At 25.1% G+C, this 144,179-nt stretch overlaps 6 protein-coding genes and 1 long non-coding RNA gene across 7 annotated transcripts in view; 4 read left to right on the forward strand and 3 right to left on the reverse strand.

Moving 5' to 3' along the window:
• The first annotated feature begins 24,777 nt into the window (after nucleotides 1–24,777).
• On the forward strand, nucleotides 24,778–28,094 carry LOC145841959 (kinesin-like protein KIF23). Its single transcript, XM_082949272.1, has one exon. The coding sequence runs from the start codon at nucleotides 24,791–24,793 to the stop codon at nucleotides 27,773–27,775; it is 2,985 nt and encodes a 994-aa protein (XP_082805398.1). The 5' UTR covers nucleotides 24,778–24,790; the 3' UTR covers nucleotides 27,776–28,094.
• A 7,009-nt stretch (nucleotides 28,095–35,103) lies between these two features.
• Nucleotides 35,104–50,897, reverse strand: LOC145842173 (sorting nexin-25-like). Its single transcript, XM_082949572.1, has 19 exons — nucleotides 50,661–50,897; nucleotides 49,912–50,091; nucleotides 47,072–47,250; nucleotides 46,194–46,374; nucleotides 45,720–45,813; nucleotides 44,663–44,745; nucleotides 43,328–43,409; nucleotides 42,897–43,001; nucleotides 42,347–42,541; nucleotides 41,965–42,109; nucleotides 41,512–41,633; nucleotides 40,174–40,321; nucleotides 39,743–39,888; nucleotides 39,006–39,128; nucleotides 38,510–38,712; nucleotides 38,012–38,143; nucleotides 37,563–37,689; nucleotides 36,551–36,706; nucleotides 35,104–35,254 (listed from the first exon to the last, which is right to left on the reverse strand). The coding sequence occupies exons 1-19, from the start codon at nucleotides 50,774–50,776 to the stop codon at nucleotides 35,186–35,188; spliced, it is 2,586 nt and encodes an 861-aa protein (XP_082805698.1). The 5' UTR covers nucleotides 50,777–50,897; the 3' UTR covers nucleotides 35,104–35,185.
• A 4,631-nt stretch (nucleotides 50,898–55,528) lies between these two features.
• Nucleotides 55,529–58,403, forward strand: LOC145842781 (uncharacterized). Its single transcript, XR_014370215.1, has 3 exons — nucleotides 55,529–55,622; nucleotides 57,080–57,273; nucleotides 58,074–58,403. It is a non-coding gene; the product is annotated as an uncharacterized LOC145842781 (long non-coding RNA).
• A 2,340-nt stretch (nucleotides 58,404–60,743) lies between these two features.
• On the forward strand, nucleotides 60,744–68,993 carry LOC145842920 (uncharacterized). The gene is made up of 4 exons (XM_082950396.1): nucleotides 60,744–60,862; nucleotides 65,247–65,392; nucleotides 67,418–67,491; nucleotides 68,798–68,993. Exons 1-4 carry the CDS (start codon nucleotides 60,754–60,756, stop codon nucleotides 68,991–68,993), a joined length of 525 nt encoding a protein of 174 aa, XP_082806522.1. The 5' UTR covers nucleotides 60,744–60,753.
• A 5,564-nt stretch (nucleotides 68,994–74,557) lies between these two features.
• LOC145842476 (14-3-3 protein zeta/delta-like) lies at nucleotides 74,558–84,300 on the reverse strand. The gene is made up of 7 exons (XM_082949929.1): nucleotides 84,129–84,300; nucleotides 83,641–83,756; nucleotides 81,904–82,071; nucleotides 80,518–80,644; nucleotides 77,504–77,667; nucleotides 75,980–76,075; nucleotides 74,558–75,037 (listed from the first exon to the last, which is right to left on the reverse strand). The coding sequence occupies exons 1-7, from the start codon at nucleotides 84,145–84,147 to the stop codon at nucleotides 74,912–74,914; spliced, it is 816 nt and encodes a 271-aa protein (XP_082806055.1). The 5' UTR covers nucleotides 84,148–84,300; the 3' UTR covers nucleotides 74,558–74,911.
• Nucleotides 84,301–94,870: 10,570 nt separating this feature from the next.
• On the forward strand, nucleotides 94,871–102,573 carry LOC145842921 (2-phosphoxylose phosphatase 1-like). Its single transcript, XM_082950397.1, has 9 exons — nucleotides 94,871–94,888; nucleotides 96,172–96,300; nucleotides 97,668–97,795; nucleotides 98,871–99,032; nucleotides 99,954–100,116; nucleotides 100,709–100,847; nucleotides 101,059–101,244; nucleotides 101,805–101,923; nucleotides 102,277–102,573. Exons 2-9 carry the CDS (start codon nucleotides 96,261–96,263, stop codon nucleotides 102,381–102,383), a joined length of 1,044 nt encoding a protein of 347 aa, XP_082806523.1. The 5' UTR covers nucleotides 94,871–94,888; nucleotides 96,172–96,260; the 3' UTR covers nucleotides 102,384–102,573.
• Nucleotides 102,574–134,215: 31,642 nt separating this feature from the next.
• Nucleotides 134,216–144,179, reverse strand: part of LOC145841875 (peptidyl-prolyl cis-trans isomerase sig-7-like) — a 10,440-nt gene continuing 476 nt past the window's right edge. Inside the window, exons 3-9 of the mRNA XM_082949166.1 lie at nucleotides 143,315–143,554; nucleotides 143,055–143,212; nucleotides 138,201–138,319; nucleotides 137,424–137,634; nucleotides 136,053–136,203; nucleotides 135,131–135,346; nucleotides 134,216–134,499 (exon numbers count right to left, since the gene is read on the reverse strand). Coding sequence (XP_082805292.1) covers nucleotides 134,432–134,499; nucleotides 135,131–135,346; nucleotides 136,053–136,203; nucleotides 137,424–137,634; nucleotides 138,201–138,319; nucleotides 143,055–143,212; nucleotides 143,315–143,554 — 1,163 coding nt within the window. The 3' untranslated portion in view covers nucleotides 134,216–134,431. The remainder of the gene's footprint in view (nucleotides 134,500–135,130; nucleotides 135,347–136,052; nucleotides 136,204–137,423; nucleotides 137,635–138,200; nucleotides 138,320–143,054; nucleotides 143,213–143,314; nucleotides 143,555–144,179) is intronic.

Consider the following 144,179-nt stretch of genomic DNA (forward strand, 5'->3'; position numbering starts at 1 on the left):
ACTTAAACCAATTTTTAAATATTTGTCATTTTTAATATTATTATTTTACTACAGATTTACAATTTGAAAATCCGCTCTGCAGTGAAACTGAGTAATTGTTTATTCTCAAAAATAATAAATTATTAAAAAAGAGTTTTGTCAAAAAAATACAAGACAAAATATTTTAAATACAACACCGTTACAAAAAGTAGTTTTCAAAATATTATTCTGTCAGGTTTTGTCAATAAAGGTTGCATAAAGATATTTTACGGTATAAAGCTAAAAAGTTTTTTTAAGCAACCTTGATTGTAAAGTAACAGATAATAAATTGGTAAATTTAAAACATTTTATTCAAATTTAATTTTCACTTATACAATAACTAAATTTAGGTATTTCGTGTTTTGTAGCGGTTTTTTAATTCTTTACTCATTTTATCGTAATTAATTTATTTTTAATTTACTGTTATCATTGGTATCTACAGTGACCTCTCGCTTATTTAAGCACACTGTGTCCACAGAAAAAACGCGTAAAGATACGAGAGATCGTAAAGATACGAGAGGTACCAAATATACTTACTATAAAGGCTGTTTTTTAATATTGCTTCTAGTTAAAAGCAGACTGGGGACTTCCCCACTTTCAACAATTTCTTTACTTTATTTATAAATATGAAAACAAAAGATAAAACTACACCTACATTAAAAAAAGGATTTAATTTTATATAAAATAGTAAAACAAGTCGAAAAATTTTACTAATTTTAATAATAAGTAGATGTTTTTTTTACCTTTATTTATATGTGACTTATTTGATACTTAACATTTATATTCTACTTAGCAAATTTAATTTATAACTAAGCATTTGTTTACAATTATAAAATGGTGTTTATTCATATATAGGGTAAGAGTTCTGTTTTAAACTCTCATTATTTCAATATACTTTAATTATTTAACACAGTCATATTTTTTTCAGAATTTTAATTTAATCTGTTATTGCTAACAAAATTTCTGATATACTGAGGTATCACTAAATACTTATCAATTGGCAAAGTAACACAAGTTTACAAATTCTTATGATATAGAGAGGCGAGTTACCATTTAAAAACATAATTTAAATCAAAAATATACATAAACCTAATTTGTGCAATATTAGAAAAAAAATTCTTTTTGATTTTTTTAGAATTCTAAAATGCGTAACTAAACGAGAGTGCGTAACGTCACGAGTGCGTAAAGATGCGAGAGGTTACTGTACTCTTTACAGTTTATGTATATAAATAGATCTTATTATAAAAAGTTAACCATTAAACTTAAATAATAAAAATTAATACATAAATGAAAATTTCCTATTACTTATATAAAACTTTTTTGCTTCAGATAACCAAAAGATACGTACTACACGTAAAAAGTTGTTTGAACACTTTTAAAAGTTTTGTAGTTGTTTTATTAATGTGTAATATTATTATTTCAGACTGTTTAGTTTTTTTGGTGTTACTGCTCTTATAAAGTCTTTTTAGTGCATTTATGATAGCTTACTTAAACTTGAATTTGTCTCTGGCATGTTTTATAAAAAAACTAAACGAGATCACCAAAAAATAAATAAAACTTGTTTTTATTTAATAAACTATATGATCAAATAGTTGAACTTGTTAAAAATATACTGGTACCTAAATTGTAATTTGTTAAACGTTTGAAAAAAATTACTCCACAACTGAAAAACTTAATATTTTAGACTTTATTTCAAACAATATATTTTCTAAACTCAAACTGTGAAATTAAATACTTTGTTAGATTAAGTTTAGGATGAATACAAGTAATAATTATACTCAAAACAACTAATTTAAGTGTGAAAAAACACTAATGAAGCAATTTTAAAGTCCATCATATTTACTAACTAATGATAACTAGTAAAATAAATGATCTTAAATATAATCAACTAAAATCTTATAAACAAATTAAAACTTCACGTTATCAAAGATCATGAAAAACTATTAATGACAATCACCAAATTTAGACTTTTATAGTATACAGAAGATGTTTTTTTTAATTTAATCAAAAATAGTTGCATAAAAGTTCAAGCTTTAGCAAACAACATACAAATAATATAGTTCATTAAATTAGTAAACCAAAAAATATTTTACCTTTTGAGAGTTAGTTTAAACATACATTTTTGTTTATTCTTTTTGAACAAGATTTTTCTACAAAGAAGCACTTTTGAGGGTTAATTTTAACGATATAAACAAGTACACTTAATCAAAAATTTTACTCTACTCCAACAATAAAAGCTTTGATAACATTTTCAATCAAATGTTTTCTAAACATTAGTTGACCTAGTTACTAGGTCTAATAATGTAAAAAAAGAAACGATTTAACTGTGCAAGTTTTCTAACAAAATATATCGACATTATTAAATGTAATCTATGTAAACTCTTTTTACTTAATATGTAACTTAGTTTGTTTTTATAACATATAACTAATGGTTTTACTAATTATTATTATTATGTTTTACTGTACTTATTTGTTATAAAAACAGCATATTTGTTAAAAGGATCTTACACTTATAGAATAATTAATTAGTATGTCGAGTTCAGTTTAAGGTTTTTTTAAGTTTTTAATATATGACTTTCAGCTAAAATTTAAATCCGTTGTTTATAGTTGCTATATGAAATTGTTATATACACGAATAAATATAGCCATATCATTAGAACCGATTCAAAGGAACATAGTCGAAAAAAACCGCTAAAATTTGTTATTTTAACATAATTAATCAACGCAAAATTTTTCAACGCAGAAATCTTTAGTAAAAAAGGTTTTTTTCTTTAAGTCATTTATTTATTTATTTATTTATCTATTATTCTCAAACTTTTGAGTACTAAACTTTTAAAAATATACCATATTTAGCTTCATCTGTTGTCTACCAGTTAAAGATGCTCTTAATACATTTTACACGAAAATGTATAAAGAAGTAGATAAGCAGTTTCAAAATTATTTCAAAAAATACACAAGACTCAAATTTCTTAAAATATATTTTTTGCTTAACGCATCAGTTGTTTACTAAGCAATAAAAATAATTTTCAAATCTAGATTATATAGTGAAAATGAAATAAATGTAAATGTAATTATAATAGAGCAAAGGGTAATTAACAATACATAAGTACTTTTCAATTACAATGCAACTAAAAAAATAAATAAAACATACATAACATCTTATAAAACTATTTATGAAAACAAAGAAACAGTATAATCAAAGTCTTTATGTTTACACAGTTTAGGTTTTCTTATCAAAACACATATAGCCTCAAGTTTAATTAAATTAAAGATGTCAAAACAATTTTTAATTTTTCAAATCTTTTCAAGTTATAATTACTTGCACAATTAAGGTTATTTACTAGATGCTCTGCAATAGCAGATCTTTTTGAAGCATTTACTACTTTTATAAGTTTATTTTTCTTATTACTCGTTTTACAAAATTCATCAATATATTTTGGAATATACTCTTTTATCCTTTTGCCAAATTGCCTTGAAGTCACTCCGACATAACTATCTTCACAGAAGCAGTTAAACTGGTAAATTACCATACTTTTTTTTTAGATTCTGATATCAGATCTTCGCCCCCAGCTCTATTCATTGGTCTGGATAAGAAAATAACTCTCGGTTTTGCTGAGTGATAAGATTTACTTATTAATTTGTTAATGTTTCTTTCTATATTTCTTGAGTTCTTATTGACATAAGGTAATAATAAAGTGATCGAACATTTCTCCGGCCCTGCTGGCTTTATTTTGTTTAAATTAAGGTGTAAATTAATTATTTTACTTACAAGTACTTGTGGATAGACATTTTATTTAGTATCAATTTTATCTGATTTAATTCATCAGCTAAATATATATTGTTATGAAATTTGAGTCTTGTGTATTTTTTGAAATAAATTATTGAAGTGTCAAATAAATTTTTAAATTTAAACTTAAAAAACAAAATGTGTTAAACACAGTACTGACTTTATAACACCTTTATTTCTTTGAAGTTGGTAGTCATGTAATTAAACTATTATCAATATAACTAACAAAAACTACTCATTACTTATTTTATGCTTATAAAGCAATTTTTTTTTAAATTTAAGTTTATATATGTTAAAATTTAACAAATGTTAGTTTTAGTTTTATTGTTTTAAACTTATAACTGGTTCTGTTTTATATTAACTAGTACATCTATATTGCTTCAATTTGTATGTTTCTTCAGATTTGTTGGTTTATTATACTGACAAGGTCATCGAGAGAAACATTGTTTATTAAATAAGTTTTTGAAAAAACAAGAATTAATAAATTATTTCAAAAAATAGAACAGACATAGGATTAGATTGGTTAAGTACTGGTGTTTAAAACAAATCAAAATACTCTTTTTAATATTTAGTTCTAAATGCTCTTAAAGCTTAAAACTATTGTCAAATATGAAAGACAAGACAAAATAAAGTAGCAACCAAATAAGTAACGATTTAGAATTTCAAAGAATTAATATACTTTTTAATAAATAATAAAAAAGTACATTTTATAAATTATTCAAATTATGTATAGCTTACAAATGAAAAAAAAAACTTTAAATATCTACTTCAAATTTATGTAGCCATAAGTATTAAAGTCGTTAATTTTTTAGTTTTAAAATAAAAAATGTGCAACTTTATATCTCCTTACAAATACTTTTTTTCTTAAATTAAGAACTATGTTTAATATTTAAGAACTGGATAACTATTTTATAGCATCTGGTGGTTTAATATCGTTCAAAATACTTGGTTTTTGTAAAGAAATTTTTAAGAGATTATTTAAAAATATATATAGTTTTAATGGTTATTTACTTTTTTTTTTTCATTTCGAAATACCTTTATGAAAAACTTTATGTATAATAAGTTTAATTAATAATAAAGTTATCTTAGTTTTTTAAGCTAAATAATAAGTTTGACTAAAATGTCTTAAAAAAGTAAATTAAAAATATACTTTTGTATTAATTCATTTTATTTACATTTTATACTAAATAAAAGCATTAATTTGTAAAACTTTAAACTACTTATGAATCATTTTACGTTTTTTTTAAAGTTTAAAAGTGTTTTTGTAGTTTTACAACATTTTCTTACTTTAAGTATTCAAAGGTTATCTAAAAATAGTTGTAGAAAATGTTAAATTTATAGTATCAATAGAATAAGTTATAGGTACTTATTTGTATACACAAAAGTGCATGTATAAACCATAGGAAATTAAGCAAACGTTTTTTTATTTTAGACATTTTTTAGCCCAGCTTTCTAATTAAGATTAGAGGAATGTAAAAAAATGTTTTTAAATTTTGTAATAGCTACAGGTTTACATAGATATATAAAGATTAAGTTTATTAAAGGTATTTAATAAGTTTTTTATTGTTAGTTTAAACTTTTAACTATTAATATAAATAATATCTTATAAAACAACCATTTATATTACAATTTAGATACATACTATTTTAACTGTCAAAAATTTTAGTGTGACCAGTTGTCAGAACTATAAGTTCAGTTATAATTTTAATGTACAAAATTTTACTGTTTTCTCTTATATACTAGATTTTTTTAATGCTATCAAGTGTTATTTTGAAAATGTTTTAAGTAAGTTCTTGTCAAACTTAATAAACTTCAAAATTACATGTAAGAACGAATGAAAACTTATTATACTAAAGATTAATTAAATTTGTATAAAAACAGACAAAAGACGCTATTAAATTGTTTTTGAGAAGAGGGCACTTGGTTCTTAAAAGTGGTAATACTGAAGTTGTTTCTCCTAATATGTACAATGACGATATTTGTCACATCGTCAAATACAACGTAGTCAAAAACTCGTTAGTTTTGTACACATTTCAAAAGTATATTGATAGTCATGTTTAAATATTATACTACAATCATTTAAACCAGGGTTTCCCAAAGTGGGCGGCACCACCCCCTGGGGCGATTTTAGTAAGTTTGGGGGTCAATAATTAGTAAAGGGGCGAAAAGGGGCGCTATTTCAAAATTTTCTAATTTCACTAGATATTCTTGAGTTGCAGATGAAGAGCAAAAAAAGGTCTTAGGTGTTTTGAACGGTAGTCTTGTTGGAGGGCAAAAGCCTTTTTTATTTCTTCTAGGGGGGCAATTTAAAAACAAAATTAGGGAAACCCTGATTAAGAACGTTGGTTTTATCATCTTCCAAAAGCTGTGCAGACTGTTTTATTAAGTGAATACATATTTGTAAACTTAATAACAACTACTGTTAGTAGCTTAAATATATAAAATAAAAATACATTCCTGATTAAGAAAATTGTTTTACTACTTACCCAAGTTTTCTTTGCAGCGTTAATAAGAAATTACTCATTGTGTACAAGTAAAAACTTTAAGAACTCCGAAAAATACGTCTAATAAAATATTTTTATTTAAAACTCAAAAGCAAAAGCATATTTTTATTATGATTAATAATTTGTCTAAACTTATTAAATAAGTTTTAACATAAAGATAAATAAAGTTATTTATACCAAAAAATATGCTTTATACTTATTGAAGTTAATTTTTCTTAAAACAAAGAAGTAATTAGTTTAATAAATAATGTACTTGTATAATTTATATTACGTTATTTTGTTTTTAATATTAGTAAATAAATTTATTTTGTTTACATTTTTAAGAAAACTTGAGTTATGGATCGATAATGAAGGAAAGTTGGAAGAGGAAATAATAGCCCCAAGAAGTATCAGAAGCGAAGAGTTAATTGAGTTGAGAACAAGAATTATGATATACATAGGTGGTGATGAAAACAGTCCTCTTTTCAAAGGGTGCATCAAACAAATTTATATCGACAAGTTAGCAACATTATGTTATAGAATTTAAATTATTAGTTAAAATTAGGACGTATTAAAAAATAATAACTACATAAAAAGACCGAGATTTAGAAAAAAAGTCAAAAAAAATTTTCAAAATTGTTGAGTAAACTGTAAAATAATTTTCACTCGTTTACTTTTTTATAAAATCAGCGATCCTATGCACCGTGGTTGGTTGTCATCGAACATGTGGTGTGGTCAACGAGGAGTTTATTGCATCGGTACTCCTCAATTTCACACGTGTCAAAACCACTCCAGTGTACTCCCTCCAGTAGTTGCAACTACGAAAGCTGCTTACCAGCCTGAAGTTATCACTAAAGTCATAAGTGACATAATAGATGCAGATAGCTTGTCAGGAAACTTAAGAAGTCATCAAAACAGAAATGATATAAGTACAAAATACAAATTAATAGAAATTTAATAACACCTTAATTTCTTTTAGCTTCATATACTTATTTTATTTGTCTTTTTACTTGAAGCTTTTAAGTTTCAACATTCGCTAAAAGAATTTATTTATATTTAATTATGTTTTATACTATAAACAGGATCAGTTTTACCAGTAAACAGGCAGCCACATATTGAAGTTGTAGAAAGACGATTTAAAGGACAAACTTGTTCAGATAATTACACCCCACATTCAACTGGATTCCGATACTTTGGTCGTACTTTTGTAAAAATAAATTGCTTAAATTTTATGTTATTATAATTTGATTTTAAGTTTTGATAGATTTTAATTCCATAATAACAAAAACAACATTGTATACTAAAATTTGAAAAATTTTGAGCAGCCTAAAACTAACTAACCGTGTTCTTTTATTCTGTGTTATTTTTTATAGTACGAAGTAGCTTAGACAAGGATATTTAAGTAAAAAGCAGACATAATCATAAATTTAAAAGATAACTCATTTATTAAAAAAATAAGTAATTATGTATGCTTAGACTATTTATCGTTTTTATTAAAAATATAAATGTTTGACTTTTTTGTACTACTTTCGTAGTTTTACCTATAACTAAATATGTGGTGTAGTACAGAAAAAATGACGTGAATTTATAATTAACTATACTCAACTACTATTTATCTTTTATTCTACAGAAAGCTATATTACCTGTTAGTTTAAATATTTTAATCTAAATAATTTCAACTTCTTATTTAGGTCAAGAGTCGTACACAAGATATGTAAGGCGGTATTTTGATTCAATAACCTGGAAAATAAGTCTAAATTTCAAAACAAACAATAGAAGAGGCATAATAGTCTTTATTACGAATGAAAAGTTTTTTTTTTCATATAGTTTATTTTTTATGATAAAACTTTATATATTCATTATAACTGTAATAGTTATAGAAAACTTAGTTTCATTACTACTGAAATTTAGTATTTTACAAAACATCCTAATAAAATAAAACAGCCATTTAAGAAAAGCAATTACACTTAAAGATAAATCGGTTAGAATCAATCAAAAAATACAAACACGTGTAATTAATATTAAAAGTTTAATTATAAAACAGCGTCGAAGAACATGTTGCTTTATTTTTGGCAAAAGAAAAACTTGTATTCAGCACTTCTTTTGGTGAGCAGCGATCTAGATTAAAAAGTAGAAAGAGAGTCAGCGATGGCTTGTGGCACAATGTTATACTCGAGCGTAACAAAGAGACTACTCGATTAACTGTAGATGGAATTGTAGCTGCAACGGGTAGGATTGATACCTACAAAACTTTGAAATTTGTACCTATCTACATCGGAGGCCTTCATGTGAGTAGAGGCCGAGTAAAAGTGTTAAGATAATTATCTATAACTAAATTTTGTTTATTTGTAATTATTTTAGTACTTGCCGAAGTACAAAGCAAGAGGGGTGATAAACGAAAGAAACTTGGTAGACTTCAATGGTTGTATTCAAAATGTTTTATATGATGAAGAAAGTTTAGAAGAAAGTGAAGACAAAGCCCATTTTAGAGTTGAACCTTGCTACACTAATACAATGCCTGGTAAATTATTACTTATAATCTTCGAAAAAAACGCATAAGGCAGATTTTTAAAATGTAAAGTTTTATCAGATTACAAATCTTAAAGCACACAACCAAAATGTTATGCTTATTATATCTTAACTATAATGCTTATAACATTTATCAAGCATTTAAGATTTTCAAAAGAAAAATTGGTACATATTTATGGTTTATATTTTTCATCTACTAAGGAAATCTAAAAAAGCAAGAATTTTAGTTGTTGGCGTGATTAAACTTTAATATTTCAGTGTTTTTACAATAAGTTATACAAGACACACACTTTCAAAAACACTAAATATACTTCGATCAATTCTCTTCAGTAGAGTACAATGATAACAAATGATAAGATTTTACACACTTATATAATAACCAAGTAATCAAGAGATTAATTAAAGACAAAAGCAATTAGTAAAAGTTAAAACCAAATAAGTCCATTTTCGTTATAATTGATTTAGAGTAAAACTAAACATAAATAAAATGAAAACAATTCTTATAAAGTGTTACGAAAATAAAGAAACAGTATAGTCAAAATCTTTTTGCTTACATAAAACAGGTATTCTTAACAAAATACAAATGGCTTCTAATTTAATCAAGTCAAAAACATTGCTACAAATTTTAATAATTTTAAATCTATCTATATTATAATTGTTTGCACAAGTTGGATTACTAACTAAATGTTCTGAAATAGATGAACGTTTAGATGCGTTTAAAACCTTAACCGGTATATCATCTTTCTTATCTGACAGGCAAACATTCTCTACACATTTTGGTATGTGTTCTTTTATTCTCTTCCTAAGATGTCTAGTTCCAATTATAATATAGATAGATTTAAAATTATTAAAATTTGTAGCAATGTTTTTGATTTGATTAAATTAGAAGCCATTTGTATTTTGTTAAGGAAACCTGTTTTATGTAAGCAAAAAGATTTTGACTATACTGTTTCTTTATTTTCGTAACACTTTATAAGAATTGTTTTCATTTTATTTATGTTTAGTTTTACTCTAAATCAATTATAACGAAAATGGACTTATTTGGTTTTAACTTTTACTAATTGCTTTTGTCTTTTATTAATCTCTTGATTACTTGGTTATTATATAAGTGTGTAAAATCTCATCATTTGTTATCATTGTACTCTACTGAAGAGAATTGATCGAAATATATTCAGTGTTTTTGAAAGTGTGTGTATTGTATAACTTATTGTAATATACTAGTCACTTATGTTCCAATATCAGTGTTTTTAAACAAAAAAAATAAATTTAGTGTTCTTGTTATTTTTTATGGTAATAATTACTAATTATGTTTCCATTTAAAAGAGGTACGTTAATAAACAAGGTTTTCAAAACAAAGTTAAGGTTTTTTAATATTTTTTTAAGTATTATAATTCAAAGTAAAAAAATAGGTTGTAAAATCAAAGATACTTGAGTAAGAACAATCTAAAGTAAACTAAAAGTATATTTATTTCTTAATAGAGATAAAAGGTCAACTGTTCTTTATGCTTTTTGCATAAAAAATAGCTACTACAATAAAACTACTTCAAAAACCAGGACTTTTTTTCCCGCGTCCAACCGAGTTATTTTCTCGTGCTTCATATGCCAAATACAAATCAACTACTGGATACCAGGTAGGAGTGAATTTTGATTTGCAATTCCTGATTAGACCTAAAAAATCTACAGGAGTCTTGCTTGCTGTTGATGGACCTGATGGTTAGTGAATGTTTTTTCTTGTTTTAAAAAATACTTGTCATAAAATATCTTTAACTAAACTTAAATAGTAATTATCAATATAACTAAACTAATACTAATGAGTTATTCCTAAATTACTTATGAGGTATAAAAAAAATAAAGTCTAGCTTTTTGAAATATCGTAAAGTTACTATCTTTTTAAACTTTTTAGTTTGATTTAAATAGCTTGTGCATTTTATTAGCACTGGTTATAATTTTCTTTAATACAAGTGTGGTGTGTAAATTTTAAGTGTGTTAAACATATCAAAACTGTTAAAACAGTAATGTGTTTTATGATGATGAAATTTTAGTTTAAAATGAAGAAGATATTTTTTTAAATTAAACTATTATGTTTTTTATTTTTGTTTAAATATGATAGTTACGTAATTGACTATACGTTTTATCAATATAACGTTTTTTTGCTAAATTTAGTTTATAGTGTACTGGACATGACTTCGAACTGTATCCTGGTGTATGACTCGATAACCGAAGGTTTTTTTGTACACCAGGTCCTTGGACCAAATATTTAAGTGCTTTTTTTCGGTCAATAAACAATAACATATATATTTCATACAAACTACTTTCTGTTTTATCTTTCATATAACCATAAATACAATAGGTTTATTTTAGTTCATTTGAGTGTACTAATCATAAAGGTTAACAAATGTTTTATAGTTTTAATTCTAATTTGATTAAAATGTTAACACTTTAACAGGAGACCACTTAACTTTAGTTTTACTTGACGGACACTTGTTTCTACAAGTGAGACAAGGTAACGAAATTATTGAACAACATTACCCTTCTCATTTCAATATAACCAAAGCCAATCTTTGCGATGGAGATTGGCACAAAGTAGTCGGTAAGTATCAAAATTATGCAATCTTTTTTTTTCAAATAGTTGAGAAGTCTAAAGCTAATAATGTTCTAATACCGTTGCATTTCTCTAGTAAAAAAGTCGGAGCACGTGCTTTATTTTGAAGTTGATGGAAATCATAATGTCGAAGCAGGCACAGAAGAAATAAAGTTTTGCAACACAACCAGTCCCTTATATATTGGTGGCACAAACGGTAAGTTTAGAAACATTTCTGCAATACTTCATGAAATTTAAGGCTTATTCAAGTAATCCTTTTTCTTTTTTTCAATAGAGTTATACATTAAAAAAAGTATAACATTGTAGTTTTATCTTTATATCACTGTAAGATAGTTCTACTAAATAGTTTTATAAATCAACCAAGGTCTTAAACTTTAAAGAAAAATCATATATTTAGCTAATATACAAGATAATTGTTTTCATTAATGAAATATGGTATAAAAAAACTAAATTGATAAGTATTTTTATATAGTTAACGAAAAAATAAAACACAAAAAATTAATTTATTTCAAACGTACTTAAAGAATTTCGTATTATTAATAGACAACTTTTTAAAATACTATTTAAAAAGTATAAGATAATGTAATTATATCGATAAATTTAACTTACTAATGATAATTTATGCATACTTAAGAGAAACTTTTTGTATGTCTTTCTTTTATCTTTTAAGTCAAGTAAATGTACAAAGGGTATAAGTAAACACACTTGAAATATTGTTAATTCAACTATTTGTTCTTTGTGTAACAGACCAATCAAGTATATCGTTTTATTTTTATTACAAAAATATATATAAAACTTCTTAAAAAAAGTTATTTTAAATTTAAATAATAAGCTTATACTTGTCTAGCTTTTTTTAACTATAAAAATTTGCAGAAAAAATATTTGTACACGGACTTGATAGAACTACAGACCAATTCGTTGGGTGTATAAAAGAAATTATCGTTGACCAAACTTCAATTGAAGGAGAAGACTTTACGAAAAAAGGATATGTGTCACATAAATGTCCCTATTAAACTTTTAAACGACTAAAAATAAGTCAATAAATACATCCAGCTAAAACATTAGCGCTTATCAATTACTGAGACTTAGCTATTTTGAAAAGATAGAATAACAGTTTCTGTTTGAATTTTTTATCAATTTTTAATTATACATAGCTTAAACATTTCTTTTTAACTACACAACGCAATCTCATCTAATAGACCTAAATACTATTTAAAAATCTATTTTTTAACTAATAATGTCTATTTTTAATCAAGTTTCAAATCCTTTCTATAGATTATTAATGTTTTAAAATTCATTATATAATCATGTTTTTTAAATGTACAAATAAAACTAATATTTTCATACAATCATTTTTTTTGGACATTAGTAAGAGTTAAAATGCTAATTTTAAAAGTTTTTTATTCAGAAAATTTGCATTTTATAAAAAAATTGTGCAAATTGAAAAAAAAAAAACTTTATTTGAATTAATTTAAGTGAAACTATTCAAAAACGAGTTTCACATGATTTTTTCATATTATCGTATATCTTTTTACATTAGGCGCACTTAAAAATTCGTCAGCAAAACAAAATGAAGTTTGTTAAAGATATTTAAATAGAAACTAATACGTATAAATTTTAGAAAACTTTTGTCTACCAAAATAAAAAGAAAAAATACCAAAGTTTTTCACATGCTGATTGTGTGTGCACAATTGTGTATTTTGATCCATTTCAACACATAGTATTGTAAATCACTACTTTCTTCGTTTTTGTTTTTCTAGCTTTTGTTTACTTCAAGACTTAAATCATGATACCATTGTTTAAAATTTTGGCTGTATTGAATAGAAGTTTTTATCAAATGGTAGGTATCAGGTCCCATTGTATTAAATTACCAGCTATAATTATTTGAATGTTTCCGTTAATATGCTCATACACTTACTAATGGTTTGTATATTTTTTTATCAAGGGTTTTTCGAAAGATTCAACTGTATCTACTGCTGTTATTTTTTGAAATTATAAGTATATATAATCTGAAATGGCTTAAAGCATGAGTCAGCAGTCTTTTTTAAGTTTTAAGCCCATTTTTCGAGAAAAGAATTGCTTGGGGGCAGCAAAATGTAGAAAAGGTACGAATGGTGCAGGCCGAGTCATATTTTGAAAAGTTTTTGTTATCTATAAAAAAAATACTTAATTATAAACTAAACATGTTGTAAATTATGAAATAATAAAGCACTTTTAAGTAATTATTATTAAATTAAAGCCTTATTGAATTATTAAAAGCAAAAACTTTTTTTTCAAAAATTTTCTTATAACTAAAAACTACTTTGGGAACCAAATTTTATGCTTTGTGGGCCGCATTTTGCCCACTGTTGGCTAAAACCAACAAAAGTAAAATACGTCATGAAATTAATAACTAAATAGGTAATTGTAAAGTACTACCTTTTAATTTTTTTTATTCAAAATATCCCTAAACAACTTTAAATATAGAATTAAATTAATTGAAGATTTGATATAAATATCGTCTAACTAAAATTAAGAACTAATTTTAAGCCAACTAAGATGCTTCAAAACAAAAAATATGGACAAAACATTTGTATATCATTTAAAAAGATATTTAATTTTGAATTAAAGTAATTTAAATTAAAACAAAAGTATTAATAAATTTAACCAAAACAAAAGCTTTAAACTTTTTCATTTATTTTTTAACAAAATGAAAATGAATGTTTTAGTAAACGTTATTAATTTTTTAGAGATTTTATAGTGCTTTAGTAGTGATGATTTTATTATTATGGCTTGTTCTACAAGCGTTGGACTCGAACATTAGAACGCGAGACACTTAAACAAAACGCACATGTTTATAATAACAAAAATAAGACACACAAAAGTACAAAATTAATATCTAAATATAGGTCGTTATTGAAATTAAAATAATATTAGCATATAAAAATGACCATAACATTATAATGCAATTATATTTTATAAAGGTACTATTAAAATACAAATACATTTAGTCAAAACAAACTATAAAGTATCTAGTTAAGACGAGTTAAAAGCCTTAAAGTTGAAAGAAAAAAAAGTTTTAACAAAGTTGAAACAACAGTTAGACAATTTTAAGAAAAAGGTATAAAGAAAATAATTATAAATATTTCTCGATCAACAACAGCATTTAATTGGGTTAAGGTGGTTAGTGTTTTATTAAGTATTTTATAGTTTTTTAAAACTTTACTTTGGGTTATACATAATTAAAATTATAACTTTTCTTCTTTTATTAATTTTTTAATTTTATACGAAAATTTTCTACCATCTTAAACGAAATTACATTCTGTGGTAAATTATTCCACAAAACAATTTTTCTATGTAAAAAGTAAATTTTCAACTGGCTATTTCTAAAGCAATTTTGCGTATTTTTTGCTATGATTTCTTAATATATCCTTATTTTGAGATGTATAAAAAAAATACTACAAAATAGTTTATGTAAACCATTAAAAAATTTAAAAATATCTCTTTAATTAAATTCCCATTATTATATTCAAGACAGACACTTCAAACAAAGTTTACTAAATATATTTTTAAATGGTATGCAAGATATGTTGTAACGGTTGTATTCTAAAAATGTAAATTTTCGTCATATCTTTTTAATTTTTGTAATCTTTTTTATGATTAGAAACCAAAGTAGATTGTTGAACTCCAGGTTATAACGAACATATATTATGAATAATTCTGTCAGAAAATTAAGTCAATTAGTTTAAAAGCCTTGTAATATTTGGTTGAATGATAGTTTTTTAATTATATATATGTATATATAACTGGGCTCAGTAGAAGGTGTTTAAGTTTGAACATTAACCTTATTTTATAAATGTATATATATATATATATATATATATATATTTATTTATTTATTTAGGATGACTGTTATACTTTAAAATGTTCAGAAATGTATACTCCTCAATCTTTAAATACTACTGTGGTTGGTTATATAGCGCTATTAGTTAATAGGTCAATAAGGTAAGGTTTATTTTTGTTGACATTGAAAATTTGAAATTTACAGGTTTAGTTTTCTTTTTTTTTAGTTATTCGTAAACACAACAAAGACATAATTGTAAAACATTGTTTAACTTCGTAAGTATATTGGCATCATCTTCAAAAAAACTTATGTAACTAAGTTTATTAACCTCTGTTGTTATATAATTAACATATATTTCAAATAAAAGCGAACCAACAACTTTACCTTATGGTACTCCACTTAAAACAGTCGAAGAGTTAGACAATGTACTGCCAACAAACACTTTTTTTGATATATTGTTTAGAAAATCTTTAAAGTAGTTTATTTTTTTTTATAAACTGTCTATACTGAACTAAACTTTTTATTAGTTTTTATTGTTAAACTGAGATAAATACCTTAAAAATGTCAGTATATTTTCCTTTGATAGATTTATTATCAGGGTAAACTAAATTGTTGAAAGATTAACAGCTTCTCGCATAATGAGCTGTTAGGAACAAACTTATTTTGTTCAAGTGTCGATAAAATATAAATAAAAAATTGGTTAACCAATTTTATAAAAGGTGATAAAGTAAAAATAAAATATGTCCAAAACTCGAAAATTTTGACTAAAAAAGGGACTATGTATATTAAGTATATTTACAGTTTTTTAGGGTGTGTTTTGTTACTTTTTTTGTACTTGAATAATAATTATAAAATTTCACTCTTTTGATATAACATATATTGCAAAAGAATAATTAAAATTTTGTGACAAAGGAAATGATCTTGCAGAAATAGCATGTTTAATAAAGTACTGTGGAATACATAAAGTGTTTAAATAAGTTTATCTTTTTTAATATTTAATTGACTTGCGAAGGTCACATCATAACTAACAAATAATCTTTATTTCTTTACAAATCTTAAGGGCTGGTTTAAAGCCTAGGTGAATATAAGTTCTACACAGAAAATAACAGTTTGTATTTCAGTTGAATTTCAAAAACATGTTTAGCATTCCATTTCTGTTTTACAATACATAAATAACTATAGATTTTTATTTTTAAATTTTTAAGAATTAATTTCAACTGGGTTATTTATTATCCGAGTTATTTGCTTACCCAGCTCATTAAAAGAAAACCTTTCTAATTTTACCAGTTTGTATTTAAAAGTGATATGTTATTGAATTGTTTATTGAACGACAAAAAAAAAACAAGAATTCAAAAGTTTTTGCTTCAAAGACCTGGTATGCAAAAAACCTTTCAGTTATCGAGTCATACACCGCGGATAGAGTTTAGTGTCTTATCTAGGACTTATCATGTTACTAGCAAAATCATAGCCAAAAATGTAAAGAATAAAAACAAAAACGGCAGCTTTAGTTTTTTACAAAAGAAGAAGGTCTAAAATAATTTAACTGGTGCATTATTTACCATTTAAAATTGTAGTTCAACTTAAATACATTAACTACTTTGGCAAGGTTTCAAAAAATTAAAAAAAAAAGATATTAAGAATTTGTTTTTTGAATGAACACAGAGCATGAAGTTCTATTTAAAAAATTATATATGTTCAGTAGAAAAAAATATTATTTTTATCTCAAGTGAATCAAGATGTTTATCATTTTTCATAAGCTTGTATTAGTTTAAACATTTTATATACTCGTTTTTACAATAAAAGTTTTTTTTTACGTTGATATTTACACTTATAAAGTAAACAATTTTTTATTTATTTAATTTCTCAAGAAAGAAAATAACTCGAACGGTAGTTAAATTTAAAAAAATTAAAAAACTAAAGTTTAATAGAATAAAAAATTATTAGGAGAAGACTAAAAAAGGTTAGCGTTTAATCAGCATCAGTCTAAACTCCGATGGGAAATTACTACGGTTGAAAAAATATAATTTTTGTATGAAAACTTTTTGGTTGATACCTATTGTACGCGTTTCTAATATTGTTTTAGTTTAAAAAAAAGAAGTAAAGCGTTAAGTTATCCTGGTAAATAAGTACTTTAGTTAGTGTTAAATATTCATCCCTTTTGACCCTGATATGCTAAATTTGTTACTGAAAAGACAAATTAATTTAAAAATTTGTTCACTGTTTAGAATTCTCAAACTAATTTAAAACAAATTCAATGGTAAGACAAGTATTTCAACTTACCATAGAAAATTTCTAAAGATTATTTTTTTTGCAAAATCAAAACTTTTAAACTATTAAAGCGATATATGTTGTCTGGTAGCTAGTTAATGAATTAAAATATAAGACCAAGTTGTAAGCTGCCTCACTTTTATATGACCAATGAAATTAGAGTGGAACTATTTTTTTTAAGCAGGGTTGCCAAAAAAACTTGGAATTTGACAATTAAGACAAAAACACCTGGAATTTAAAAAAAATAAAAACTGAAATCTTAAACAAAAATCACTAAAAAATCTGAAATTTAAAACAATTTTCACATGTTAAGTAGTAAACTTTTATTTGACACAAAAAATCTATCTTATTGTATAGATTATTATTTTTTCAATCATCCAATTTTTTTATTAAAAAACATATTTAAAGTAGCTTTACAGTATGTTTTAAATGTTGTTATACTCAGGGTTGCCACTCTTTGAGCCAAAAAATCTTCCCTGAGTGACCAAAAATTTCCCTGAGTAACCTTAAATTTCCCTGAGTTTCCCTGAGTATTTTTCAAATCTTAAAAAATATTTTTTCTCTTCTAACACAAATTATTAATACCTCATTCTCATTTTTCTTCTTTAATAATAAAAGGAAGGTTGTATGTGTATGCTTCTGCATTAAATTTATGAAAAAAACTGTTTTCAAAAACTCAATCTTAAAAGGTTTAAACCAATTAAAAATTAAAAACTAAATTTTTGCACAACTTTGTGTAAACTTGTTAGTTAACTTTCTACATAAAAGAATAAAGTTTAATTTGTTTGACATTTTAATTGACAAAATTTAATTATACTATAATAATAATTTCACATGAAGAACTCACTTAAATGCATACATAATAACTTCATTATGACTTGTATGTCTTTCCTAGCAACTGTTCTGAATGCAGTAAATAAAACTTAAAAGCTTAACATTATTGTAAAAAAACCTGCAAAAAGAAAGTTTAAAGAAATAGCTCAAGAAATATCTCATATCAAAGTACAACTTAATACCTAACAACTGATACAAAATAATCTAAAATTAAATTTTTTTTATGTTTTTTAGATGTTCATACACAATCTATTTTAAATAACTGAAAACATAATTTTGATTTTAAAACAATTTCACATTACCTAATAAAAAAATCTTAATACTGTTTTTTTAAGTATGCAATTTCTAAATCTATAGTTTTAATTTTATTTTCAAGTTTATTTGCGTTGTCCTTAGCAGCTATTCCTCTTGCTAATAATTCTTTCATTGCTTCTAAATCAGACTGTTTGTTGGCATCTGCAGTATATTTATCATAGTCTTCATTCAAACATTTGAGTTGCTTTGTAAGTTTACTTTTTTGTTCTCCTAACTTGCTCAAAGCATCAATTTTATTTGGAACATTTTTAGCAAAGCGCTGTTGCTCAAGATATGCCAAATATTGGGCCCTAGAAGATTTTACAAATTTTAACAATTCAGAACTTAGTTCAACTGTGCTTGGAGCAAACGACTGTTTGCATATAGATGATCTTTGATCATTCTTTGGGACCTTATTGTCATCTCTCCCATATTAGTTGATATTACTTCCTTATTTAAGCTAAAGCCCTGTTCAACACTTGCCTGGCCATTGTGAAGCACAAAAACAGCCTCAAGGACTCTTGTTAAATTTTTATACTTGCTTGGGATATTATTATAAAATTGGGATATTATATTAAAACATTCACACTAAAAAATTAATTACCATTACCGCTACTACTTTTGAAATTATTATTTATAAACAAAAATTTAACCTCTATTTTTTTAACAAAAGTAATACAACACTAATCTGTATTCATTTTAATTTTTTTTACTGAAAACAAGTAGTTGTAAACAAATAACAAATAACTTTATTATTTAAAAAATAAGAACTAATAGTACAACATAGTTTTTTTAAAACTACATAAGTAACTAAAAATAAAAAGTTTATTAGAACTTTTCAATGAATAGTTAACAACAACTTTCATTTCTCTAAACTGTTTGATTTTACTTAAGTAAATATAAATTTAAAACTTAAAAAAACTACAATGTTAATACTAAGAATATTGAAGAACTAGCCGCAAGGCTAAAAAATTCTAAATAACCACTTAAATAATAAAAATTACTACTTTTGAACAAAGTATTGAAACTGGATTAACTAAACCTCATTCTAGATCTAGAAAAAAATTTCCCTGAGATTTTCAAAAACTTCCCTGAAATTTAGAGAGAAAATCAAAACTTCGCTGAGTTTCCCTGAGTTAAAAGAAAAATGCCAAAATTCCCTGAGTTTCCCTGAGATTTTCTACAGTTTGAAAATTCCCTGAGATTCCCTGAGTTCCCTGAGTGTGTGGCAACCCTGTATACTACTTAGCACATAGTTTTTAACCTTAAATTTAGCTTTAAACTAAAAATGGACCCAAGAATGTGTACTTTTAAATATGTTGAAGAAATTCAGAAAACCTAAAAGAAATTTCTTTAGAAAATATGGCGACCCTGTTTTAAGTTGTAATGTAGACTGATATACCAGGTGCTATATAGTATTTAATTTTATTTAGATTTAACTAAGCTACAAGATGCTTTTTACAAAATTAAAAAAGTTAAAAATATTTTTTGAGATATAGCCAATCAAAGTCCGAGGCAACAATAGGTTCCTTATGGGACGCGCAAACTAAAACGGCTAATAAATATAAATCACTAAAAATCTATCTCCTACTATGTTATTTGAGATAACTACCTCAAATTTTCTGTAAATTTTCCTTGCAATGTTCAAAAAATACTGTCAGAATTTTTTCTTAAAGTTAAAAAATAAAATTTTTTTACCAAAAAAACAAACTTTTTTTTCTTATAAAATAGCAGTTTTCCAATTTATATAAAATATCTCAAAAATTATTTTGAATTTTGAAATCTGTAAAAAGCATCTTGTGGCTTAGTAAAAACTAAATAAAATAAATCAAATTGTAAAAAAAAAGTTAACTTTTTTTATGTCTTTAAGCATATATACATTGTGTTAAAAAATATACTTATGGTTTTGAAAAAAAAAAAAAGTTTTTTACTTAAATATATGATGACTACTTGGTCAGGAAGTTTGTTATTATTTCTGCAAAATAGTCTTAACTATTTAGTAAAATTTATTTTATATAACCTGGACACCAGATGATTAATTGATCTGTATGAATAATCTGATGATTGTATCTGTAACTAAACTAAGTTAAATAGATTTTTAATCTAATAGAAAATGAGTAGCTTCCTCATTTATCTGGCCCTTACTTTTCTGGTTCCCATCGGTTTTGTCAATAAGTAGACTTATTTAGTTCAGCTAAAATCAATGTTTTTGTGTACTTAAAACTTTAAAATTAAGAATAAAAGTTATTAATTTGTAAGTAAGAAAAATAATATTTCTAACATTTTCGTCAATAGTTTCTATTTGAAAAATTATTATTAACAATTAAGATGTTGCTTAAATTGTTGAAATGAGTGAAACATTGTATTGGTAGTCAAGTTTAAAAATTTGAAGTTAAGTTCAATATTTTACTTTAAATTCACAATTAATTAAATTTTTATAACTTAACAAGCAGTTTATAGTTCTGTCATAATTCTAATTTTTTTTAGCATAATTCATAGCTTTTGTGCTCAGTAAGTAAAAAAGTTTTTTATTGTTCACTTGCAAGCTTTTCTGAATTTTTAAAGTAAGTTACATACTTTTGGTTCAGTAAACTTATCTGGTATAAAAAATTGAGAAGACAGTAAAAAAAAGGTACTCTAGAATTGAAAACAAGCTAAAAGTTTGCAAAATGACAAAAAGAATGTGCCTAAATCTATTATAACGAGCCAGTTTAGTATAGGCAAGTCAACTTAGAACAACGTTATGAGAAGCAAGGGGAAATTTTAAAAAGGTTAATGCCAAAAAGGAGGAGCTGGAACAACAAAATGGAACACATGGAAGAGCAAGGAATCGTTGCACTGATTTATGGAGACAACAAAAGAGAGGGTGTTGAAGACAAAAGTGATCCCAAACATTAAGTATCCATTCTCTCACGCTTAAGCCACATTAAAGAATGGATAATTATTTAGTTTACTATAGTTGTCAACAAGAAGCCACACCAGAAAGTGTGTCACAACTAGTGATGTACCGGACCCGGATCCGGACTTTTTTTTCAAATCAGAATCCGGCCAGAACCGGATCCGGACTTTTTTTTCAAATTAGAATCCGGCCGGAACCGGATCCGGACTTTTTTTTTCAAATTAGAATCCGGCCGGAACCGGATCCGGACTTTTTTTTCAAATTAGAATCCGGCCGGATCCGGATATCAGACAAAAATGGCAATATCCAGCCGGACCCGGACCCGGATAGTGAGTCCGGTACATCACTAGAATAAACTAGCCTGAGTCAGAACGAGTTTTTTTAAAACTGAAAAAAAAGAACTTTAATTTAATAATAAATAGAACAGCTAGCCACAAGGTTTACAAATTTAGGTGTTATTTACAATTAAAAATCTGAAATCAAGTTCTTGACAAAATACACTAGAAAATTACAATATATTGAAAACTGGATCAGCTCAAACTCATTCAAAATCTAAAAGAAAACTAGCCTGAGTTTTTATAAAAAAACTAAACTAGCCTGAGGCAGTCCAAGATTTTCTAAAATTCCCAAAAATTTTCAAACTAGCAGGGTTGCCACTGTTTAAGTCAATAAATCTAGCTAAAGTGAGTATAAACAAGCCTGACTCAGAATAAGTTTTTAAAAACTGAAAAAAATTGCTTTAATCTAATAGTCAGTAGAACAGCTAGCAAAGGTTGACAATTTGTTAGTAAATTTGTGGACTGATTGTGGTACACTTTACTTGTTAGTACTACCCATCATAATTAAATCCTACCTTATTTAATTAATATCTAACAAATACTAAATTCTGACTGAGACTACTTTCTATAATCAGACACGACAGTTTTGAGTGATGAATATTTTATATAAAGCACAACAAGAAATACTAGCATATACAAAATTATTTATTACTTTGGTAACACTTTAAAAACTGGAAGTTATTTAAATCTATATCAAAAGACTTAAAAATAAACTAAAAATTAAATAAAACTTTTAGTAAACAAGAAAAAGTAAGATTTTTAATAAACTTTTAAACTATAAATCTGGCTTAAATATTTAAACAATTGAACACCTGTTGAAATATTAACTTTTAAAACAAAACACTACTTACAATAAGCATTCACAAAAACGTTCTAGATATTTTGTTGCTTCAAGCTACACACCAAACTAACTAACTGCTTATATATAAACGTCATGTTCTGATGTTTTGTTGCATCGGTATTTAGTTTGAAACATTTCGTCATATGACTCTCATTGGCTCGTACATTCAACCGTATTAACTCTAAATATTCTCTCAGCTCAACTTAAAACAATAAATAATGCAAGTATACATTCCAAAGTTTTCAATTTTACAACATAAATAAAGAGTTGCATTTCATGAAATGTTTGTTTAATAGTTTAAATGTAAACAAATGTAAATTAGTCAGGTGTACAAAATGAGCGAATCACGGTAGGTGTTTAATTTTAACTGACGAAAATGACTCTTATTAATTTACACAGGGTTTGTTTTTGAAAAAATACTTTTTAGTATGCTCTTTTTTACTAACTAGATCCGGGTCCGGCCGGATCTCTGTTAGGATCCGGCCGGACCCGGATCCGGACTTTTTTTTCAAATTAGAATCCGGCCGGAACCGGACCCGGACTTTTTTTTCAAATTAGAATCCGGCCGGAACCGGATCCGGACTTTTTTTTCAAATTAGAATCCGGCCGGATCCGGATATCAGACAAAAATGGCAATATCCGGCCGGACCCGGATAGTGAGTCCGGTACATCACTAGTCACAACTCATCAATTCTGTAAGTTTTCTGCTAACAATCAAGAAAATTCTGTCAAACAAACCTCCATTCTATCTGTTTTCAGAAAGTGTTCTGATATTTGTTAAACTGTTTCTGGCATAATTTATTTTTGTTAAATTATTTTTAAAATCAATTTAAGTATTGGTTTTTATTCTTTGTCTGTTTTAATAGTTTGTTATGCTAAAAATAATTTAGGAAAATTTAATACTTGTTTTGTGTATGCATTGCTTAGTATAAAAGAAGTAGTTTATTAGGAAAAATACAATATTTGTAGTTTTCCCGCACGAATTACAAATAAAGCTCGCCCAACATGGGAGGATAAGTGAGGAAGAATTGCATAACAAATAAAAAGTAACTTGAACATTGTAGTCCCCCATCATATCCACAGCTTATTTTATTATTTTTTGAAATTTTATTCTATAAACAAGTTGTACAAACGGCTTCAAGTTTTGAAGTTTTGTATAATTTTACTCATTATCATTATATACATGTAACATTTTTATAACAAAAATTTTATAAAACATTACAATAAGTTTTTTTACATTTTTAAAAACATCAAGTTTATCAGTTAACTTTTCTTTATTAGTTTTTTCTTAATTAACTTTTGTTTGTGCTTTGTTTTTATTTATATTTATCCCACACAGGGTTGCCAAAAAACCTGGATTTGGACAATTTTGGCTAAAAATCCTGGAATTTTAAATGTTAAGTAGTAAAATTTTTATTTGACACAAAAAACATCTACCATATAAATAAGAAAAATTGTCATCATCAAAAAATAATTGAACTAAAAAAACACATTTAAAGTTGCTTTACAGTATCTTTTCAATGTTGTTATACTACTTACAGGGTATATTTTACTTTACCTGGAAAAACCTTGAAAAACCTGGAATTAGACAATTTAGGCAAAAATAACTGGAAAAACCTTGATCAAAAAATCTGGAAAAATCCTGGAATTTTTAATAGTTTTAATATTTGCAGAAGTAAAATTTCGATTTGACACAAAAATTCTATCATATAAATAAGATTTTTTTTGTCATTATCAAAAAAATTTTTATTAAAAAACACATTTAAAGTAACTTTACAGTATCTTTTCAATGTTTTTATACTATTTAACACATTTTCTTATATATAAATTTACTTAAAACTAAAAATAGACCCAAAGATGTATACTTTTAAAAACCTGGAAAAATTTTTAAAAAACGAGTGGCAACCCTGTACTTAGCACAGTTTTTTAATTTTACCTTAATTTTAAACTAAAAATACCCAAAAACTTGTACTTATAAAAATCTGGAAGAAATCTCACAAAAACATTTGGAATTCTTAAAAAATTACATATTCTTTTAAAAAATAAATTTTACACAGATTTAGTTGGTAGTATAATGAAAAAATCTAAATATGATAGATTATTAAAGAAGCCACCTACAGAACCTGTTGAAGTGTCTGTAAGAATCAGACAATTAGATGATGAAAGTCAACCAAAGTGTGTAAAAGTTGTTGATGGAAACGTTTTGCGTTTAGTTGGACCTCCTAATGATCGGAGGTCTGGAGATTTTAAATTTTCTGACATATACAGTGAAGCAGTAAATCAACAAATACTATTTGAAAATGTTGCAAGTCCAATGGTTGAAGATCTGATTGATGGTAAAAATGGATTGTTGTTTACGTATGGTGTAACTAATTCTGGAAAAACATACACTATGGCTGGGACTGTTGAGGAACCAGGTTTTTTACCCCGTTGTCTTGATATGATTTTTAATTCATTAGGAAAAGCTCAAGCTCCAAAGTATACTTTTGTACGTGACAATGTTAATGGATTTGAAGTCAACAACAAGACTTCAAAACCTTATTTCTCAAAAGATTTATTGGATACTATTGCAAAAACTCCTAAAGCAAGGAGAAATGCATCCAGGTATGATCTGGAGTACAGGCAGTCTCAAAATGTAAAAAAAGATTATAAATATGCTGTGTTTATGTCTTATATAGAAATTTATAATGATTTTGTTTACGATTTATTAGGAGATACCCCGCCTAACCAGTATGGTCATTACAAAAATCCACCAGCATTAAGATTAAGAGAAGATAGGGACAGATGTGTCTATGTATCAGAAAGCTCTGAAGTAGAAATTAAAACAACTGAGGATGCTTTTGTTTTGCTACAACATGGGCAAGAACGAAAAAAAGTTGCTAGCAACCAGATAAATACAGAGTCAAGTCGATCGCATAGTATTTTAACAATTAGACTTGTTCAAGCACCTCTTGACCCTATGGGAGAAGAAATCCTCACTGAGAAGTCTCTTATTAATGTTAGTCAGCTATCACTTGTAGACCTGGCTGGCAGTGAAAGGTCGTCCAGAACAGGCACATACAGGGGAAAAAGATTGCAAGAGTCTGGAAATATAAATTGCTCTTTGATGACTCTAAGGCGCTGTTTAGAGCAATTAAGGTATAACCAACAAAACCAAGTTAATGAACATGTTAAGTACAGAAACTCAAAGCTCACTCATCTCTTCAAAAGATTTTTTGAAGGATATGGTAAGGTTAAAATGGTTGTTTGTATAAACCCATGCGTGGATGAATTTGAAGAGAATTTACATGTTATGCAATTTTCAGAAGTAGCTTCACTAGTTGAAGTTAAAAAAGCTGACAAGTACAGTGTTGACAAAGAAACTATTAAAAAGAAACTTCAAGCTATTCAGGAAATGAAACACAAAAGTGAATCTGAAAGAAAACGTAAAAATATGTCAAATCGATCCTTGAAAAAAAGAACAGCTTTAAAGATTTATCCAAGTTTGTCCATAGATACTTGTAGCTCAAAAGCATCAATGAGTTCTGATGTTTCTCCTTTACCATCAAATCCAAGCAATGCTTTATTTGTTGACCAAAATTTTAATAATTTCACAGTTTTTGAGGACTTTCCTTCTACAGAATTGTTAAGTTGTGATGATGATAAAACAGTAGTAAACCTTATATCATATCTTAAATGTAAAGTAAAGTCGTACAAAAAGAATTTTCTAAAAGCTGATAAAATGGGTAAGCTTTTTCAAAATAACTTAAATATGCTTGTTAAAAATGAACGTTGGTTGGATTCTGAGTTAAAAGATAAAGTTGTTGACCTTACAAAAGCAAACAAAAATGTTGAAAAGTTTGAACGTCAAATTCGCAAGCTAGAATCAAAAAATCAAGTTTTGACAAAAACAACTAAAGTTTTTGAAAGTGAAAACAAAACTCTTCAAGATCAAGTGAGTGAGGCTCATTTGAAAATTAAGTCTTCTGAAACAGATATTAGAAGAATTGAAACAAAAATAAATGGTGCTGTAGCCAACACACGTGCAAAGATAGAAAAAAAATGCAAAAAACAAGTACATGATGCTAGAATGTCTGCTCAAGAACAAATATGGGCTAAAAATGAACAATTACGTCAACTAATGAGCATTGTGCCACCTAGGAGCAATTGTAGAGGGGATTCAGGGGAAAAGAATTTCCAACCAGAAATTAATCAATCAGAATCCCAAATTTCAACGCACAGATCAGTACATAAACCATCTTGCACATTTGTACCTCAGCCTACTCCTCGAACACCAATACCAACTCCTAGGTCAGTTCGTCCGATTGCCTCTTACTCTGCTAAGTCTGGTAAAAGTACTTCAAGATCTTACAAGTCTAATCTTAGTAAGAATCGCGTTTTTGATGATGGGCAAATTCCAAATACAAGCTCAAAAATTTCAATGAAATCACGTAGATCACAATCAGCAGAACCATCAAGTAGAGCTGTAGAAATTCCAAAGCTTGATTTTGAAAAATCTTATGAAAACTCCTACACAAGAAAAAGCAGATCTTCAAAAAAGACTGGTAAAATTAATTTACGAAACGATTGTCCTCCAGTTGCAAATCACAAAAACTCTGCAAACAAAGCTGGAAGCTGGCTCAATCACATGCCTGATACAACTGTTCCTATTGACACAATTTTCCAGCCTTCCATTGCTAAGCAGAAAAGAGTAAGCAATCCTGCACCAAAAGACATTGCACGATCAGATAAGTATGTTCTCACGCATCAACATGAAACAAATGCTGGTGAAATTGAAACGCAGCTATTCAAAGGTCAAGTGGTTCAAACTAGAACTGGCGGTCACCAAGTACAGTTTGTTGATGTTGAAACTCTCGGCCAAGAAGATCCAAAGAATTTATCGTACGGGGAAGAAGCAGGAGATGGGAACCGTAGACAAAAACGGCCGTCGTCTGCCATTGACAGCGAACAGTCAAGCTGGACTGATGTTGAGACTAGATGCGCGTACGGAATTAGCAGCATGACTGCACGTGTGTTGGACCAACAGAATTCGCCTAAAACTAAAAGATCTAAAAACTGAATGTACTTTATACTCTTATTTATGTTTTTTATTTACTCAGATTTAAAAATTCTAGTTTTTTTAGAATTGAACAACCAGTTTTACATATTTATTTTACTCTGTAACTTCATTTAACAAAACCCTTTAACTTGTGTGATTTAAATTTTGCTGCTAGCTTAAACAGATATGATCAATCCATTTTTTAGCTTAGCAATGCACAATCGAATTTTAGTGTCTTCAAATACCAGTCATCTGCTGCTTTTTTTTAATCTAAAACGTACTTAGCTTTTTTAGTTTTTTTTTCTTATACAACGCTTCGTTACACTTGTTTAATTTCTTACACTGTTTTCAAATTAACTTTTAAAGTTAAACAAATTTATTGATTTATTTTTTTGTAAAATTGTTATAGACTTGAACAAAAAATTTTTTAATATTAATTTTTACAGGGTACAGTATACTGTAATCGATTTTTAGAATAACCTCACCTTACGTTTTAAAACTATCGAGTTAATAAATTTTATATTCAAGATTAAAGTTATTTTGATACTTTGTAACAGATTACTAACATGTTTTATTAATAGAATACAGTTGAATAAGTTTGTGTAAACTTTCAGTAGTTTTAAAGTTATGAAAAATTTAAAACAATAACAAAACTTATTACTTATTTTCAGCCTATAAATTTATCACAAGATTAAAATGAATTTAATTAACTTTTAAGTTTGTTATTACGCTTACGTAGATCCGCTAAAATAGAAAGTAGTTCAGAAAGAATCAGTGGCGACGCGTATTATTTTCCGTAGGGGGTAAGGAAACTTAATTGTCAAAAAGATTCCCCTAGCTTGATTTTTTTGGAGCTAAGTACTACAATTACATAAGTTTACAAAAGTGTTTATATAACTAAAATAGACTACTCTATAGAATAAAAATATTTTTTAGATAGTCACCCAATCTTAACAGTTACAACTACTTTCTTTGAATTTTGTGATTATCAGTTGAGCCTTTAGTTGTACGTAGTTGTAAAACACTATGAGGAAGTTTCATAATGTTAGTGTCACTAACGCGGTTCTAGAAAATTAGTTTTATTAAACTTCAGCTTAGTATTATAGCAAAATTTCAAAGGCTCAATCTTATTATGCCCACATGCTTAAAGCAATTTTGCATTGATTTTTTCTTCAAAAATGCGCTGAGCTTTACAATTAATGCGCAGGTGTTTTGAGAAAAATTGTCGTAATATAAGTTAAAGTTTTATAAGAAGGTTACTTAAAAAATAAAACTAAAGCGTTTTAAATATGTTTATAATATTACTTGCAGATAAGTAAAACTATTTTATTTTAATATTGCTTTGAGTTTTTCTTAAAAACAATCGACATTTATTTTCAAATATCATAAGCGAACATTACTTATCCTACTTGCACATTTAAAATTGATCATACAGTTTATATATAAGATATCTGTTGTAAAAAAAAATGTTTGGTTAACACTATGTTTTAAAGTATAATTACAAACCTCAGTCACTACAAACTAGTCTAAATATACAATAAAATTTAACTTTTTAAATCCGAGAAATTTAAGTAGTAGTTAAACTTAATTACTAAAAGATTAATAGTAGAGGTTTACCAACTTCATAATTGATAAGGACGTAATCAGGTCCCAGAATGTCTTATAGGTTAATGGTCGTGCAGGGTTAGGATTAGTTTCAGTTAGATTTAAAGGAAAGACTTTAAAAGTAGAGCTAGCTTGCATATATTTAACAATAAGTAGCATCCATTTTATTACTTCTTTCCTGTCTTAATGAGTGTCAACCTTGTATCGTTGAATTTTAGACATTTCAAAAGTGCTCAAGAAATATATTTTTTTACTTGTCATCATATAACAACTTTACAGTAATAAATTTCAGAACACTTATTTCTTTTTTTGAAGCACTACATCTTCAAAATTAAAAGAATGGTATATTTGCATCAAAGTCTTTAGTTGTCATATCATTTTTTCTTCTTTAGTTTTCGTTAAAATACATTACATATTTTTTTGATTTTCAAACTTTTATTTTTTAATATGTCTTGCTTTCGTTTGTGAGAAAGAATACTCTTTAAAACAGTTCAATTCTAATTATTTAAAAATATTTTATCAATTGTCACAAAGTATTTTTTATCGGTAGAAGGCTTTTTTTTAGATCACTATTTTCTTCTTTTAAAACCTTTCATTTGAATTTTTTTACTTCATAAAAACAAGCTTATGATTTTTGAACACCTTTTTGTTTGTTTAGTATTCAGATTTTAGGGATTTATGCAAGACGACTTATAGATCTTTGTACGTAATTTTTAAAGTTTATTTCAACAAAATGTTTTACATTAGTGAGGTCAAGTTATAACCAAACTGTATAAAAAGTTTAGAAACGAAGTATTTTTATAGCTATTGTAGTAAGTGAAAAAAAATGTTTCACTTATAACAAATGCTGGGTTTAAATTATTAGTTAGATAACTTATATTTTTAACCAAATTTAAAAGCCATATAATTAAATCCACTTACTCAAAAATAGTTTATATTTTGTATAATCTTTTCATAACTTTATGTCTAATTAATTTCACCCATAGTTTAAAAGTTAAATTTTAGGCAAGATAGGTGAAAAAAATGAGTATCAAAAAAAATATTGTTCAGTTTTATAGTAAGGAAGTTTAATTAAAAAAAGTGTAAAAAAATAAAATATTATAGATAGAATGACTTAGTTGCAATATAATAAATAAAGGTTCCAACAAGTTTTTGTCATGCAAGTGGATAATTTTTATGGTATTAAAACAAAACTGAGAAAAGTAAAGTTTATAAATCGTACTAATGGTTGCGTTTTAATGGGTGTTCGTGTTTTTAAATAGTATAGTAGGCTATAAAAGTCTGAGTAAAAAAAATCCTTTAGATAAAAGGATACTTGTCAATATATTTTATTCAATATTAAATAAATTGTTTTCATATATACTTAAAATCAAAATAAATATAAACATTTTAATAGTTTGAGCTTCTTGATGTACACATTATTTTATGCACAAGGCAGTGTTTACGAACCACGATAATAAACTTTACAAAACATAAAAGAAAAAAGTTTATATTATTACTTATCAAAACAAAATGACTAATCTTTAAATCAAAAATGACTTTCTAATACTTTCATGTTCCGCTAAGCAGGTTTCATTTTAGTTAGTTTTACTCGATCTTTATTTTGTAAAGCTTCCCAATTATGTTTTTCGCATATAAATCTCATTGAAGTTTGAATTGTGAACTTAAGCACTTAGTTTTGTACGTATTTTTATTCTTTTACCATGTGCTATTTAAATATACTCTAAAAGTTTTTTCCTGATGATCAAGAACATTGTAAACTTGTATTTTTATGTTGACTGTAGTTTTCATGGTTGCCACAGGTTAAGCTGAGAAAAATTTCCTGACTTTTCCTAACTTTTTCTTTACTTTTTACAAAATTTTTCCTGACCTTTCAAATCGAACTCTTAATTCAAACTCTAATACCATATAAATAAATCTAATACTTAAAACTATATAAAGCTTTCAATCTAATTTTAATACTGTTTAAAACAACTTTTTTTTTTGTTGAATTCAATCATAAAACTTCCATTACAATACTTGAACCGTCTTTGTATGATTGATGTAATTACAATAAACAGCTCTATCAGCAAAATACTTGTATTATTACTTTATAATACAGGTTGTCTGAAAAAAAACACAATTTTTTTGCATCTCCTAGCATAAATGTATCTAAATAAACAAAACAACATATAATGAACTTTCACAAGTAAAACCTTAAAACAATAACGATCTTTTACAATTAAAACCTTAAAAAAATAAAGAACTTAATCAAACACTGTTTTTTTAATATATAAACTAAAATTTATTTTCTCCGTTTTTTTATTAGCACTTCGACCTCTTCATCTAATGAATTGGTTTTCTTCATCTGGTCTGCATTCCGCTTCATTTTCTTGGTAGTTAAAATCATTTGCCTCATTTTTTTAAATTGCTCGTTCTTGTATGCTTGTTCAATATGTTAATAGAAAAATTTTGCAGTTTTATAAAGGATATTTTACTAATTTATACAAGTTGAAGGCATTGGAAATTAAATAGTTTTGTAAATTTTACAATTTGCAATTTTTTTCTGACTTAAAGGATTTTTAATTAATTTTTACCGTTTGAAGGCTTTGGAAAACAAGGAACTTTGTAAATTTAAACTGACAAAATCTGACTTTATTTTAAGCTTTGTCAGATTTCCTGACGTTTCATGACTTTTTTTCAAAACCCCCTATTTTATCCTGACTTTTTCTGATTTCTTGATTTTTCCTGACCATGTGGCAACCCTGAGTTTTGTAAATTACACTTTAAATAATAAATTTACAGGTCAAGAAGTTTCTTCTTTAACTTCAAGATTTTATTTTGTTTCCATCTAGCATTTTATGGTTTTGATTGTAAGCTATAAACTCTATGTTCGACATTCATAAGTAGCTAGTTTGTATGATGTTTCTGTATAATTTTTTTTCTTATTTGTTAGTATTTATGATTTTTTTATTAAGTTAAAAAGTGAAATAGTATTTTACTTCTGTAATTTAGAGCATGTTAAATAATGGAACAGGTTTTAAAAAAAGCTGCTGTATTACTAAAATTTTTCAGTAAATAATCTAATGATCTGTATCTTTAGTACAAAGTTAAAGACGACTTTACTAAGTATAATTAGGGGTTATAGTCGTTATAAGTAAGACATGTACATTTTTTGGATAAAGACCGTTTTTTAATAAAATCTAACTTCTCTAGCAAAGCTATAATCTTTAAACTAAGTTGAAGACAGCCAAAATTAGTTTTCAATTGATAAAACTAATTAAAAAACAAAACTAAGTCTTTGTTAGAAAAAAAAAACTGAACTACTGTTTTTTTTTTCTCAAAAAAAAATCTTTGTTAATAATAACTTAAAATAGAGTATCGTTTGTAATTTTTAAAACTATCCTCAAATATGCTTAAAATTTATTTTTTGTCATAAACTCCTAAAGTATCTAGTGTAAATTTAAAATTTTCCCGTTATATCTAGTTTAACTTTTAAAACTTTCCTCAAGTATCTCTAAAACTTTTTTCTCAAGTACTCCGTGAAGACAACTGCTCTAGAATCTTCTAAACAATATTAACATAAATAAAAGGAGCTGAAACGACTAAAATTTAAGGTTAGCTGTCAAATTTGCACGAGCGTACAAAATTGCACGAAGGTACTTTTGCACGAAGACACTTTGCACGAGGGATCAAAATTGCAAAAAGATAAAATTGCACGAAGACACTTTTGTAAGAAGACATTTTTGCACGGGTTGATTTATTTTTTATTAAACATATATATCTTTTTGAGTGTTTTTTTACTATCACTGTTACCCCTTCACTGTTACCTTCGGTCGGTAAATTTTCTTTTTTTTTAATTCTTTTTTTTTTTAATAATAATTTTTATTATTTTCTGTTTTTATTTTTACTATCACTGTTACCCCTAACCCTTACCTTCGGTCAGTAACTTTATTTCTTTTTACATTTATCTTTTAGTTATATATTTTTTTTATTCTTGTGCAAAAATGACCCTCCGTGCAATTGTACTCTTGTGCAACTGACCCTTGGTGCAAAATTGTTTTTGTGCAAAAGTATCTTCGTGCAATTTTGTGCCCTCGTACAGTTTAGTCCCCTCGTGCAATTTTAACCCGTTCCCAAAATTTAGTGATCTACCGAATCCATAGCATAAAATCCGGATATAAAAAATTAAGTTCCGGTTAAATCCAAAAAGGAGTTATCCAGTAATTACTATTAATAACATTAGTTTAATAATCATTGAAATTCAATTTTGTTTTTTTAGATTAAGTTATTTTATTGTACTTAGTTTATAAAAGGAAGTTAAACATTCAGTGTTTTATGATTGTAAGTAAACTGTAACTAGTAGATAAATATCTATTTATAAGTGAATCTTTTATATACATTTCTGTTTGTTCTCTTATTATGTTGCATCAATATGTTTGTAAAGTTCTTTTTAAAACTATGTATTTTGATTATAATTATTATTTTTAAGCACAAAGCGTATTGTCGACCAAGGAATTGAGCGGGCCTATTATCATTAATAAAAGAAAACATGATATGCATAATGTAAGCAAACCGCTCAGTTTCAACCCGCATCATACTTACCTTGCCAATTCCGAGAACCACACGGGTAAGGGATAACAGTGATAGTAAACAATAAAAAAACAAAAATAAAATTAGTTAAGAACATTAGAAAAAATGGGTGGGAATTGTAAGTATACCTTGAAATCTACACTATTTTTTGATGTTTTAATCCTTTAGACCTGCAAATAAAAAGCACTACAAAAGTATAAACTATTTGCAACTTGAAAATTTTTTAATAAAAAATTTAATTTACACGTCTTATAACTATGATTCAAATCATTTACATATTTTTAAAATAAGCAGGGTTGCAAAAAACCTGGAACTTGAGAAGTTTTGAAAAAACTTTGAATTTTGAACAAAAGTCACTACAAAACTTGGAATTTTAAACTATTCTTACACGTAAAGTAACGAAATTTTGATTAGATAAGAAAAATCTATCGTAAAGACAAAAAAACTTATGGTATCATTTTTATTTTTCATCAAAAAACACATTCAAAAACATGAAAGGTAGCTTTACAGTTCTTTTTTTTTTTAATGTTGTTACACTATTTAAGACAGTTTTTTTTACCTTTAGTTTAGTTTTGTACTAAAAATATATAAAAAAACACGTTTTTTTAAAAACCTGGAAAATACAGAAAATCTGGGAGAAATTTACAAAAAACATTTGGCAACCCTGAATAAGGTAAAAATTATTATAGTAGGTTTTTAAAATACTATTTTTCGAATGGTTCTTTACATCTTGTGTTATTTTCATAGCAAACTGGTTTATGTATAAACCACCTATAAGTAAAATTTTATTTAGTTTTCAAAATTATTTGCTTTGAAAGAAATGATAATCTTTTTATTTGAATCTTTTTTTTTTTATTGATTATTTACATTGATCAGACAATAACACAAACATTATTTTGGATAATTTTCAAAAACTTTACTTAAGTTCTAGTAGTTTTAATATATATTTTATTTTAAATTTTCATCAAAGAAATATTTATTAATTAACATGATGTAACTATATTTTTTTAAAGAATCTTTTGAACTTTATAACTAAATATAAAATAAATGCAACATATTTTAAGTCTTTTACAAAGTATTTAAATTCAAAACTCCCCAATGTGAAGGCACATATTAAAAAAAAAATATTGCTTTGTTTTATGTAGAACAAAACTTTACATAAAGTAGTGAGCTTTTGCAGATAAATACAACATATTGCACTGTTTACTTAAAATGGTTTTTAAATTGTTCATAAAAACTTTATATTTTCTCTTTTTATTTCTCTTTAGATTTAATTTTGACTATTTCAGGAAAAACCGTTTCAAGAGTTTCTTCGAGAAGTTTCTAAACAAATTATTATAACTTATATTCAAAGTATATAGCACTTACTTTAGCAACTAAAATTGATAACTTAATAATTTAAATAAAGTAAAAATTAGTGGGTTAAAATAAGAAATAGAAATTTTATGAAAAAAAAAACTTATTCGAGTTAACATATTAATTTATATCAATAAAAAATTACGAAATAAAGTAAATCTGTATATACCACTACAAACTTATAAGATTCTAATTTAACGTAGTCAAGGTTTTTAAGATAATCAATAAATATCAAAGGTTGATAATAGCTAACTTAATACTACTTTTATAACATTATTTGTTTATTAGGGAAAAAAACATAAAACAAAAGCAATATACTTAACACTTAGAAGTTTATTGAACTATCTATGACTAAAATTTAATAACTATTAATTAAGCTTTAATTAACCATAAAATATTTTTTTATCAAAAGTAAAAGTAGTACTAACGTTAAAGTAATTTAAAGCATAAGTAATACTAACACTTTATGAATTTATTTAGTTCTTTTTTAAAACTATAAATTAATTATTTTTATATTGAAACTTGAAGATTAATATTAAGTATACTTAAATTTTCTCTGACTCGAAATATATTTTTTATACAGGTTTTAAAGTAATCTTTTAAAGAATAAGTTTACAAAAAAAATTATGTTCATTTTCATTAACTAGGAGTCAATGATGAAATAAAAAATATGCGGAAATCTATCAGGGCCAAAACTTGGACTTTTAATGTCGTGAGACAAGCTTAAGTTGACACAAAGGTTTAAGCATACCACTTAGATTATCAGACCACAAGTTTTCGGTAGACTGAGACGTCGGTTTTGTTTTTATTGACTGACAAGTTTTCGTTTCAATAAAAACGAAACCCGGATCTTAGTCTACTAAATGATGTAGTCTGATGATCAAAAGGATATAACCAAAACTTTATGAAAACTAGGAGTCTAAGATAATACTTTATTTTAACTTCATTGCTATCTTAAAACCTCAAACGATCTTTGACTAAAACTTTGTGAAACGCAATCCAATATTAGCATTGTTAGCAAGTGTTCTAAAAAACTTTTAAAACAACTAACATAGTTTTAATTTGACTTAGTCGAAGTAAAATGTTATAATGGATATTAGTCTACTTAACTATTTTACAACTAAATTATAAACTAATTTAACGAATGTTTAGTATAAAAACTTTAAGTATAAATATCAATAATAATAAGTTGGTTATAATACAAAACTTTTGAAATTTTGGTGTATTAGTATACAATCGACATAAGCTAACATAGAAACTAACATATAATAGGTGCTTATTAAGTTGCCTATCTTGGAAGGCGTAAAATAATTTAAGAAATCCTCTTTTACAGTTTTGTACTCCGATCATTGTACTCATATTTTCAGGAATGTTTTCAAGAATCTTCAGTTTCAATTTTTGTTTTGTCTCTTCAACTTCCTATTTTTTTACTTTTTTGGTCAGTAACGAAATAATAATAAGCATATTTTCAATTAATAAACTATTAATTAAATTAAGTCTTTAACATTTAAAGTAGTTTAAATCAGTATTAAAGGATAAAGTATCATAGTTGCAGAAATACGTACTTTATAGAAAGTTAAAACTAAAGTTAAGTATACTACTTTTTTTAAATAAACATTTTTTTACAGTTTACATGTAGCCTTTTTAAAATTTACGTTTAACCATTTCAATCGTTTAAATCTCCAGAAAAATGTGTTTTTTTTTTGTCTTAAAAGTTTTTGTTTTTAAATGATTTTTAAAATTCTAACACTCAACAATTTGTTATTTATTTAAGGATGTTTTCTGAAACTTGAGGGCATAGCAGGAAACATGATTTCGGTGAGTATTTTAAATAATGAGAAAAAAAAACTTGCATGTGTTTTCACAAAAAGCTCTAAAACTAAAGGTATCCCTAAAAATCTACAGATATAATCTAAGTTCAAGGTTAAAAAAGATCGAAAAAAAAAATTTAACATTTTGTAAACGTTGTAGAAGAATTTTATAATTCAAATTTCAAATAAAAATACTATTTGTTTTATAATAACAATACTGCTATGTTAAGTAGACAAAAAATAGATTTAACGTTTATAATACATTAATAAGAAAACTAATATCTAGTACACTACAGCGGAATACTTAAAGTTTAATAAATTAATTTAGTTTTAAAAACAGTTTTACCTAATAATAAGTTTACATTTTAAGAATTTTATTAATACTTCAACGAATGTAGTTTTTAATAACAGAAACAATAAAAAAAAATCATTGTTAGAGTACTAAAGTTTTATTTTATTAATACCTGCTCATTTTTTTGTTGTGGCTGCATTTTATTATCCTTAGCAGGCCACATGGTATCGAGAAACTTTGTAATATATGAACACAACATTTTCTGGCAAGTCAACCACTGACAAGTATCTCTCAGTTGTCTTCAATAGTAGAAATTTAACAATAGTAAGCTTTATTAAAACAACAACTTACATTTATAATCAAATAGACTATTTATTAATAGTCTTTGTTTATTTTTGAACATAATTTTACAAATACCTTGTTTTTAAATACTATGACAGTTAAACTAATCAATTTTTAGGTGAAATTGTAACACAAAAGAATATATAAGTTCTATGTTAGCATTTATCTGGAATCTATTTTTATCTGAACATTATTTGGTTATGATAATAGTCAAGTCAAGTGTATAACTACGTTTTAAAGAAATAAAAAGTAACATAAGAGTAAAACCAAATAAATTACCGATCGATGCTCCTCCCAAAAGCAACTCTAACGAAAACTATAAGCGAGTGCCTGATGAAACGAAACACACCTGTCAGCTCAAATACTTCGCTTATTAGAACGTATGCTTGAGATGCTACAGAGTCCATGTTGCTTTAAACAAACAAATAGTTTGTACACACTTTCTAGTACTTTATAATTTGAATGTTTCAAAATAGATTAACTTAGTTACAAAAACAATATAAATCACTAATTTATAAATTTGTTTTAAATTGGTTGAAATAATTATACTGTTTAAAAATTATTTTTATCCTTAAACTTAAATTTTTAGTCTTTTATATTTTTTTTAACACTTATGTTATATTGTTATTTTATATGTTAGTTATACTACAATTATTTACAAATATTCACCCAACCAATAAAACAACTTTATACGACTTAAAAAAAAACTAAAACTTTTAAGTTGTACATTACTTTTTATACTTTTTCATAAAATTATAATATGTTTCAAAAACTCACACATCTTCTTCTTCATCGCTTTCCGAACCATCATCTGCCTGACCGCCAAGAGCTTCAAGCGGCAGCCATTTGAAAAAATCCGAAAAGCTGATACCTGCTTTGAAAATTCCTTCTTGAGACTGATTATTATTGTCAAAGTTGTTGTCGTTGAACTCGGGCGACAAGAATACAAACACTAACTCGTTGTGCGTCAAGCTACTGTCCTATCAAAGAGTATTAACTTTGTTTGAAACATCTACAGTAGAGTAGCTCATATTTAAAAGGAATTAAGCTTTTGCACTACAAACTCAGAGCATTTTAAATCTTTTTTAATATTATAGAAATTAATCTTTCACATTTCAATTTTAACATTAAAATTAGTTATAAAATATTTTTTTTTTTTAACTCACTATGTTTCAGAATACTTGTTATTTTAAAATATATTTTTATAACATCAACTTTAGTTTACTAATAGCATTTTTTTTTCAGTAAATAAACTAAGTTCAATTTTTAATACCTTCATGACTTTTAACATAAAAATATCGAGTTCTCTTCTAGACTCTGAAAGAAATTTTTGACTTCCAAGTAATCTAAATATAGGTGGTTTTGGTAATGTAAATTCATTCACCCATTTGCTATGCTGTACAGAAAACTTATATTTTAAAATCTTTTCAAAGTAAGAAACTTAGCTGAACAAAATTTAATGTTTACAATAGAGTTATATGATATCTTAATAAAAGGAACGATTGTTAAGTAGTAGTGTATTAATTACAAGGCCATATCTAAAACAAATTTATTTTATGCTGGATAAATTTCAATAACGTTATAGCTAACCTTATAAACATCAATGAAATTTTTTTAATAAAAGAAAATAGAACAAAATATGTTGAAAAAAAGATTAAGTCATTTGTTAATGTTGGTTTTAATTTATAAAAATATTGGAAAATGATCTGTATGTATACTTGCAACTGAAAATGCAAATGATTTAAATAATGTTTTTTTAAATAGTTTTTAGAGAACTGTAAAAAAATTTGTTTTATCACTTTTTGTTTATAATTTTGTTTTTAGGTTTATCCTATATTGCAGTTTAATACAAGTTTGTTTAAGCATTAATTTTTTATGTAATTACTGATTGTTTTTATGATGGATAAACCTAACAAAAACTGTTACTATTTCTTATTTATTTCTTTTTATAATGAAAAACCTTAGTGTTGTTTATAAGATAATAGTTTTTTTATTTTAAAACTTATTCACCTTTTTTAAACTTTCATGAAAATTTTGAAAATCTTTTAAAGTTCTTTGCACGGACCAACCTGTTACTTCATCACCTTTTACATCACTATCATCTGACAAACGAATTGTGATGCAATAGTGAAAATTTGCAGCGCTTCCAGAGGTAACTAGATTATCAAAATTATAATATATAGTTCAGAAACATTTTTCAACGGTTAAGTATTAATGTTATAAAGCGATGAAAACCAATTTGTTGAAAAGGCTATTGTAGTCATTAATAACAAAAAATGTTTGTCTTAATAGACAATTTGTAATTAGTACTGTAAATTTACTCTACTCTAATTTCATTTGTATTAGGGAAAAATTTGTAATATAACTTTCATCTATTTTTTTACAACATTTAAACAAAACTTCTATAACCAGAGCTTATCATTAGAATTTTTTTTCAATACCTTGATTACTATTAAAGTATGGTTCTGAAATTAAAATGCTCCAGTCATTCAAGTTTTTCCACCACAAATTATATCTCTCTACTTGTAGCTGTAACCTGCTTTTGTTTTTTTGCAATGCAGTAATTTCACGGACAAGTCTTTTCATCATCTGCATTTTAAATAAATCTTGGCTGGTCATATATTTACACAGACAGTAAAGTTTAATTAGCTGAATAAGTTTGAAATTGGTTATTGAGCCCATTATAACGAACTTATACGCGATAAGCTAAAACAACTAAGATAAGATTCTCTGACATGATTTTTAGCAATTTAAGTTTGAAATAAAATAAGACATAGAGCAAAGCTTACAAATTATTAAAAAAAAACTTATGAAATAATCTCGAAGATACTCAAGATATTTTAATGCAAGGATTGGTATGCCTAAAAGATTTCTCTGGATTGCAACGTATCTTTTAGGTTAAAACAACATGTGTGAAACAAGAAACTTAAAGGTATTTATACAATCTTAAAACTTGATCTTTATTTAATGTAAGTAAACAATCCAGGGCTTTAAAAAAAAAAATTAATAGAAATTTTCGTCTAAATAAGTTAAAAATTTTTTAGAACACTTTTCAAATTTACAGTTGCTTGCAAAGAATATTTTATAAAGGTGTGGCCTGCAAAAGGTATTTTCTAGTAAATTTGGTTTACCAATTTTTAAATAATGCCGACCACTACTCAGGGTTGCCACTCGTTTTTTCAAAATTCTTTCCAGGTTTTCCAAATTTCTTCCAGGATTTAAAAGTACACATTTTTGGGTCTATTTTTAGTTTTAAGTTTAAGGTAAGAAACTGTGTTAAATAATATAGACCAAATTGAAAAGATACTGTAAAGCTACTTTAAATATGCTTTTTACTAAAAAAAAAATTTGATAATGACAAAATTTTTTTATTTATATGATAGATTTTTTGAGTAAAACCAAAATTTTACTACTGAACATGTGAAAATTGTTAAAATTCCATGTTTTTCCAGTTTTTTTTGCCTGAATTGTCAAATTCCAGGTTTTTCCAGGTTTTCAGTAAAGTAGCAACCCTGACTACTTTAATTTAAAAATTCAGCTTTTATAAATTATACCTACAAATTTTTATCAACTTACTAGATAAAAAGTAATAACAGATAAAACCTATTTAAAATTAATTGTAAACATTTAAAAATTCACTATCAAAGATAAAAAATTTTTATACATTTATTATCAATATTCACTTTTTTTCTAATTTTAAGATTTTTTTTGTACAAAACAAACTTTAATATATATTTATAGTAAGAGAAAAGTTAAGATAAAAAGTAATTAAAACCAACCTTAGGCTGATTTTTTGATGTAGGGCGAAGACTGGCGAGAGCTTGAGCTTTGTACTCAAGTTTTCCATCTATCTCTTTTATTTGTTTTTTTAAATCATCAAAAATTGTTTTTTTACAATTGCCTGTGTAATTCGAGTCAAAACTTTAGTTTTATTTTATATATTACAAATTTTTAGAGTTATTTGAAATAAATGATTTATTTTTTTTTAGTTTGTAATTATTTTTCAAACCGCATTACTGTTTGTAAATTTGAGTAAATAACAATACTACTTAAGTAATTTTAGTATCAAGACAAATATAGTTCATATTATTTTTGTTATCTAGTATAGAACAAACACATGAAATGTAGTATAAAAGGTTTTATTTGTTATTTCAATTTAAACCAATTTCGTTTTTTTTTTTTTTTTTTGAAACTAATATTAATCGAGTTAATTAAAGTTTACTAAAACAAACCATTAAGTTCGTCAGAATTTACAAGGTTATTACTGTCAAAATTATTCAGATCATCATTTAAGGTATTAAAATCAGATAGGTTTTCTACATAAACATCGCTAACAACAAATGAAGGGTAATGATCGCTATGTAGTTTTTCATAGACCTGTTGAACTATTGTTTTAAACATATTTTCTTAATATAGCTAAGTAATTAAAAGAAAGAACAAAATGCTGTAAACACAATACAATATAACCAATGGTAATTTTAAAATGTACAGCAAAACTTTTCGAAAAATGCTTCGAGAAGTAGAGTAAAAAACGGAAACGAAAACTTGTAAATTTGCTTTTAAAAGTTTGCTCGAGTTTTCTGATATTTAAAGTTTTTTAAGCTAAAATACCACCTGCAGTTGAACTTTGTAAAAATCTCGCGCATCCTTGTTACCAATCACACACTCCTGCATGCCGGACAGAACTGCTTTCTCAATGTTAATTTGTATAGAGGCAGCTGATTCACGATGTATGTAGGTTTGATAACAGTGGCTCACAATACGAGCCATATCTTTACCTTCTACTGTGTTTTTGCGAATGAACTCAATCTATAGCACAACAATTGATACTTCATTGTTTAAATTTAATCTATATACAGCTCTATACAATTTTAAAAAATGTATGCGTTTATTTTACATATATTTAGTACAAATTTTTTTAATGATTTTCAAAAGCTCTTTTGCTTGATTTACATGTAAATTGACTTTAAATGTACTAATTTTTCTTGATAAAGTTCCTATAGGTACACTTAGATTAAAGTGTTTATAAAAAATGGAGGCTTATTTAAATCATTTTCATTTAAACTTTTTAAACATTTTCAAGATTTAGTAAGTTATAACAAAACTTTATATATTAAGTAATTATTCGGGTATAATAATTGGCTTAAGTAAAAAAAATACCGACTTGTTCCCAAAATTTCAGTAACTGGAATTTGTTGATTTTTCTTAAATACTTTAAAAAATAGCTGCGAGCAACTGGTGATTTCATTATTTCTTCGAACGAAAGAAGCTGAATTATCAATAAAATGTTAAAAACCATGCTGTTACAAAATTTTTAAAAATTATACTTATCCTTTGGTTAGAATATAAAAACTTAAGAATATTTTTGTCTAATCATTTCATTATTAGGTAACATGAAACTTTTCACAATAGAATATATAAAACATTCTTAAGTTATAGGCTTCGTATGGAAATGGTTTTTATAACATAAATCTAAAGTTAACGCAATTAGCAACAACTTATACATTAAGCATAAAGTCTTAATTTAATCTTTGAAACAAAAAGGAACATACAAGACTTTTAAGCTTGAAAAACATAGCCTTATTTTGTACTCACCTGATTTTCACGGACGTTATCACTTTCGCTTTTTTCGTTAACAATTGTGTTATTAGAAGGCAATTCTTTTCCAATTTTCTCTCTAGTTAATAAAAAGTATTAATTAATAAGTTACATAAAATAGTAATAAAGAAGAGAGGCAAGATAAAAAAAAAACACAATTTATTATTATAAAACAATAAAACAATTTGACAAGACAAAAAATTAAAATAAAGTATAAAATAAACAATGTTGTTTATTAAACTGACATTTAAAAAAACTACACATAAGTACTTTTTAATTTCAAAGTTGTGTGTACTGGAATATTAAAATTCAAAACAAACTTATATTAATTTTTATTTTATAGTTCAAGGTTTTTCAATAGTTTAGTTGTCACCTAAAGGGTAAACAAAAAAATTTTGTGCATTTTTATATTTCAGACTAAATGATGATTTAAGTCAAAAAATAATAATTTTCAAAACAAAGTGGCATTTAATCCAAATACTTATCTAGTAAATTCTAAAACAAAAATATTTATAGAAACTTTTTAAAACTTATAGAAATGAGCTAAAGAGAATCAATAACTCAGTTTGATTGCGCGGGAAACATAAATTCAGAGAAATAAATAAGCTTTTAAACGTTAATATATTTAGTGAACCATGTTTTTAAAAGGATTCAAACTACTTAGTACATCTTACGGTCGTCTTATGGGGCTAAAATTAGTTTTAAAAAACCTGTGTGCCTTGGTTGACAATTTAGGGAAAATAAGTTTATAAACTTATCAAATAAGGTAAATCATTAAAAATTTTTAATTAGTTCTTAGCTTTTTTTAATTACTCATTTGAACTTAAGTTTCATTTTTAGATTTAGAAAATAACTTGGATATTAGCCCGAAACTTTGTTGTTCACCCTGTAGTATTCAAAGATTTTTCTTTATATCGATGTTACAGGACTAAACATAGTCTGTATTAAACAAACAATTAAACTAAGCGGCAAAGTTTATTTGAAGTTTTAATAAAAACAATTCTAAGTTTAACTATTTTGTTATTAAAGCATAAAAATAGTTTTTTTATTGACTGTAGCTTTTGAGACACCGTTAGACTTTATTTTCTAATAAAAAAAAACCATAGTTTTTTTTTTCTTTAGTGATGAATTTTACTAAAAAACTTTTATCTTAAAACAGCAAATAAAAAAATCATAAATCTCTATATAAAAAAAATAAATAAAAAACATTACATCTCAATCTTTTATTGTTATCAAAAATAATTCAAAAAAATAAGTAAAAAGAACGTAAACAAAACTTGAAAAAACAAAGAGCGATAAAACTTTAAAAGTGAATCAGTGAAGCTTACAAACTTTATTTTCTTTTCACATTGAAGCTTAGCAACGTTACATTGGTTCACGTAACGTTTTAAGTCCCTGTTTATAAGGAGTTCACCCTAAATTAGAAATGATTCAAAGTATTTATTTTATTTTAACAATACTTATCAAAATAAAAAGTATATATTTTTTTTTATCTTTTGAATTGACAAAATATCTGCATTTGCTTAATTAATAAACACGAATTTTTTTATCTAACTTATATTAACTATTAGATAAAATATGTTCATTGGTTCGGGATTGCCAAACTATGGCCCATATACTGGATCTGGGCTGTCAAGTAAAACCTCTGGCGTTTGAATTTCCGTAAATTTTAGCTTTATAATATTTATGCCAACCATCTAACATTTAGCAATTTTATAACAAATGTGGTTTTAATTGTGCTATTAATTTTATTTTTCGTAAACTGTAGTACTTAAAAAATTATTTCGTTACAATTCTGTGATTACAATCTTTAAAAAAATAAAATCACAGTTTTTAAATTTTGAGGAACCCGCCAAGATTTATTTTCTACAGCCAATAAAAATAATTTTAAATCTTGCCAAATGACTATAAAATTTTCCCACTACTATGAAAAGTGAAAATAAGATAATTTATTAAAAGCAGAATTTTAAGTATTGTTTAACAAATTGAAAGTTTTTAAATTTTTATTTAATAAACTTGGAATCCAACCTTATCTTAATTTGAAAATGAGATCCGGAACCTAATTTTGTGGATCTGGTAAATATTTCGTAAAATATAAATCTACAATATAAAGACCAGTAATTATAAGTTTTTATCTAACGTACAGTAAGGTACAGATTTTTTACTTAAAATTATAGCTATTTTAATTTTTTAAGTTAATTATATTTTTACTAATACAATTAAAAATATGTAACAAGTACTAATAGCTTTAATACCATTATATAAAATATAAATTTGTTGTGTACTAATAACTTCTTTATTAAAAAATAAAGTCAATTCTTTTAGACAAAGAAAAGTAAATAAATAAATACTTTAACTTTGTTATGTATACATAACGCAAGAAACTTACCTTGTCCATACTTTTAGCTTTACCCTCTTTGCTTGTATTTTTCTTTAGGTTACTAATTGTTTTTGCTTGAAAAATTTCAGTACAAATTCTTGTTCTAAATAGTAAATATATTTTTAATCTTAAAAAGTATAATAATCTTAAAGTATTTATAAGACAACCAGCTAGTAACTATTATAATTACCTGTTATTTTACTATTATCAAAATTCATATATAAGCTAAAATTTTAAAAGAGCTTACCTACAAAACAAAACATTGAGATTTTGAAAAAAAAACGTCCAGTATACAATATAACTATATTCAAACCTGTACTTTAAACATTAAGAGCGAGTTTGTTATTTGTTTTTTAGAACTTGGTTTACTTAACTTCGCGACGAAATTTAACTAGTAACAGAAAAAAATGCTTCTTTAATAAAAGTGTAATTTAGTTTTACAAACAATAAAAAACTGTTGTTAGTTACAAGATTTAAATATACCTGATTTGATACAGAGTGTTTAGATCATCGCATTTGTTAATAATTTTTATGAAATCTTCGTAAGTTGCAGCATACGAATAAGCTTTATCTGGTTCACTTAAGGTCTGTTCATCAAGTAGCCACAACAAGTTTTCGTTTATAAAGTTAGGATCACTTAATAAGGTTATTGTCTTTTCTAGAACTAAAAATAAGTGGCTTTTAAAAAATATAAATATATATGTTTAATAATTTTGACTAGTAAAACTTAAAAATATACTTTAAGCAGTAAAATACTGTTCATATATTCAAATAAAACTTAATATAAGTTATTGTTGTTAAATTTTTTTTTCATTCAAAAATAGTATGTAATTGTTAAAAATTAAAACCAACGCTATATTTTTTTCAAGTATTCAACATACTTAACAACTTATAAAATTAAAAACATATTAAACCAAAATTTATATTAAAAAATATTATAAAGGTTCTACAAGTACAAAAAAATATTTAAACAAAATATAATAAAAATTTATTAGAACTAATTAAAAATGCAATAATATTAAATTCATTCATAAATCATATATAAACAAAGGTATCTCCTTTTATAGTTTATACTAAAAAATGCTTAGCTAAAGTTCAATTAATAATAAATTAAATTAAAATTGTTACAAAAAATTTTTAGTTTACCAAAAATCAAAAACTGATGCGTTTCAAAGAATTTATTTAACAATTAATAGTAATAAATACTTTTCCCTTTGCTTTTTTCGTTTGCTGTACAAAAAATTTAAAAATAGTTTGTTACTAAGCTTTTCAAAAAGATAATTTAAACAGTTATTTGTATTACATAATTACAGATGTATATTGAAAAGGAATTAAAGAAACATGTTAATAAAAGGACAAACCTAAATTAGCAAATATCTCTCGTAGAATTAATCTTGTACTCGTTATTTTTAAAGATGACAGTGGCAATGTAAGAGTAATGACATAGTCACTAACTTTTCTCAAAAAATCACTTTCTGTACTCAAACTAGTCATACACCAATGTAGTTGAAAATCAGGCCTTTCTTCATTACTTCTTGGCCTTGAAAAAATAAGTAAAATATGAGTCCTTAATTTACTAGTTTATTTAAAATTTATATAAAAATACATACTTTTCAAAGTATATTTTTTATATATAAATGCCACTTAAATTCATAAAAAGTTTACTGATTTTTAAAATGCATATTAGTTAAAATATAATTATAAATTTTCCTTTTTAGGCTAAACTTTTTCCATTAGTTTTCTTTTTAAGTTGCTTCGTTATAACCTATTTCTAATGACTTTCAAAAGTTAAAAATTATTTGTTTTAATTAATTTTTATAAGACTAATTTACTTACTATTATCTATAATAGTTAAATAACCTAACTTAATAGCATTTTTTAAATATAACTCAGTGAATGAAATACCATACTAAAATTTTTTTTTAATTTAGTTTATATAGTTATATTTTAATTAATGCCTATGGATCAGGCGCTGTTTCTGAAGAATAAAACCTTTTAAAAAATGTTTGTAATTTATTTTTCAATAATGAACAATTCAATGACTTACATAACTCTACATCCCCTTAGCTTATAACCAAAAAATATTTAATTAGAAAGGATTGTAAAGTAGCAAATTTTCTAACATAGAATTAAACTTTAGAATAATAAAAAATAATTATAAACAGCTAAAATTCTTAAAACCTTAAACAAGAGATCATAACTAAAAAGCTATGAGAACACAATAAATTATAGATTAAATTATAAAAATTTCCATGCTAAATTCTTTTATAGCTTTCATTGGTTTATCATCTATACCTTTTAACAATCACTTTACTTTCAAGCCTCCCTGGCACATTGTGGTTCCACAACGTACATAACAAAAATAAAACACTATTTTGATGTCAAAACCATCAAAACAAAACACACTTTTTCTCTACTTGATTCACAATTGGTTTACTGAAGTGGAACCATTAGAATAGTCATAAAAGACTTCCATAGAATAACAAAACCCATAGCTGTGTAGAATACTCTACAAATCATGGAACCGCTTTTAATCAATAAATGTTGACATAGGATTGTACATTTTTGAATTTTTTTTGTTTCTCTAACTAAGTCTTTGTGAACCACCTCCATTGTCACTACACAAAACGTTAATTTTGGACAATTACCACCACTATAACATCCTTTCTTCATTGACATTTGTGCAAGTTTTTCAGACTTCAGCTCCATCAATAGTGTGATGGAAGGCTACAAAACACTTTCAATGGTTCTAACATCAGAATATTCTACAAAAGCAAAAACTTTTTGGTCTGTAAGTGATTTTTTCATTACTGACTATGCTATTTAAAATTATACAATAAAGCTTACTTGACAATACTCAAGGCATCAGTATAAGTTGCAAATAAATTTTGCTACTGTAAGTCTTTGTTTAAAACTTAAGGAATAGTTACTGATAACCTGAAATTTTTCATTTTGATTGACAACTGACTTCTGCACATTATCTTTATGCTTACTTAAAAGTTGTGTACCAGCATTCAGATACCTGACTACTGAAGATTATCTAAAAAATCATCAAAAATATGTGAATTTAATCCACCAATCAAAAGTACACTTGTTTCATTAGCACATTATCTGCTACATTGATGTCACTTTTGTTGATACAATGTCCAGCCTTTTTGGCAGACAGAAACCTTAAAATACTTTATGTTCTTTCTGCTCAATACAAATATTTCAGCCAATTTGCTATTCATACTATAAGTTTTTCTACCAGTATGTTTTTAATCGATTTCTTTATTGAATTGTATGAGACAACTGATGAGTTAACAGTAGATTGATTCATTGTATCACGTGCAATCTTCTTTCCCTCATTTTTTTTTTCATTTATGTTTCTTAAATCAAGACTTTTCAATACTAGTACTTTTTTATAAAAATATTTATCTGTTAGTCCAGTTACCAGTACATCTTTTTACAATGACGTCTGTGAATTCTACCACTTGATTGCAGCCATTCTTAGAACAAGTACAGATGTAAGAACTTTTAATTTAAATGGGCAACAAGTTTCCAAGTTATCTCTTTTAAGTTTTGCTTGTACTGAGGAAATCTGAAAATAAGAGAACAACTAAAACAGGAGTGACTGCAGGCTTCTTGATTATACCCAAAATCTCCTGCTCAGTCACATTTACTTTTTCTGCTTGTCTATTTTTAAAATGGATTTTATAAAATTTTCAATGTAACACTAGTATAGTTGACATACTTTTCTTGTTCTGACATATCTATACTACCTTTTAATATTGTTCATGTTACCATAAATGCATTACAATTTCTCTCTGTGGCAAAAGGTTATTCTTTAAAGACATTTATTTCAAACAACTATAAATTGAAACTATATGGATATTGTCATGTTTGATAAGCTGATAAGCAGCCAATACAATTGGTATTAAAAAAGCACATCTTTCCAATAGACAAATATTAACATGAATATTCAATCGAATTCTCTTAAAAAATGTTAATCAGAAAGAAAAATCTCTCTTGATAATAATTTTTGGTTATTAAGTTAAAAAAAAGAAATTTATACCTAAAATAAAAGACAAGTACAACAATTTATACACATACTTAGTATATATAGCTAGGCCAAAACTTTTTTAAATCCTTTTTTAAATGTATTCTATGCTTTTTTGTAATTAAAGTTTGTAAAATAAAAATAACTTTGTAAAAAACTAACATGCAGGCAGTTGTTCTTAACTCAGTAAAGTATTCTGTTAACACCCGTGTGTATTTACACATTATTAAGTGTAAAAAATCTACTTTTTGTAATCTTTTTGAAATACTTGCAACCATCTGCCAGTAATCATTGCATAACATTTTATGAAATTTACCCTCATCATAACTGACTTGTGCATACCTGTAAAACATTTTATTCAGATAAATGTTTACATACATTATAAGTTTTAGAATAAAAACAAAAGATATTTTTTCTTTACAAAAAATAATTCATAAATTATTTTGTTCATATATTGGAAAGTTTTTAATGTTTAGTTCTATAAATTTTAAGTAAGTCTTGCTATGACTATATATATTTTTTTTAACTAAGATTCAGTAACTATTACCTGAGTTACTTACTGAAGTGTAATAAAAAAAATTAAATTGTCAATTCTACTCAACAAATGAAACTAACAAAAAATAGCTAACATAATACTTTCTAAACTTAAAAAAAAAAAGCAAAACTTAAAAAGAAAACGTGTTCAACATAATTACATATTAAAGTTTTGTTACAAATGTACTAAAACTTTAAAATTGAGAAACTTAATTAAATTCTCTTAGTACCTTTAACTTTACCTTTGACATATTAATTTTCAGTTTCAATTAATTTACTATAAGTACTTACCAATTATTTTTTAGTATTAAAAACTTTTTAAGTATAAATTCAAACATGAAGGAAGTTAAGAAATTCAAAAATATGGTAAAACTAACCAAATTTCTACAAAGTCACGGTAAGAATAGTCAAATAATCTATTTAGTAGTTGTGTTAATTCTTTTGACATGCATACTTCTTCACTGTACTTATTTTTATCATAAACTGTTTTCATGTAACAAGAAGTATCACTTAACCCTAACTTATGAATTTTCTCATAAATAGTGAACTGTTTGGCTTTAATTTGCTTCTCAAAAAAATTCACAGTATCTGATTTAATAAGCTTATTTTTTAAATATAGTATAGATAGTTTAAGTTTTCCTAAAAAGGAAATTTTTTCTGTTGTTTCTTCTATTTGATTAATTAGTTCAGCTTCACTGTTGTTTATTATAAAGACTATCAAAAACAAACTGCTGACACATCCACTAATTAAAGCAATTAAGGTGAACAGTAAATTAGTCAACATCCATACTATAGAATTTCCAACCATAAGTAATGCTAATAGTAATACAAACAGGCTTACATAAATGATTTTACTTATTTCTTGACTCATTATTTATCTATATTTTTTAAATGTTCTAAAAATAATAGTAATCAGATTTTTTTTATGTTGTTCATTAAACTGTTTAGAAAGTTTAAAAAGTTTAAATACTGTTTACATAAACACACTTGCTTTGACCAGAAACTTTTTTGTTGTAAAGGGTATCGAGACATAAAAAATACATTAAACTTTATTTTGGTTTTTTGAGCTTAGTTTTAAACCAAACTTAATTTTTTTAATCTATTCACAAAAGATTTTTTATTATGAATTTTAGGAAGAAATTATTCATATTTTCTTTATTTATTTTTGTTGAATTAATTCTTATTTTTATAAAAATACGAAATCTAGCTTGCAGTAAGTGTTTAGGGAAAGCCCCATTGTAAAATCTTTATTTGTTAAAAATAAAAAAGGGTTTACTACACTGTACAAGCGTACTAATAAACTTAAAGTTGAGTCGTATGAGTAGTCATTCATAATTGCTGAGTCGGAAAATTTTTTTTTTGTTTGTTTTTAGTTAAAGAAAAGTTTATTTTTTGATAAATGTTTAATATCTTTGGGTAAGGTGGGTTAGATTAAGTAACAAATAAAAATAAAATAAATAAAATTATTAAAAAATTGCTGATTCAGCAAATATTCAAATCACTCTGAGCTTTAGGTTTAATTTCCATACAAGCAAATGAATATTTGGTATAATGTTATAAACATGCGTCAGCTTTAAAATTTTATGACAAAATTTAATAAAAATAATATTACAATATCTTAAAAGGTATCCTTGGTGTGCGACTCGATAACTAAAAGGCTCTTTGTGCACCAGGTCGTAGGGCCAAATATTTTGAGCACCTTTTTGTCGTTAAATAAACTATAATAATAACTAAAATATAACATCAATTTAGAAAAGAATTTATAGCGAAAATTCTAAATGATTATTTAAAATAGTCTTATTGTTATTCTGAAAAAATACTAGATTGTGAACAAAGTTTTTACTTACTATTAGATTCGATTTGCAGATTTCTTTATTTTTAGTTCAGATTCGTTATAAGGGAACATTTTATAAACTTAGCAGTTTTTAAGAATTATTTTAGACTGAATTGGTTTAAAAAATTCACAACTATTTAAGAACTAATATTTATAATTTACAACCACTTATACAACAAAATTTAAAATTATTTCAACTTTGCCAAATAGGTGCAATGCAATAAAAAAAAAAACAATATTAGAAAATACAGAAGGGGATACTTAAGCTTTTAAAAACCATTTCAAAGAGATACACATTACAGATTTATAGTTTATTTAATTTTGATAATGACCGAACAAAAGTCGAAACGACGTCAATATGAAATAAACTTCGAATTTGTAATGTGTATTGTGTCTCTGAAATAGTTTTTATTATTAGAAAAGCACAAAAACAAAATTTTAATTTTGATACATGCTGAAAAATTGTAAATTATACATTAAAAATAGTTTTTTATATAAATCTCCTGGTTTATAATAACAACGCAGGTCAATAATGCAAATATTGTTAATAGTTCAAATGTCATGTTCGTAGCAATAACTCGGCTCTACAAAAAAGTACAAATTATTACTCTTGGTAAGATTAAGAATTAGTGACCTTTCGAATCTAAAAACTTTAGATTCGGACAGATCCGAATCCAAATTTTATTTTCAAATTAGGATTCGTCCGGATCCGGATATGGATTTTAGTTTTAAGTTAGGATCCGGCCGGATCCGAATCGAGATCTCATTTTAGAATTAGGATCCAGCCAGATCCAAATCAGAATACTCTAATAATTGGAATCCTATAGATTTAAGTTGCTTGTAATGTAAGTACAATAACAGTTTACAAATAAAAGCTATATCATAATATTACTTATTTAGTAATAATATATTTGATCCACGTTAGAATCGTGTTAATGAATAAACTAATTTTTTTGTAAGAACAACTTATATTTAAAGCAAACGAACGTGTTGCTAAAAAATACAAAAAAATCAAGCTTTATACACAAAAACTTAGTTAAACATTTTGAAATACATGCAAGCAACATTCACAATTTACTTGTATTTTTGTATTTTGTGTTATTTAAAATCGTTAAATAGTTGACTTTAATAAATGCTTAGAGCAGAAAACAAATCACAAACAAAATTTAAATATTTTACGTTTAACTAAAGATGAAAGTTTTAATGTTACGGTAAACGAAATAGAACATTAACTTTCGTAAGTGATTATAATTATAAAACAATGTACAATTGAAAATAACATGCAGCTGTAATAAATTTAAACAAACCACCAACTATAGTAAAGGCATAAAAAAGAATTGAAGTTACAATTACAATAAAAGGGTTTTAAGTTTACTTAGGATTACGCTTTATTATTACAAAAAAGAAGTATAAATTTATTTAAGTAACTATTTAAAAACATCAAACAAACTACAATTGCAAAAGATCCAATTACACTAGAGTTGGTAAAATGGTAATTACTATCATGTCAATTAAACACTGAAGCGTAAAACCATTTTTTTGTTTTATGTTAACGATTTCACGCTTGAGTAAATATGTTACTGCTTTTCAGCAAGTCTGCTCTACACTCTGATACTTTTTTAAATAAATTTTTTTTTTTTTCAAATTGTGGCGGAAAAATAAAATCTTTTCGCTGGTTTTTAGAAGCAGTCAATTACGCTTTTGCTCATACAAATTACTGGCTTCAGAAAACTATCTTTCAAAATACACAGAAGATGGTGGTGCAGATAAATATTTCTTTGCAAAGCTGGTAAGATGTTTGTATTTAGTTTTGTTTAAGTTCTACAAAATTTAGACTTTAGCCTCTTTAGTTTCCGAATTCAAATTTTCTGTAGTAAAAACGCCACTAATTTCTGCTTTAATTTCTTCATCAGCAGAACCCTGTTGCTTGTTCTCCTGTGTAGCTGTGTTTGATTTTGTTTTAAACAAAGAATAGTAAGTTGAAAACTTCTTTGGGTCAAAATTTGTAGATGGTTATGATATTGATTTCTCTGATGGCGATATAGGAGAATCACCACTTCGATCAACCTCACAACAGATATGCATTTTACAATTTGATTTTAGCAACTCTAAAACATTATTTTAAAGATAAGAAGGGAAAGCGGAAAATCGATGAATGAAAAAAACGAAGCATGTAATAACTCATTAAATAATTACAGCTGAAGACAATCATAAGCCTGTGGAAGTATGGTTTCATTAAAGTACTTAGTACTCTGAATTACGTATCTTGGCTCTAATTTAGCTAAGAGCTCTATGAACCGCTGATCATATACAATTGAAAAATGCTTATTGTCTATAGCAACCTTATTTGTGATTTTATGATGAACTTAAAATTATGAAAAACCGAAGTTAAACACACAAGTAGACGCTAATGGAAAGATTGCTTTATTGACATTATATTAACTTACATTGGTTTTAAAATTTCAACTGCTTACTTTTTCATAACCTTGTATGTTTTACAACCTATTCAATTTTAATTTAATATTTTTTTAAACAGTTTTTAAATTTCTTTAACTATTATATTTCAATAAGCTTAAAGTTATCTACTGAATCCAAAAATTTCTGATTCGGCCTGGTCTGAATCCGAATCTTATTTTGAAATTAGGATTTCGCCGGATCCGAACCTTATTTTAAAATAAGTATTTGGCCGAATCCAGATCCGAATCTTATTTTGAAACTGGGTTCCGACCGGATCCGAGTCCAAATCTTGGGATCTGCCAGAACACTAATAATAATAATAGTAAGACTGGTCAGCGAGCTAGTTTTCTGGTCAGCGAGCTGATGTAGAGATATTTAGTCTTAGGTAGGCAAGAGCGTTTTAATTTTAATAAATTCATAAAAAATGCTAAACTATCTAGTTCATTTTAACAAAAAACTAATTTTATCTGATCTTGTTTTTTAATGCTTAGTGTATAATTAAAACTTTTTGTAAGTTGTAGCTATGACTTTTGTCTTTTATGTTGTGTACAAATCGATAATCAAAAGGTTCTTTGAACAACAAATCCCTAGACCGAACTTTTTTAGCGCTTTTCTTTTATCGTTCAAAATAAAATATATTTTATTTATTTTAAATCTTATTTTATGTGGTGAAAGTTTTTAAATTTATTTAGCTGGCTAGATCTGCATGATTGAGGGCTGGTGTTTCATCCTTCGCAATCATTGACCGGATTCTACTTAAATTCTGTTTATATTGTTCAAACAGTCATTTTCATTTCATTGGCCAGATCTAGCCTGCGAGCAGTACGTTACCCATCCATAGGTTAGGCTAGGCTGGAGCTAGAGATTAAAAAAAATCGTTTCAAAAATTAAATAATCCCCTAAGTTATTACTTTGAATTTATAAATTTAAGCAATGTTAAATGCAAAGCATACAATAATGTTGGCTGAAGCTGTAAGAATATTTGGTATTTCAATATTTGAAATATTGTTAAATTGTGTAGGATTCATAGTCTTTTTAGTTTTTTTAAGTAAGTTTGAAAATTCATTTAATTAATAAACTAACTATATCAATAATTTATAAAAAATGTTTTAAACAGTATAAAAATACATTCTCTAGATAGAGGTACTGAAATGATGAGATAAACATGCGGAACTTGTTTTTTTTTTTCATTTTTAACTTAGCCTGCATAAATTTTAGATTAGTTATTCTTTAAAAAGTTGTTGATTTTTCTTGTATAGCTTACTTTTAAAAAGTTATTGTGTACTTTTTTGTGACTTTATCTTTCTTTTGTAGTTGCTCTTGTAGAACAACAAAAACATTTGGTTCTAGGACCTGGTGCACTAAAAAACCTTTTGGTTATTGAGTCATATACATGTTGGAAACCTTTTAGCGTCTTGTCCAGGACTTGTAAAAAGGGCACCAAAAATGTGTCTACATAAATTGACTAATTTTATATAATTTTGTTTTCAAAAAAAAAAGTGTTATCATTAAAGGATAACCTATAGCCTAATTTCTTTTTGTTTGAAAAAAATGAGGTTGAAAGTATTTTTTTAAGCATATTAAGATTGTTCCTTTTTTGACATTCCAACTGATATAAATGATCATAAAAATTGAAATTTAAGTAACAAAATAGTGTAGTGCCAGTGGTAAATTATAGTTTTGTTTTTCCATTGTAAGTATTTGGTTTGCAAAAGGGTGCCAACTACTATGCCTTTTTGAAATTTTAACTGTTACTTCTCTAAAATCATGAAAACACTTAACACAGGGTTCATGCGCGTCAGGCTAAGTCAGGCTAAATCAGTTTTTATGAATAAAGTTGAAAAATGTCAGTCTAAATCAGTTTTTCTATTTAAAAGTTTGAAAATCTCAGCTTTTCTCAGTTCAAATGCTTGAAAATTTTTGATTAAAAAAAATTGAGAAATATTTTCACAATAAAATCGATATGTGAAATTATTTCCAAATAAAGATTTAGTTATTAAAGACAAAATCAGTCAGTACATATTTGTAAAAATAAATGCTTAAAACCTTTTGTTGAATCTCAAAAATGTTTTAAAGAATCTTTAATATTTTGTTTTTTAGTAGATTATATTTGTCATAATTATGAAAATTCATTAAAAAGTACAGTTTAAACATTCCAGCTTAGTTCAACAACTTAGCTGTTTGTTTAAATTCTAATACTCGTAACAATAAATAGACAATTTTTTTTTTGAAAAATATAAACATATGTTGGAAAAAACGTAAAAATAATATACCTTCTTCAATGTAAAAAAATTTTTTTTTTAACTTCTTTTGATGATATTTTCTAATAATTTCACCTAGAAACTACTTCTAGTTTTCAAAATAATCATTTTAGCTCTTTAAGATGTGCAGTTAATACCCTTTAACAAAATTAATTATACAACAACTATATGGATGTTACCTTCCAGCCCTTAATGTAATATATTACAGCTTTACATTTTTTTAAAACATATTTTAATATTTTAGGTTTGAAATTAGACAGCTACTCATCTTTCTCATGGTGGTTTGTATTTAGTCCACTTTACTGTGCAAGCGCACTTGCTTTCTACTTCACTATAATTGTATTCTTTAGAGATTGTATTGATAATGACAATAGACAAGGTGCTTTGAAAAGACTTATGTGGGCTTCACAATTCTACTTTAACTCATTTGCTTTTGTTGTAAGTTATTTTTGTTATGAGGTTTATAATTTTTTTTCTTATTTATGCCTTATAATAGATCACTAAGGGTTGCCAAAAAACCTGGAGTCTTGGAAAACCTGGAATTTGATAATTTGGGCAAAAAAAAAAACTGTAAAACCTGGAATTTGAAAAATTTTGAAGAAAAATCACTTAAAAACCTGTATTTTTTAGCAACTTTTACACATCAAGTAGTAAAATATTGACTTGACACAAGTAATCTATCTTGTAGATATTTTTTTTTGTCATCATCAAAAGTTTTTTTAATAAAAAATAATACTTTAAAGAAGCTTTAATATATTTTTTCAATTTTGTTTTACTATTTAACAAAATTGTTTACCTTAAACTTAATTCTAAACTGAAAATAGACCCTAAAACTTGTAATTTTAAATTTTGTAAACCTGAAGAAAACTTGCCAAAAGCATTTGGCAACCCTAATTAACTACTTATTACTATTTACTAAGAGTTTTTTTTCATAATCCCTTTTAAGGTACATGAAATATTGCTTAATATAGTTTTCACTTGAAAACACTCTATAATTTCTTTTAATGTAGTAACATTTTATTTCTTTTTATGTTTTCTTTAACAAAGTTATTATGGAGTATTCTTAAATTTTTATGTGTTTTTATTTAGCAATGTTTAAGTTTTTTGGTCGGAATTTAAACATATGCATGTCAAGTTAAACTTACTATGTGCTAATAAGATGTATTTTTAAGCTAAAGTATAGCTTATTCTTTAAAAGTCATATAAGTTAAAAGTTTGAATATTTTTATTTTCAACAGTCTTTACTCTGTGTCAACTTGAGTGCTTATGGAGATGACAAGGCAATGAGAACTTCACTTATCTGCTCTCCTTTGTTTATTTTCCTAGTCCTTATTCTTATCAGAATGTGCAAGTTTCAATGACAATTAATCTAAACTACCATGTTCCTATAAAAGCAATTTAGTTTATTTTAGTTTGTGAAAGTTGTTTGATATACTACATACAATTTTTTATTTTTGGACTCCTAACTTTTTATTTATTTTTAAGTGAGCTAAAAGATTTAGCACTTAAAAAAAACTTTATTTTTCACTTTTTTTGTGTCTGTAGAATGTTTTTTTTAAATTTAATTAAAAAATAGTTTCCTTAAAAAAATCATTTGATTAAATTTACTTTTTGAAAGCTATTATTGTTTATTTTGTGTATGCTTAAGAACAATCATTTTTATCACAAATGTTTTAGCTATTTTTTTCAATTTAATAAAATAGAAATCTTTATTAATGTTAACTTAAAATGCTCGAATGTTTTTTTCAGTATAAGTATTATTTAGAATGTCTTTTAAACTATAAAGCTTGTGTTTTAGTTTACTACTATTTCACATAATTTAGAAAAGTAAGTTTTTGTATTTTAAAGATTAATAAAATAATTACTTCAAATATTTTTTATAATTATAGATAGTTATGTTTTGTATAAATGAAAAAATATATACATTTACTGAATATTTTTTGAAAAATCTACTAGTTTTGTCAAGATTAGTCACGATTTTACCTAAGTAAAAACTATAATTTTTGTGTCCAAACAGTTAATATTAAAAATAAAAGATTGAGTTGAAAGTAGCAAACACATCAATGGTTGTAGTATCCATAAGAGTTCTTTAAATAAGTACTAACTAAAACTAATAAAATGGTTTGCATTTAGTCTAATAAATGTCAAGAAAATGTTTCTTATACAACTTTTTTCGGTGTAGGAGCCGATTTTGTTTTTCCAATAACAATTTTTAATGTCATTACCATTAATGAACATAAAACTTTGATGTTATTTATAAAAGAGTCAGGAATTTGCATTTCTAGTTAGAAAATTGTTTTTGCTTTAGAAAAAAAAAAAACATTTATTACTTGTTTATTAAATTTGTGGTCTAAATTTTATAAACACTAATTATTAACCAATTCCTTTTAGCTCTACAAAAGATTTAATTTTTATAATTTTTAATTTTTAGATTGCACAATATAGTGTTTGCAGTATAATTTTTATTGTTTGTTTTTTAGTCAGATAAGCAACAGACTTCGATTGATTGCATTAAATTAAATTCTATCAAATTTTCTATGCACATGATATTAGTATACTATAATTACAAAATAAATTTTAACTGAATAAAAGTTTTTGAGTTCTTCATTTAATATAGGTCACCTACAAAATCATGAATTTATACTAACACTTAATTTTTACTTTCTTTTAACGTTTGTGTTTGAAACTTGTAGAAAAATAATCAACATAATTATGTTATAGTTTTTTTTACGTGGTATCCTTACTCACACATTTTCAACCATTAGTTAATATAGTTCTTTTTAGTTTTAGTTATCTTTAAAATAAAATAAAAAGTTAATCTTTTTGGTATGTTTTTTGGAATTCTGTTAAAATCTAAATGTAAAAGTTATTTACATCAACAGTTAAAACTAGATAAAAATTGCTGCTATTGTTAAAAATTTATTCAGTGTTTAGTTTTTATAGTGATTTGTATTCTTAGTATTTTTAGTAAGGATTTAATACACTTGTTGTCTAAAGCTGGAAATAATCCATTAAAAACCTTTTAATGTATCCAGTACAAACATTTACATACTAAATACGCTAGAACTTTTGTTATAAGTTGATAAATATTACAAGCTGTTTATAAAGCTCGCACTCATTGTTTAATCAGAACTTGATTATAATAAAAACACAACTAATCAAGTGTTAAAAGAAATTAGTTGAATTAGAATAAAAGAAAAAATATTTAAATCATTAGGATATAAAACGGTTGTCTCCTATAGTTACAGGTTTTTTTTACACACGCAGCTAAAAACGCCCCCTAGCTAATTGTTTAAGTATAAAATTTAAGCAGAGTAGGATTGTTATGAGATTTTCAGAAGTAGTCATGTAATACTTTAAGTTAATTTTTTTTGTTATTTTTAGGCTGTAACTATTGTTAAAGTTGTTTAAATTTTCTTAAAGATATAAATGTTACCACAAAAAACTAAATTTGTATCAAAATGGATTTATATCAGATTATTTTCGTTTAACCATAAACATTCTTCTGTAAAAACATTAGCAATTAAGGCATTTTTTACAGTTAAGTTTTGTACTATTTGCGAGTCCTTCAGTTTTAAAAATATATTATTAAGGGAATTACAAGTTCTTAGATTTCGATCTAATTTTGTTTTATTTATAGTCATCACATATTTAAAAAACAGTACAATTTAATAATTCATTATAATAAAACAAAGAATATCATAAACTTTTTATAAACTAGTTATTTTTCAAACTCTTATAAAATATTTAAATATTTTTTTATTGAAAAAAGTTTTGATGATTTTCATAATTTGTTTTTATATAACTTTATTTGGTTTTTTTTTTATAAAAACTTTATAAATTTTTAAAATATAAATATCCGAAACATGTCTACAAATTGAAATGCAAATTAAGATTTTTCAGTTTTTACATGTAGTTATGAACGTTATATTTGGAGATCCACATTTAAGAAAACTAGCATTTACAGCAGTTGGACTTGGTGGTGCTTGTGTGCTCTTTATCGACTACATGTACCTATCTACTAGCTGTTAGTCATTTTACTGATAATATACTTTTTAATCAACTTAAAAAATTTGTTTGGTGAGAATTTCACACAAACATAAGTTGACATAAAGCAACAACCAAGAAAAGATTTAATTATAAATGTCAAGTTTAATTTATTTTAAAATGCATGGCTAAAAACATAAAAATAACTATTTTACCGGTAGTATTTTGTAGGATTCCTTGTCAGAGAAACTTTACAATGCTCAAAAACAAGTCTATAAAGTAAAATTTTAGAAGCTTACTGAAGTATTGTATATTTTTATAATTGTTTTAATCTTTTAATTGATTTAATACTGCTTGTATTAAAAGTTTACACTGGCAATACAAATAAAAGAAAGTTAATTTAGGTGAATAAAAGAATATTTTGATATAAAATTGGCTATTATTTATTAAAAACAACCATAACACAGTGTCTTTGGTTTATATTTATAAAAAAAAAGTACTTAAATTATAAAAAATACAGTATTTGTACGTACTGTGCTTATTCACTTATCCGGACACATTGGGCAATATTTTTCTGTAAACATGTCCGGATAACCAAAAATCAAAATAACTACAAAAAATTAATTTTTCATAAAATATTACAACTGCTGTTTCTATACAATGCATAATAAATAATTAAAGTGTTATAATAAATAGAAATACATAGTAATTGTAAATAAGGTATTAAAATGATAAATAATAAAACCTTAATTTTTAGTTAATTAATTTTTTCTAAGGTAGAAAAACATCAGACTTACTAACCCTCTGCAACGATATACGTTTTTGCAATATTGTTTGAGTTAAAAATCAAACAGAACTTCTATAAAATGAAAACAAAAATCAAATAAGAATTTAATTAAATATCAAAAAGCTCTGAAAGTTAAAAAAAAAAAACTACAAGTGATGTTTTAATAGCATTGTTCTTAATATTACTAAATTGACTGACTTAACGTTTACATGCAAAGGTTTTTGATAACTAAACTAGTTTAGAACAAATTTGGAATGTAATCTTTAGTAGTATTGTTACATAACATAATAACATATAACAAACAAAATTGTAGAAATGATAAAATCACTTAAAATTTTCTTACAGCATTAAGCTTAAGTATTTGTATATCATACAATAATGTTATTGAATAATTTTAAAATTTTTTTGAATTTTCCTCTGACTAAAAGTGTCCGGATAAGTGAATAAGCACTGTACTATGAATATCACTATTGAAAAGATTTCTGAAAAAGTGTAAGTTATTTAAAAGAAAAGAAGATATTTTTTTTTTTTTTCATTAAAAATAAATAGAATTATTTAAAATTAAAAAAAAAAACATTTACAGCATATACTTATAAGTAGCTTACTTATGTAAAATATTAGTTTACAACAATTAAGCTGCAGGTATCAACACTGTTGATTTTTTATAGAATTTGTAATTACAATTTTTATCTTTTCAGTTTTGTCTTTTTTAATTCATACATTACATTAGTATAGTATTTACTGTTATTATTTGTTTCTTCATTATATTTATGGTTTATTTATTTTTGTGTTTTTAAGTAAAGAGAACACACATTTGTAGCTACTTATATCTTCTATTCTTTGATGTACATATTTACATTTTTTCATTACTCTGTCAAAGTGGGCTTTTTATAGTAATGAAAAACATAATTGCTTTAAATAAGTTAATTTATTTTGTTTTTGATTCACACACTTACTTTATTTCGAACTTTTATAAATATATTTCATTAATAAATAATATTTTTATTGTTTTTATGATATGTGTTCATATTTCGGGTAGGAATCTAATATGCACATAGGGACATTTTGCACGAATGATCAAATATGCACAAAGATGCTTTTGCACGAAGACACTTTTGCTCGGGTTAAACATTTTATTCATTTTTTTACTAAGTTTTTTAATTAATTTTATTTTACTATCAATATTACCCCTAACTCTAACCCTTGGTCGATAATTTTTCTTGTTTTTTTATAATTAATTTTTAGTAGTTTTATTATGTTCTTGTTTATTTTAGATTAATTTTTTTTTAAGGCATAAACAATTTTTTTTTTCTATCACTGTGACCCCTAACCCTTACACTCGGTTGGTAACTGTTTTTTTTTCTTTTAGTTAATGTTATTTTATTTTTTTTTCTAATTTGTTTTTAATACTTAATTTTTGTAATTTTCTTATTTTTTGTTATTTATTTTTACTATCACTGTTACCCCTAACCTAACCCTTACCCTCGTTTGTTATTTTTTTTTTACTTCATTTATTTTTTACTACTGTGTAAAAATAACCTTTCGTGCAAAAGTGTCTCTTCGTGCATATTTGACCCTTCATGCAAAAGTCAGGGTTGCCACAAGGTCAGGAAAAGTCAGGAAATCAGGTTAAGTAAGGAACAAATAAAAAAAATAACAAAAGTCAGGAGAAAATGGGGGTTTTTGAAAAAACAGGAAATTTGACAAAGTTTAAAAAAAAATCAGATTTTCTCAGTTTAAATTTATAAAATTTCTTAAATTCCAAAGCCTTCAAATGGTAAATATTTAATAAAAGATCCTTTATAAACCTGCAAAACTTTTCTATTAACATATTGAACAACTACCCTACTTAAACAAGCAGTTTTTATAAGTTTTTTAGTATTGATGATCTGTTGCAAGGACACTTTCATAGTGAAACTGTGATATATACACAAAAGTTTATCTAGCATAATTTTGGAATCAAAGTGTTTTTTGTTTAAGTGAATAATTGAGTTCTTTATAATTAAGTAGTTAGTTTAGTGTTTTATATAACAAGTTGATGTGTATACTTTACCTCTATATATTTTTTTCAAAGTTGCTTAAATTTTTGAAATAAGTTATAAGAGAGAGGGGGCCAGATTAAGGAAACCATATCTTCATTAGATGAATAGGTGTAAGTGCTAATAAACAAACGGAGAAAATAAATTTTAGTACATATATTAAAAAAAACGCAGTGTTTGATTAAGTTCTTTATTGTTTTAAGGTTTTAATTGTAAAAGTTTGTTATTGTTTTAAAATTTTATTTGTGAAAGTTCGTTATTAATTTAAGGTTTTTATTATAAAAGTTTCTTATATGTTGTTTCGTTTATTTAGTTACATTTATGTTAGGCAATGCTAAAAATTAAGTCTTTTTTCAGACAAGCTGTGTTTGTAAGGTAATAATACAAGTATTTTGCTGATAGAGCTGTTAATAGCAAGTACATCAATCATACACGGATGGTTTAAGTGATATAATGGAAGTTTGATGATTGAATTCAGCAAAAAAAAACTGTTGTTTTAACCTGTATTAAAGTTAGATTGAAATCTACATAGCAATTAGTTAATTTATGATTTAATTATTAGATTATTTATTTTAGAATAATTTAAAATAAGACTTCGATTTAGAAAGGTCAGGAAAATTTTAGTAAAAAGTCAGGAAATATTTCTCAGCTTGGTCTGTGGCAACCATGAAAAGTGTCTTCGTGCATAGTTGACCTGTTCCCTCATATTTTAGTTTAATGAATTTAATAGATAGGTAACCTGCAAATTTAGATTATTGATAGTATTTTTTTAAATTGATATTAACTTAAGATATAGGGAAATGATGATCTATAGAATTAATTTTAATAATTTATCATCTAATTTTAAAATACCAGGTTTAACTCACGAAAAGTGTATAATAATTTATTTTTGAAATTCGTTTTAACTTTCTATCAATTATTTTCATGTAAAAATTTATTAAGTAAATTAATATCAGTACAATCTAAGTTTATATAATAAAGTGTAGTCAAAAAATTAAGTAAAGATAGTTGTATTAACAATAATTCTATAAAATTAAAAGCTTATAAAATATAAAACAAGGTCTAAATGATTAATTAGAATTCTTAATCAATAACTTAAGAAATATCAATAAATATAAATACTATAAACTATAAATATATAGTTTTAAAAAGTAAATTAGTTTCCGTTTTTATAAGATGTTCTTTCAAACTTAGATTAAAACGTAGTGTAATTTAAAGGTTATCTTAAGTCTAATACAGTCTATAAGTTTCAATGCAGCAATAATCATCCTTTATATTGGATTTAATTTTAAATTACAAGTTATGTATAAATGAGTATCTTAGTCGTACAACAAAAGTTTCCGATCATATTGTAAGTTTTAGTGTTTTCAAGAAAAAAAGGATAAAAACTAATCAATATTTTTTTTAAAAGGACGTAGTACTCAATTACATCATTTATAACAAAAAAAAATTAATGAATTTTTAGTTATAGAAAACAACTGTTTTGTTATGTCACTATAAATTAATTTAAGTATCAATTAATTTTTTTTTTTCTCTTTAACCGTATTTAAGCTCTAAAAATTTATTTTTATTGATTAAATGTGTAAACTATTTTATAGGGGACCACCTTAAACAACCTTATTGCCAAAAACCGTTTAAGCTGTTGCTTGATCATGAAAAAGGTTGTCAATTGCTTGGAGGAAAACCAATAGTAATGAAGACACTGAACCTAGATAATGTCAGTATCACTGAGCAAGTTGCCAAGGTAAATAAATTACACAATTTTTTCAACTTTTTTTGTTCAAAGTTATGGTATTTAAGCTAACCATTATCTGTGCACACTAACCTGCTTCAGAAATATCTGTGCACCCTAAGTTGTAACTCAGTAAAACATTAGTGGAAGGAACAAGTAAGTCATTAAAACATTTTGAATTTAGAGTTTAATAAACTTATACTTCTACCAGGGTTGCTAATCTTCAAAGCGAAAATTAAACTTTGTAACCAAATTAGTAAGAGCCAAAAACTGAAAAAGTACTTGAATCAAGTTTGTATACCTGAAGAAAAATTATACAACTGTCAATATTTAAATAAAACAAAAAAATTCAAGGACAAAAAAAAAGTTTATGTAATTCGTAAAAACTAGCCTGAAGTCTAAACAGTTCTGAGTTTCTTCTAAAATTCCTTACTAGTTTGGGTTTTAAAAGATACTCCAAAATATTTCAGACTAGCCTGAGTTATTCTAATAGCAGATCAAAGTTATATTTAATTACTAAATTAGATAATGATTAGTGTCTGTCTTATATAGAAATATTCAGTAAAATAAAAATTGAAGAACAATATAGTTTTTTTCAATCTCATAATATTAAAAAAAGTTTTTTTTTGGTAGTGTAAGCTAAGTTATAATTATAAAATATAAGATTTTCAAAAATTACGGAATATTAACTATATAGTCAGAAACACAGGACAAAAAATTCAATAAACTCGATATTTTTTAGATATTAAGCATAAATCATAAATGCTCATTATTAGAGTACAAAGCTAACAAAAGTTAAATTTTTTAAAACTTATACAGTAACAAATTAATCATATAGTAAACAAAAAAGTAATAAACGACAAAAGCAATTAGTAACAGTTAAACTAATTGGATTAACTTAGAATTAATCTATATTAGTGAAGACACTTTGCATTTTTTTAAGGGGTGCGGAAAATTTACAGGTATTTATAAAAGTCGTCAATTTTGTATTTTTAAAACTAATATAGCATAGTACTGCAGTTACAACAAACTGTTTGTTAACAAAGGTTTCTATGTTAACACGTTCCCATTATTTATGCTTTTTATTAGTACAATCACTATTTGCTTGTAAATTCAGAAGAGCTTCTTTTAAGCACAGTTGGCTTCCTTGCCTGTCTTAAGCTTGCTTTCTCTTTCCAAAACAACTTATTTCGTAGTCTGTGTTCTCTTGTTTTATTTAATTAATTAGAAAGCTCAATTGATTTGGTATATTAAATATAATTTCTGTTTACAAGTTTGTAGTTGAATGTTGTTTTGTGTGCAGAATTTCTCTTGTTTGTCCGGCTAGCAATTAATCCAATGTGTGTTGTGGTCTCGTTGTTTGTGTTAACTTTTGTCTCGTAACTTACATTTTCTGTTCTTGAGATGCCACTTTTTAGTGGATACGTGACTTGGTCCTTGAAGTTGCAGGATTTATTTTGTTTTTCTTTTTTGCGTATTACTTTTATATCATTATCATTTTTATTTTTCAATGTTAGAATTACAGCTGTATCTTAGCTTGATGCAGTTTTTATTCACGTACTTACTTATTTAGTTTCTTTGTTGAAGTGCTTTTTAATAAATTTAACAATTTTTTTCCAATATTTCTGCTTACTGACCTGCAGTAGGGTGGTTTGATACAATTCATCATTTTTTTGTAGTTGCTTTTATTTCAAACTGTTTACCTGGTGTCGTATTTATATCGATTTAATTTTAATGCATAACTATTTCTTTATAGTTTTTAATAGTTCGTTGTTTCTAGAGTTTTTAGTCACTCTATATTTCGAATTTTTTGAGAATAACTGTGGGCTGATATGAGCTTTCGTTTACAGATTGGTTCAATCCACCATACTTCAGATCAATCAGCACAAATATTAAAAAACACAATTTTTTTAATATAATTTATAATTATGATCTAGTTAATTATCCTCTTTATTAAGTATAAGCTAAATAATTTTTATTATAACTTTGTTTTTGAGCTCGAGTATTTGACAAAAATTAAATACGTTATTTTATTAGCTACAGCTTAGAGTGAAAGGTAACAGAAGAAAAGGAACTATTCATACGAAGTCAACAAAAAACTTATTAAATGAGTTGGTTATTTGTTTACTTTGTTTTATATATTTTGATTAATTACTGTCCCAATATAATATTTTTTTATATTTTTTAAAGATTATTAAATTAATATGCTTTTTTAAGTTGTCTGTTCAAAACTATTTCAATAAAAGTAAAAAAAAAGTTATTAGCAGACTTTATACTTTAAAATTTGTGCGTTATAAAAAAAAAACGATTCAGTATATTTTGTGTAGAATATACACTGTAGATTGATAAGTGGAAAATTTCTTAATCAAAGTTTGTTTTTGTAGTCTTAATTTTACTTAATTAAATATTATTGTCAAAATGTCAGGATTTTTTAATAAAAATGCTATAAAATTTCTGATTTAATGAAAGAAATATGAGAATCAGTTTTATTATTTTAGATAGATTGTTTATTTATGATTTTTTTTTCTAAAAAAATCACTTGGTTTTTTTAGCCCAGCACTCTTAAAGTAAAATTAAGATTAAATCTGTACATGTTACATGACAATTCAAGCTCACACAACTACTTTTATTTTCTAGAGGCCAAGTATAATAAAGTCATTTGATTAAAAAGAATATATTAAAATGTTCATTTACTAATAGTCTGTGCCCTTACAACCAAACTAATAGGTCAACTTGTTTCAATTGGTTATAATCTCAATTGGTTTGCCAACCAGTAAGTTTTAGGAAAACTTCAGTCTAAATCATGGCATGTCCGTATAAAATTGAAAAACTTTGGGTACTGACCCTGTTTTTAATTTAACTCAGTAACTATTGGTTATATAAATTTATCTATTGCTAATAAAGGATTTTTTTTAGTATAAAATATTAAATTTCAAACTTTTACATTAATAACTTTTTCTTTGAAAGTATAAGTTTAATGTTACCTTCTATCTTAAACTAATTTTAATATTTTTATCCATAGAAAAGGTTCTTTAAATAGTAGTAACTAATATAATGTTGTATACTAAACAATAAAAAATAAAATTTATAAGCAACATATTATTTTATCCGAAAAAAAAGGTTCCTTAGATAATAGTTACAAATATAATGTTGTATACTGAACAATAAAAAATACAATTTATAAGCAACATATAAAGTTTTTTTTATAAAATCGGTTTAAAAGTGTTTAGCCAGTTAATACTATATAATATATATTTTAATCATATCTTTTCTTTAAACATATTTAATTCATTTTATTTTATGCTGTTATAAACACTGGCCGAAAAATTTTACACTACTTTAATTATAAAAATATGTTTAATTTTTTCCCGTTAAGTTGAAAATTTCAAACTATTTCTTAGTTGATTTTTTTTTCAGGGATTGGAATCTTAACTACGCAGTGATGCGAGTCGAATCTGGAAAAAGTTCTTGGAATATTTGGCTTCACCCGAGCATTGACGAAGAAACCAATACATCTCTAGATTCTTTAGAAAGTACTTTACAAGAAAATTCTGAAGTAAAAACATTAGAAGAAAGCATTGTTCAAAATCAACCAGAACAAACTAAAAGCTAAAAATCAAGTGTTTTAGTGTTATGATATTAGTTAACATAATATAATTTATTATAAGAATGTATGTTACAATCATTATATTTTTCATAGATATATGTTTAGATAATAAACTTTTTTGATATTATTTAGTTAATTTTATAAAATAACTCATTTATTTCTAGTATTTAATCAACAACTAGATTTTTTTTGATTTTATTATACATAATGTTTATACGTTCTTATAAACGTGAAGGTTTTACTATATATATATATATATAGGTTTTTATGAAACTTGAGTGTTATAGTTTACTATTTATTTGTGAAAGCTTTTATTAAAGTATCTTATTTAATGCTACATTCGTTGACGTGACAAAAATCACTAAAACACCTATAAGAACCTGGAATTTTAAACTTAATTTACATGTAAAGTAACAAAGTTTCATTTAAATATGAAAAATATATCATAATGACAAAAAAAAATAGTATTATTTAGAATTTTTTCATTAAAAAACACATTTAAAGTAGCTTTTTAGTATCTATCAAAATTTTTAAAGTTAATTTAGACTTTTTTTTTTCTTTTGTTTAATTTCACTAGAACATTAAACTAGTTTTAAAAAACCTTGAAGTTTAGAAAAGCAGGAAGAAACTTACAAAAAACCTTTGGAAACCCTGTCTTCTTGATTTTCAAAGAAGATATTGCAAAAAGTATTAATATTCTAAATAGGGCAAAGCTTTTTTTTAATTAACAAAATAATATGTAATAATTTTTTTTAATTATTTAGAAGTATTAAACTCATAATTTGCCTTAAGTTATAATGTAAGGTAGAGCGTATTAAGGTTGTAAGTTTTAGATATACAACATGAAAGATCAATTTTAAAATCAAAACAACTGTTTTTGTATGCAAATACTTTATTGACTTTTAGCTGATTATAAAAAATAAAAACAGTAAAAATACCTTAGCAGTTTGACTTTTTACAGCTATTTCATATTCTATGAGCAGTGAAACAACGTAAGTCAATGAAGTATTTGCGTGCAAAACAAAAAGTTGTTTCTTAAATTGAAATAAAAAAATTGAGTAATATTTAGAAGAATTGAGTAATATTTAAGTGTAACTTAAATTTATTTATATAAGATTTTGTTAACGATTAGATGGTTTAGGGTACAGACGTATGGCACTGTAGACTGAAAAAAGCGAGGGGTCAAATAACCATTGACGATTTTAGTTACCAAAAAATCAAACCAACTTACATATTTACAACCAAGTTAAAGCATTACAAATCAATTATAGATAGTTGATAGAACTTGATTTGTTGTTTTTAAAACTGAATTTGTTTATTTTCTGCTACCAGTATTTCGTAAATTGTATAAATTTAATTTTCAGTTCGAAGATTAATTAATTTATTCATGATTTTTTTCAAAAACTTCACAAAAATACCTGAATTAAATTATTGTTATTTATCATTTATTTCTATTAATTTTTAAATTTTTTAAATATTAAACGTTTAATTGTTGAAATAATTAGAGATCTCTACTTTTAAAAGGATTTCTGAATATATTTAATTTTCAAAAGTTTATTCTGCAAACAAAAAAATCTCTATATATCTTAACTAATTGCTTATGTAACAACCCATTTTTTATGACTTTTATATATTTTTTTCAAACTTTTTAGTTTTATAAACGTTGACTTTGAGCAAAAAAATGCTTCCAAAATAAACTTTTAGTTTATTTTATAGTTTTAATCGTAAATAACTTATGTTCTTTAAAAACTCTATTTTTTTAAATATTGTTTAACCTAAAAAATTAATATTTTTCAAAAAAAAAAAAGAAGCCTACAAAATACTGCTTTTAAAAACCTAAAAAAATACGCCTAAAAAACAGAATCTGCTGTAAATTTCTTTTAAGTTTTATATATATGTGGCTATAGTTTAAGACAAAATCAAGTGAAATTTTTAGCAATATATTCTCCTATTCCCCTTAAAACACCTGGAGTTGTTTAAAAGAATAAAAAGCATCAGTTTTAAAAGCATATGTTTTTTAAGAATTCTATACAAAATCAAGAAAAGTGGTAAAAAAACCCAAATATAATAGGTATTACAAGTACTAATGTAGAGTCTTATCACGTATTGAATTTAAAAGTTATACAGTACACTTGAAAAATAAATCAAAAATTAGCCGTATTTTAATTTGCCTAATTCGTTGAGCGGAAAAAAAGAGAGTTGAAAACGGTTAATCTAATTCTAATCAAATATTGTCACTTGGTTTGGTTTTCTAGTCACAAAAAAGGTCAACGACCGCTTGCCTATCCACCATGTGTAAAAAATTTACTTTTTATAATGTGTAAGCATCAGCAGCATTTAATTGAGACAAATTTAGGTCGTATGGAGTATCTTATGTGTAGCACTTTTAATTTTGAAGAAAAGTTGATAAATCAAACTTTTATACTTCAGAGACTTTTATATTTATTTAAAATATGTTAGGCTAATTTGATCCATGAAATATTACACGTGTAAAATTTCGCAGTATCGATTCAATATTGTTAATACTAATTTTATAGATATGGGACAAGTTTGGTTTATAGAACTCCAGCTTAGGACTGATATATACTACAATTAGTTTTGTCAGAATGTTTACTGTAATGTTTATGTTAAGTGTTTAATGAATATAACTTTTAAAGATATCTATTTTATCCTTTTAAATATATTTGATATTCTTGTCGTTATAGTAGTGAAAGCACTAAGTTATTTATATTTCAGGCTTATATCAGTAATTTTAAGCTTTTAAAATTAGTAATTAATGATTTTTTTTTGCTACTAAATTTTACCGGAGTTCCTAAAGCATTTGTACAAAAATTTCTAAATATTAGTAGGTAAAAATAGTTCTAATGGTTACATTGCTTTTCAAACTACGACACTTTAAAGTGTTATAGAAAGATTTTAAGTTATTTTTTATAGTAACTAGGAATTAAAAAAATATATTAGCATGTCTACTTTATTGTACGTTAGATTTTGATGCTAAAAAAACTGAAAAAAAATATATTAACTAAAAGTAGCACCATTTTTGTGTCTTTTATCACTTCTTTAAGTCATAAAAAAACAGATTGAAAAAAAACAATATTTTTTAATAAATAAAATTAAGTTGGAAAATATTGAAATACTTACTATAAAAGATAAGTAGCAAAAATTCAGAGTTTAAATTTTGTAGTTTGAACTGTCTAAATTTGATTCGTTGTTACAATTTAAATAAAAAAGTTGGATTAGAATAGAATCATAATTGTAACGCTTGGTAGTTCTTCAATTTATTCAAAAAATTTCAATTCTGTAAGTTTTCTTTAATTAAAAATTTATTTATTTTCTATAATTAATATTTTTTGTTAAGTATTTTATGTTTTTGTGCAATTGTTTAATGAGACAAGTATGTGGTCTAAACTTCAACAATTAACATTAAGCAATTATACATAAATTTATAACAATTTTGTATACGTTTCGACTAACGGATTTTGATATTACAATACTAAATTTCTACTTCATTAAAACATCAAGATTTTTTTATTGTGGTGATAAACCTTTTTAAACTATATAATGTTGATTGAGCGACAAGAAAAAAACGCTTATAATAACTGATCCCAGGACCTGGTGTACGAAAAAACATTTCGGTTACTGAGTCGTACACTACTTACATACAGTTTAATGTCTTATCAGGACAAAAAATGTACTAGAAAAAGTCCTACATAATTACTTATTTTATTCATGCGACCAAACTTAACTATATACTTGATGGTTATAAATTCTTACTGTTTGTATTTCTAACTTCATTTTCAATAAAAAAAACTGTAAAATAATAAATTACACTCTCGAGATCGTTATCAAAGTTTATAATAATTCAAATACAAGACTGATTTTTTTTCTAATTTTAATTCTGTCTAACACATTAACTTCTTTTTAAAAATTTTATAGTAAATATAGTTTTAAAAAATGAGAAGTTTATTAGCTTTATAACTTTAGGCGAGTTTACTTAATAATATTTTTAGCAAACCTCTTTAATAATTGTAAGATAATTGTAGTAAAGATAATTGTAAGATAAAATTATTATAATGTTTTTTTATTTCAAGTAAAATTATAATTTTGTATTATTTATATTTTTTATTATTACACTCTTCTGTTTATACTTTTGTTTTGTTTCAACAAAAAGTTGTTCTTGTTTTTGTTAAAAAAGCAGTTTTAATACCCTCACTACATCAAAATCTGATACTACCTACACTCAAAATAGATACTCTTTTATTACTACTCCATTTTCTAGCTTACACTTTATCAGCCTTAACATTGTTTTATATGTTTAAGACGGGTAGCTGTCAAATTTGCACGAGCGTACCAAATTGCACGAAGATACTTTTGCACGAAAACACTTTTGTACGAAGGGTCACTTTTGCACGAAGACAATTTTGCACGGGGACATTTTTGCACGGGTTGAATTTTTCTTTTTTTTTATTAATTTTAATTTAATGTTTTTTACTTTTTAATTTATTTTTTTTTACTACAACTGTTACCCCTAACCCTTACCCTCATTCGGTAATTTTTAAATTGATTATTAATTTTTGATCTTTTACTACTATACTGTTACGCCTAATACTTGGTCGGTGGTAGCTTTTTTTTTAACTAATTATTTTTTTTAAACTTTTTTTTTTAATTTTTATTGATTATTTTTTTATTTTTAATATCACTGTTACCCCTAACACTTACCCTCGGTCATTAACTTTTTTTTCCTTTGTTATTTTTTTAATATATCTTTCAATTTTTTTTTCTGTTTTTTTTACTTTCGAGCAAAATTGACTCTTAGTGCAAATTTGTCTTCATGCAATTTTGTCCCCTCGTGCTAATTTGTCTTCATGCAAATGTGTCTTCGTGAAATTTTTGCTTTGTGCAATTTAGTAACTTCGTGCAGTTTTGTTTTCGTGCAATTTTGACCCGTTCCCGTTTTAGACAGTATTTTTTATATTATTCTTAAATTATATTTTTGTGACAAGTCGACAACTCATCACATGTTCACTGCAATTTTGTAATAAGCTTAGAACTAGATCATAGTCGATAGTGCTAAGTTCGATAAAAAAAATTTCGTGTAGTTTTAAGTCTATTTAATGTATTAAATACATTGTTTACAGTATTGCTTTTCATAAACAAAAATATGTACAGGTATAATGTTTTAATGACTAACAATTTAAATGTTTAGTGTTAATCACATTGCTATTTATATACGAAAACTCAAAAACAACATTAATAAATTAATCATTAGTTCGTGTTTTTTTTTTCTCAGATGTACAGCTTAGCTAATCCTTTTATACAAAAGACGTTTATAAAAAGACCCAATGAGCAAGAAAGCTGTTTTTAGATAAACTCCCTATCAACTAATTCTTGTAAAGTCTATCAAATGTTTATCGAAATAGTATATGTTAAGGTTATTTGTTTAACTTGTTTTTTGATAAATCATATTATTCTTTTTTATTGTGAAAAAAGCGTAAATTAATTTGATAGTTTTTAAATTTTTGTTTTGTTAATAACTAGTTTATGATAAACAGTCAACTAATAGATTTATAGTTATTAATGTTTATTGAGTTAAATTTCTTGAACAAAATACCTTTCGATATCGACAAATTTAAAAATTAAAAACGAACACAAATTTAAAAAACTAAAATTAAAATGTCGATAACATAAGTTTGAACTTTTAATTTATTGTTTTAAGTAACAAATTACTTATAATATTTTTTACAGCCTTTAAAAGTATAAAAATATTTAGCAGTTAATAAGCCAAAGTGTACCTCTTAACTTAAGTATCCTGATACTTATACTTTGACAAAAATACTTATTTTTTTGAAAATTAAAGATTTGTTATAAATTAAAGCTATAAAACTACACATAGTTTATTTGTAAAGTTGAAATATCCAACTTATTTATTCTTCAACTGTTTCTGTTGCTACTTCAGCGGTCTTGTCTTCATTCGAACCTTGTTGTTCATCAAAAACGTTTTGTGTCGGTTCAGTTTCTTCTTCGTCATCGCTTGTATTTGTGGTCCATAGCTGAATAAAAAAGTAGGATCATATATAATATTAAAGAATTTTTCTAAAACAACTTAGTTTTAATCTATTTTTATATTCTGCAATTAAGTTTTTAGATTTTATTTATTTTTAGTTTATTTGTTGTACATGACTTAAACAAGATTTACGACACAATTTACATCAAATTAACTTAGTTTTATATATGTAATGTTAATTTTCGGTAACTTTTTTTTAGTTCTTATTTTTATTAGTTTTATATGTTTTTTTACGTGTTGTTTCAACATATACATTTTTTTTTACAGTGTACGACAATTTTTATATTCGTACAATTCAAGTTCCACCTTTTTATACTCTTATAATTTTGATTTGTTGTGAGTTTTTTTTTGAAATATGACTAAAAGAAGTTTTTACTTACTAAAATATAGTAATTTTATTAGTTATGAACTTCATCTTTTAATGTAGATATTCTGTTTTTTTTACTACCATGATATTATTAATTAGACCTTCCATCCATTTTTCAGTTTAAAGTTAACTTTTTGAACTGTGGCCCTTTAAAAATTTTTGTAAGTGTTTTAATTTTTGGAATTCGAGCCTTATTAATTTGAATTGTCGTACAAACATTATTTCATCGGCTACTATTTTGGTTTTATAGAATCTGTAAATCAAACATTCACTACTTAAAATATTTATTTAGATTGAAAAACAACAAAAATATTTTTTCACTGTTTTAGTTAACAAAACTTAATATAAAATATTGTATATATACAAATAAACAATTAACAGTTAAACTAAATTCATAATATACTTTAAAGCTAGAAAATTTGTCAGTGCGCAAATGCTCAAAAAAAACTTGTAATCTAAAAGTTACAAAAAGTTTACGATCATAGTCTTAATGTCAAAAAAATTATGATATAAACTTATGAAATTCTTTGAAAGGTTATAGTTTTAAGTAAGTTAACTAACAGTTAAGTTATCTCTTAAAAGTTGCATAATAAGTGAGCTGTCTTTAAACGAAGCCATTTTTACTGAGTCCATATCTTTCATCGCTTCATCAAATGCCTGTAACAATTTTTTAAACTTATTTTGATTTTTTTTAAAACTATAGTAGTAAACATATTTGAAGCTACGGGCTCTTAATCCTTTATATCTAAACTTTTAAAAGAAACATCCATAATTTACTCACAGTCTAAAAGCTGTTTTAACAGTTTGAAAAATCAAATTTAGTAAAATTTAACGGCAAAGCAGCATTATTTTTTTTTTACACAGTTTTACTATTCTTCAAGTTTCAGTAATAAAAATACGTTTATAAGTTTATAGAGCACGTTTAAAAAAAGAAAGAAAAAATATAAGTCGAAAAAATACAAATATTACAAAAAACAGTATTGCATTAGTTTTCTTATTTTTCATAACATTACATTTTAATTATTAGAAACTTAATTGTTAATAGATGGCCAAAATATCTTTAAGACTAAACCACGCTCAAACTAATCACACAATAAATTTGTCAAATAATAGTTAAGTAAAGAATGAAATTAGTTTAAAAAAATAATTAATTTAAAGATGTTTTGATTTTATTCATCATCATAATTTAGCATTTAACAGGTTTACATAATAACGGCAACAAGCTCCCAAGGTTAAAGTTATATCGTACCTACTAGTCACTAAGTAAATTGTTTATTACACTAAACAAGTGACCAGTTTTGTTTAATTGTCAATTAAATGACAAAAAACTACTCAAAATAATTTATTCTGGTAAGTGCTACACGAAAACAAAAAATAAACTTTTCGAACTTTGAAATTGATAGATTTAGATAATAACTTTTTAATAAAATAAACTTAAGTTTAACTATGTCCAAGCTTCGGCTTTGAATTTTTTGCCGCAATTAATTTTTTGATTCAGTATAACTAACAAAAAACTACTTTTTAAGTGTTACATAATTTGGTAAAAAAGAAAGCGTAAACTTGAAACAAAAAAAATAAGATTTATAAGGATATTTATCTTTGAGAAAACAGCTCAGAAAGAAATTCTGATTTCCACTGTTTTCAAAAAAAACAGAAAAGTTATTTAAGGCAAGCAGGTTAATTGGTAAGTTTGAAAAGACATAATTAGTAAAAGTATTTGGTATTTTTCACTTTTTTAAAGGCTTATGTAATGTCGAAACGCCGTCAAATAAGTTATAACATGTTGTGTATCGTTTTGTTTTGGTATCTTTATTGTGATTTGTTTTTATTCATGCTGTTTTAGTTTATTTAGACTTAAAAAACAATTCAAAGTGAGTTAAACGTTAATAGAATTTAAATTATATTTAAAAATTTTAGTATAACCTTTTGCTACTTTAAGTAAAAAAATACTATTAAATAAAGCAGGTTTTTTGAAAATTTTTATATCCTTGAAAACAAAATAGAGGTAAAAAAGAAACAGTTGTAGAATTAAGGAATACTGTATAAACTTTTTAAGTTAATAAAAAATGTTAAAAACTTTCTAACTTCTTTTGCAATCTTGCAAGCTTTAGTTCTCTCATCCATAATTTCATAGAAGAAAACAGAATAGTTTAAAGCAAGCCCAAGCCTGATAGGATGGGGAGACTTCATTCCTATTTTACTCATTTCAAATGCTTCACAGTACGAACTGTTTGCTAAGTCTGCGTATTCTGAGAAAAATGATGTTTATCGGAAACGTCATGTATTATATATTTCATTGTTAACAGAAGTTTATAAAAGAAAAATAATAATTTGTGAGATTTTATTTGAATATTATATTCTTGTACATTTTATTCTCAGTTTTTATAACAGCATTACTTCTCAAAAAAAAATCAGTACTGACTACATAAACAATTTATGAGTGCAAATATAACGATTTTATAACGAATTATAATTTTTTATTGTTTTTTGTAGTATTTAAATTTAATTTTTGATTAAAATATTTCACCAGACATTTTTATTCAACTTGGCAAGATTTACGAAAGAAATTATTATAAACTATCTTTTTTAAAATGGTAATAAAACAATTTGTTGGTGTTTTCTGTCAGATATACTTCTTTTACTTTTAAACATATACAAAAAATTATATTTAAGATTGTAACAACCTTAATTCTAATAAATACTTAAACTTTTAATGATATCAATTATTAATGATTTGAGCTATAAATTATATGTTTATCTTTATATTCATAAATTCAAAAAGTTAGCAAATTTAACGACATATTTTTTGTTTAAAAATATTGATGACTAATAATTCAAAAGATACAAACTTTATAAATGAAAATTAACATTACGAAAACTTCTATTTTATTTGTTTCTAATAGTACAAACCCTACATTTTGAAGTTAAGGCTTATACAAATTTTTAAACTTTGTAATGTTATATTTGAAAGCTTTTAACTTTTAGTGTGGTAATGTTTCATTTATATATTCAATAATTTAAAGCTTTTTTAATTTATGTGCTGCTGTTTTGTGTACATAAAATATAATTAAAAAATTAAATTCTGATCATGAGTTTACAGAAGTAATAGTAATATTTTATGCTTACATATCAAGTAAATCGATTTATTCAAACGTTATATTATGACGTTTCAGAAATCAATACATTACTTATCTATTCTACCGAAGCCTTTTGCACCTTATCAAGCATTCGTTGTATGTTTCTTTGATTCACTAGTTTCGTAGACCTTAATATAAAATTTAAAGAAAATGAATTATACAACTCACTTAAGTTAATAGTTACAAAATAACTGAAATAAAATAGTTTGAAAACTGTTAAAACATGTTTTAACAGTTTTCAAACTACTTTATTTCAATTATTTTGTAATTATCTTTCCAATTAACAACCCAGTTGAAGTGTGTTGATTCGTTGACACACAGATACATATGTTGGTAGAATAAAGGAAGATTACTGTATAATTTAATTTTATTTATATTCTAGTGAAGTTACTTCACTAGGATCTTTTGTTAGCAAACAATTAAACCTATATTTTGAACAGTTAAAACATGTTTTATGTATTTTACTTTACTTAGTAGAACATTTATTAAATACTAAATTATTATGTATTTGAATGAATTTAATGATAACTGTAGTAATTTTTCTTTTTTTACATCGTTAAGAAGCTATTTTTACTGAACTCGCACGGTTTGTGATTAGAAAGAACTAACGAATAACGTTTTAAAAGGCTTTTGTAAATTTTGACGTCACGAACTAAACATAATATTTTAGTAAAACAGGAAGTTAACATAATGATGACATAATACTATGGAACACCTTGTTAACACAAGGTGGTAGTAGAGCAAGTAAAAATATTGATTTCCATTTTAGGATAATTTTATTAAGTTTTTTAGACTATATTTCTCATTCTCTTTTGGAACTATTAAAATGGTTGGTACAAATATTATTACGTATTAGTTGTTAATCAAACTATTAAATAGACTAAAAAATATATACAATTGAACTTAAATTTTTAAATTATTCAAAATTTGAATGTTAAAAATAAAATAAATGGATGACGTTTAAAAATAACTTTGAAACATGTAACTGTTTAAACTGTTGCTGTATTTTTAAAGAGTTCATCTTTTATTTATAGTAGTGTAATTTTTTTTACCTGAAAATTCATGTACATTTAAAAAAGTATAATTGTATCAATAAAGTTATACAGATATACAAAAGCCAAATTAGTTACAACATATACACGCTTAGTTTATTTATGATGATAATAAAAACTTGTTGTTGCCTTTTGCTTATTAAATATCATTAACAAACTAGAAAAGTTATAGCGCAAAAATGAGTAAAATGAGTGTGTAAATTTTATTTGACAAACTAATACAGATAAAACTTTATCAAACACGTTTTTAAAGTTTTTTTATAAAATAACTACATCGCTTTTGAAACTACTTTTCAACTTAGTCTTAACATTTTAATTCAGAATGTAAAACTTTAAGTTTTAATTTATTTTTATATAAAGGTTATACTAAAACAAAAATAAAATTTAGAAAAAAATTTAATCTAAAAGTTTATCTCGTGAAAAGTAAGAACTTTTAAAATAAGTTTTTAATGTTTCATATAAATATTAATTTGTTATTATCAATTGTATATACAGTAAAACAAAATGTTTGAAAACTAACCTTTTTTTTTTGTCTTATGTTTAATTTATTGAGTTTAATATAAACCAGTTTATTAAAATATTTTTCCCTAGCTAATAGTTCTATGAAAATGTTTTCGATTTTTAAGTAGATAAAATATTTATTCAATTCTTAAGTTAATAAGCTACTGATATTTTAAAAATTTAATATTACAATAAAGTTAAACACTCTTTTTTCATAGTAAATTTTTGTATTAAAAAATTACATTATAATTAGCTAGTTAACTTTAAAATAAGTCTTTCATTTATCATTTTATTTTATCTAAAAGTATTCACTTTAAATAAATGTTTAATTTTTTCTTTACAGATTCGATTTTCAACTACTATTTATTCAGCTTGCACTATTTTATTACATAAACTTTTTTGAACTAACGTTTCCGATCTTCCGCTTCAGTCACCTCTGCGGCGTACCTGTAATAATCACCCTTCATCTTCATATAAAATATTTTTGATTCATTTTCCTCATCACAAAAGGGCAACAAACTTTCGTTTATTAGTTGCTAAACAAAAGTTTTAACATTTGTTTTGTAAAAATTTAAATAACTTTAAAATTTTTTAAGAACTCTTCAAAATTTCCATTATTTATTTTTTGTTACTTTCGATTTATGTTTTTAATTTAAACACAGCCGTGATGTTTATTTATCTAAATTTCTGTATTACTTTATACAATTACGACCAAATTTTGTAAATTTTTTAGTTAAATTAATGAATTTTAGTTATAGAAAAAAAAAATCAAATGATAGAATTACTATTAGTAATTTACAATAAATAATTAAATAATTCTTTTTAATTTTAAAACTACAAGCCTAGATTTTTAACTTGTTATTATCAAAGGTAATTACCAAAGTAATACTACAGGTATTAAGTTTATTTTTACACCAAGTCGGAAAACTGAGGCCTACCATTAAAAATTTCTGGAACGGGACGAGGTTTATATCTAAAATACAACTAGTGCAAAAATACCAAAGTTAAGCTTTTTTATCATAAAACTTTACAAATTTGCATTATTTTGTATGGATCCTTTAACTGTGCAAACCTTTTTTTTGTTAGTTTCATTACTTTTCTTCATTTATACTTTTTTTTTTTAATAGATATAATACTATGGCACGCAAAAATCTATGGTACGTTCCTCACAAAAAGCTGCCGAGTTTTAGTGAACAGTAAAGTAAGTCTATTGAAAACTGTGCAACCTTTTGATAAAGACGTGGTTATACTGCTAAATATTAAAAAAAGTACTAAGATACAGCTTTTGTATCAACCATTAAAGTTTTTTATAACATTATTTAAAAAAAAACTTCGACAATATTTAGATCTAAAATTGCTTAATCACATTTTGAATTTTACATGATATTAAAATTGTAAATCTTAGTTTCTATCACATGAAAAATTAATTCTCTTGTACTATAAACTTAAAAAGCTAGTCTTGTATCGAAACTTCTAATGTATTAATAAAAAAGAAACTCAATACTAACAGGAGAAGTTTAAATATTAATAATAGAATATTTTGTTTCAGGTCAAATTTATTTGTTTTAACTTTACCCACAAAAAAGGAGAAGTTCAAATATATTCATAAAAAACTAAATTTTATTGCAAAAATTTTTAAGTATTAAATTATTAAAATTTTAAAATACTTTAAAAGTGTTTTTATTTTGTGAAGAATTTTTTTTTCTACAGGTATATATAAACTAAACTAAAAAAGTATATAAAAACAAGAGTGTAGTATTAAACTCAAGTAAAAAAGCTTATATTGAAAACTTACCACAACGTTGTTACACGTAGTTTCTATTTCTTTGGAAATTTTACACATGTACTTTACACTTGTATTTTTCATCAAGTCTTCTTTGTGCTCCATGTTAGAAATAATTCTCCAAGAGCTTCTTTTTGTTCCAACTTGATTCTTGAAAGCAACCGATAATAAATTTCTTTCCTGCATGATAAGCCGTACTTACATCAATAACTATGTACTTTAACTTAACATGATTCAATAAGATAAGTATGCCAATGACAAAAAAATATCTAAAAACAAGCACAAACAAGTTGAATCTATTAATTAGATCATTAATTTTGGTAGTTTTTTGACAAAAATATTGTAAGTGATAATTTTGTATGCCTACACAAAATGTTTTACAAGAAGAACTTTTTTATAAACAAAACTAATCAGACATGGTTAAAATTATAATGGTTTAAGTAGTTTAGTTATGTTTTAAAGCATATAGATACATTATTTTTTATTTTATTCTCAATTAAAAAAATGAGTAAAATCAGTATATTTTAGTTTGAACGATCATTAGTATACAGTTTTAACAGTTATTCTTAGTAATCAGTTTTTTGACAAACAACTTTCTAAATTTTTTATGCATTTATACATAAAGTTTAATTAGGTAAAAATATTTTACAAATTTTTATTTTGCCAATCGTTTTGTAAAAAAAATTACTCCTTTATAAAATTATTTACAATACTTTTATCTGTTGACAATCTTTTTATAGCATTCTTAACTCGTATAGATTTTTGATCTGAAGTAAAATTACATCATTCTTGTAAACTTTTTAATAGTTTAGTTTTAAAAGTAACTATTAAAGAAATAGAAATAATAGAATCTATTTAAAGTGTACAAACAAATGATACGTACACTAAACCCTTATCGGCTTTCTTTATAAAATGAGTGAAAGGTTCATGTTCAATATTTTAAAAGCATTAAACAACTTAAAAACAGAAACTTTATTCAGAATTTTTAATAACCAAATTTAAGTATAATGATTACATAATCATTTAAGACAAAACAAAGTTTTTAAGCTCATTTATTTGAAAATGTCTTAAAGAATTTCTAAACAAATTTGTTGCAAAAAGTTTATTATGAAAGTATAAAAGCTTACATCTTTTAATGCTTTTTGATGAAAACAGTACTTTTAATCAATATTTTTATATAGAACATAAATAACACTTAAAATAGAAATGTAATTTGTTTACTAATCGGTTTAAAACACATTTCTGTACTTTTTTTGCAAAAAAGTCTGATAAAAATAGTTTTCTGAATTTTTTATAAAAATATTTTAGAATAAAATAATTTTTTAAGTTAAAAAAAATAATTTTGAATATATTATTACGTTAATTCTTAACCTTAAGATAGGCTTTTAAACTAAATTTAAAATATCTAACATTTAAATGTAGGAGTACGTTTATACTATGCAAACATTAACAAAATACCACACATGCAACAATTTGATTATATACTTAGTTTCTTTTATTAAGAAAAAAACAGATAAAAGGTTAATCCTGTTTTTAAGACTTCAGAGTTTGTTAAATTATCATTTTTTTAAACCTAAAAATGTACTACAAGTTTGACAAGATACAAGATATATTTAAATACTTTTAATTCATAAACAACACATAAAAAAACAAAACTAAAACCCCAAAAAACGTATTACGAGTTATATAAAAAAAAAATTTGAAAAGGCAATGTAATTAAGTTTTATTTTATCTGGTTTTTTAACTAACCTCTGGTGACAATCCTAAACCAAGTTTAGCATATTTCACCATATTTAAAACCATGTCATCATACCTTTCCATTTGTTCAGCCATCTTTGCTAAGTCTACTAAGCTCTTTTTATCGTCTGATTTTAAAATATAAGTTAAGTTTCTGACAAAACTCGAAATAAAGCACAAAAAAACTTTTTTTCTTGATCGTGTATTCAACTTTGTTTTATAAAAAGAACAGAATATTTTTTGAATAAATTAATATTTTTTTTAATATGTTGATTTAAAATATATTCGATTACTTTATAAAACTTCCAAGTTTAATTCTATAAGTGAGATACTGGCTATTTAATAAAATTCAATCATTGACTTTTTTAATGATTATTGTAGTCAAAAATCTAATAATATTACGTAGACTAACAAACTGTTTGAATTTTTTTTTTAAACAGTGTATATAAAACAAACTGTTAGTGTTATTAAGCAATTTAATTCAATTTTTGAAGAAATACCTTTATTTATGTCTGTCATCGTTTTTGTCAAAGCAACAAAACTAGTAGAAGTGCGCTGAACTTATTTGTAGATAAAGTACTTTTTATGTGCTAAACTTGCTCGATGTAAAAAGTATTTTTATGTATTTTTCATAAAATACTTTGAACAGATTTAAAAATGATAGACTATATTTAATACACTTTGTTTTAATTAAATTTTGATTAACTTAGTTGGTACAAGAGAAAAAACTCAGCAAAAAAAAAAAGGTGTTATAAACTGTTTTAGTATAGATTTTGTACATCACCTGACGGTTAAATAACGTATATTGCAATTAGAGTGCATATATCTATCTATGGTGTTAATATGTCTTAGAACAAATAAAAAGTTTATATTGTCAAAAAAAAAAATTAGGAGTAACTTTTTTTTATTTTTCTTAGTAACTTTAGAAATTATTTATTTTATTTTACAAGTTAACTTACATTTCACTTACAAATACGTAAGTAGGTTAATCTGTTAACATTATTAACTAATTAACAAATTTATATAATTAACTAAATTAGTTTCAGTAAGTAATCAAAAAATAGTTTTTGGAAAAATATAGATGTTAATGTAAAAATAAGTAAAACAGTTATAACAAACACAAGTAGCTAAAAATATTTGGGAATAACTATAGAAAGAAATTTAAATCGGTCAGAACACATTGAAACTATGAAAAAAAAGTTACAAAAAACATTGGGTGTATTATATAAAACCAGACACTTTTTAAATGAAAACCATTATATTTGATCTTAAATTGTTTGCTTATAAGCTATGTTAGATGGGTGGGTGTCACTTTTGCACGAGCGTCACTTTTGCACAAGGAGACACTTTTGCACGGCGACTCTTTTGCACGAAGGGTCACTTATGCACGAGGAGACACTTTTGCACGGCGACTCTTTTGCACGAAGGGTCACTTTTGCACGAGGAGACACTTTTGCACGGCGACTCTTTTGCACGAAGGGTCACTTTTGCACGAGGGGACACTTTTGCACGGCGACTCTTTTACACGAGCGTCACTTTAGCACGAGGGGACACTTTGCACTGCATCACTTTTGCACGAGGAGACACTTTTGCACGCAGGGTCATTTTTGCACGGCGACATTTTTACACGTCAAAACTTTTGCACAGCGTTATATTTTAACAGATATACTTATGAACTGCGAAAATTTCAAACAATCAGCCAATTTTGAACGGAACTTCACTTTTGCACGCTTTTAGATTTTATTTGATCAAATAAAAATTTAAATATTTTTTTTTATCATTTAAATAATATTTGCTTTTAAACAAAAGTTATTTTGAATGAATAAAATTATATATTGAAATTTTAATGTAAAATTTTCATAAATTTATTCTTTCAAAAAATTATTTTACAGACTAAGTTTTGGTCAAAGACCTCGTAAGTGCTTGAATAAAGTTCTTAAATAAAAGTTTTTATTTGAAGTTTTACGTAGAATAATATAATAACGTACCACAATTCATTAATTCATATTTATAATCTTATTTTAAATAAACTAGATGAATACACATTTTTAAATTTTAAATAAAAACAACTTTGAATCTTTAAATAAAAATAATCACAACCTAGTTTATTTGTAAACAGAAAGATAAACTTAATTCAGTAAGGCTTTAAAACACGAATCTTGAGTATATTTTTTTACTTACATCTCTTTATGTTAAAATTAGCATTATATACTTGTTAGAAAAATGCTTTTAATTTATTTTAATTTTAAACAATTGTTGAATAGAAAAAAAAGATTTAGTTAATTTATGAAGAGTTAAGGTATTTCAAATTTTACTTCATGTTTATTTTTTAGTTTTTTTTTATAATTTAGCGTGAGAATAAAAAGAGCAATAAAATAGCGCATTTTTCATGATTTCAACTTGGTTTATTCAATTACTTTAATGTTGCATGATCATGATAATACAATGAGAGAGTAACATTTGGAAGTTTGAACTTATGTACAAAAATAATATACAATATTAGTCTTCAACCGCTGCAATATTTCAACAATGAGTCTTCGCAGAATTCTTTTTTATTATCGGTCAGCTGAAATATGAAACAAACTACCAAATGAGTTAGTTTCTTGCAAAAACTTTAAGAATTTCGATTAAAGTAAAAATTTTTTTATCTGAATTATATTTGTGGTAGTAAAATTAATAAGTAATTTTTATCAACCGTTGATTTAGTTTTAAAATTTAGCTTAGTTTATAGTTCAGTTCTATTAGCAGCACCTTTACTCTATTAATAATGAGTTATTTTTCAATGTATTTAATTATTATTCATCTGGCCAGTCTATTGTTAATGTCCTTGCAGCGTTAGGTTTTTTTTTTTTTTGTTAGTCAATGCATTTAAATATTTGATGTAATTTACATTTATTTACATTAAAGCGTAAATAAATACAAGTTTGGGGTTAAAATTTTGCTTTTTATGTTAACCTAAAAAATTTATATCAAATTACGTTTTTTTCTTTGTTTTAATAAATAAACTATTATTGTTTATGTTTATTTTTTCTTTATGTGTCTTTTATTTTAAGTGGTCTAGGTTTTGATGCCTAGGTCCATCATATGGACAATAAACTTGTAACCGTATAGTAAAATATATAAAAAAGCATAGTTGTTGATTAATATATTAAAGTTCAAAATTAACTAGAAAAATTTACTTACACTTAAAGTATTTTTTTATCCTAGTTTCAAATAGATTAATTTTTTTGTCCCTGGTATGAATCTTTTGTAAATAATTTTACTTTATCTTTTCATTAGTTTGTTTCAAACATTAACTTTTACTGTTTAAGATTTTAAATATTTTATTATTTGCCTTAAATAGAAGTATGTTATAAAATTTTAGTTTTCAGATTCTTTTTATGTTACAGATTTGGTACTAGCTTTTACCAATCTGCGAAATTGATGTTCCTTGCGAAAAAGTCATCGTGCAAAAGTGACGCCGTGCAAAAGTGTCCCCTTATACAAAAGTGACCCTCCGTGCAAAATAGTCGCTGTGCAAAAGTGTCCCCTCGTGCAAACGTGACGCTCGTACAAAAGAGTCGCCGTGCAAAAGTGTCCCCTCGTGCAAAAGCGACCCTTCGTGCAAAATAGTCGCCGTGCAAAAGTGTCTCTTCGTGCAAAAGTGACGCTCGTGCAAAAGTGACACCCACCCAAAAAAATACCTTTGCTACTTTGTACTGTAACTTTCTTGTTTATTACTTGTCTACAAACGTCAAGCTTTTAAATGTGAAACTTGGATAAATTATTTAAAGAACTAATAATAAAGGTTTAAATTTTTATCAGAATTAATATTAATATTTAGAAACGTATAAAAAAACAAAAGTTTTTCTGATCATTATTTGCAACAGCATTATATGGAACAAATGTAAAAAGCTGTATTCTGTAATAAAACTAAATAAATTTTCAGCTATTTTTTTTTTGTTGAGTACTGTTAATTAAAACTTTATAATAATTCTAAATATATTTATGTATAAGTATTTATTTAATGTTTATAACTTTTTTTAACTTGATTTTTCAAAATTACAAATTTAAGATATTTATAACAAAACATCAATGTTTAATTTTTTTTTAAACAATTTTACCTTTATTATATCTGTTTTCCACAGAATCAAATAAAATAAATAAACAAAAACCGTTATAATTAAAACAATATAAATTAGAGTTAAGAGTCTTATGATATTTCAAATTAACTTTTGGAAATATAAAATTATGATTTATTTGCATTTATGTGAAATTTTAAAATATCACATAAATAACTTTTTTTTCAAAAATGCACATTCGTTCACATTTATTAGTTACTGTTAAGTCATGCGTACATAAAATATCAACAAAGTTTTTTGGCTAAATTAAGATAAGATACTATTAAATACTTATTCGAAGTTTCAATTAACACCAACTATTAATTTTTGTTAAAAGGAAATTTTAGTAATTTACTGACGAGTCAGTGACGACTATTACCATATACATATAAATTAGGGGTGGGCAATGTACGGCCCGCGGGCCGGATCTGGCCCCCAAGCGTTTTTTAAATGTTAATAAGATCCAGCCCGCGAGCAAAGTGACAGGCCCGCAAAGGGTCAATATTATGGTTTTTTAATAAAACCTTGTATCATATTTTTACAAAACAAAACTGTAAGAAATTGACTTTGAAAACATGCTAAAAAATTACTTTATAATTTAATGTGTACTAATAAATACACCATTTTGTCCTAATATTTTGTGTTGTTCTAACTTAGTTGGAATATCTTTTTATCACGTTACCTCAAGCAAAGTGTTTTTAAGTACGATATTTAATATACGTACCATTGTCAATTACAATGTCAATTTTATTTATAGTTATTATTGAATATGTGAATCTTATCTGCATCTTAAGCTGTCAGACTTAGAAAAGTTTTGTGAATTTTGAGGATTCAAAAAGTGATCAACTGTATCTATAAAATTAGATTTCGGTCGGATCCAAAGCTTTTATTTAAACTAGAACCCGTCAGGATCCGGATCTCGATTTAAAATTTAGTATCTAGTTAGATTTGGATCTAAAATGTCATTATTCGGCTAGATCCGGATACTAGATCCGGATACTAGATCCGGTAAATCACTAATTCGAGGTGCTCCGGCTCGCAAACGACTAGTTTTTTTTCTGAATCCGGCCCTTTGATTGAAAAATGTTGCCCACCCCTAATATAAATGATATCAACATGATTTTTTCACGTATGAACTTACAATTGTATGTGCTAAAAAATTATGTAAGACTTCTAAAAAAACAAAACATATAAAGAATTCATTTTGAATTTCTGATATTACATCAAAAATATGTAATTTTTCACTTATGAACTTACAATTATATGTGCTAAAAAATTATGTAAGACTTCTAAAAAACAAAACATATAAAGAATTTATTTTGAATTTCTGATATTACATCAAAAATATGAATCATGTCATAACAAAATTGATTGTATAATTTTTTTTTTGATTGTAACAAGCGTATTTTCAACTAAATTGTTCTGAATAAAATTAGCCCTGAGTAAATTGTCTTAATTAAAATATCCTTAAGTTTTCCAGTAGTTTAAGTGAAGAAAATTGTGCGTAGACATGTTCGTAAAGTTTTTTATTTTTTGCATTTTTTTAACAAAAATGTTTTTGCAAGAAAAGGGTTGTCCAAGTTACAAAGTAAAAGTTTCTAACTATAAAAAAACAACTGTTTGTTTATGTATAGATTCCAAGATAAATTTTTACTTTTTAACTTTGAGTAAACTTTTTTATAAATAAAGAAAACTATGTCGGAAATTAATAAAAACTTTTAATAAAATTGTCTTTGAGTTATATTTATCAATTGAATGTTTTATTTTTACTTTGTTGTTCAACTTCTTTAATATAAATATATTAAAAAGCACCTTTTCTACAAACGAAAAATGTGTAAATAAATATTGTCAGATCGATTGTTTAATGTTATTCACCAGGTTATTTGACAAATTTTATCAATTTATTTATTGTGGTTAATAAATTCTACAAATGCTTTCTATCTAGTTATAAGTTTTAATAAGTTTCAAAAACTAGCTAAATTATTTACTTATATTAATTTTTATAATTTTTTTTTATTAATTATTCTTTTGTCAAAACGATAAGTAACATTTTATATTTTGCTGTTTTAAAATATAAGTCAATTAATACATGGATTTATAAAAATAGGCTTGGTGGCGTATAATTTTTAATAACGGCTTAAAAAACTGCAATATCTAAACGTTCTAAGGTCAAAGAAGGCCCATAAATAAAAACATTGGCAAAAAATAGATACATAAAACTATTCAATTTTATTTTGGTAGTTTTTTACATAAACTTTAGTTTTGTATTTTTATGTACAAATATTTTAAGTTATTAAGTTGTTTACTAATTTCTGGATAAGATACTAAACAGTATTCGTGGTTTATGATACGATAACCGAAAGGTTTTTTTCGTACACCAGGTCTTTAGACTAAAATTTTTGAGCACGTACCTTATTTGTCGTTCAATAAGCTTGTATAAACTTTACATATGCCTTAAAAAGACCGTACTGTTTATAACGATGTAAAAATATAATCAAAAATAAGTCCATTGAAAATTGTTTTATTTCAATTGTTTTAAACTTGATATAAACTATTGAGAGTAAACAAAAACATATTTTATTTATACTTCTTCATTAGTATACAAGTTTCAAACTTAGTCACATATCTTTCGATACATTTTATCAAATGAATAACTACAGTTTAACGTATTTCAGTATACAAATTTAAATTTACTAGCAAGTCTTGAGTTTTTTACTTATTCTCAAAGTTGCTAAAATTAGTTTGATTTTTTTAACTTTAATTTAAAGAACTTAGGAAACTATAACTTACTGTAAAGTGTAAACAATCAACACTGTATATTTATTTATGTGTTACATAACTACTATAAAAAGGGTTGACCATACCAATTCGATCATCAGACAACAAGCCTTCGGTAGACTGAGACAAGGAGGAAACCGGGCTCAGTCTACCGAAGGCTTGTAGCCTGATGATCGAATTGTTATGATCAACCCTTTTGTTAAACTTAAGCTTGTCTCACGGTCACGGCATACGAAAGTCCAGCCTTCTGCTCTGCAGACTTTCGCCGATTTTTTGTTGTTGATCATCACTTTTTTATTTAAACAATGTAGTTATCTTATCAACAAACTTGTGTATTGTTTAGTATACTGTTATAACTTTAACTCTTGCTTTTTATAACTACAAAAAAATGTTATATTTATTTATGATTAACATAAAAAAATCAGTCTTTTTAAATTTTACAAATATGAGTCTAAAATGTAAGATTTTGCATTCAACTAGTATTTTCAAAAATAAAAAACTTTAAATAGAGTGAAAAATTATCGATACATCTTTATTGTTTTTAACAACTTTTAAATAAACTATTGTATTTTTTTTCTTTGAAAAAAAAAATACAGTGCTAAGAAAAAACTAATTAAATATAAACTATTTACTTAAAAAACTAAAGTAATTTTGCAGGACATAACTTTAAATTCTTAATTTTTATTTAGTTTTTTATTTACACTCTATGTTTGGACTATTTCTGTAATTTGTGTATGGTTTTCTTCTTTAATTAGTACAACCTAGTGAAATAATTTGCTAATATTTGAAAGTTGAATTTGTAGAAAAGTGCCGCTAGCTGCGCAAACTCGTGGCTAGAGGACCCAAGCCTTCTGAAATTTTGAATTTTCAAGATGCAGTAGTATTTTTCGTATTCATAGTAACATTTATGCCACAACATGACTTTAAATTTTAAATTACAAATTGAACTAAAATGAATTAATAATAAAGGCTCAAAGCGTAATGTAATGATTTCATAGATAAATGTTTTAATTGAAGACATTTTAGTTAACAAAGTAAGCATTGAAAGCTGTAGAGTTTAAACTGATTTTTGTTTACCAGTAGAAAAATAGTTGAGCTACAAGATAAACAAACTGATAAACACCATAACATATGCAAAGCCCTTAACAATAACCCCTTACGTTTATACACTTACCCTAACCCACCTTACCCAAACATATAAAAAACTGTTTAAAAAACAAAATTTTGATAATTTTTTTAAGCTGACTCAGCAAATTTCGGAGAAACACCTAGAATTTTAATAGGACTCATATGCAAAGTAACTATATTTTGTCAATATAGTTACTAATAGAATACAAACAAAATTTGTATCAATTATTTGCTGTTGTGCTGACAATAGCCAAAAACATAGTAATAAAACATAGTAGTAAAAAAAGACAATAATACTGTCTTATAATATTAATCACTGATAAAAATGATTTAATGTTAATATTTTTTACACTAAGCTTAAGTTTGATGAAATTCTTATTTACCAAATTCTCAGAATTTCTGAAAAAACACCAATAATTTTTTTTAGAAATTACAGCTGTTCTAGTGACCTTACAAAATTTTGTCATTGTGTTCTTAAAATATAGAACTGACTATGAAAAAAAGAGAAGTTTTCTATATTTTCACTAGATGCATAACAAGATGTATGTGACACCATGGCAGAAAAGTCACCATTTGGTCTATTTTTTACAAAAAAACTTTTAAGAAATATCTACAAATACTTGTACAGGTGGTAATGAAAATATTTATAATTTGCCTGAAGTTACAAAATCATTACAAACATTTTGTATGCCATTATCTCCTTTATGGACTGGCAAAATGATAAGTGATGGGGATAATCACATCCAAAGGTGAAGAAACTTAAATAAGAGAGTAATTACACTTGAAACAATCTTTAAAAATAATGCTTTTTGGGACTTTAACATATGTTGAGCTTTTGTTTGGTATTTAAAACACAAAAAACTTATAACTTCTACCTTTTAAGAACATCACGAACAACTTTTGTAAGGTCAGAGTCACTAGAATGGTCATTATGACTCGACAAATACTTGTTGTTTCAGACATCTTCAGACAAGTAGAGACAATTTACGTCCTTTTATTAGTTTTATGAATTCAAAAAAAATGTTTTAGAAAATAAACATTTAAACTTTAAGTTGAGTAAGTTCTATGTTTTGAAAACATAATGACATACTTTTGTAAGATTAGAGCAGCTGAAAAATACTTTTTAGATATCTTTTGAATAGACAAAAAATAAAGTTGTAGTAGTTAAATGTTTGAAGTATGTCATATTTTTATAAACAAAAATGTTTAAAAATACCTTTAAGCAAATATTTAGCATTAATTAACTGTTAGCTAAAAGATAATTCATTATAAATAAAACATTCGTCCTTTTTCTTAAGAAGACAATTAATAATAACCTTATAGCTTTAAAAAGTTGAAAATCATGAGTTGAACAATACTGTCATAATTCTATAACAGCTATTATCTCATAAAAATATAAACTAAAAAAATTTAATGATTGAATTAAAGAGATGTTAATTTGAAGCATAGCATTTTTTTGTAAGTTAAAATTTAAAAAAAAATCAGTCTCCAAATAAAATTTATAGCTTTTTAAGGTAAGATTTAAAAATATAAATTTATACATTTAAAAATATTAAGTAACAAAGTTTATAATTAAGGTTGCCACACACTCAAGTTAGTTATTTTTTAATCAACTGTCTGAAATCAACTGGCTATTTTTTTCAAAAAACTTAAACTAGTTTTATGAGTTTTTCTTTGGGTTTATATTTTTGTCATTATTATTTTTTTGTTAAGTATTTAAGCGTGATTTGATAGTATTTATTCTTAAGTTTTTTGCTTATGTAAATTTTTTTTTTATTAGTTCAGGCTATCTTAATGTAACTCAGGCTAGTTTTTGATCACTCATGCTAGCTTTCTTGTCTCAAAAAGTAGTAACCCTGTATTGTAAGTAAATTAAAAAATATACATTTATGTATACATGGGGTGTGAATCCCAAACTATAGATTTAATTTTATAGTAATGTACTGTTAAGTTGTAACAAATAAGCTTATTGTATAAAAAATAAAAATTATTTTAGATGTATAGAATTTATGCTTTTAAATGTTTGAATAATAAAAATTACTTTACCAATCTTTTGTGTTTACTTAGGTAGCATTTTTTAATGTCTTAATAGTATATTCTAAAAATGTTACTTTTGTAAACTTTTATTATGATTCAAGAAATACTATTTTATTTAAGAAGAAATCAGGAGAAATGCATTGATGTTTTGAAACTTGAGAATTTTATTTGTACACAATATTTTTACATTTTTGTATAACCTTAGTATGAAAATAAATATTTAAAAATAAAGTAGTTAACAAAATTTTGAGGCCTTTTTTACATGCTATTTTTAATAATGCTTTAGAATGTAGTGTCTAATATTTAAACTAATACTTAAATTATATGATATTTAAAATTCTGAAATTTAAAAGATGAGTTCTGCTGAAAAGCTGTAAAAACACTAAGAAGAAAAATGCAGATGAAAGTTTTCACTTACTTAAAATCTGTATTAGGGCTCTTTTTGATAGGAGCAATATATTTGATATACTACTCTGTTACAGTACAAAAATTATTTTCAGGCAAGTTGTATTGTTTTTATATGATTTTTAAAACAATTAGTAACAAATTAAGAAAAAAAACTTTATTGACTAACATTGTACACAAATAGTTTATAATATATTTTATTTCATTATATTTCAAATCTTTAACTATTAAATCATGGGTCAGCAGCCTTTTATACCTGCTAAATTTAATGTAAAAAAGTATTTTGAAAATTATTGTATTTTTGAAAAACGTTAGCACTTTTATTATTAGAAATGATAAACTTGGTTTATTAGTTGTTTTTAGCTAAAAATGAAGTTGTGGGTCAGAAATTTTTGCTTAGCTGACCTGGCCTTTAAGATTTAAATCCTGATTTAGAATATGTAAAGTTTTACTAAAATCCTAAGTATAAGTAGATTTTGTAATTTTTTTCAAAAAAAAAAGTATAAAAATAACTAAGTTTTATAAATATGTTAAATGTTTAAAATTTTTTTTTTTTAACTAAATTATTTACTGCCCTATAAATACAAAAATTTTGTTATAACATTTTGGTAAATATATTTTGATCTCTTTAAAAAGTTATAAAGTAGCAATGTAAATTTCTACTGTTCAACTAACAATAAGTTTTTTTTTTTTATATCATATAAGATATGATCAGTTTGTGTGTTTCATATTTTTTTCTATTTATTATAAAATATTTGTTTAACAGAAACTTTTAAAAATCACATAAGCAACAACATATACCAAAAAAAGAAGTTCGTTTTTGTATGCAATAAAGACTATTTTAACAACAATTATGTCAAAGAGTTTTGCGGACAGACAATTGTATGTCAGCAACAAAAACAAAGTAGTTTTTTCATGTAAGGTACCTCAAATAAAGTTCAAATTTGTTAACAGTAAAAACTTTGAATATTGTATTTTATACTTTTTTACAACTTTTGAATTTTACGTTTTTAAATCCTTTTTTTCTAACTTTTTGATTTATATTGTCTTAAATGCTGTTTATGTTCTACTTCATTTTTAATTTGCCTAAATATATTTTTTTTCATTTAGGTTTTAGATGTCAATTTATTTTAAATTTAATTTTAATTGTATTTATATTTTTTGTCTGTAACAACTTTTATTTTTAATAACTATTAAGGGCATAGGGGGGGTAAACACCTTTTTTTTATTTTTGATCTTATTTTATATAGTTTTTACTAAGCTACAAGGTGGTTTTTACAGATTTTAAAAATTCAAAATAATTTTTGAGATATAGCCGGCCAAAGTCGGAGGCAATAGGATCCTTATGGAAGGCGCAAACTAAAACGGCAAATAACTAGAAATCACTAAAAATCTATTTTCTCCTACGTTTTTTGAGATAACTACCTCAAATTTTTAGAAAATGTTCCTTGCAATATTTAAAAAAAATTGTAGGAACAGAATTTAAAAAAATTAAAAAATAAAAATTTTATAACAAAAAAACTAAAAACAACTGTTTTTTTTTGTTTATTTTTTAGTTTTTTTAAAATTCCTTTTAAAAGAATTTTCTAAATATATCAAGAAACATTTCCTAAAAATTTGAGGTAGTTATCTCAAAAAACGTAGGAGAAGATAGATTTTTAGTGAAATAGTCTATTTTTGCGGTTTTAGTTTGCCTCCCATAAGGATCCTATTCTTGCCTCCGACTTTGACCAGCTATATCTCAAAAATTGTTTTGAATTTTTTAAATCTGTAAAAAGCATTTTATAGCTTGGTAAAAACTATATAAAATAAGATCAAAAACCAAAAAAAGGTGTTTACCCCCCTATGCCCTTAATAGTTTTGATTGACATACAGTACATACTTGACATGCAGTAACTTTAATCTTTTGTGGTTTTAGTTGTTAAGCTTATATTATAAGAAAATGTTTTAAAAGTTTTAAACTGGATAAGTTACAAGTTGAAACATGGAAATGTACAGAATTTAAAACAAAAAAAGTTAGACAAAAAAAAACAATTAAGTTTTTAGACAACAGCTCACATAAAATTAAAGAGCAAAAATTACAATTTTTTTGCAGATAACTTCATTGAAAACAATAAGCTTTTACAAGTTCAAGCTGTTATTAGACATGGTGATAGGACACCTTTGAAATATGATTTGTACAAAATGTTTTTCACTGATGTTAACTTCTGTACTGAAAACATTGGTAAGCTTAATTTTGAGCATCGTTGTAAAACTAAAGCTGACGATTTAATGTTTTAAAAATATAACAGTAATGTAAAATGAGCTTTAAACATATTTAGATATATATTTTATCTAACTAACAGTAAAAAAATCTACTGAGTATAGTTTTAAACAGGGTTGCCAAAAAACCTAGAATACTGGAAAATCCTTGAATTTGACAATTTAGGCAAAAAAACTAGAAAATTGTTGAATTGGAGAAATTTCAAATAAAAAAAAAAAACGGAAAATCCTGGAACTTTCTATAGAAATCACTAAGAAAGCAGAAAAAACCTTGAATTTTCAACAACTTTTACATGTTAAATAATGAAGTTTTTATTAGATACAAAAAATCTATCATATGCAAAAAAAAATGTTGCATTATTTAGATTTTTTTTATTATATAAAACATTTAAAGTAGCATTCCAGCATCTTATAAATACTTTTACAACATATAAGACAGTTTTTTTTTCCTTTAATTTACGTTTATACTAAAAATTGACTAAAATACTTTTACTTTCAAAAGCCTAAAAGAAATTGAGAAAATCAGGAAAAAATTTTCAATAAGCATCTGGCAACTTAGGTTTCAAATAGTTGATAAGATAACTTATGTAACACATATATGAATACACAGTTTGTTAAATGTTTTATGCACGTTTTGTTGGTTAAAACAACTATGTTACTATTGTAATTTTGTCAATAAGTGTATATTAAATTTCTTGTGATAAATTATATACATATATATATATATATATATATACTTGTTTCTTTTTTTTGGTATAAATAGTATTAATAATATTACCCACAAAACTAGTTTAAAACTACATTTCTAAATGTTTTTATGTTTTAATAATCTACATAAATGCTACAACTTTTATAAAACAAGTGTTTCTAAAAGTCATGGTAATGCTCAAAGCTTGCACCTTCAGAAACTTTATCAAGCATACCTAAGTTATATTTTTAACATAAGCTATATAAACAATTTATTTTAAATATGGAAATGAGTACACAAGTAGACATATGTTATGCCTTCAGGTTTCTTTAATAGTTGCTTTAAAATAAAAAACCAAAAAGTGAAACTAGTTGCTATCAATTTCATTTGGAAATAAATGTTTTCTAAATCTTTCAAATTGGCTTAACTACCATATAAAATTTATTAATCTAAAAATAAACAATGCATATTTACTTATTTAATCAGTATATTTTTCAACTTTTTGATATGTTTGGTTTACATACGTTTTTTGTCAAGACTATTTAATCATTTAGCTATTTGTCAGAAGCTAGGCTGTTATAAACTTGGCACTATTTACTAATTTTCTTTGTGAACCTAGTAAAAATGAATTTTAACTGTAGGAATGCTTTCTGGAAAGTTTTCTAAAAAAGTAATACACGAAGTGAAAAGGCAGTTAAAAGAAAGGGGTTTTTTGAAGTTTTATTCAAAAAAAAATTGTAGTCCAGGACAATTAACTTTATATGGAATGGTTAGTTTGTCTTTTTAACATTTATTTTAAATTAAGTATATAGCTATATTTGTATTACTTAATAGAAGAATTTAAATATTTTGATACAAAATTTCTAAATGATGAGATTATTAATCAAAAACTTGGTTTAATCTAATTTAAAAGTTTGTGTACAATGTCATCTACTTTATTCGATTAACTTTAGAACAATTTTAGTTTTTATTGATATGTACAGTTTCAATAAAGCATTAAAAAACTACTTTATTAAGGAGGTTATATTTGATATTATTGATGATAATTGATTATTGAGGAGGTGTTCATGGATTGATGATTGTTCACCTTTGCTTAAAGTCGTCATTGAAAACGTTATAAACACGTTGTCCACGTCAGGCCAGAGCAGAATGTCACAAAAAATCTATAAAGGTTTATTTTTAATAACGACGTTAAGCCAAAAGGTGAACAGTCACCCATCCATGAACACCTCCTCAATAATCTTAATTGTGCTGAGAACTATCTACCTGGATAGAAGATTCGAAAATCTATCCAGAGCAAAAAACTCTTATCATCTCGCAATTCTAAAATTATTGTTCATTAGAACTTGCGAGCCGAAAATTTGTAAACAAAGAGATTTCTACAACTTAAAACTTTATAATGTTTTTAGTATTATTAATGTCGTTTTTGTAATATTCTTTTTAATTTTTTTTCAAAAGAAATTTCTACTATCTTAAATGTTTTTATTCTAACAATTTTGTCTTGAAAAAAAATTCATATCAGTAAAGTACAACTTAACTCTAATTTAAACCTTTTAAACAGATTGTTACACTTAACTCTTTATGATGTAACTGTTTTTAGCTATACATTTAATAATCATAGTATATAACTAATTTTACACAATAATATCTGTTTTTTGCAAGCTTATTCTGATGATGCGCTAAATAAAATTTTAATAAACTTTTTTTTTTTTAATGAATGACTTATGTTTAAACTTTTTAGTTATAACCAGTACCAAAACCAAACTATTGAAATACTTTTTTAATGTATATTTTCAGACTGGATGCATGAATTTTATTAAATCTTTAAAAAAGTTTTCTTTTAGGCACAGCAAGTTTTAAGTGGCTTAGTTTTGAGAAAAAAATATGAAAACCAAAAACTTCTACACAAAACTGAAAATGTTTTGTTTTATAGTACGAAAAACTCAAGAACTTTACAAAGTGGTGCAGCCTTTTTAAAAGCTTTAATTCCTAGAGCCAGATTACAAGTTTTTTTTTAGATATATTTCTAAATACTAAGAAAATATATTAATCAAAAATCTGCTTTGTTTGTTTATAAAAAAAAAGTAGTTTTTATCAAAAATTATGGTGTTTTAGAAATAGTATAGAATAAAAAATGTTTATATTTAAACAATATTTAACTTTGCTTGATTCTTATACTAAGTGTTATACAACATTGCACCATATATTTAATAAGAAGTATTATCAAAAAATGATTAGTTCAATGATTTACAAAAACTAAAGTTTACCAATTAACAAATGCTGAATTTAGAAGCTTACATATATTACTAATTTTTACGAAGCACTAAACTTCAGCAAACTTTTAAAAGTTCTTCCTGTGATTCTTAAAGCTATTATGTTTAAATATAGTAGTAGCTTATTCAACTTGCAAGAACTTTTAATTTTGAAGCAATGAGCAAAAAAAAAATTGTACAAAAGCAAAAGCTTATCAATTATAGCTGATCTTACTGTTTTTGTTTACAAATGATAATAACTTTGTTTTCATAATTTTTTTCTTCAGTTGTAACCATGCTATTATGAACAGTTTATGAGAAGCCAAGGATCTGTTTAGAATAATATTAAAGATTGTAAAGCAATAATGCTTATAAGTTTTATAATTATTTTATTAAGATTGAAAATTTAGGATGTTAAGTTTTCTAGTATATGTTTAAAAGTCCCAATTTTGTTTAAAATAACTGTTGTATTTACAATTATGTGTCAAATAATTTCAGTTTGACATCTATGTGTAATATGTAAAAACTGAATATTCTGTATTAATTAAGAGTATAAAAAGTGTGAAAATATCAAATATTAAATAAAAATAGCTTTTGTGTTTAATTGTAAATTTGAAATGATAGCGTACTACTACTACAAAAAGTGATATAAAGTTTGCTACTTTTATTTTTAAGGTTCGGTTTTCTGATTCTACAAAATTTTGTGGTGATAAATGTTTTTGTGAAAGTGCAGACAAAAGTTTTCGTACAAAGCAAGCAAACCTGATTCATCAGCCTATTTCTAATGATGAAGTTGTAAAAAATCTGTCAAAAGCGTTTAATTTGACTTTACACCCAAGTAAAATGATGTTTTTGTAGAGTGATTAAAAAAAGTTATTTTCTTATGCTTTAACAACAAAAATTTTTGACTAAGCAAAACTTCTTTTAAACCTTTAAACTAAAAAGTAAAGATAATTTTTAATATCTGATTTAAAATGTTTATAGTACTACCTTCTTTTTCTCCATTTTATACATACAAAAACTTTACAATTTATATAAAACAAAATTTTTATAACTTAAAACATACGATTATTAAAAATACTTCATAAATTTTTGCATATACAAAAACTTATTTAAAGTTTTCTGTATAAAATGTTTTACTTTAGTATCAAGGCTTTAAGTTTCACATTGATAAAAATTGAGATTAACTAATTTTGCAAAGATTTTGTTCTTCATTTTTTGATTTGGCGTGTATTTTCCTAAGCACGAGTCCAAGTATATTATAAAGTAAAACGCTTACTTCTAAAATTTTTTAAAGTTTTATTAAAAAAAAATTTTAAGTAACAAGTAAAGGTCAAGAAACTGTTTTCGAGTATGCATTGCTTTTATAAAATCTTAATAATCTTACAAATTTTAAATTATATTGACTAGTAAGTAAAATATATTTAAAGGAAGACTTATCGACGGATTAATTAATGGGTTTTCTTGCAAATATTTGCCTCTACCTCTTCTTGAAGATTCAATAAGTTATAAACAACTAGAACACGTCTTAAATTTGTATAACAAAATTCAAAAGCAAGTTTTTTTTGCGTAATTTAACTTTAAATCATTTCAAAAGACTATTTGTTTCATTTAAAACAGTCAGCAATAATTTGTCATTAGTCAGTATATACGGTTAAAACAAAAACTTAAAGTTTCTTGGTTTAAATACCTAATACTTCTAGGTTATTCTATAATAAAATTTCATCTTATATTTGTTGTGAAAAAACCGAAATTATAAATGTAACTAAATATGATGCAGAAAAGCGGATGATGATCTTCTGATCAGCAATGCTTCAATGCTCACAATGCAGCCGCTGATTGCACAGCTGGCTTCGAATATGAACACGGAATTTTCATCTCCTGAGTTTCAAAAATTTGTTCTTTATTCAGGCCACGATGAGACAATTGAGTCACTTATTCGTCTTTTGCATTTACCTTATTATATGTAAGACTTAATGCTATAATTTATAGTTGAAGCCTTTCATTTCCTCAAAGTTTTTAAGAAAAGCAGTTATTCAAATCCATATCGAAAACTTGTTTATATAATCTATTGTGTATAGTAGAGGTCGGCCCTCAGGCTAAATCTGGTCCGAGACGTATTTTATACTTAACATCTTGTGCAAATCAATTTAAAGTGTGCCATTTAATTAAAGATATTCTGAAATGTGCTATTAACCTGTTATTAGTACACAGTAGTGTTTGCTAAATGATTATTTGACTGTAATTTTTATTTTAAGGAGTTTTTCTTAATTTTTATAGTACACTTTTTTAAATAACTCAGCCCGCTAAGAGTTTTTTAACAATTCGAGGCTGTAAAATATTTTTGCTAGTAAATTTAGCCCGCCGACTAGAAAGTTTGTCCTTCCCCAGTATATATGAATTAAAGAAAATATTTATGTATTTTTTGAAGCTATTTATAAAGACTTTGAAATTCATAGCATACTTTAAAAGCACTATGCTTAGTTTTTAGATGTACACTTTTTTCTACTTAATTTTATTTTTTAGATGGCCTCCAGTTGCAAGCCGACTTGTTTTCGAGTTATGGCAGGCAGAAGATATTGGGAAACATGTGAGAATTATTTTTAATGAAAAGGATGTTACTAGCGAATCGCTTGTTTGCAAAGGTTTTTTTTTAACAACTAATTGCATTTGTAAACATTTAATTTTTTAAAAAGTTATTTTTCAAATATTAATTTTATGTTAATAGTATTTAACAAGTTATAAACTGATAAAACATGTACATTTTTACGTAAACTAAAATTTACTTTCATTTTTATAAATAGTATTTTCGATCATCATTTTAAAAAAAAAAATTAATTTTTTTAAAGTTCGGCTAGTATAGTACAGTCGATATCTTTGAAAGTCTATAATAATTACATCCAGTTTAGATTCGAATAATTAAGAAAACAATTGTTTTAACTTTAAGTCTCTTGTTTTTAAATAGTTTCAAAATTAATCCAATCTTGTCTTTATACAGGTTTAAAAATTTGCACACTACATCATTTCAAAAATTATTTTGAAATCGATATTTTTCGTTATTTTGGCGCCAACTCTAGAGAAGAAGCATGCAAAGTTCAACATTGAAATTATTTAATGTTTAGTTAGGGTGTAATAACATATTAATTTGTAGTTTTGTTGTATATTACCAATCAATCATTTATTTTTTTGTTATTTTTATTAAAACTTTTTTAATGCTACATTATGTTTTTTTCTAAAAATTTTTTTTTTGAGAAATATGAGTATTCTCAGCTACTAACTATTATCACATGGGTCGGCAAACTGCGGCCCGCGGGCCAATTGCGGCCCGCGAAGGGTAAATCTGCGGCCCGCGAGCATGTTATTTTTTTGAATGGAATGCGGCCCGCGAAAGAAAATTTTGTGGCCCGCTGAGCAAAATTATATTTCTAGTTAAATTTTTTCGGTAATTCGACTTAGTTTGATTAGTTTGATTTTAAGTCTCTCTATAACATTTTAAAATATCTTCAAGTAATTACTGCTTTAGTTTAAAAATGTGAAAAAAGACAGATTATCTTTCTAACAGGATATGTTTCTCAGTTTCATAATTCCTTCTTTTTTACAACAGTAAGTAATTATCTGAAAAAAGAGTGTCAAGAGTGCTCGGATTTAATAAGTTGGTTATATAATACCTATTAATTAAATAAAATATATGCAAATATTTTCCATTTTGTACAAAAGTAATGCACAGTAATTAACTAAAGTGTCATTTCTTTATAGCTTAGATATTCTTTTTCAATATTTTTTATACCTCAGTTTCTTTTATAATTTTTTTATTTGTAAATGTAATATTTTAGTGTTAATACATTTAAAATAACATAGTAATAAGAAATAAGGTTCATTTGATTTTAGTTTTGACACATTTTAGTTTTTTATAAGTTTTCTATGCACACCAACTTTAAAAAATGCTCATATTTTAAACCACTTTTTATTTAATACTTTAGTTAGTTTAAGTTTAGTTTATGCATACTTTTCTAACATTGTTATTTATACATGTCATATTTAAATTTGTACAGACACATTTAAAACAATATATATGAAATAAGTTAATATAGTTTTTATTAGGTATATATTCCATTTTTCAAACATTGTTTTTTTCAAGCTAAGTTAATTTTTATGCCTTGCATATCAATACACACAATTGCTGTTTTTTCGAGCTACCTATTTACTAGATATAGGGATGGTAAATTTATAAAGTTTGTACATTGTTAATCAAAATAGTTCAAATTCAAGCAAATAAACAACTAAACATTGCCACACACTCAGACTATCACTATTTGAAGACTTTAAATCTCAGGCCAACTAAGCCATTTTTTAAGTTTTTGGCTAGAATTTCTTTTTTTATACAAAAATATCAGGAATGTTTTTGTTGACTCAGGCTGGCTTTTTTGCTTGAAAGAGTGGCAAATTAAACTTATGATGTATGTTTTGCTCAATCCACAGTATTAGTTTGAGTTTTAATATATGTTAAATTTTAAGTCTTGCAGCTGATATAATTCAAAATATTATTTCTATTATTGTGTACATTAAAGAATGAACAATCAGTGTTGCCAAAAAAGTTGAATCCCTGAAAAGCTTTGAATTTGTGAATTTACGATTGAAATTTCTAGAAAAAAAACTTGAGTTTGAGAATTTATGAAAAAACCTGGAATTTTAAACAATTTTTACATTTAAAGTAATGAAATTTCGATTTGACTCAAAAAAATTACCAAATAAATGTTTTTTTATTAAAAAATATGTTAAAGTAGCTTAACAGTACTTTTTAATATTGATAAATGTTTTAAGACATTTTTTAAACTTTATACTAAAAATAAAAGAAAGAATTGTACTTCCAAAAACTCCGTATTGATACATTGCACCTTTACCTGAAAAATTTCACCGATAGTTGTGCTTCGCGTTGGTACTAAACCAAGAAATTCTACTAAAATTTTAAAGTTAGTAAAAACATCTCTAAAAAAATTCTCAGATGAGCAATAGTTTTTCTATCAGTGCTCTTATGTTAACAGTTTGATTAAAGTCTTAATTTGATTTATTCGGCTTTATAATCTTAATGCACTTCCTAAACACGACTTCATGCTGTCATTGAAGAAATAAACAAAAGTTTTTAATTACCGCCGACATTAATTCTTTATAAAAGTTTTTAATTATAAATGATAACTCATTTTAGGTAATAAATTTTGCTTCTTTATTACTTGCCAAAACAATTTTTTCTGATTATTCTGTAGTTACTGAAGATAATAATGTGCTTTGTCGGAAATGACTTTGGTGATTTTTTTTTATTGTTTCTCGCAATAACTCCTAACTAACGCTTTTTTTATTCTTGTAGCTCGTCTTATACTTTACAATTAATAATTTTAAATGCAATATTCTTATTGCAAATAAAGAATTGCTATAATGCTTAATAAAAAAAAATTCTACTTTGCTAATGACTCAATAAAATTTTATACTTTTGTTAAACTTGTTTAAGAAACTCAATTGTCCATTCCAGCTGACTTATATATTTATGGCATGTAATCTTAATCACCTTTGTTATTTCTTTATGTAGTGAACTTTATATTAACTGGATTGATACACAAACAGGCTATTTTAAAAACTTGAAAACCGAGGTGTGTGTGAAGCTTTTATTTCAAACACTTTAAAGAAATCTTCCAATTCTCAGAATAGTTTTTATGACTGTTGTGTAGTTTACTAATTGCATTTTTTTCTTGTTTTCTTACACTTTGTGTACTTTTTGATAATGATGATATTGTAACTAGGTATTTAAGCTTGATTAACAACTATTTATTAGCTTCCTCAAATTTAAATAAATTTAAGCTGGTTTGATACATCTCAGACATTTTTGCTTTTTAGTGGCAACCATGTAAAAGTCTAATTACTAATAAAATATTTTATTAAAGTATTTGAGAATTAATTATGTTTAATCATTTGTTTTAGCTTTTTGGAATACAAGCAGGTATTAATTTTATTATGTTAACTAATTACTAAATTTTTTAATGAGTGTAAATTATTTAACTCGCAAAAACTTTTTTCGAAGTAAATATTCTTAGAAATATGAAAAAGTGTTGATGATATAACAAATGTATAAAAGTAACCCATAAATTGTCTTTCAAGTTACGTTTTTATAGAGAGTTAGGTTGTAAGTAAAAATAAAAAAGTATTAAGTTTAACTTATTAAATGCTTATGAAAGTACATACTTTATTAACAATATTAGTACATATTTATTAAAGTATATTAGTCAATATAAATCATAATCTAATGAATATTAATTTGAAAAGGCATTCTATGTATAGCTAAAAGTCATTTTAAATAATAAAGTGAATAAAAGTAAAACTTATCTCTAGTGTGACTAAAACTAAAACCATAAGATTATTCAAATGTCACTAAAACTAAAACTGCGGCCCGCAAAGACTTTGGAAATTTGAAATTTGGCCCACGACCACCAACTGCCTGCCGACCCCTGTATTATCAGATGTTTATTGTTACTATGTTATATATTTTTTTTTCATTAGTATTTTAAAACAATTTAGAAATTGCTTGCTGATATTTAGTTTTTTGATCATAAATGCCTTTATATTTTATGCAAAAAATCATGTTCAGTTGTTTATTACACAGAGTCTCATTTTTTATTTAATAAAAGTGTTGCTTTATCTTTTCTTTTTTTTTTTTGCACATTCAGAAATTATGTTAGTTTCAGTGCCTTTTTTTTCATGTTATTTTTATAATCAATTAAATTGTTTTTTTTTAAATATCTGTAAATATTAATTTTCAAATTATGTTTTTTGCCTCGCGTATTTTTATTAAAACTTACTGATATAGAATAAAAAGATATAATTGATAATATTAATAGTGTTTATTTTTGTTTATTTACAAGGTTAAAAGTCCATGCTTTGAAAAAATATATATTAAAACAGTTTAGAATATGAACAATAGTCATACTATTATTTTTTATAGGTGTTTTAAAACAGAATAAAAAGAAAAAAAAAAATTTACTAATTATTATTTTGAAGTAAAAGGCTCCAAGAATTTCAAGAAAAATAAAGTTTAAAAGTTTTACTTTAGTTGTAGTAGATACTGTTCAATACTAAATGATCTATTATTTTCTATAGAAGGCGTAGCTTAGTAGGTGGCTGAAAATCTGCAAAAATTTTTTTAATATAAAATGTGTTTGACTTAGATTTAAAAATTTTTCTTTTTTCTGTCCTTCAACGTACTGACTTATCTTTGTTGTTTTTTAGATATATATATACATTATCTAAGTTATATAGCGCCGATTTTTTTAGTTTTAAGGAAAACTAATTTAAGGTTAAATAAAAATAATTTTAGCTATAACTTTCAATAAATTTTTAACTAAATACAACCGAACAAATCAGACGTTGAAAACTTTATTAAATTCTGTATAAAATTAAAGAAAAAGGCAAAAGAGAGAACGCTATACTGTAATTAAGCATATTTTCAATTGAATTAATTCCAATAAGTTACTTACTTCAACTACTAAACGTAAGAATAGCTTTCGAAAAGTTTTTAATGCTCGTAACAAAGCTTTAGTTTAGGTTATAAGTTTTAGAATATCAGTACTAATTTAAGGTAAACCAGGTTAAAGGTTGTTAATGTAGTTACATCGTTTGACCAAACCCTATTGGTTACAAGCTCTAATTTAAGTGTACTTTGATTTAAATTAAAAATAGTATAAATAGTTGTTCCCTAATTTAAGCATATACTAAATTATTCGAACTACCAAGTAACTTTGTCTTGATTGACGTCAGTAAAAAATTTTGAGTTGTAATAATTTGTATTAGAATCGTTTGAAGTAAATATTTAATAAATTGTAAAGTGAACGGACAAGAACTGGTTTATACAGAAAGGAAATATGATATGGAGATATTTTTGATGGTGAAAGTGAATTTATAAATGCTTAACTAGTTTTTATGTTTAGAAAAATTAATAATAAAAAAACTTATAAATCATGTTTCAAGTATTATTAAGTTTAATTTTAAACATTTTTACATTTAAACGTTTGACGGTATTTTGTTGTAATTTTTTTAGGTATTTTAAGTTCTGCTATTTTATGTTATTACTACATTGAACGAAAAAAGCTTAAACTATTTGGTTCTAAGACCTGATGTACGAAGAATCTTTCGGTTATCGAGTCCTACACCACGGATACCTTTTAAGGTTTTGTACAGGACATGAAGTACTTTCAACGATAATATTTACGTGTTAATATCTTTTGGATTTTAAATAGTTTAATATGAGTTTGTAATCAAAATAGTTATTGGATTAATAAGTTGTTTATAAAACTAGTTATATAACTTTTTGGTATAAAAATAAGCTTTTGAACAAAACAAAAGTATATTCAATTATAAAAAAAAAATTATACAGTAATCTTCCTTTATTCTACCAACATATGTTTCCGTGTGTTAATAAATCAACACGCTTCAACTGGGATCTGTAAAAAAAATAATTACTGTAATGAGAGAATAGAAGCATAGAATAAAGTAGGGGAATAAAGTACATGTTTTCATTAAAATAAGATAATTTCTACAGATAATAGTTATTAATAGATAAAATACTTAATATAAAATCCGACTGTTATAAAACTATATAATATTTGTGATTATTAAGTCTAAAATAAGTAAAGTAAGCTAAATTACACAACAAAAACAATAAATAATAATATAAACAAACAACTTACGTTAATGGGAAATATAACTGATTTAAATTTTATTGTTGTTAACTAATGAAAAATACACTCATCACAACCAAAAATCACGTCACAATACAAATGAGGCCATTTAAACTATTTAATTTGTATTGCAAAGAGCATTTATTTAGTTTTTATGCAATCTATTCTGAACAAAAATAAAACATCAACCATGAGTTAGTGAATCAATAAAATTTAATAAAACTTAACGACGGTGAAGGCAATAAAAGTCACAGAAACTCGACGTAACATGCATATTATACATTGAATGTTTGTAATGATTGAATCAAAGTTATATAGAATTAGGAAGCAGATTTAGTTCAAATGTAAAAATAAAAAAACTAAATTTAAGAAAAATTAAACACAAAAAACAAAATTGTTATTGGGCTTACAATGTACTGACCGAAAATTAATTTACAGCGACATACATAAAATCATAAAGACCTAAATAAAACATATATTGTATTTTATAATTAATAAAATAATTAATTGGTAAAGTAGAAGTCGGCTGTTTAATTTAAATACCCCATACAGATATTTTAAATATTTAATAAGTAAATTGTGTTATATATAAAAGTTAAAATATAAAACAACAAGGTAGTCATATGCTAAGTATAAACCTGCAGTAAAAAACCTACTAGCTCTCTTGGGCGTAGTAGGTAAAAAGCACGGTTTATCTGTGATTTGAATACAGGCTTCTAATTAAAAATTTCTCTAGGATCTTTTGTTAGCAAACAATAAAACCTATATTTTGAACAGTTTTATTCAAGTATAGTTTTATTACAACCATTTTTTCTTATGCTCTATTATTTTGTAAATCACTTATTTCGCGACTAAAGAATTGCTTTTTTATGTATTTAGTATTTTGAAGTACTTAAAAATAACATTATTAACGGTTTTTAAATAACTTAGAGAAACACAGCTTCTAATGTTTTTATTATGTCTTATAAAATATTTACAGCTTTTTTTATACACAAAAAATGTATCAAACTTTAGGAAGGTTGACCTTTTAGGTTTGAAAAATTATTAACCGGGTCCAAACGCCGGATACTACCAGATCTTGCCAAGATCTGGTTAAAAATAAAATCTTATTTGATAAAAATATTTCTGTTCGCTCAGCGCTGGGTCTCTTGATTTAAAAAAATAATTTATCTCATTCTGAGTTGTCGTGAATTAAGATTAAAGTTCAAGATCCGGCAAAGTTGAGATTTTTTGAACTCTCGTACGATTTTTTTTATTTTTCAAGCCAATTTATACGTATTTACAATGTATGTTTTTAAACGATTATTTTCCTTTGTAATATATATTCATTATCATATTCTAGTCGCCTAAATTCCAAGCTTTAGCTCGTTTACTTAAAAGACTACTCCTTACATACACGTTTATAGTTTTTTCTTGTACACAAAATGATTAAAAACACTTAAAACTATAGTTCTGATTTTTGCTAATATGTTTAAAATCTCTATAAAATACTTTATACTTTTATGTAGATACTATTGTACAAAATATTTTTGATACTATTATTTTAATTTTACCTCTATTGAAGTGTAAGTTATATTAACTATTTAATTAAGCGCCGTACAAAAACCAGATCTAGTTATTAAATAAGAGGAGTGAATATGTATGAATATGTATGTATGTATGTAAAATGTAATATGTATGTAAAAACACTGCAATAAAAAATGTTTAATTAAGTTGAAAAAAATTACCCTTTTGGTACTAAATTTTTAGTTGCTAAAATTACCATTGTATCGAAAGTTTCTAGTCTAGAGTCGACAGTGATTTAATCTTGAAGTATGCACAAACTTTTAAATAAATTTTAATTGAAATATATTTTGGTTTGGTTTATAAATATATTAAATAATCTATAATAAAGTTCTCAGTCTAAACATCGCATAAAACGTAAGTTTTTTAACGTTTATAAGTTTATATAATCACTTCTAATTTAATTTTTTTTAGATAAATTGATTAAAAAAAAATACACATTAATGTCTAAAGCTGTTCACAATTTTTTTTTAACATTAATCTCTATCGAATAGTAGGTATTTACAAAGAAAAGTAGAAAAAATATTTAATAATTCGCTAAATTCTTTTAGACTTTTTTTAATGTGGATTTCACTTGTCTATCTTAATTTCGAAGCCAGGACTAAATTAATTAAAATGAATCTGACAAGGGTTTTAATAGTTTATTATACAGTATTTTTGATTTGTCTTAGTAAAAACAAAAACATTAATTATTACACACGTAATCTTTTCATAGAAAAAACACAACTTGACGTTCATTCAGTACAGGTTTGAAATTATTCGTAGCACTGTCAATTTATTTTTGATGATTTAATTTCTCAAGAAATATACTTCTAGGACAGGTCTCTCTGAAAAATAATTCTATATACTTGCTTTATCAAGCTAGTAGAAGATAAAAGAGGTAAAAGAGTTTATTGAATAAAAATCTTGCTAAAGAAAGTATTAAACGCTTAAACAAGGTATAAGATTGTTTTTGTGCACTCATTTATATATATTTGTTTATATATGTGCTCTCATTTATATATACATATATATATAAGATGTAACGTTATAAGGCGTTAAATCCTGGAGATCTTGATAAGCTAAGCTTATCGGAATGTATATCACAGATGTTCTTGTGCTAAAACTTTATTTCAACTAACGGCGTTTCACTGCTCTCAAATAAATTTAAGAACAGATCTACGGATCTGTTCTTAAATTTATTTGAGAGCAGTGAAACGCCGTTAGTTGAAATAAAGTTTTAGCACAAGAACATCTGTCATATATATATATAGATATATATCGTTATTGATATTATTAATGAACGGCACAAAAGAGCTCTCAAAATATTTTGTCTTAGGACGTGGTGTATAAAAAACAGTTTGTTTATCGAGTTGTACACCACTTAAGTACAGGTTAACCTCTTGTGCGGGACTATTTGTGTTTTTATTGTTGAATAAAAACAAAACTTTATAATTGTTTCAAACTAAAAGTGTAAAACTTTAAGTGATCCAAAGAAATGCCTTTTTTAAATGATGATAAATAGCTACAGGTTGGTTGTTTATATCACCGTTAACATTTTTTTTTAAACCTGTATTTAAATGTTGTTGAATGGTATTAAAAATGTGTTTATACTATTATTACGTAAAACATAATCTAGTGTTGAATAAATTCAAAATAGTTTAAAGTCTACAAAAATCAGATATTTAAAGAAAATTAACTTATAACAGCTTTGCTTTGAAAATAAAAATATTTTGCCACAAATTAGAGTCAAATTGACAACTCTGGTACAAAACAAAACTTTAATACTGTAAGTAAAAAGCTTTTACTTGTAAAAGTAGTTTTGTCATAATCTGTTAATGTTTACACATTACGGTAGGCTTAAGTCTGTATAATGTTTATACAAACTTATAATTTATTAAAGGTAACATAACTTAACATAATATAATATTCTAGATTGTGTAGTACAACCTAAATACTTTTAATATGTTTGTAATTTTTCTATTAAGTTTAACACGTTTACAAAAACTAGAAGTCTGTTTTTTACCTGTTATTTACCTGTTGTAAATAAATTTTACTTTACTTAAGATACTTCTAGCAAAACTTCAAATACAGTTTACACCAGCTCATTTTTATCTTAATAAAACTTTAACAAAAGTTTTTATTTTGAACAATCGGAATTGATAATGATTAAAAACTAGTTATATTTATGTAAGTAATAAGTATAGACATTTATTGACATAAAAAAAAAAAATTATAATTTTTTCAGACATCCCTCTATTCCTTTAACATTTAACTATTAAGCGGAGGTAATCAAAAACATAATGGGTTCTACAACTTTAAAATTTAGTGTTCATCATAATTATGTTAAAATGTAACTAATTAAAAAAAATTAATAAAAAAAAAACTTCTTAATAAAGAATTGTTTTAACTAACAAAATGAAATTCTAGAATTATTTCAACACAATCTTTGCTAGTGATTGCACCCGCTTTAATGATGGAGACATTAATGAAGCGTAATCTGTGACCAAAAAACATATTTACTATCTAACTTTTATAATTGTATATTTTATGTCTGAAACTTAGTTACTTATATACTCACTTGATTTTGCTTATTTTAACATCGCAAATTTTCTTTCATTTTCTTTCGTTTCATTCTAAATAAAATGAAAGCAAGATGTTGAAGAAATTAACTTATAAGAAATACTGTTGAAAAGTATTTTTTTAAATAATAACTTATTTCACATTCTATTGAAAAAAGTTAAAAATAATTAATTTTAACTATTTTTTATATTAAAAGGCAAACATAATTTAGAGTAGTAAAAAACCTTTTATTTACAGTTTAACAAAATGTTTTTGTATTCTATACTAAACATTAATTAATTCTTTAATCCGAAAACTTCTTAATTTACTAAATCTTTTAAAAAACATACTATGGAGTTAGTTAACTTGTTAATTTCTGGAAGTACTTTCAAAGGAGAAAAAGGAGATTTATCGATAATTTCAGGATGATCAATGTTTCGTTTAATATTTTTCATAGCATTTTTGTAAAATGCTTCTAATTCAAAACTTGAGTGCCCATCTACCCTTGCAGCTGAAAAAAACAAGTTTTATATGTTTACAAGCTAGAATAATGCTGTAAAATATACAGAAAAATAAAGTTTGATGTAAAAAGCTATAAAATTAAAAGACCTACCTTGTATCCAAAGAGAATATTCGGAGATATCTTTAGATGTGAGCCCTGCAGAGCAATTCATTTGTCTTGCATAGTTTGGTCCTGGACGCGCGTACATGCTTCGACTATGATGAGTTTCAAAAGTTTATAAATTCTACTGGGGCAGTTTATTTTAGTAAAAGGTATTAAGGATTTTTTAACAGCGAAAAGTGTTAAACATAAGTTATAGGTCACGTGAATTTAAGGGTAGAAATGTCAGCTACTAAAAATGATACAGTTGAAAAACTTATTACTTTAAGAAAACTAAATAAAACTACTGTAAACAATTTTGCTACACACTACTATACATAGTAAATTTATTCATTTGTCTTTATTATGAACCATTACTATCCTACTGACTTGATTGTACAGAAAAAGAAACTTTACGAATATGTATGAATTTAGCATTTTGGATGTTTTTAAAAGTGTTAGCTAGTAAAAATAAACTTTTTGCAGAATTACCAAACTAATATGAAAATAAATTAAGGTAAAGTTTAAAAAAAAAAGAGTAAAAAGTTTAAAACTACTTTGTACTAATTATACTAAAGGTCAACCAGCCAGTATGAATAAAAAGTTAAAGCTATATTTCTCAAAGTTATAAAGGTTTCAAATTATTTAGTTTCTTTCTAGTATAGTTTATTGAGTGACAAAAACAACGCTCAAAATATTTGGTCCAAGGACCAGTTTCCGTTAAACTTTCTAAATATTATTTGATAACTAGTTATTGAGGTCTTTTTTTTTAAGTTATGCATTTATTTCATTAAAGTAACATATAAATTATAAACATAGCAAACTTTTATCGCGAAATCGACAAAAACGCATTTCTATAAAAATTAAATTATCAACTTTATATCACGGAGCAGTGGGGTGCATCTATTTTCTCGACATTGGAGTCAATGTTAGTTTAATTTTTTGTGCGTGGTAAACCACATAAAAAGCAACACAAAAAATAAGCTTCTTAGCTTTCACCACCGTCGCGCTTTTTACATTTTTCTAAAAACAACCCCTATGTAAATTGAATGAAATCTTACAAATTTGACCTTTAAATTTTTGGCTGAATTTTTTTTACATGTAGCAATCATCACAAAAACTCATTCTACGCATTTTAAACGATTTAAAGAAAGTTTCATTAAGGATTTTTTTGATTTTCTGTTTGTATTTTTTTATCATTTCTTGTTAATTAAAAGTTTTTTTTTTAATAGAAAATCAAGAAGTGCCAACATGAAACTTTCCTCAACCCGTATCAAAACGCGTAAAATGTATTTTTCTGATGATTGCTACCTGTACAAAAATTAAAAATTTGACGGTCAAATTTTTAAGGTTTACTACAATTTACAAAGGAATTGTTTTCAGAAAAAGGTAAAAAGGGCGACGATGGTAAATGCTAGGAAGCTATTTTTTTGTGTTGCTTTTTTATGTGATTCCCAACACTGAAAAAAAATCATTGTGCTACTCAAAAACTTTCATTTTTGAGGGGCAACAGAAGCACCCCCAGTGAGCATTGTACAGGCAGAATAGATATCATTACTATGAGCAAGCTACGCCAATTTTGTTAAAGGTCAAACTTCTAAGATGAAATCAACGGCTTAAGTCGTTACTTAATTTCATGAATCAAAAAATGATTGGAATTTATTAAAATAACTACTAAATAAGGTATAACGTGCTGGTGAGCTAAAAGGTCAAAGTTTTAAAGCGGCTCTACTTTAAATATAAAACTTTAAATTTGACTAAACAAGTTTATAAAATTTACAAATTTAAAGTTTTAATTGTTTTATACTCTGAAAATTGTTTTCTATTGATTAATTTATAGTTAAAAATTGATTTAGTATTTATTACTAAATACTTTTTCATTAAAACTCGAAGTAACTTCATTACTTTTAGTCTTACATTTATTAAACTTACGGTTTATCAAAAGGATATTGTTTTTCTACTGCAACCAAATCATCGTTGTACTTTTCTGTTTCCCAATTTACAACAGCCTTCTTCATAATATTTTCATTTTTCAAAGCGTGAATTCTCAAATAATCGTCTGGTTTGTAGATAGCAAATAAAGCTTCTTCAATTTCGATCTTATAGTTATTTTTTTTAGCGCGTTTTTCCCATGCACAACAAATGTCACATGCTTTGCTCATTGTAAGTCCTTTAGATTGTACTTCCTTACTCTGTAAAAGGTAGTACGCGTACGTGTAACTAATAACAAAAAAAATGGTTTGCCAACTTGACTACATAAAAGTTCAAATATAAAGTAAACAGGAGTATTTTATCACCAAACAAAGTATAAAATAAATAAAGATGATGTACTTAATAAGTTTTTAACTAAAACTGATTTTAAAAACAACTTTTTAGCATCAATGGGTGTACTATATGATTGAAGCCTAAATTTTCTCTTGGGTAAATCTTTACTTTACTATTTAACAGCCGGGCTTTCAATTTGTGGAAAAAGTAAAACACTTTTATGCAAAAAGACTAATCTACTAAATTGATATAAATTTTTGATTTTTTATTCAAATTTTCAACTGCTTAAAACAAATTAACGAAAAAAATCAAATTAATTTCAAGTTGTACTTAAATCCATTCGACTAAACTTTTCCTGTAGTTGTAGAGTATATTTAAAAACAATCACGACCATTTACCCTGAGGCAGGTTAAGTAAGTATTTATAACTATTAACATCTAATACTCTATTATTTGTTATCATCAGCACCAATTCAACCCAAACATTGTAAACATGGAACAAATTTTCAAACATTTTTAACAAAATCAACTTTAAAATAAAATACCGGCGGAGGTTTTTGTAAGCACAGTACATTCATATATAGCTAGAAGTAAAATAATAGAAACATGAGTCTATTGGTAGGTTCTTACTTAAAAATAAAGAGAATTGCGAGATATCAAAAGTCTCTGAGATGGATCTGACCCCACATACATTTTTCACAGGATAATCAACACTGGTTGCAGAGATTCCCGACGATAGAGAAACTTAATTTTGAACAGTTTGTGATGACTTTCGAAGACTAGCTTGCCTACTTAGTTATGGGCCCTTTGGAGAACTTTAACCAACACTTATTAAGCCGGAAAACTATTCAATATACACTAAAAACGATGATAGCTTAATTAAAACTTCTCTTTTAGTAATTCTAGTTAATTGTAATGATACACTTTATGAAGGACGTTGTTAAAAATTGAAATATTAACGCATAACTAACAATCAAAAAGTGGCTTATTGTTTTTTATTAAAGGTATTAAAATATATTAATGGAGCAATTCTGTTTTATTACTAATAATCATTAAATTGTTTTTAAAATGTTCTACCTGCACTATTTCATAAAGCTCTTTTCCATTTATTTTTCCAAACTTTTCTAGCTTGCTTAAAAGCGGCATAAGAACTTTTAACTGTGCTAAACTAATGACTTTTTCATTTAAATTTTCACATCGTTGTTTCTGTTTACGTAAAGTAAGTTTAAAATATACATAACAAAAACATAATAATAGCTAGATAGTAGTATAATATAATAACTTTCTGACTGGTTTTTAGAAAAGTATAGTCTATGGACAATTTCAAGCTTCAATAAAAAAGTTGTTCAACTATTTATTGTTGTTCACATGAACTTTTTACTAATAAAAAACGTCTGTACACCTACTCATAAAGTTTTCAAGTATCCAAACTTGAGTGTAAAACTTTTAAATATAAACTAAAATTAAAACGAGAAGCAATAAAAAATAAAAAACTTAGATATCGTTATAGTTTTTTTATTTATTTAACAGTTTTAAAACACTTGGTTGTAAAAGTTAGCGAGAATACTTTGAAATAGTTAAGTCAAAATTTAAGTCGCTAGATAAGTTTTCTAATAGCTTTTTTATACTCAATTAATGAATTTAAAAGTTTTATAGGACTTGCAATATAAATAAAAGCGAATTTCAAAAAGAACTTACCTTACAGTTATTAATTTTGTATTTATCAACTGGGTAAACAATTGGCTCTTTTAAATCAGATAGACTAGCCTTTCTACCAGTTTTTCTTTGTCCATGCTTTTTTGGTGCCTGTAAATATAGTTATACTAAAAAGAGCTTAAACCTTTTAAACCAAAACACTAAATTCAGAAAAATAAGATTAATTAGAAATTTCAAAAGCTTAAATAGGCTGCATAAATTAAAAAAAAATTTACATGAGAATATATAAATTATGTAACTTAGAGAAGTCTGTAGTATTTGTCAACTTTTTTTTGCTGTTTGGGAAATTTTAAAAACAGATTTTTACAAACAAAAAAATTCTAAGCTTGGTTGTTTTACGTTAACTTATTTCAATAAACGCTAACTTCAATAACAAAAATTTTACGACATAATATGTTAAGAAGAGCAATGTTTAGGCTACCTTTAGCAAAGCTGAGATGTTTTTACGATCATAAAATAAACACTACACTGAACTGCACGACCATCAACAAGACAGTAGTATTGAATCCAAATTTTTAGACTGAAACAGACGTTTATTGCGACTAGTCTACTTAGTTTTAATATGAACGAAACCGGTCGTAGGTTGTTTTAGTAACCGTTGTTAATGGTCGTACAGTGCAGTATGGTGCTCACTATAGAGTATGCAAATACAAAAATAACAAATAATAGCTTTCATTTTAAAATAAAATACTTAGTTCCTCTTTTTTATTAAATTTTTAGTGTACAGCATGTATATTTTATTTCTATATTTTATAAAAAACCAAGCTTGAGTATTGTATCAATTTTAGGGAATTTGATGTTACATAAAACAAATTGAAAGATTTACTTAATATAAAAAGGTCCGAATAATTATATAAATAAAAATTAATTCTTATATACAATGTTTTTACAAAAAAGTATGTAAACTGAACTAACTTTTAAAATAAAGTTAGGCTTTGAAAAAAAATCTATAAATAATAATGCATTGAATAAGAAAAATTGAAAATCTTTCTGTTTTTAAATTACTGCATTTACAAACTTTAAATGGATTTTGTAAGGCTGAAAACAACTGTGATAAAATATTTTTTTATAAGTTATTTTAAAACTTTTAATCTTTTAAGTCTAAAAGTTACACTTTAAGCTAATTTAGACATTGTAAGTTTATTGAACAACAAAAAATAAGCGCTCAAACATTTTGGTCCAAGGACCTAGTGTACAAAAAAACTTTTCGGTTATCGAGTCATACACCAGGATACAGTTTAATGTCTTGTCTATATTTATTGTACAAATACATATAAGCTTATTTTAGTAAATATACATAGGAATTTGTATAATTTTTAGTTGTATTTTGACAGAGAAATTTTGTTTAGCTCACTCGAAAATACCGTGGAAAAATTGGGTTGGTTTATGAACAACATTAACTCTAATATATTTTAATAAAATGTTTAAATAAAGCATAAACTTATATATCATTGTCAATTTTACTGCCAGATTAAGTCTATCACTAAGCTAATCCTAATGCAAGGGAGACATTCTAAGACTTAAAAAACACATACCAAGTCAGTGCTTCTGAAATGGGGTTCCGCGGAACCCTAGGGTTCCGCGACGCCTCTCAGGGGTTCCGCGAAGCCTTTCGAAATTTAAAAAAGAACATTTATATAATTAAATACTTTATGTAAAATCAAAATTAGGGGTTCCGCGGAAAAGTTGAACTTTGGAAAAGGATTCCGCCACTAGAAAAAGGTTCAGAAGCACTGTACTAAGTCATAGCATAAGATAAAACTTACCTCTGACAATTCATGCGTTAATTTTTGAATAAATTCACGACGCTTTTGCTTTATACATTCTTTTTTGGTACTTTTTTCATAGCTGTAAACAAGTAAAGAAAGGAAAAAATTTAAAAATATTAAATTATAAATATAGATTGTTATCATCAAGAACAAATTTCAAACTCTAATTAAGTAAAAAAGCAAATTTTTTTAAAGTCAAAAGTAAAAATTTGCTGCAAAAACCATAAAATTTAAAACTAAGTACTTCAAACTGTTTTTTGATACTTAAAATGTTTTCTTACAAAAAAATATTTTTTTTTTGCAGCTACGCCGAATTTTCAAAAACTGTGCTTGTATTTAAAAAAAGTATTCAACAGATCAAAAAAACTTTCTTTAACAACTACATATATAAAAATGTAGATAATAGTGTAAAATAAATTATAAATACAGTTTTTTTTTCTTATACTTTGAAAAAATAAGCTTTAAATTGAATTTTGTTGGAAAGGAAATGCACAGACTTCTAACTTATTTAGCTTATAACTTTTATAAAACCCATAGACTTTTTAATTATGTGTTAAAAGGCGACACGACAATTCAAATTCTTATTAATAATTTGAAGGGGAAACATCTCAAACGTTTTCAAAGAGTAAAAACATTTCATGTAAGTCTAATTAATTAGACTATGATGGTAAAAATAAAAACATGAAAAATAATACTTATTAGAAGTAGAAGTTTTTAATAACTAAAAATAGCCATACATTAGTAAGTTTAAAAAAAGTTTTATTATGTCATGTATAAAAATGTTCTCTAAACAAAAAAAAGTATTCTTAACAAAAAAGTATGTAAGTCTAAATAACAAGATTGATATAGTATTTAAAAGTTTAAAAAGTATAAAAAGCTCAGAATAAAAGTTTGAATTGCCGGAGATTGGAATTCGAGTTGTCAGAATTTGAACTGTTGTGCACTAGTGTTAAAATGATTTAAACGTTTTATAAGTAAAGTTAACAGAACCTTTTTATTTTAATGATTGGAATTTAGTTTTAAATACAAAATCTACTACTTATTTAGTTTTTTTAGTTGCTAGCGGTTGTTTTATTTTAAACAAAGCTTTAGCTTACTTTCCGTTAGAATATACCAATTCACATAAAGTTTTGCCTGATTTATCTTGTGTTTTGTCGAACTTTTCTATTTCTGTTTGCAATTATTTATTTAAGAAAACACATTAACAAAATAAATAAAATTGTTGTAAACAAAAACTCACGTTTACCATTAAGCAGCTGCCATAAGTTAAATTTAGTCTTTTAAACATTAAAATTTTAACTTTAAAATTCTATTTTGTTAAACATCATAGTTTTCTTACATATACAGCATACTTATATAAAATCAAAAGAATTAAACCACAGTTATTAAAAGTTTACAAACTTCAGTCTACTTAACTATTAAAAATTAAAATATAGTTTTAAGTTAGTGTCTTATACATTTATAGTTTAAAATCAACATACTTACCTGCTTCTTACAAGGCCCTCCACAATTTTTTTTACTAAACTTCTGTTAAAATAAATAATTTTTTCAGGTTACAAAAAGGTTGCTACTTTTATGTTTAATTGAATAATATTTTAAACTAATGGTATAACACCACTATTTGTAAACATAACGCATTTTACAAAAGCCATATAGTAAAATGTTCAATATTAGTTGACTAGATGCTCTAGTAATTTTTATAAGAGTGTCATAAACTTTTTTTTAAGAATTTTGTTGGTCAGTGAATTCTGACAAAAAAAAAACTTTCTTTAAATTAAAAGTTAAAACTTTCTTTTAATTAAAAAATAAAAACCTTGTTTAAGCCTTTAAATATTGATGGTTGGCATTTCTTAATCTGGCCGACTTCCTGTGTAATTATTATTTTTAGTTTAGAATAACAATATAAAAACTAGTTTTTTACGGAAATGAACTTTAATTACTAAGTTATTACAACAACTTATATTTTAGTTTCGTATTAACACTATAACTTTAGTATTATTTATATTTTAAACTGTCAAAAAATAAAATATAAATAAGAACAGTGTGTACTTAACAGTAAACTCACTTTAATCAGGTTATCAACTTTTTTATCCAGCTGTATAAAAATTAAATATTGACATTGACTCAAACTCTTACAAAAAACACTGAATAAAAACTTACTAATTTTATTATTTCTTTAGTCTCTTGATCGATGACCTGTATTTTTAACTTGAATTTTTTACTGGGGAAGGTTGATAACCAAAAAAAAAACTTGCATATTATATATTTATTGCATAAAAATATAATATTCAAATTTTTTAAACTAACACCTACTGTGATTATAAACGTTTTTCTTGTTTATAAAAAACTACTTTGTAGCAGCAAAAAAACAGTGCAAAAGTTAAATAAGTGACTAAATGTTTACCTACATTCAAGTGGTGTCTACTTTAAGTATTTCTAACCTAGAACTTACTGAAGAATCAGAAGACTGAAAATTTTGTACAAAATTGCGGATATTTTATTAATTAAGCAAACACCTTTTGAAAGTTAAACTTAAGCACGTTTTGCACGCATCAGAAATGACTAGTGTGTTTTAAATCAGTATAACAAACTTAACGGTTATTTTTGTTGCTATTTTAATTTATGATTTAAAAAAAATATTTCAGACAACGTTTTTAGAGTAAATATGTTAATTGTAAAATAGATATAAATTAACATTAAAACAAAAACAGTACAAACTTTTTTTGCTTCATCTTGCTTAATTGGTAAGGGATATACAGTTTGTTTGTTTTGTGAATCCCAATGCTACAAGAAAAATTTTGAAATGAGCAGTTTTGTTAGATATGTTTTTATTGGGAACGGGTCAAAATTGCACGAATTAAAACTTTGCACGGAAGGTAATTTTTGCACGAGAGTAAAACAAAAACAGAAAAAAATATTTAAAAATACAGAAAAAAAAAAATTAAAAAAACAAAAGGAAAAAAAAGATTTTAACTGAGGGTAACGGTTAGCAGTAACAGTGAAAGTAAACATAAAATTAAAAAAATAACTAATAAAAGTTATTATACAACAAAAAACAAAAAATTATAAAAAAAAAGCTACCGACCGAGAGTAAGGGTTAGGATAAGAGTGGTAGTAAAAAAAAAAATAATAATTAAAGTTATCAAAAAAAATATTAAAAACAAATAAATAAAAAAATTCAACTTGTGCAAAAATGTCCTCGTGCGAAATTGTCTGCTCGTGCAAATTTGATAGCTACCCGTTTTTATTATTTTAGTTGGTCAAAAATCTATAGACCTAATCAACAAATCAATAGAAATATTCACACATATAAAAGCTTAACTATGATTTAAAACTATGTTTTCTTTATTTAAAACAATTCACAACATGTAAGATGTGAAAGATTACATCATTAATAAAAGTATATGTTGCTCTCACTGGAAAGCTTTCAAGATCAGTCGTAGTATTTTCCGGTATGGTCTTCTGTTTTAAATTTTTTATGTTTAGTTTTTTTTTTTTATAAAAATTTTCAAAAGTTGTATTAACTTACATGGTCTAACATCAAGTTGTAGCCAACTTTTTTCAAATTCTGTATAAATATTAAGCTCGTTAAAAACTACTTCATCTAACAGAAAAATGCTTTAAAATAACTTACCTCTAAATCATCTTCTAACGATGCAATAACCTAAAAAATAAATGATGCTTTCTTTAAAAAAAAACGGTAACTAATACATTTATTTTTTACAGAAATTAAAATAGGAAAACAATCGAAAACAAAATTGCAAAATGGACCTATGTTAATATAATTAGTTTTTGAAATTAATATTTTTAATGTAAGTTACTGATTTTAAATTTAGATTTAAATTCAGATCAGCATTTATAAACATTTTGACAATAAGCGGTTAAAAAAAAAAAGTTTAGTAAAAAACTGCAAAACCTGCAACTTTTGTAAATTTTAAACAATTTTTTAGTTATAAGATCAATTATGTTTCCCAACAACATTTATATTATCTTTATAGTTTTATGTTTTTTAAATAAATGCGTATAAGTACTTTGAATCTATGTTGTTAATTATAACACCAAACTTTTTTTGGATGTACGTTGTTTTTATGGCTATCTATTGGACTCAAATCCAATTTCAAAGTCGAGTTCCTTTGAACCTTGACAAAAAAAAACAAGTAAAAACTGAAACATAAATAGACTACTTTCAAGATATGTATATTTCGATCAGCTTATTTTGAAATAAATTATGATACTAAGAAAATGTTCAAAACAGTTAAAATTAACTGAGATAATTTTTTCAATATTGTATGAACTATTATTATAATAACTATTTCATTATAATATTATATTATAATTATTAAAAATTTAAATATTCTTCTATATTTTATTTGCTACACGTATAGTATACAACATTTGAGAATTTAATTATTGCTGTATCTTTTTATTTCAAAATTACCAAGCATACACATAGTAAATAAGTATAAAAATATAAAACTAAGCTGGTAAGAAAAGACATTAAAAATATTCATTTTTATTAAGCTAAACGGTTTGTTATAAATAAACCTTTAAAACTTTTTAGCTTTAGCTGGGTAAATAAATTTTATTCACATACTTTTATTAAGTCTTCACAACATTTTTCTTAGATTTTTGATGTTTAAACTTAGCATAACAACAAAAATTTTAATATCTTAATATGTACTTTTACAAAATTAGTTGATTAATTGCAGTTCAATGCACTATTTTATGTTATCTTTTGAGCAAAATTCATAAATAACCTACAAAGATATCATTTCTATGGGATCATATTTTAGTTTGTGCAAATTTTAAAATTGAAGTTTGTGATGCGGAAAAATGACTATACTAAAGTTATTATAATGAACTTTTTCGAATAATTAAAACCACTTCTCTTTCTCGGTTTTTTGACTATAGACTTAAAATTTTTAGGAAATTGTTCTTGTACGACTATAAAAAATTATTATGTATTATAGTATTAAAATTAAAAATAAACTTTTTGAACAGCTTTTTTCCGGTGCATAACTTATTTAAAAAGTATAACAGACTACATTTCATTTTTCTTAAATTTATTTTAGTACTTTCGTAGTAAGGCTCATCAGAAATTGTATCTTACTAAGTTAGAATAAATAGAAATTGAAATAAAATCATACTGTAGTTTTAAAATTTAAAATGACGTAGTAATAATAAATGACGTTATAATTTTAATTTTTATCGCTTGTTTATTTTAGATTGTTTTAATTCTAACAAGTTTTATTAGTATACCAAATGTATATAGCATAAGCACTTTTAACATTCGATCATTACGTCATTTTATATTTTAATACTTTAAATCATAGTATGATTTTATTTCAATTTGTATTCATTCTAACTTAGTAAGATACAATTTCTGATGAGCCTTACTACGAAAGTACTAAAATAAATTTAAGAAAATCGAAATGTATTCTGTTATATTAAAAAAAAAATAAACTGTTATTCTTTATAACTCAAGAGCTTTATTTTTTGGGGGAAATAAAATTTAGAAAAAATTTAACAAGTTCTATCAAAAATGTTATTATCATTAATTTAAGATTAAACTAAGAAAATTTTAAAGCAACATTTTAAAACTTGTAGATAGTATATTTTATGAAATAGTCTGATTTCGATTTTTAACTTTTCATATATTGCAGGTATTTTAAGAGTAAATAGTGGTAGAATAAAACTGATAACCAAATCAAATTTATATGAAGAATATAAATTTAATTACTAAGTTAGCATTGCTTACAAAAAATTAGGTGCTATAAGCTTTCTTAGTATAATCTTGTACAAATTTAACTTATACCCAACTAATTATTTTAGAAGAAAAGTAATTCAAAAGACAATTTTATTGTAAGATTAAAGTTATAAATCATTTAGTACTATTCCATTAATCATACAAGAAATACGTTGAAGTTTTATTGGGTATAGGTATGTATCGAAAGTTAAGAGCTAGGTTTTATAAGTTAGTGTCAGAGTTAAGGTTAAATATTGGCTAAGTAATAAACTTATCCGTGCAAGCTTAACTAATGGGAACGTGTCAGAAAAGCACGGAGTGACACTTTAGCACGGCGTTATTTTATCACGGAGTGAGATTTTAGCACATAATTTATTTTGCAACTGTTTAAAACTTTAACAGTGCTTTTCGCAGTCGAAAGTGGCTTTCTTTCTTTTCTCTCAAATTTATTTACCTTAAATTCAGTAAACGCGCTTGTTTTTTGAGTTAGTTTTCATGTCTTAGTTGATAACGCTTCTATTTCTTGCAAAGTGTTGTGTTCCCATCGTACACTTGTATTATGGCGACTGTTTTTTATACGAATCTTTGAATTTAAGTAGTTTATTTGTACAGCTTGCTATATTTTGTTTAGTCGTATTTCTATTCATATAATACACTTTTTTTTTCGGAGACTCGGTTTCTATATATAAGTATTTAAGCATTCTAACAATTTTACTACTTATTTAGGCTAAGCTTAAATGATAGTCTAAGTTATTTAGCTAAATCAATTCTAAACATTTAAGTAACCATCACCGATATTGTTATAACGCGTTAAGTCAGTTAATCGCTAGGTCGCATAAACATAAGTAACAATTAAAACATCGTGTGACAGGCGCAACTGTTTTCCTATGCTAAATAACATTTGTACTATTATGTTTAAAGATCTAAAAACAAACTATGCAGCAAGTAATTAACAGTTAACAAGCTTTAAATGAGTTACAAGTTTAAGCTTTAATTAAAACTAAAACAAAAGTAAATTTACAAACTTTAACAACTTATTTTACTATAGTATTTCAAATGTAAATATTCTAGTACTTTTACTTTAAAGTTTTCGACAAATACTATTTCTATAAAGCTAGCAATATATACAAGCTCTGGATTCTTAAAATTTTTATAAAAGGCTTAAATTAATTTTAATAAGATTAAACTTTAAGCGCAAATTTTAAACAAAATGTGAGATATATCAAGGTTAAAAACTTACTTATTTCATTTTTTAAATACAAATAGCTTTGAATATCTTAATACATAAATATTTTAAGTTCCTCTAATTTCTACATGCACGCACCTTGCAACTTCTTTTATGCTCATCTATGTGTTATAAAATTTATATATATAGACTACTACAAGGGTAAACAAACTTAATTCAACAATTCTTAAACCCATTTAGCTTTTTTATTATTTTTATTGTTTAAAAATTTTAAAAAACAGGTTAACTTAAAATGCTCCTACTAAAAACTTTATTTCTATTTTTTTATAACGATACTTTTAAAAGTGTTAGAACTAATGTTCACATTTATTTGTTTGTTAACTTAGTAATTATAAAATAATTAAATACTATTTAAAAGAACATTTTAAAAGATTTGAAATTATTCCGTGCTAAAGTGTCACTCCGTTCTAAAGTGACGACCCGTGCTAAAGTGACGCTGTGCTTTTCTGACACCTACCCTACTAAATAGTATTCAGGTTAGTTGGTTTAGTAATGTTGTATTAAGTTACTAAAACTTTACTTCAAAACTTATTATTTAATGATTTTTATCTTAAAGAATACAATTTCAGCACACAAACAACTTAATGTTTAAAACTTTCAAACAACTAACCCTCGGGGTTGGTTTTAAGCCTGAAATAGTTTCTTCGCCATCAGATGACCATCCACGATCATTAGAACCAACATTTGAGAAATCATCTACAACGTCTTGAAAATCTCCAAACTCAAAATTTGGTGACTGTTTTATAAAAATTAAAACTGTGTGTACTTGATACTTATTCTTATTTTTTTAAATTATCAATAATTAAAGATACTTTAGAAATCCGTTTAATTGTTAAACTATTAACGCCAACTACAACAAAATATATAGCACATCTGTGATACATCTCAATTGAAGGGTTTTATATACTTAATAGTTTACTTCGATTGATTTTATGACTAAAAAAATAAGAATAACATTTGTTAAACTTTGAATATAAAACTTAAACAAGCTATCGGTTTGATAAAAATTGCAAAATTGTGTTTTAATTTTTACAAAGACTTTTATAACACTACCCAATTACAATAAGATGTTTAGCTAAAATATATATTTATGTGACTGTTAATGTTTTTAATTGTAAAATGTTTTTTAGTTTTTAAACACATAAATTAACCCATTTTCTTTCAACAACAAGATTATGACCGAGTTCACAGACATTACTTTCAGATCGCAAAACATCTGAACTGACATAAGGGATCTTATCACAGTCTCTTAAGCCTATAAAAAGCTTTTGTTATGTTCTAGTGTAAAAATTTTCATTAAAGTATAAGTATTTCAGTTAAAACACAACTTTATACCAAAAGTTTAATTGGAAAGTAGGGATTAACTTTTAATTATCTGTACGAAAGCTAATCTAGTTTCAATACTTACAAGTATTTTATTCAAACTGAACTATATATGTCATAAACTAATTTTTACTTATTTCCTTATTCAAAGATATTTAACTTTTTAAAGTATTTAAAGATAACTTTATTAAAGCTAAATAATTCTTTCAACAGTTTTAAAGTTTTTTTTTTTTACTGCACTTTTCATTACTTTTTTTTTAATGTTTTCTAAACAGTCTACAATAAAATAACATTGTTTTTTAAACTAAGCTTTGTAAAAAAACTTATCAGATTTTTTTAATTATTGTAAGTAAGATTTTGATAATACTTTTCTTTAAGTTTTATGCAACTGAACTAATTATATTTATTAACATAAAAGTTAACAATATATGAATTTTAAACAAATCTTTAAAGCTTTAAAACTAAATATTATAATTTTAAATGTTGGCTTACCTTTTAATAGCCTTATATTTCTATTAAAAGATCTTTAAGCCTTAAGTAGCTATCTTATTACAAACTCTTATAACTCGAATGTATAAAAGTTTAAGTAAGTTATGTGGTAAAGGTATTTTAGACAGATCAAAGCTGTATAAAATATGACCAGCTTAAGACAAAAGTCAAGAACTCCTGTTTAGAAAATTTAGCATATAAGTTTACTATATTAACAAATCATCAAAAACCGTTCATTTCCTCGTCTAGAATAAATGAAGTATGCCGATAATCAAAATCTCCACTGTAGCTTTTCGACATTCCATGATTTGCTGCATCGTTTTCATCTTCTCTGTACGGGTTCGCTCCAGCTTAATAGAATAAAGAAAAAAAGCAATTTAGATAGTGTTTGTAACTGATTCTGCAGAACTTAATTTATTATTATAGAGAAAAGCATTATCTAGCTAAAGCTTATGTATCATCTAATAGTAAATGCTTTAAGACAGCATTTTTCTTATTGATTAGAACTTGCTAGTATTATTTTACCTTGTGTTTTTCATTAAAAAAATACTAAAAAGTAGGCTTTAATAACTTAAGTACGTATTGCTTTAGTTATTAAGAAAAAGATGAGTCTAAATAAACGCGTTTTCGAAACTACACTTACTTCTTAACATATCATATAATTTTTGTTTTATTTCAAATTCTTTTTTTCTTTACAATTAAACTTTATTGATAAAGTTAGCTAATTCTCTAACTCGCTAATTTATTTATCTGCTTAGTACGAATAAAACGCTACATACATATAAAAGTCTATATTTTCATAACAGCTTATAAGGTTCAAATTAAAATTTAAGAAATTTTGATTGCATTTTCAATTACTCTTGAAAAATATTGTTTTCATTAATGAACAAATTTTAAAATAAAAATTTACGATAAAGGCTTAAAGTACAAAAGCTATCTAATAATTTTTCTATGGATATCGAAAGTTTACTTTATAACTTTTTAAACAACATTAGCATCATTACTTTAAAAAAAAAGTTTTTTTAAATAGAGATATTTTTTATTAAATTAAAACTTAATTTAAATTGCAAATTGTTTACATTTTATATTCTAATAATTTAGAAGAAGTGTTTTTTAATTAACTTTATACTAATTTTAAAGTAAAACACTTCTTGAAACCACTTTTTGTACTAGATACTTGTGTTTTTTGATAGAAATTGCTTAATATCTTTCTGGTACATTTTTTATAAGTAGTATAAAAATACTAGTGACAAGAATATTAAAAGTGTTTAACATTTACTATTTTCTACGCTAGTTCAAAAAATCTATATTACAAACAATTAATTTTAATTAAAGTGCGTGGTTTTTTATTTCTTTCTTTTTAGTTTTTTAAATCAGTTGTTTTGATATCCCAATTGGCATAAAAACTAAGTTTATGTTTTTAAAATTAAGTTTAGTGATTCTTTGATTACTATGGCTGTAGCTTTTATACCAATGTAAAAATACTTATTACCTAACTACCCGATTTAAAAGGTATGTCTGCTAAACATTTTGTGTTTATTTTTCAATGCATTTGAGTTATAAACATCTTTTTTTTATTAATTGTGCAGATAGCATTAAATCTGTATTATGAGCATTTAGGTCCAATGGAAAGTTAAGTGTTAGAGATAAACTTTATTATATAGTTTCTCAATTAAAATAAAAAATAACAACCAGTGGTATTTCCAACATAATTAGGATATAGATATCTTGTCAATTTTAACAGGAATGCCACATTCTTGTTTAACTTTAAGCTCTTACAGTTTATATATGTGTACATTTACTCTGCATTTCTACAAAAAAGCAGATCTTGAAGTTGAAAGAAATGCATGTAGTCTATTTTTTGACAAACTAAATTCAGACTAAAACCGTTAACAGTATAGATCTAAAGTTTTACTTTACTAACGTAAAATTTTATTGGCCCTATCCAAAAATTATTTACTTAAATTGTATCTAAGCATAACATTATTTTTGTTAAGTGAGCTGTTTATACAGCTATTAAAAGACTTTTAAAAGTACATCAATTTTTTTTTATTCTTAACTTATATTTATCTCCTTTCCTTATAATAGAAATAAGTTTAGCAAAAAAAAAGATAATATATACACGACAAGTTTTAACTAAAGTACCTGAAAAAGTCTATTTTAAACCAGTAAAAATGTTTTATACTGTATCATACAGTATAAACTTAATAAAAATTTAAACTAGCTATATTTAATAAATTAATAAAGAAATTTTTAAATACAAACCAGAAACGTTTAAAGCTTCATCGTTTCTTAGGTACGTTGATGTTTTTTTCAACACTGATGATTGATTCAACTGGTATGATTTTATCAAAACTTCTTTAAACGTTTCATCACTGTTTTGGTTTTCTGTATATATTTTGAAATATACCTTTTTTAAGTACAAATTTTATAGTACAAAAAATATATCAAAGCCGTAAAGTTACTATGCGCTTATATTAGGTAGACTTATGTTTTATTAAATGGATGGAATTCACATACATAAAGCAGAGTGCACATACTATCATACTCGAACTATTATATATAAAACATTTTTATAACGCTTACGGCCAATTTTGATAACATGATTAAATTATAATTTCAAAAAAAAAAAACTGCATACCTTTTTCTAACTCTGGTTTTGATAACTCAGAAAGGGGGATTTCATTCTTTGACATAAAATTTTTATTGTCACACATATTAACAGATCAGTCAGAAATTATTTTGATAAAAAGCTTATAACAATACAAACATAAAACACAAATTATGTAGGCCTAACTAGTACGAATATTTCCAAACTTCCACAACATACTAGTTCTGCTACTTTGTAAATAATCAATTATTACGTCATTTTTGAAGAAGTACTTATTTACATGCCATACTTATATATAATTTACTTTCATTAAAATTAAACTATTTAAAATTTAAAAAATACTGTGATCCTGCTATTAGAGTAAGAGTGGGCAACGTACGGCCCGCCAATGTTTACAAAATTTAAGTGGAATCCGGCCCCCGAGCATGTAGATCAGGCATGCTAAACAAAAACTTGAAACTTACATTAGATATTGTGGGACTTGAAATGAAGAGCAAAAATTAAAATGTTCTCAGGTACAACTTTCGGGAAATTTGAAACTTACACTAGAAATAGTTAAAAAAAAGTTCACATAGAAACATGTTTTCGTCGAAATGGATTGGATAATATATTATTTTTGTCAAATTAAATTTATCTACTCCGGTCCTCAAAGGACTATTTTTTTCCATCTAGCCTGCTGACTAAATAAAAATCATTACTATACTTAAAGGTCGGCTCATTCTAATGCTTAATATTTAAAGTACTAATAAAGGATTTTTTGCAAAAACTAGTGTAAATTCATTTTCGTTATTGATTTATTTTCAAGCAAAGTAAAATCTATTACAAAACTTAATTATTGCTATCAATGGAATTTAAGCATTCTCTTTTTTAATTTAACTTAAAAGCTTCAGATTCATATAAAATTATTTTTTTATGACACATATTATTTTTTGACTTTTTCAAATAGTTGTTAGATATTATCTTAAATTTATATAAATTTAGTATAGCAAATTATTTTTTAAGCTTATAACATTTTAAATCTATTTTAATGTTTACATAAAACTAAGATTCTGTAACAAACCAAAAAACATATTCACAGATTTTCTTTGTAAAAAACAAAACCTAGAATGTTTTCGTAACTATATTTTTAAATACAATCAGGTGTTTGATAAAAGTTAGCTAACTTTTTAGATACAAAATACTAATACATTTGTGAAGAAATATCTAACAAACATTGTTTGGATATTTATAATAACTTTACAGTAAAAAGTTTTACCTTTTGATATTTGAGTATTAAAATTAAACTTTAATTGCTATTTTTATTTGTTTGTACATATGATAAATAAAAACTTGATATTTATAGTATTTTATTTTATGTACAACATTGTTGTACAAAATTTATTTTTTAAATTAAAAGTTTTTTAGAGATCTGTAAGTATAACTTTCGTCTACTCGGTACATTAACTGGAACGTTTAATAATTAAACTTTTTTTGAGTTTTTAAGAAAAAAAATTTATAACTTAATCCGGCCATATCATAATTAGTTCATTGAGTTCATTGTACGTTAACTTGAATTCGCGAAGATATATTTTCAAGTTACTAAATAATTTTTGATACATTTAAACATTAAAGTTAAAATTTAAGTTATTACTTTTAAAGTGTATGGAGTTTTTGGTATTGTTAAATTGAGTAAGCAGTAGTTTATCCAAGCTTGAAACTATTTTGTAACCGTAAAAAAATTTATTACACAGAAGTAACCATAAAATACATTTAAGTTATACATAAAGCAATTATTTTTATGTTTTGAAGAAATTAGAAAATTCTAAGCTCGTTTAAATTTAAACTTTATAACGAAAATATTCCTTTAATCTAATCAGACATTGAGGCTTAGTTTAGTTGTAAAACTTAATTCTAATCTAAGTACGAACACTTTTTAACAAAGCTCGACTTTTACCTTCTATTTTAATAACATTTCAAAAACTCCCTCACGCGAGTAGTATACTTTCAATATAATTGTAGATAATAATCAATTTTAGAATCAAAGTCTACATACTTATAATTGAATATTATAATGGAATGTTTATTTTTTACTTCGACAAACTTAATTTTTTGAATACTTTTCGTGTTATAAGTTTTTTTCTAAAGCGATTAAAAGCGAAGGTTATTTACCTCTTTGAAGCTGTATAACATAAATAAATGACTTTTTTTATTGTTTGTCTCAATTTTCCAAAAAACTTTGCAGCTTGAGCATGGCAATATCTACTAATAAATACTTATGAAGCTTTTTCATTAATATTAAGTGAATAGAATATTTCTTATTTTAACAGTTTTGTTTATTAAGCTAATAGGGTTAAATTGAAAAATATATGTGTCTTCAACTTATTCAACTATTACCTAAGTCCTTAAAAAATATTAATACTCAAAGAAATTAATTAACGTAAAATATTTATCTTATAGAGGGTGAAAAACAGTTTTTTGACAAATTTTTAAACATCTTATTAGCAATAAATAATTTCAAAATTAGATCTAAACTAACATAAATGTAAACTTTTTTTATTGTAATTTCCCTTCTTTTTTATTAAGAATATACTTATTCCTCTAAAATCACCGACAGAGACACGCAACGTTTTCTGGGTTGTTTTAGCCTATTTTCGCAGAAAATATGTCTTCAAAGCAAAACACTTAGATTAACAATGTAAGGGCCATTTTATTTAAACAAAGATTAAACTAAAACCGAAAAAAACAAAGAGGTCACATCTCCTTTCTTCAAGTTTAACAAAATATAGGTTTTTACCAGTTTAGAGGTGGCTTTGCATGGTGCTTCATGCTGTTGGTAGATAAAACGATGGTCTTTGAGTTTTGTTTTTTAACCTCATAAGCTGGAACGAAAGTAATTTTAAGTTATGGGGTCTCTTTTAATTTAAACATCCTGTTGAACGAAAGTCAGAGGCTACTACACGGACGACAGCCCACGCAGTGAATAAAAAATATTATAGAATATATTTGAATAAGAATTGAAAATGTTTATGTAATAAACGAAAGATTTCTGTATCTGTTTTTTTTGTAAAAGAATTAAGACAGTTTTTTTAAAACCAACTTTATTACATGTAGATCACAATATTATAAAGCTGCACAATCTCTACTATAAAAAAGGCAGACGACCTTAAAACTATTCATTTAGGTTCATATATATTGTTTCAAGAGTGTTTCAAGCAATAAAAGTGACAAGCTCTACATGCTTTAAGAACCTAAACTTTAAAGAATGTTTTTTGGACATATATTCAATCAAACAGGCATTAACAAAGCTTACTCTTCAAAGCAAAAATCATTTATCTAAAATAGGATGATAAAATTTATAATCTATGCATCAGTGAAGTACGGTGTCACAATCGAATGCACTTAGTTAAACACAAGTTTGTACGAACCCAAATGCAACTTTCCTGTGTCATTTACTGAATTTTTTAATTACAGGCAACAGTTGTCCAATACCAAAGAAATTCTAATTTAAGTAATATATGTAACCGGTAAAAATATTATCATCAAATATTTTTGAAAATATTTTTTTTAATTATACGTATAGGTATCTATTACAGGTATTTAAAAATGTAATGGTTAATTGTCAAAAGGTACTTACTTGAAAAATAAAAATTGTAAAAAAGCTGAAGCGTTTTTTTTTTATAGAATTTAATTTTTTTTTCTTTTAAATTTAATGTTAAACTTATTAATAATTATTAGCTGTTTGTTAAAAATTAAAGGATTTTAGAGTGCTGTGGCTACCATCCTTATAGTAAAAGATTTTTTTTATACTGATTAACTATGCAAATCTTTCATGCTAAATACCACAAAAAGTACGCTAAAAAAAAAAAAAAATTATACATTTTAATTTTAGATGTTAAATTTTTAATTTTTCAAGTTTTTATTTTTATGTAATAATATTCAATATAAATATTTTCTCAACATACTTTGTAAAAATACTTAATATCATGAATATTTAATTATATTCTATTATATTTAGTTTTCAGGGCTTTATTCGGTATAAATACAATCTTAGAAATTTTAAGGCTTAACTTAAAGTGTAAGTTATATACATAAATACTATATACATTATTTAACTTGTAAATAAGTTGTTTTTAGAATAGGCTAACTAAAATTATTCAATTTTAGTTGAAACGTCAAAATGTGTTTTTTTTTTTTTTTGTGTGATTCTTTAAAAATCATACTTTGTTCTTTATTTCGTTTTGATGAGATGCATAAAGCATCGAAACTAAGTAAACGATTTGAAAATTAGTTGTTTTTTATATCATAAATACTATATATATATAAATAACTAACTAAGTAAATACTTGAAAACAATTTTGCTGTAAATCAAGTGAAATAACACTTGGATAAATTAAATTACATAGAAATATTTCTTTAAAACCTTTTTATCAGAATATAATTAAAATTTGCTATAAAATGTCAAGAAAAAACTAATATCTTACTTGTATATAAAATTAAAACTATCGAAAATAGCATTAGAAGTAAAACTAATATTTTATCTACAAATGTCACATTTAACTAAAAGTAGTTGTTTTTTAATAATTCTTTAGCGCCGTCTATCTTGCTCTCTTTTTCGATGTTTTCCACAACGAACCTCGTGTTCTTCTAATGATTCTATTAAAAAAATAAAAAAATGAATTAAGTAGAACTATTTAAATTTTAAGTAAATTTATCAACTACTTTAAAGTGATCATTAAAGTATCACTTAATTATGTACTAAAACTTACGTAATAAAACGTAAAAAGTTTTTTTTTTGTTAAAGGAGTTTTACGAAAATATTTTTAAAAAATTTATAGTTATTTTATAAACACATTGCAAAGAATGTCACTTTTCACAGATAAATTTGACTTTTACTCCTAAAACTAAAACCAACTCTTTTTTATTCCTTAACTCAGGAGTCAGCCCATGAAGGGTAACAGAGGTCCGCGAGCATGCAAATTTGGCCCGCTAAATAAAACTTTTGAAACTTCAATTCTGAGGTTTGAAGTAAAAAGCAAAAAAATAATACTAGGTAAAATTTGACCTGAAACCTGACCTGAAAATTAAACCTGACCTTGGTCCTAATTCCTTAACTTACTACTGAGCCCTTGATTGGTTAAATTTGACAATCTTTTGAATCTATAAGCTAGACTTTTTTGAGATGTTAATTCATAAGAAAGTTCTAAGAAAAGCTTTTGTTTATGAAAAAAACATTACTGAACACAATCAAAGATAATTCAATAAAACATAAATTAGTTCAAATGACCTGATCTTTTTCTTTTCTCGTGCTTTTCTCTTTTCTTGTGACTCTTCTTTTTTTGATGACTTGGTCGTTCTTCTTCCCTACACGGAGACTTGCGGCTTCTTTCTGATCTGTCTCTTTTCTCCTCATTGTACCGAGAATTTTCTGAATGGTAGCGGTGGTTTGATGACTTCCGGTCATTCCGCGAGTACTTGCTGTGTTTACCTCCTCTGATTTCCGCTGTTATAAATATCATAACTAAAGGTCTCGAACTCGGTAAAATTCTATAGATACTCTTTGGTTTTTAATGTTGGTTCTAGATTTTGAGTTTTTTAATAGAAAAACTTGTTTTAACTTCAATATAAAATTGTGTATGGCTTTAAAATATAATAAACATGATATAGATTAAGGTGGGCAACGTATGGTCCGTATTGTGGTCAAATTACAGTATTACAGTCAAATCAAAAACCAATATTAAATATATAAAATGTTAACTGGAGAGCTTTGTTTGTTGTTATTTATAATTATACTAAAAAAAATAATAATAATTCAAATAACAATAACTGTTATATTATTATTAACTATTATAGTAATAATAACAAACTATAACTGCATGAAAGACATGATACTTGTTTGAGGGGTGGGCCAGATCCAACCCGTTTAATAATATATCCAGCCTACAACTTATTTATTAATTTAAAACTTGTATGTACTTTACATACAAACTTCATTGTGAGTAAGCTGGGGTACTAATTTCATAATTAATTATAATTTGGTGATTAGACAAACAAGTCTTTTTTAGTATAATAAGTTTTTAAAAGTACGGAAGCCCGCAAAGGTTTAATGTCATATAAATCCGATCCATTATGTAAAAAACGATATCACATCCGGTCCACCCCCTAATCTGGGTGCAATAGTTTTTTTTTAAGTTATTGAAAATACTAACAATGTTTTTTATGATGTTTTAAATCTCTGCTTCTTGAGTAACCTTTGTCATAATGATTGTACTTTCTATCTTCGTCATATCGATCACTTCTTTTGTGAGACCTCTTTTTCTCTTCATCTTCTTTTTCTTTTGGAACAGCGTATCCAGATTTCTATTATGATAAAAATAACAATTAGTATTAGTAATTTTTAATTAATAACTTTTTTTTTTGATATTTTTGTAAACAACACTATAACAATCTAATGAACTAATAGAATAACTGAAGCTTATTAAAACTATTGCGGTGCTTGATTTTTTTATATAATCTAGAACAAAAAACACTTTAGTCAGTAAAATAAAATATCAGATTTAAACTGTAGCTTTTTTTTTGATGTTTTGATACTGCCAACTAAAGTGTTAATTTATAAAAGCTCCTTTTGTGCAAAAAAGATTTTTTGATCAGAAACAAGAAAATTAATAAACTTATCTTTAAGCTTAAGTATTTATACATATCTTCAAATGCTATATTTATAAATATTTCAGGCAAATAACACATTGCTGTCCTGAAAAATATGTGGAATCGCTGTTACTTTAAGTCTAATAACTCTATTTCTAAAAGTAAATTTTTTAGGTGTGAAGCATTTTATTGATCAAATCTAAAGCGATTTGACAACTTAATCCCTATTTCCATTTTAAAACTGATTTTAGTCAAATGTGCTCCTACGTTACACTAGATTATTTAATTTCATAAAAAAAGATATCAGACTATTTCAGAAGCTACATTTACTTAAAAAACAAATAGTACTAACTAAGAAAATTTAGTTAGTATAATTTGACAAAAACCTTAACTTTTATTTTGTTTTAAAGTAAAAAACGTTGAAGTAGATTTGTTTCTTAAAGTATGACTATGAGCAATACAATACGCTATTTCTTAATTTTTATAGCTTATTAGTAATCAAAAAAAAAGTAAGATTATTTTAATCAAAACATTTTTATTGCTAGTTTCCTTTTTAAAATTAGTCAAAACTCATTGTAAAATTATTGCTTAATTTAAGGCTATAAGAAACATAAGAAAAAAAAAAGCAAAAATAGGGATAATTACAAGTAAAAAATTTACGATGGTAAAAATTTCGAAAATAGTTTTTACTGGTTTTGTGAAACCACTTAATCTTTTCAAACAAAAAAAACAAATAAAATTCGTGATTATTAAATATTTTTAGTACTGCATAAAAGTTTAACTTAAAAAACAAAGTGTCGACTAATTTGCTGATTAGTTTAATATAAAATATCATCTACTTAATTAAAATTATGTTTAGAAACACTAGCTTCATGACGTACAAAAATTTTAAATTGTTTTTATAAATCAAGAAAAAGGGAAGTACAACAAACAACCTTCATTTTGTTCCAAAACTGAGGGTATTTCTGCCTGGACACCGACTGGCTGAAGTCGACGTGAATTCTTCTGTCATCAATTAGCACATTGTCCATCTTCTCATAAGCCCTTTCACACATTTCAGCATCTTCAAACTCCACGAAAGCGTACTGCAGTGACGCGCCAGTCTTGTAATCGCAAATTATCTCACACGAGTTTATCTGGCCAAACCTGCAGAAACGTTAATGCTATAAGAAAAAAAAAAGCAGCCAGAAATATGGAGGTAATGAAAATCTTATAAAAAGAATAAATTTTTGCGGCTGACTACGCGAAACAACGTTAATAATGATCGCTCGGTTTAGTGTTAATTGTCGGCAAAAAGAACCTGAGTTTTGCTGATGATTGCAAAAATTATATTACTAGCTTGATCTAAATGTTACATAAAAGGCCTATAAATGGTTTAAGGTTTACTGTGGTAAGGTATTTTTAAAAGGAAGACTCAACAAAATATCTTAAAACAATCATCTAACAAAAAAATGGTTTAACATTCTAATTTTTTTTTTGTTGGAAATCTACAATTTAATTAAAACTTATCTATGAATGGCTTTGAATAAAATTTATCCTTACAACAGTAGTAATATTACAAAATGTTGATAAACTTAAATTTATAACCTTAAAAAATACTTTTTATTAAAACAATTGTAAGTTCTTACAAGGAGTGTAAAAAAAACTTATTAAGATAAAAATATATTAAATTTTAGTACAACGTTTTAATTAATTGTTAAAAAAAACTTTACCTAGAAAAAATTATCTCTAAGTCTTCACTTGTTGTAATTGCGTTGAGCTTACAAACAAACAGCACATTTTCTGGTGGTTTGGCATCTATATCTGGGATGTCTCCGATAATTTCTAGGACCTAGTAAACAAGTCAACTTTTAATGAACGATTAATGTTTGACAAAGCATTTACAATGAATTCAATAAATATGTTAAACAGTTACAAATAAGAATATAATTTATTGTTAACTAAAAATAAAATAAAATGTCTATTCAAATTAAACATATTCAAATAAAAAAGACAATACAAATAGAATGAAACGTAAAATATACTTAATGTTTAAAATATGTACTTATAAAATGACAATACGTTCAGAACAGACATTAATTGGTTCACTGCTACGCAGCTCTTTAGATACAACAATAAAACGACAATCTAAAACACGTTATATATGAAGAGATAGGATGGTAATTAGGGATACTGTAAAAAGTATTTATAAGTATTAATGAGTATTAGTAGTTAAAGAAAAAATTTAACTAAATTACAAATAAATCAAGCATTTATGACAAAATAAAAAAATATATAAATAAATCAAGTAGATTAAAATAAAAAGCGACTGAAAAACATAAACTATCAATGAATAAAATAAAGTTCAATTAAACTAAAAATTAATTGGTTCACTGCTACGCAGCTCTTTAGATACAACAATAAAACGACAATCTAAAACAAATATAAATAAAAATAGCACGATCTGAAGTGGGGGGCACAAGGCAGCGAGCTCTGTTCGCTGATTCAATGATTTTTCTCTCTTAGACTCTGCGAAGGCGATTCTTTCTAAGTTGCAAATGGTACACGGTTCTGGTTTATAGGGGGGTTTTGCATGTTGTTTTATGATGTATGATGGTCAACAAGATGTTAGTATTATTTAAGTTGTTTTTCTTTATATATACCGACAACGTTGTTTGTGTAGATTTATTAGGCTTTAGGCTGGATTTGTGCTGGTTTTATCTGGTCTTAAAGGATACACCAATCAAGCCTTTGTATTCTTCAGTTATATTCTGGTGCAAAACCGTGGCTTTATATAACCTTTTCTGCAGGCATTGACCGTTGAACGGACATTGAGCGGCGTTTCTGCAGTTACAAGGTTTGTCACTTGGGCTTGGTACAGATAGCACTATTTAATTGTGTGCTTTGATGATTGATTTTAGGTTTGTAGAACTGCTGTAAGTGATCTTAACTGTGTTCTTGTTGAATATCTTGTGCAGCTTGGAACCTTCGGGAAAATGCATGTTTATGAGTTGGAGGAATTGTTTTCCAGATTTGGTTTTGACTGAGTTGCAGTAAGAAGGGTGGAATTATATGATGTCTCTTCTCCTACACTTTTTCTTACTAGGTTGTGTTGGACATTTAAATTCATCTAATGGGTTGAGGCCGCTTTTTAAAAGGGCGTCATTGTATGGACTTTTAGCAGTGTTGAAGATGTTTTTATTAGCAGATAATTTGCAAAGGCGGTTATGAACCATGGGGCTGATGGCATTTCGTATAGATTTTGGATGGTTAGATTGATTGTGAATGTATAGAATTCTGCTGTTTGGTTTTCTAAATATGTACTTCAAACTTTTAAATAGTTTGTTTAAAAAAAATTTTTAGCTCTATATAAAACTAATAAATTAAGTTTTTTTAAAGTGGTTCAGAGAGTGTTTTTTAATGTAGGCTTAAGGACATAACAGAGAAAATTATTATTCTATAAATAAAAAGTTCAAAAAACTTAAGGTTAAAAAAATACTTGTCAAAAGTTTCTAAATTGGTAGTACAGTACTTCCTCACTTATTCGGTACTTGCTTATCTGGGCGGTTTTAGTCGATAGGTCGAGAAGTAGATTTTTACTATTTAGCTAAAATTAATGCTTTACTATAATATATATCTATATTGATTTCAATAACTAAGCAAACAGTTTATAGTATTGTAATATTTCTTATAAATATTAAACTAGATTTTACAACTTATATTTTTTGCGCTAAACAAATATAAGAAAATTAAACCAAGGGCTACTCAAAACATTAAACTTTTAATTGCAATTAAACTTGTTTTTTTTTTAAGAATGTTGCCTTAAGTAAAAAGCTTAGCATTAGTACACAACCGGCCGGATAAAACAAAAAACCAGAAACCACACTAAATAGTTCTTCAGAACTTATCCAATTCCTTTAGTTTTATTATAAAAAACAAAAAAGTTTTGTAAAACAAACGTCCATTTTTTTCTTATTTAGAAAGAGTTCTGATATTAGTTCAATTGTTTACGATAAAACTTATATTTCTTAAATTAATATCAAACTATACAAAGTAAATTTAAGTTTGTATTTTTTCTTATTCTATGCAGGGTTGCCACTCGTTTTTTCAAAATTTTTTCAAGGTTTTCAAAAGTACACATTTTCGGGTCTATTTTTAGTAAAAAGTTAAATTTAAGGTAAAAAACTGTGCTAAATAGTATAAAAAGATTGAAAAGATACTGTAAAGCTACTAAAAATGTGTTTTTTAATAAAAAAATTTTTGGTAATGACACAAAATGTTTATCTATATGATAAATTTTTTGAGTCAAACCGAAACTTTACTACTGAAGATGTTAAAGTTCTTAAAAATTCCTGGTTTTTTCAGGCTTTTTGATAAAAATTCCAGGTTTTTCCAGGTGTTTTTTGCCTAAATTGTCAAATTCCAGGTTTTTCCAGGATTCCAGGTAAAGTAGCAACCCTGTTTATGGTTAGTTGAAGAAAATTAAAATAATGAGTTTATTCTTTCAAAAATTTATTTTACAAACTAAGTTTCGGTCAAAGACCTCGTCAGTGCTTAAATAAATCTAAAAAATATATGTGACAGTCATGGAAAATAGCATTTAAACAATTAAATTAAAATAAAACCAAATTTTTACTCAAAATTTTTACTAAAGAAACTAAACAATAAAAATTTTAATATTAAGACTGAGTTTTAGGTAAATTTTAAATTTTAGTTAAGTTTTAAAATCAATACAACAACAATAATAATAATAAAAGCTGTATGTAGCTTTCTTTTTTCTTCTAGTTAATTTACAGAGTAAACATTACTTAAGCAAAAATATAATTAATAAAGTGAGCTTAAAATTGAGTTGAATTTAATGTAGCATATTTTAATCGTGACGTAACTATTGAAAATTTAAACAATCTTGTGCTTGTAATCGCTATGAAAATTTGAAATCCCGCTCAAATGCTTTATATAAAAATTTAAATTAACATATTAAAATAATTTAAATTAACAGATAATTTCTTGTACGTTTTATTAAATAAATTTTATAATATTAATGAGGAAGATTATTTAAAAAACATTTTGTTCTTATCCGGTTAAAGACTAATCCTTATTTACAAAAAAGCTTGCCAAACATGGCCGGATAAAGAGCAAGCAATGTACTTAAATTTTCGCATGTTTGCAAATACTGCAACTTGCAATATGATTTAAAAATATATTTTTATTTATTTATTAAGTTTGTAAATATTATATAGATATATATATATTTATTTATATACTATATATTTTAAAGAATTTCAAGTTATAGAGTTAAACTTTTGGAAGTAAAAATGATGTTTATTCAACTCAGGGGTCGGCAGTCTTTTATAAGTCACTGGTCAATTTTTTATGAAAATATTTATTGTTGCCCGCACTGTGTAGAAAAGGTCTACTGTGAGCCGTAATTTAAAAATAATGTGGAAACCATAACAAAAATGCTACTTTGAAACAAAAAAGTGATGTATTAAGCAACAATTAAGCACTAATACTTATAAATTATTAAAACAAGAGCAAAACTATAAGTTTTTACTTCAAAAAAGAACTTTTTAATGTTTAGTTATTAAAAAGTACATGGTTGGACCTCATGTTTTCCCTTTGAGGGCCACATTGTTGCAGTTTGTTGATTCCTTATATAACTCCTACTTCTTCAATAAAAACTCAATCTAATCATTTTTAGATAAAGTACTTAATTAAAAAACATTATAATTTCTCAGTAAAAAATTTTTTTATCATGTTCCTATAACTTAAAACTTTATAAAGTTTAATTTAAAACATAAACAGTTACTATACATATAAAAAAATATTATTTTGTTATTAATAAAAAAAGCTAATTAAACTTTGAGACTATGTTAATTGTTATATATCAACTGTTTAGCTAAAGTTTTACTAAGATAAAGCTTTATAAAGACTATAAAACAGGACTAATTCAGACAGTATTTTATGAAACTAACTAAATTAGTATTTAAAGACCCTGACTAAAACAGGCAGGTTTGAAAGGAATGTTTTAAATATGCTTAAAAAAGATTATTCTTAATAGTTTGAAAATAATACAGGTGAGATAAGTTTTAAAATATGATGACAAAATTTATATAAAACTAATTTTCAATTTATTGAAATGTGCTTTTTAGAGCGGTGATTGGGCTGCAGTTTGTCAATCCCAGGACTTGAATTAGATTAAAAACTCTAAACTTATCAAATTGTTTTATTTTTTTTTAGAAGAACTTCTTATTAAACATTATCTATATTGCTTAAAACCCTTTGATTGGCTTCAAATAATTATTTTATTGAAACTATCTTTTGTATGCAACAACAATTTTTTAATTTTAATTTTTTGATTTTTTGTATAATAAAATTTATTCTGATAAATTTTTTCTGATAAAAACTTTATCTATTCTTCATTTATATTTGAAAAATATATAATTTTACTTTTTTTAAAATTTAGATTTTTTACTAAAAAGAGATATTTGAAAAGCATTTAACTTTTAATAAATTTCCAACATGCACACAAAACTTATATTCTAAAACTTTATACTGAAATAGGAAAAAAATACAAAATGTATAACCTGAGCATTATGTCTTGCATCTCCTTTTTCTTCTTTTTCTTTCAATTCTTCCTCATCTAATTCTTCATCTGGATTAATCTTTTCATCAGCTGCTATTCTTTGTGGAGCTATTTCCTCCTCACTAGGACGATCAGGAGATTTGTCAGGTATCACCAAACCTGAAGTTACAAAAAACAGCTTTTTGAAGCAATACATCTTATAATTCAATTAAGTAATTAAGTTTAAATGTTAAAAGTAATTAAAATACTAAAAAGCAAAACCTGATGGGTCTTCAAGAGGGTCATCAATTACAACAGTATGAGTAATTCTTATGTCCTGGTATGGTCTCATTTCTTCATCTACATGCTTGTCCCCAATCTCGGTCAAAATATCTAACCCTTCTACTACCTGCCCAAATACAGTATGACCAGCGCCATCTAGTGAATCTAAATCATTTCTCAAAGTTATCAAAAACTGGGAACCATGTAGATTGTTACCATTGTTAACCATTGAAACTGCTCCTGTTTTTAAAATAGACAAAATTAACATAAATGTTTGTTTTAAGGAAATTAAATAATATTACAATGAATGTTTTTAAAATAAACTCATTAGTAAAAACCTGTTACAAGTTTTGTATTAATCAGAAAAAAAAAGCAAGTTTAAAGTAATTAGCTTTAAAATTTAATTATATTGTTACAAATACTGAATTTTATTACTTTTAAAGTTGTCAAATTAATTTTGCAAATTTTTCGAGGTTTTCTGAATTTCTTCTAGGTTTTTAAAATTATAAGTTTTTTGGTCTATTTGTACTTTAAAATTACATTTAAGGTGAAAAACTGTCTTAAATAGTATAGCAACATTGAAAAGATACGGTAAAGGTACTTAAATGTGTTTTTAATAAAAAAATTAATCTATATGATGATTTTTTGTATCTAAACAAAATTTAATTACTTTAACTGTAGAAATAATTTAAAATTTCAGGTTTTTCAAATTTTTTAGATGATTTTTATTCAAAATTCTAGATTTTTTCAAAAATTTTTAAATTCCAGGTTTTATTACCTACATTTTCAAATTCAAGGTTTTTTGGCAACCCTGTTACTTTTTAGAGTTAACTATACTTTAATCTCGTTATTAAAAAATCCAAGT

Source organism: Thalia democratica, chromosome 8 (assembly GCF_965202585.1).
Source record: "Thalia democratica chromosome 8, ktThaDemo2.hap1.1, whole genome shotgun sequence".
Lineage (NCBI taxonomy): Eukaryota > Metazoa > Chordata > Thaliacea > Salpida > Salpidae > Thalia > Thalia democratica.

What these genes read in the sequence shown, in the direction of transcription:
- LOC145841959 (XM_082949272.1), top strand. Translation starts at nt 24,791, where the DNA reads ATGAAAAAATCTAAATATGATAGATTATTAAAGAAGCCACCTACAGAA.
- LOC145842173 (XM_082949572.1), bottom strand. Translation starts at nt 50,776, where the DNA reads ATGAAAACAGTTTATGATAAAAATAAGTACAGTGAAGAAGTATGCATG. An exon ending in AACACTCTGTATCAAATCAG is followed by an intron (nt 45,814 to 46,193) that starts GTATATTTAAAT and finishes TTTACTATTTAG; the next exon opens with AACAAGAATTTGTACTGAAA. An exon ending in AGCGATGAAGAAGAAGATGT is followed by an intron (nt 38,144 to 38,509) that starts GTGAGTTTTTGA and finishes GTTTGTTTAAAG; the next exon opens with CAACATGGACTCTGTAGCAT.
- LOC145842920 (XM_082950396.1), top strand. Translation starts at nt 60,754, where the DNA reads ATGAACGTTATATTTGGAGATCCACATTTAAGAAAACTAGCATTTACA. An exon ending in CATGTACCTATCTACTAGCT is followed by an intron (nt 60,863 to 65,246) that starts GTTAGTCATTTT and finishes ACTATTTTATAG; the next exon opens with GGGACCACCTTAAACAACCT. An exon ending in TCACTGAGCAAGTTGCCAAG is followed by an intron (nt 65,393 to 67,417) that starts GTAAATAAATTA and finishes TTATTTTATTAG; the next exon opens with CTACAGCTTAGAGTGAAAGG.
- LOC145842476 (XM_082949929.1), bottom strand. An exon ending in CTTGCAAGATTGCAAAAGAA is followed by an intron (nt 76,076 to 77,503) that starts GTTAGAAAGTTT and finishes AAATTGTTACAG; the next exon opens with GCATTTGATGAAGCGATGAA. An exon ending in TTTTAAGAGATAACTTAACT is followed by an intron (nt 75,038 to 75,979) that starts GTTAGTTAACTT and finishes TTTTTTATTCAG; the next exon opens with CTATGGACCACAAATACAAG.
- LOC145842921 (XM_082950397.1), top strand. Translation starts at nt 96,261, where the DNA reads ATGTTTTTCACTGATGTTAACTTCTGTACTGAAAACATTG. An exon ending in CTTCTGTACTGAAAACATTG is followed by an intron (nt 96,301 to 97,667) that starts GTAAGCTTAATT and finishes TTTTAACTGTAG; the next exon opens with GAATGCTTTCTGGAAAGTTT. An exon ending in TTCCTAGAGCCAGATTACAA is followed by an intron (nt 99,033 to 99,953) that starts GTTTTTTTTTAG and finishes TTTATTTTTAAG; the next exon opens with GTTCGGTTTTCTGATTCTAC.